This window comes from Schistocerca piceifrons, chromosome 3, assembly GCF_021461385.2.
Source record: "Schistocerca piceifrons isolate TAMUIC-IGC-003096 chromosome 3, iqSchPice1.1, whole genome shotgun sequence".
Classification (NCBI taxonomy): domain Eukaryota; kingdom Metazoa; phylum Arthropoda; class Insecta; order Orthoptera; family Acrididae; genus Schistocerca; species Schistocerca piceifrons.
Window position 1 is genome coordinate 694514039 of NC_060140.1, and position 144179 is coordinate 694658217.

Genomic DNA, 144179 nt, shown 5'->3' on the forward strand with positions numbered 1-144179 from the left:
GAAGAAGAGAAATTTGTTAACATCGAGTATAGATTTAAGTGTCAGGAAGTCGTTTCTGGAAGCGAAACGTAGGCGACAAATAGTTTGGTCAAGAAGAGAATAGAAGATTTCGAAATGTGGTGCTACAGAAGAATGCTGAAGATTAGATGGGTACATCACATAACTAATGAGGAGGTATTGAATAGAATTGGGGAGAAAAGGAGTTGTGGTACAACTTGACAAGAAGAAGAGACCGGTTGGTAGGACATGTTCTGAGGCATCAGGGGATCACAATTTAGCATTGGAGGGCAGCGTGGAGGGTAAAAATCATATAGGGAGACTAAGAGATGAATACACTAAGCAGATCCAAAAGGATGTAGGTTGCAGTTGGTACTGGGAGATGAAGAAGCTTGCCCAGGATAGAGTAGCATGGAGAGCTGCATCAAACCAGTCTCAGGACTGATGACCACAACAACTTCGCCGTAGTTACTATAAGACATTTCATTAAAGTCCTATCTATCTAGTGAGAACCACACATGCTGCATCTACATTTACACTCTGAGAACCACTGTGGAGTGCATGGCAGAGAGTAAGTCCAACTGTATCAGTTATTAGCACTTTTTCTTGTTCCATTCACATAGGTATCGCGAGAAAAATGATTGTTTAGTTGCCTTTGTCTGTACTATAGGTAATGTAAGCTTATCGCAAAATCCCTATGGGATCGATAAGTAGGGAGATGTATATTTTAGAGTCATCGATTAAAGCCTGTTCTTGAAAACTTTCGTCAGTAGACTTTCTCGGGGTAGTTACTATAATGTGGAAGAGTCTGGCAGTTCAGTTCTTTCAGCATCTCAGTGACACTCGCCCCAGGGTCAAACAAACCTGTGACTATTCATGCTAGACGTGTCTGGTATGGGTCCCACGCATTTGAGCAATATTCTAAGATGAGTCGCACGTGTTATTTTTAAGCAGGCTCCTTTGTAGGCTGACTGCATTTCCCCAGTATTCTACCAATAAAGCGAAGTCTGCTGCCTGCTTTGTCCACGACTGAGCCGATGTGATCGTTCCACTTTATGTCCCTACTAGGTGCTACATCCAAGAATTTGTCTGAGTTTACGGATTCCAGTTATGAGTCACTAATATTATATTCATAGTCTACTTCTACATCTGTAGATGGCTCTCCATCCAAGATAACATGTAGTGTCTTCCCTACCAAGAAATCCTCAATCCAGTCAGACATTTCGACTGATACCCCATATTGCCGTAGTTTTTATAATAAGCGCAGATAGTTACTGAATCATATAGTTTTCGGGAATCGAGAAATACTGCATCTACCTAACTGCCTTGGTCCATGGCTTTCAGGATATATTGGGAATAAAGTGCGAGTTGGGTTTCACATGATCTATATCTTCGAAATCCGTGCTGGTTGATATGGAGGAGGTCGCTCTGTTCCAGATACCTCATTATGTTGTAGTTATGCGTTTTAATTATCATAAAGATAGAAACAACAACTGTCTTTACAGAACTCTATGATGTCAAGGTCAGTTGTAAGAAAAAGCTGAAGCCACTGTTAATAACTTAGTAGCTTCTTCGTGCAAACAACTTCTTAAAGGAGATTTGACAAAGTAAACTTTTTAAGTTTATTCATTGATAACACTAATTACAAACCAACAAAGTTCTTTCCAGTATTAGTAAAATATTTCGTATCAGAAAGTGGGTTTCATCAAAAATATTGGGATTCGTATCTGTTGAAAATAAAACTTGTAATCTTATATCTAAAAATGTCAGACGGTTCTGCATAGTCACTGCCTAAAATCAAACTTTCTGTGTTTACCTACTGACAATACGAACTGATTAAACAGAGGTGGCAGACACAATATTTTTCTGAATTACAAGCAAGACTCGGTAGGAATTATCTTTTAAGTGTGGGGTGCATGACACTTATTATCCACAGCACTATGGAAGCAATCGCTGGGAAGCTGCCAATTGAGACAGAGAGTATCATTTGTAAAATTTACAGGTATTTTCATATTTATACTGTAAGGGTGGAAAGACTCAAAGAGTACTATGATTTTGTAAACGTACAATACCGTCAATTGCTAGGATACATCAGTACAAAATGGTTTGCATTGCTTCCTGCTCTTGAAAGAATTTGGAATTTATTTCCTGCTCTAAAGCCATATTTCCTTTTTGAATCAGTTTGCGCTATTATCTTTCCAATTTGTTTTCAGCAATGAGGAAACTGAATTATGTTTGTGGTTTGGTATAGTTGCTAAAAATTAGGTGGACCGATAAGGTAAGGAATGAGGAGGTTCTACGGAGAATCGGAGAGGAAAGGAATATGTGGAAAACACTGATAAGGAGATGGGACAGGATGATAGGACATCTGCTAAGACATGAGGGAATGACTTCCATGGTACTAGAGGGAGCTGTAGAGGGCGAAAACTGTAGAGGAAGACAGAGATTGGAATACGTCAAGCAAATAATTGAGGACGTAGGTTGCAAGTGCTACTCTGAGATGAAGAGGTTAGCACAGGAAAGGAATTCGTGGCGGGCCGCATCAAACCAGTCAGTAGACTGATGACAAAAAAAAAAAGTATGATGAATGTGTGTCTTAGACGGTCTAATGTTACGTAATTTTTTTTATTATTTGATATCGGATGTGAAATAAATTAATATCTGACTGTTATCAGTTATTGACTGTGGAATCATATTTTGACGTGTTGTCTGCGGTCTAAAGTTGGTAGTCATCGGAGAAAAGTTAATACCGATTACCACCAGCTTTTGATTTCATTCGACGCGGCTACTCCCATCACTTAGGCCTACTCACAAAGGACGCATATACTATTGTTACAGTTCAGAGACATGCCATGCAATAAGCAGAGCATCTTTTGGGAATAGGCCTATGAAGGCCACTTACAAGTTTTTGCAAAATACAGGGTGATACAAAAAGAATACCACAACTTTAGGAATTTAAAACTCTGCAACAACAAAAGGCAGAGCTAAGCACTATCTGTCGGCGAATTAAGGGAGCTATAAAGTTTCATTTAGTTGTACATTTGTTCGCTTGAGGCGCTGTTGACTAGGCGTCAGCGACAGTTGATGCTAAGATGGCGACCGCTCAACAGAAACCTTTTTGTGTTATTGAGTACGGCAGAAGTGAACCGACGACAGTTGTTCAGCGTGCATTTCGAACGAAGTATGGTATTAAACCTCCTGATAGGTGGTGTATTAAACGTTGGTATAAACAGTTTACATCAACTACCCAAGGCGATGGATCGGCCCCCAGGCAGCCCGTGACAGAGCACTTCATGACTGGCCTCCAAGAAGCCCTGATCTTACCCCCTGCGATATTTTCTTATGGGGGTATGTTAAGGATATGGTGTTTCGGCCACCTCTCCCAGCCACCATTGATGATTTGAAACGAGAAATAACAGCAGCTATCCGAACTGTTACGCCTGATATGCTACAGAGAGTGTGGAACGAGTTGGAGTATCGGGTTGATATTGCTCGAGTGTCTGGAGGGGGCCATATTGAACATCTCTGAACTTGTTTTTAAGTGAAAAAAAACCTTTTTAAATACTCTTTGTAATGATGTATAACAGAAGGTTATATTATGTTTCTTTCATTAAATACACATTTTTAAAGTTGTGGTATTCTTTTTTAATCACCCCGTATTATTGAAGATATGGAGTCGTGTTTGCAGTCACCTAAGATGGCACGCTAAGGCCTGCCCTAGGGCCCATTCTGGCTCTCACTGGCCTGCGTATCTGGTTACATAAAGCATAAAAACAACTGTTTGTAGTATAGAAAAAAGCGATAAGTCTAGAAATTTTTCAATAATTATGAACGACACGTTTTAAAAGAAGGATTTTTTTGAAAAATCTAGAAAAAATTAAATTTTCGTATCAAATCGACAACATCGTTCATACAATGGAGTATGACCTAATCAAAAACGTGTGTATTTATGTTTCAAAGATCATATCTTACTTTTCAGACGACTGAAGATTTTACACAAAAGCCTTGTTGCAGTTGAAACAAACACTCCTACTGAATAAGACAGTTCTTCGGCACCCAGTCCAGCGAACTGCAGCGTAAAACTGAATTGTCTCTATGCACTGGTATGGACCCAGCAACATCCTATATGTGGAATCGACAGTTCTTTTACAACAGTGTTCTCCAAATGTACGGAATTGGATTGATTTAAGGTCAGCTGAAAACCCAACTCCACCTAAGGATATGCATTTCTCGTGAGCGATGTGACAAACCAAAACTGTGGTAAACCAACGTATTTCCCGTCGAGGTCACCTCCGTTATGATACAATTACCTAAGCCTGCGATAAAGCTGAGTCGTAGACAATTATTTCTGAAAATGCACGGGAATTCTGTAATGTATAAATGCCCGTACTCCCAAGAATCATGGGCGGAAGGATGTGATCGTTCTCGCCCTCCGCCACTTGCAGACGCCAAAGAAAACACCTATGATCACTACTATAAGAGAATGTGTGAACAAGAACGAAACATTCAGTTCTTGATACAAGTAACAACATATACGTTGAACTGTCATGTCCATAAGTAAGGAAGGCTTTTTCCCTCAACGTTATTCAAACAATTTTGAAATCCCGCTTTTGGAACATAGCTTACGTAGAGGAAGTCGTCAGACACGGTTCACTGGTAGCACAGACATGCTTATAAAACAGTTAATTTAAATGCAGCGTATCGTCTAAAGAGACCAGATCCGTACACGAGGATTCGTGGAACTTCGGAAGAAATAACCATGAAAAGTCTACAGATAAAAGCACTACATGGTCCCCACGTATTAAGAAAATTTCGACGTTCTTCACCACCAACAGGAATATTTGTTTCAAATAATAATTTCTCAAACAGCAAATGTCCTTGTTTCCATTGCCACATGACGACGCCATTATCTGTAGTTACATTTGACTGTTTTTAACATACTGTTTTTAAACTTGTGGAAGAAATGTCATTATAAATAAAAAGATAAGCAGTATCTTCATTTCTGGTTATCACGTAGAGCTACGTTCTGGCAACCCTGCGAGAGTAGTTCATAAAAGAAAGAAGAAAAATAAAAACGCTAGTGCACAATCTCTTCGGAAAATCAGTCGAAATTTAGGCATTAATAGCTGTGTCCGGTAAAGTATATAAGTCAACTGTACAATGACAAGTAAGGCATTTGGTTTTTAAAACGTCACTACATACTACTACACAATGTTCATATGTGAGCACACTTTTTGACGGAACGCGAAGAAAAAAGAATTTGATTAGCGTAAGAAAGCTAGCTGTACCACGAGGTATAAAAATTTAAGACCTTTAGGTCACAAAAATAGGTATTATAAGTGAAATGTGTATTGTTGTTATACAAATTACAGCTGTTATCGGCATATCAATCCTTGTTAAATAGGAGGAATGTCACAAATTTCAACACAACCGTCAGCTGTAATTTCGAGGATACACTTCGTCATTATCAAGCCCTAGAACTGGTGTAAAAGCAGCCACATTAGTAACATGACAGCAGAAGCAAATTGGTACCTAGAATTAAAATATATAATACACATTTATTCTACTGTTTGAAAATGTTCTGTATACAACCTTAATAAGTGTATTTTAAAATATTGTAACAAAACAAACATATATACTGCGTGTAACATCATGTTGTACTCTATGTCAGTTCTGCTACGCACGTAGTCACCTATAGCAAAATTCAGTCACCGTACAAACAAAGTATCGTGAAAATAGAAATGAGTACCTATATACCTTTAAGACCCATTACAGGACCAATCATGTTCGTACTTGCAAGGCTAAAACAATGGATACTAACGTCTTTCACAATAAACGATGTATTTAAAAATACGTTGTTAAAGACATCACACAAATAAATTATCACTAATCTTGGGCATGATCGTGTATACAACATTATTACAAACATAATCTAATTGTATGAGGCACATATCTCTGTAAAACTGGTCCATGTAACAACCAGCAATAAAAATGAAAGCGCATTTTCAGATATAGTACAGAAGTTAAAACAAAACACCTAAATATAGAGAACAAAACCAATCATAAGCCTGTAGAAGCTTGTTTGAAGCCAAGACAGGAAGAAGAGGACCGACTAATGGAAATAGAACCGTTCATCAAATCTGTCATTCTGCTGGTTCGTGAGATATAAGTGGATCATGTAGGCATGACCGTATTACTAAAGTGTCAACACTACAGGAACACAGTAACGTATGAACTCTACAGTGTGAAAATACGCATTAATATGTACTAATGAAAACATGTATGAGTGTACAACGTATACAAGTCGTAAAATGTGATCGGGTCTAATCAGGTAAACGAATAAAAAAACACATATGAGTATACGAAGTACACAAGCCACAAAACGGGATGTAGTCTTATCAGGTAATAAGTAATTACAATTAATATCCTGTACCAACATACCAGCTCTTGCAGTAAGCAACCACACATAGTGATACCGCGACCAGAAGTACAGAAAACGAGTGTGTCAGAGAGAAGTAACAAAATCTCCAAGGACGTCGACTTAAACTAGTCAGCTGAATCTGTGTATGTATAGGATCAATATACGTATAGTATCAGCTGACAGTATAGAAACATGTCTATAGAAGACTGTGCTGTATCAAATGCGGAACTAAATAAGTGTCAAACAGGCATATCGTGACGACGAAACCGCGCGTGATGTGTAACATTTCCATGGAAAAATACGTACACACGGAAAGACTGCCTGATGTAATGGAATAGCCGCCAATACACAGTAAAATTCATCACAAATGATCAGTGCACAGTACTCCAGGCACACACCAATGGCCTTACATCGAGATATTACCCCAGCGAACTGCAATACGTAACTGACATAGCAGTTGATGCGGACAGTAAAATGGTTCAAATGGCTCTGAGCACTATGGGACTCAACTTCTGAGGTCATTAGTCCCCTAGAACTTAGAACTAGTTAAACCTAACTAACCTAAGGACATCACAAACATCCATGCCCGAGGCAGAATTCGAACCTGCGACCGTAGCGGTCTTGCGGTTCCAGACTGCAGCGCCTTTAACCGCACGGCCACTTCGGTCGGCGATGCGGACAGTAACATGTATGAAAACCACAAAGTCCTATCTCAGATACTATTTATCTAAGTACACATCATTAGATGTTCTATCCTTTTCCGGTGGTACTTTGCACATTATACTAATCATACTGAAGAAAAATTATGTTCTCTTTATCACAATATGCAGAGTTATGTGGAATAATAGCATCTGCGGTAGAAGGCTTTCTGTAAATGTAAAAGTAATGGACCCCTTCCTTGTTAGTGACGGTGACGTCCATAAAACTGATTCTACATCGTTGTTCTAGCTTGTGCCTGAAGCTAATATTATGGTCTAAATTATTGACTACATGTAAAATATCATGTAAACAGTCCTCATTCAACAATATTATCGTATCATCAACATACCTGTAATAGTACAGGATGTGTCCAGTAACAGTGGGCTGTTGTTGAAACTGGTTGGTAATCAAATAATTAACAAAAATGTTTGCCAGGGTGCCAGACAAACAATGACATGGTCAACCCATTGTTATGTCTGCATACGTGGCCATCAAAAGAAAAGTAATTGTACATTAGTATCAATTCCAGCGGCTCCAACTTATCAGTTTCACCTAATATCATGTGCCTATTTCTTATGAAGTTGGGACGTTTGTATACAAATTCAGTATATCTGACGACATCCATATATATTGGGATGTTACTGGCCTTTATCTTATCTATCAAATCATATGTATTTTGTACTGAATAATGTTGCTCAAACATAGCTGTTGGTCAAAATTTCATTCAACCTAATTCCCATCTTACATGCTGGGCTTCCTATATAATTAGCAGTCAGAATAATAGGACGATTATCTTTATGGATATTTGGTTCTGCCCATAGGAATGGTGAATGTGAGTCATGACAGTAAATTTTTTTGCTGTTTTTCTCATCAAATAGAAAATTCCCTACTTTTGGTTTACCTTTTTCCTGTTTAGGATTGGAACAGGCAAAAGATAGCTTACAAATAATGAATTTTATTTGATGAGATACACTGCAGAAAAGTCAGTATCTTGAACCCACATGCACCACTCTTTTGGGCACAATGATGTTTTAGGACTACTGGAATTGGTACTAACGTACAAATACTTTTCTTTCACTGGCCATGTGTACGAACAGAACGATGGGCTGACCATGGATTGCTGTTTGCCTGGCACCATGGCTAACATTTTTATTAATTATCTAAAGACTAACCTGTTTCAGCAACAAACTAAGGTTACTAGGCACATCCTGTAATATTTCAGGTATGTTGATGTATCTATAATATTGTACAATGAGGAGTATTTACATGATATTTTACACGCATTCAGTAATTTGCACCATTTAATTAGCTTCACCCACGAGACGGACCAACAAGGTAGAATAAATTTTTTGGATGTCACTCTGATTAATAAGGAAGGGGTTCTTTACCTTGACATTTACAGAAAACCAACTTCTACAGATCCTGAAACTTCCTGGCGGATTAAAACTGGGAACCTTGCAGAACTAGCACTCCTGAAAGAAAGGATATTGCGGAGGCATGGCTTAGTCACAGCCTGGGGGATGTTTCTAGAATGAAATTTTCACTCTACAGAGGAGTGTGCGCTGATATGAAACTTCCTTAAAACTGTGCAGGAGAGCTTCTGTAAAGTTTGGAAGGTAGGAGACGAGGTACTGGCAGAAGTACAGCTGTGAGGACGGGGCGTGAGTCGTGCTTCGGTAGCTCAGTTGGTAGAGCACTTGCCCGCGAAAGGCAAAGGTCCCGAGTTCGAGTCTCGGTCCCGCACACAGTTTTAATCTGCCAGGAAGTTTCATATCAGCGCACACTCCGCTGTAGAGTGAAAATTTCATTCTACAGATCCTGTTTTTCCCTATAATTCAGCACATTGTGACAAGGATAAAAAAACATTGTTCTTCAGTACGATTAGTAGAATGTACAAAGCGTCACTGGAAGAGGGTAGAAGAGAAAATGAAATTTTAGTCTTTAAAGCTGTAGCTGTTAATAATGGATATACCCCAGAGAGGGCAGACCAGGTGTACAGAACTGTAATGAATAGGCGAGCAGATTTTCTGAACGATATTACTTTTGTGCAAGAAGTACAAAAGAGAATAATATTTTCCTGCATAGTTTGACCGGGTGAGATCTTTACCAAACCGGCGTAGATCTTGAGGAAGCGTCACCTGGTGAGGAACGACTGTTAGTATCACTGAGCGTGCTGTCTGTGTAGATTGGGGAAGGCATGCGATCTATCTGAGTTTGACTGTGGGCAGATTGTGATGGCTCGGCATGAGCATTTCAGAAACTGCACGACTGGTCGGGTATGTCGAGGAGTGCTGTGGTGAGTGTCTTCAGCACCTGGTGAAACCACGTCCAGCGTCTTTGTGTTGAGCGGCCACTCCTCACCACAGATGTCGGACGTCGTAGGTTGGACAAAAATGGGTTCAAATGGCTCTGAGTACTATGCGACTTAACTTCTGAGGTCATCAGTCACCTAGAACCTACAACTAATTAAAGCTAACTAACCTAAGGATATCACACACATCCATGCCCGAGGCAGGATTCGAACCTGCGACCGTAGCGGTCGCTCGGTTCCAGACTGTAGCGCCTAGAACCGCACGGCCACTCAGGCCGGCTATGTTGGACAGACTGATAAAACAGGACAGGTGGCGGACTGTAGCGAAGCTAACATCAGACTTCAACGCTCGCACAGTACAAGTGTGTCTGAACACACAGTGCACTGAACACTCCTAACCGATGGTCCTCCGTAGCCGACGACCCATGCATGTGCCAATGTCAACACCAAGACATCGGCAACTACGAGTGAAACTTGCAAGTGGCTTTCGGTGTTAAACATTGGAACAGTGGCAGAGCGTTGCATGGTCTGATGAATCCCTATACCTTACTCATCATGCAGATGGGAGGGCGCGTATCCGTCGTTTTCAAGGGAAACAGCTCATTCACACCCGTAGTGCGGAACAGAGACAAGCTGGCGGCGGCTCCATTACGCTCTGGGGAGCATTCACGTGGGCATCGTTTCGTCCAGTGGGGCACGAAGGCACGATAACGGCCAAGGATTATCGTACACTGCTTGCAGACCTAGTATACCCCTTCATCACGATCATGTTTCCCGAAGGCAGTGGTATTTTTCAGCATGATAATGCGTCATTCACAAGGCCAGGACTGTGATAGAGTGGTTCGAGGGACACAGCAGCAAGTTCCAGTTGATGTGCTGGCTTCCCAACTCGCCAGATCTGAACCCGATCGAAAACATCTGGGATGCAATTGAACGTGGCGTCCGAGCTCATCGCCCCCCTCGCCGGATACGAGAACTGGGTGAACTGTGTGTGCAGATAAGGTGCCTGCTTCCTCCAGGAACTTACCAAGGTCTCATTGCTTCCATGCCACTACGTGTCGCCAGTACTATCCCTCCCGAAGGTGCATATACTGGCTGTTAGGTAAGTGATCATAATGGTCTGTCTGATCAGTGTATGTTGTCAGTAGGGAGGCAGCAACAGCAGAATGCGTCGGTAGCAGAACTCAGTGACTTCGAACATACACTACTGATTGGATGTTTCCTGAGTAACAAATCCATCAGGGACATTTCAGCCCTTCTGAAGCTACACATATCAACTTTTGGTGTAATTATGAAGTGGAATTGCGAAGAAACATCCACAGCTAAACTGAGACCAGGTACACCTCACGTACTGACCCATAGGCACCGTCGAGTATTGCAGAGGGTAATTGTAACTAATCACACAAAAGCGGCAGATGTAATCACTCGTGAGATCCAGTGCTACCAGCAGTCCAGCTAGCGTGATGGCTGTGTGTAAGCCATAATGAGTAAAAACGAATAAAGTACGACGGTTGAGGAGCTCCTCGTGAACAACACATTTGTACAGTGAGTGCTAATTGGCGCTTGAAACGGTGTAAAGTGCGACGCCACTGGACCGTGGATAACTGGAAACGAGTAATTTGGAGTGATGAATCACGCTCTAGCCTTCGGCAATGAGATGGAAGTGTTTGGCGAATGCCTGGAGAACGTTTCGTGCCATCCTGTGCAACGCCACCAGTGAAGTGCGGAGGAAGTGGTATTACGACATGGGGGTGTTTTGCGTGGTTATGGTATAGTCACCTTGTCGCCCATAAGAGAACCAAAAATGCGGAAGAATATGAAGACGTTTAATAGCATTTTCTACTGCGTACTGCAGAGGAACATTTAGGAGACGATACCTAACTGTTTTTATCAGCATGCCAATGCACCCTGTCATGAATTAGCATCCGTATAGCAATGGTTTGTGGACAACCATTGATGAAATGGACCGACCTTTCCAGAGTCCCAACCTGAACTCGGAGAAAAACCTTTGGGGTGAGGTAGAACGTCCAGACCCCAGCATCCAACATCACTATCCTCTCGAGTTTCGGCTCTTGAGGAAGAATTGGCTGCCATTCCTTCTCGGACATTCACACGCCTTACTGAAAGTGTCCACAGCAGAGACGAAACCGTCATAAAGATGAAGGATAGACACATCGAATATTAATGTCCTCCAATACATGTCAGAATACTTTTGATCAGATGGTGTAGATGGCCGGCAAGGGACGAGAAGTGGTGGCCTTAACACCATAGGTTCCACCAATGTCCTGGATTGCTTTCCAAAGCCGTTCGCAATGCCTCGTGAGGACACGTGATTCTGTTGCGAACTATCCATCACTCGAATGGGGTCATCAAGCCTGGCGATATCGCCTGGTGCTATTCGACAGGAGTAGGCTTTGGTGCTATTCGAGATGAGTAGGATATGTGCTGGCTCCATTTTCATCCCCTCTTCCCTCTCAACAGCATAGAACACAAATATGACACCACGTAATACACACAACTACACTCAACAAACATATTAAGACAAAACTCGCATGCACCGCGAGGACAAAGCCCACTGTGTGCTGAGAAAGACCGTCCTTGTTGAGTGCTGCAGCTGAACCAATCCCCCGTGATCCCCCAGCCAACGAAGCCGCACGAATCTTTCTTTCGTTTTTGGAATGCGCGCAGTTCAAATTCATGCGTTGATGTTAATATATTCTTCAGCATACCCAAGTACATTTCCTTAATTTTTCATCGTCTTGTTTTATGAAGCTTAGAATATCTTGCTTGCTGGAATTGCGAGCCATATGCAAGTACACTCTGATGGGGCTGACACTTCAGTGCCTCCCTCTCCTAGAGAAGTTTCCTCGATCGATGAGTGCGTTTCAGGTAGAAAGAAAGACACCCTCAGGCCTCGAAAACTAATACCATCGGGGTTGAAAAAACGAAGAGTTAAACAAATAAGGCTCACAAAAATTATACAGCAGAAGCTTGATACAGTTAAGTAGAAGTGATGTTGGCTAGCTAAGGGCCCAAGTTGTTCACATGCACGTACTCACAAATGGGAGTTCCCTAGAAGGATGTTGCCATCTCAAAAAAGCAACACTCAGGATCGGATAAACGAAATATGGGACATCGTGAGACCTGCTTTTCTTGCTCCTTTATAAGAAACCTGTCCAGTATGGGAGATCCTACCAGCAGCTATTCTACCGCCGATATAAGCCTCTGCTTCACTGAAACAAGCAGACCCTCTCGCCCACACAGACAGTGTTGCGTTAATCTACAGAATTGATCAGCTCCGACTGCTGAACATTTTACCGCATAGGTGATTTATCGTCTCGAACGCCTCCCCCACCTGCCGCCCTTTCTCACGTAAAGTTTCACCAGTGTAAGTTTTTACTACTAATTGCGGTACCTGTAAAATGTAAACTTTCATTCCGGTAATGTCACAATTAATAAAATGGCTATTATGCCATGGTCGAGTGGATTTACTTTAAAACCGTACATTTCGTTGCCATTTGCGGAAGACATTTTTAAGGGGAATCATAGCTTTTTTGAATCGCGATTTGCACCCTGGCTCGCTACTGACTACAGCAAAATTCCGCTTCCGCGAGCTTCCCCTCAGTGGCTTGACGTCACATGTTTCGAATACGCGCTGAACTAACTGGCCGTTGTCGCCTGCCGTCGTCCGCTATTGCTATCATCCCATGGTGGAAGACTGGTACACATCTTCTTCAGCACTGAGATCCAAATGTCAATCAATTTCACGCCCTCCTCCTTTCTACTGAAGTTCCTGGGTGTTTTAAATCTCTATGGGCTCTTTTTTTTATTTCAAACGTCTAATTCCTTAGGGTCAAATTGTCGAGCAAATCTCCAAGGTCATGGAACGTGCCAGTACATGATATTGCAACGTAAAAGTAATAAAAGATATAATAAAATGTTTATGAACCCAAAAAAGACACGCCATAAGTTTATGCAAATACAATCAACAATACAAAACAGGAATCAGCTCAATTTTTCAAGGAACTCCTCGACAGAATAGAAAGAGTGACCACTGATAAATTCTTGAGTTTAGATTTGAAAGCGCGTCGATTATTGCTAAGATTTTTGAGTACTTGTGGTAAGTTACTGAAAATGGATGCTGCAGTATACTGCACCCCTTTCTGCGCAAGAGTAAGGAAGTGTTAGCAAAATGCAGATTGGATTTCAGCTTAGTATTAACTAAGTGAAAGCTGCTAATTCTTGGGAATAAGCTGATATTGTTAACAAGAAACGACAGTAAAAAATATGTATATTGAGACTCTAATTTCTAAATACCTAGACTAATAATCAGGGGTCGACAAGAGGTTCGCGAACTTACACCACTGATTGCCGGAACCAGCCGTTTCTGAGCCAGAAATATCGTTTAAGAATGGGAAGAGTTACCCCAAAATATAACACCATACGTCACAGTCGAATGAAAATAAGCACTGTAAACTACTTCTCGTGTTTAGCTATCTCTTACTTCAGATATCGTTCGAATAGCAAAAATGGCTCATTAAGTCTTTGAACAAGATCCTGTACGTGGGATTTCAACGACAGTTTACTACCTATCCGAACATTTAGAAATTTGAACTGTTCAGTGTTACCAATCACATGACCATTCTGTGAATTTAAAATGTCGGGTTTTGTTGAACTGTGTGTTAGAAACTGTAGAAACTGAATTTTACTGTGATTTTTCGTTAGTTTATTTTCTACAAGTCAGAAGCTATGTAATGAACTGCACTATTTGAAATAGAGTTGCACCAAACCTCCTTTACTACCAAACTAGTGTCATCAGCAAATAGAAATATTTTAGAATTACCCCTAATACTAGAGGGCATATCATTTATATAAATAAGGAACAGGAGTGGCCCCAGCACTGATCCCTGGGGTACCCTCCGTTTGCCCATGCCCCACTCAGATCCCATACAACAGTCATTCTCAACACTGTGAATAATGACCTTTTGCTGTCTGTTGTTAAACTAAAAGGTGAACCAATTTTGATCTACTCCCTGTATTCCATAATGGTCCAACTTCTCGAGTAATATTTTGTGATCAACACACTCAAACGCTTTATTTAAATCAAAAGAGATACCTAGCTTTCAAAACCTTTTGTTTAATCCATTCAGCACCTTACAGAGAAAAGAGAATATAGCATTTTCTGTTGTTAAACCGCTTCTAAAACCGAACTGTACACTTGACAGCGAATTATGTGCAATAAAATGATTAATTATCCTTACATACATACAGCCTTTTCAATGACTTTAGCAAGCACTGATGGCCTAGAAATAGGTCTAAAACTGTCTAAATTATCCCTTTCTCCCTTTTTATTAATCGGTTTTGCTCCTGAGTACTTTAATCGTTCAGGAAACTGACCATTCTTAAAGGAAAACTCAGAAATACGGCTAAGTACAGGGCCAACATGTGCAGTGCAGTACTTTAATATTCTTCCAGTCCTTAGTGTTCAGTGATTTCATTTTTGACTCAGTGTCCTCCTTGTCAGTATCACAGAGGAGTATTTTAGGCAGCAATCTCGGAAAGGCATTTTCCAAGAGAGTTATATGATTCCCTGTAGAAACTAACCTGCTAAATACTGTACATATGTCTGACTTATCAGTAACAGAAACATTTTTACTGATATTGTCGACCTTGTACTGTTGACCAGACAGTTCCTTCACAACTGACCATAACGTTTTAATTTTATCCTGTGAATTATTCTATTTGCGGACCACATACTCTTTGTCTTCCTAATAACCTTTTTAAGCACCTTAAATACTGTTTGTAATGGGTTACTGTAGCTTGATTGTGACTTCCTCTAACATCCTGATACAATTCCCACTTCGTTCTACACGATATCCTTATCACACTAGTCGGCCACCCAGGCTGCTTTTACTGCTAGTAACTTGTTTAGAACGTTCTAATGTAAAGCAGATTTCAAAGAGCGTGAGAAATGTTTTAAGGAAAACGCTGTATTTGTCATCTATGTTATCGGCACTATAAACATCCTGCCACTCTTGTTCCTTAACGAGGTTTAAAAAACTCTCTGTTGCCGTTGGTTAGTAATTATATATAACATTTGTTTGAGTACAAAAACCTTTTAGTGTTAAAATTTGTGCATCGTGGTCTGAAAGGCCACTTACCCTTTTACTAACAGAATCTAGTAATGAAGAATGAATAAAAATATTGTCTATGGCTGTGCTAATGTTCCCCTGCACTCTGGTTGGAAAAAGCACGATCTGCATCGGATCGTATGAATTTAGGAGATTTTGCAACATCCTTATTCTTGCACACTCACATACAACATTAATACTGAAGTTACCACATATAACTAATTTTTGGTACTTCCTGTAAAGTGAAGCAAGAATCCTCTCTAGCTTGAGCAGAAATGCTCTGAACTCAGAGTTAGGTGGACCTATAAACAACAACAATTATAAGTTTAGTTTAACTAAATTCAACTGCCCCTGCATAACATTCAAATAGCTGATCAGTGCTGCGCCGTGATACGTCTACGGACTCAAATGGAATGCTGTTTTTTGCATACATGACCACTACCCCACACCGCAAAGAACTCCTTGAAAAGCAGCAACCAGTCTACCGTGGTAAAGGAAGCCTCTGAACTGTCACATTACTTAAGTGGTCCTCCGATATACCAATAATGTCAGAGTTAACATCTATAAGCAATTCACTAACTTTATTTCAAACACTTCTTGTATTTTGATGAAATACGTTAATTCCTTCTCTGCTTGGATACCTAACCTCCTCTTAAGGTGACTACTTTGTTAGACCGACTTCCCTTAAGCAAGGGCACCTATCAGCTGACTTCAATCTGAAAAAGGTGCAGTTTTAACTCCAACTACTACAGGAATTTTTCCATGAGAGATCCCACCACCGCCCACTACACTGTCACCTAAAAGCTTTGCGTCTCCCCTTCCCATACCTATTTACGTGCAGGCCATGCCTAGTGAAACCCGAGCTACTGACAGACTCAGCTGGCACTACTGCAATGTGAGCCATGCCCTCTGCAATCAGCGCCCTCCCCAGCCCCATGTTAATACACCTTACAGCAGCGTTTAGATGAGGTCAATCATGATGCTGAAACAGTTTGCACGAACCGCACATTAGTGCCGCCAGTTTAAGTAGCTATCTTTACCAGGTCTCCACATACATCATACTCCCCGTCCCTATCAAGACTATTCGCTGCTCCGGCCACAGTCACTACCTGATCCTCTTTCGTAAAATTCCTTCATAACTCCCCTATGTTAACAGTCGCCTGGGCAAACCCTGCACTAGGCTTCACAATGCTGGTGATCTAGTACTTACACCCCAACACTTCCTGCAACTGCTGGCCCATACCTCTACCGTGCGAACTACCTAGCAGCAGAACATTATTCTTGGCAACTGACTTACGCTTTCTAACTGCTGAGAACTGCTGCATGTTTGTTAGACCTACATCTACAAGATGCTCCCCTCCACTCAACTCTGACAGTTGGTCAAATTTACGACATGTAAGTAAAGTGCAACAATATGAATATCTTCTCCTCCTAGCTGCCTTCTTACCAACTCCCATTTCTCATTCCCCGGAGCCCTTCTCCCTCCTCAACCTATCTAGTTTCTCCTTAGTGTCTTATAATTGCACGACAAGGGCACAGATCCTGCTCCTTTATCAACTTATTTCTGCTATATATTCTGCGTTTTCAGAAGAGTACCTCGCTAGCATGCCCACTGGCTTCCCCACAGCATCCCCCCCCCCCCCCAATGAAAAAACTTTGAACAAATCTCAAACCGTAACCCACTATTCACAAACCTACGAAAAAGCCCACACTTCTTACTCATGGTAAAATTTTTACAGTTACTGAAAAAACTAAACGTTTACGTTACCTAAGTTCAGTTACAACAGTATAATTATTTAAAGAACCAACAATAATGACCTCGAAATTCTCTTTCTACTAACAAAGGAACTACTTTTATTAATACTACTAAACCACAACTGATACCAATACCAGCAAAACTTCACACAGTTTACCTAAAAACAAAAATTCAAGCGACTATTGGAACACTCAACGAAATTAAACACAGTGAATGAAAATTTTACTGAAATATTTCACTAAAAACAATAAGAAATGCCAGCTGAAAACTGCAATACGAAATTTAATAAATGACTTAAAACGCACAAACAACTCTAAAAACACACAGTGGGTGAAAGTTTCCGAAAGTTTATTAAACCGATATTTAGCCAGAAACAACACAAGGCATCGTGGAAAACTACTAAATTTAGTAATTGAATAACAATGCACGAATAACTGTGTCAGAACTTACGAACCACTCGACTCAATAACACGAAAAGAACGACTGAGATGAATGAAAATCCACTAGTAAGTTACTTATACAGCAAATATTATCACCAGTAAACTTTAAAATAAACACCTGAAGTATGTAACTATACAAAATATTGGTGAGCGATTTGAACAACAGCAGTCCAGAGCATGCGACGTCACACCAAAGACGTATAGCCTTTCATGGTACCCAATTGTGGATGCTAGTACTTGAGTCATATCAAAATGAATTTGGTGGTCTCCTGGCTATAAAGTATGTTCCGCAACAGCTGATCTGTCAGTCGCTCCTCCTCTGTGATTGCCATTGTGCTCTTCTAGTCGACTTTTTGACAGTTCGTTCTGCAGTACGCACGTACACCTCTCCACAGCTACACGGAGTTCCATACTTCCAGTTTTTTCCAGCGGTTGGCGAGCATCCTTGACTGATTTTAGGTAACCTTGCATCTTCCTTGTGGGTATGTAGATCACCGCGATGTTCCGCTTTTTCAAGATTTTTCCTACATGGTCAGTCACGTTCCCAATGAACGGCAGCAAAACCTTCGATTTAATTGGCGCTTGAGCATCGCTAAGATTTCTACGCGGTGGTCGTAACTCTCTTTTCACCTCAGCGAACGAAAACCATTCTGGCCGGCCGCTGTGGCCGAGAGGTTCTAGGCGCTTTAGTCCGGAACCGCGCTGGAGCTACGGTCGCAGGTTCGAATCCTGCCTCGGGCATGGATGTGTGTGATGTTCTTAGGTTAGTTGGGTTTAAGTAGTTCTAAGTCTAGGGGACTGATGTTAAGTCCCGTAGTGCTTAGAGCCATTTGAACCATTTGAAAACGATTCTTGAGCAATGCACAGGTGAGATGTTTTAGTTCTGCGTCAAGCAGCTCTGGTTCGAAGATTTTTCTTGGTCTATTTTTTATGAAGCCTTGCTTTTGTTGAGGATGATGGTTCGAATGCTGGTGTAGATAGCGGTCTGTGTGCATGAGTTTTTGGTAAACCGCGTGCCCCAAGCCTTAAACGTCGGGGTTTAAAGAGAAATCCATCCGACCACGGTATAATAGCCCGGAACAGTTTATTAAGTGTTAATTGTGGTACGTACTGTGTACAAATCCTGCGCCCCTCTCAGCTTGGTGCTCATCATGGCTACTCCTGTCGCTTATGCCTCAAACCGACCATGAAAGTGACTGGAGACGACATATTGATAGAACTCCGAAGGAGGGGATCCCAAGAAGACTGCCGTACTAAAGCCCTAAAGGAAGAAGATGCCTGGAAAGACCAAGGAAACGACGCTCATGCATGTTTCGAAGCCAGAACAGGCAGCGTAGCCTAATCAATGGAGTTCAGAAGAAAGAATTCGTCCATGTGTCTTTTTTTTTTTTTCAATTTTCAGAAACGAGAGACTTCACTCCATGAGTCGCGTTGTACTATCAATGTGTAGCTTGGCACCACATGTTTTAGCAACTATCTGCCAGCATCACATGTCCATGTATTAATTATATATTATTTGTATAGCAGAATTACAGAATAATATATTATTAGTGTAATGTCCCATTAAAAAAATCATAAATTACTATGCTGGTAAACTTCTACGTTATTGGATAGAGAGACAGCTGAGTAAAACTGAAACTACTCAGACATTTCTCTCTTTACTTATTCTCATCATTAATAAACTGACACACAATATTTTTAGCGCAACGCAATCTGACTTTAAATAATCCCTACAAAAGAATGGCCCTGACTAACAATAACCTATACCTTTAATGAATCACTCGCCTCACAAAAATCTTCGTTACTCGAACTACTGCAATACAGCGGGCCCCAATACTGCCAGCTAAATAAAAGATTCTAACTACGGAAGGCACTAACTACTGTTAGGCATAGTTAGATTTTGATAGAGAACAAACAATGTATTTGCCTTAATAATGTTCAAAAGTCATCATATATATCAGTTCATGATATCCAGTCATACAAATTTCCTCTTTCTGACGGACACACGTCCAGATCGTCCGCTCTCAAAACTCTGGCATCTCTCTCTCCACATCCACCACTGCTGGCGGCTCACCTCCAACCGCGCAACGCCACGCGCTTTTCACATCCAACTGCCCAACACTACAATAGCAAATATTCCAACAATGCAAACCAGCCACAGACTGCACAGAGATCAGTCAGTGATTTTCCTACAGAGCGCTACGTGTCGTTACCAACATAAAAACCTAAACAGCCTACTTACATTAGTAGAGGGGCATCTGATACTGACATCATATCGCAAAACGTGTTGTGCCAAAAAAAATGCAGGGAGTTTAACGTCATTGAAGCATAAAAATGTTTTGCTTGTATGAGGGATGATCGAAACGTTTCCGTTCGAAGGCCTCATAGTCCAGAATCGGTATGCCAATCAGACAGGATCGCTTTGAGCACTGAGGCAATCATCCCGCTGACGCATTAGGTGGAAGATACCCGTTTGGTGTAACACCGAGTCATTCTGCGTGAATAAATCCGTGACTGCCTGCTGCACATCCTCGTCAACCCTTCGAGGCCTTTTTTAACTGACAGAAGGCGCTATAACCGCATCGTAGGAGATCAGGACTATGGGATGGGTGCTCGAATATCTCCCACGTGAGTTGGCGTAACTTCTAAGCTACGACGTCTGCGATATGGGGACGAGCCTAATCATGAAGCAGCAGCAGCTCTTGACGCCAGAAATTCCACAACGGTGGTTTTCGACGGACGTGCTGGTTCATACACATTCTTCATTCCTCAATGGATGTCTAGCAGTATCTGCCCTTCAGCCGCCAAGAAAAGAATAACGGCACGTACTTCCGGTTTGGACGCATTTGATAATAATGTCACCATGGTTCACGTTTCCGCATTTGCAGCACGGATGACGGAAAGGCACGAATGCCACAATAATCCCTTGCCCACATGTCGGTGCTTATACACCCGCATCGGAGTCGCACTGCGTTGCGTAAACGCTGCAGCGAAGTCCTCCAACGGGAAGTATATGATCGCTCTTTGAAAATAACCACTAGAATTTTCAAAATGCTTGAAATGGCTCTGAGCACTATGGGAGTTAACTTCGCGCGCGCGCGGTTCCAGACTGTCGCGCCTATAACCGCTTTTTTTCTCATTTTGTTCTGTATTGTTCGTGGCGGACATCCGATGACACTCGTTCAGGTTCGTTAATCCATTCACTCAGTTGTTTTATTACAGGGGGTAATTAAAACCTCCGACCGAACACGCTGAGCTACCGTACCGGCGTCGGCCACCGTGGCCGGACTAGAATTTTCGCTGACGATACTCTTGTCGAAAAGAAAGAAGCGTCCCTGAATGCCGAAAGACAGAAAAAAATGTCCACTTTGTGTAATGAACACCAGCTGCCCTTAAATGTTGAAAACTGCAAGATAATGTCTATAAGAAAGAGAAAGAATATTATTGCAAAATGAATAGTGAACATCTCCAGCACTTCACGCCGTAGAAGTATTAAGGGATAATACGAAGGAGCAATAGGAAATGGGTCGAGCACGTAGAATCAGTATTATTCTACGCAGTGCAGTGCATCTGTGACGAAAGTTCTATAGAAAACGCTAGTGCATACAATTCCAGTGTATTATTGTAGCTTATGGCGTCCTTACCGAGTAGGCATAGCAACATACATCGAACGAGAGACGCACGTTTAAGATCGTAACAGGTCGGTTTAAAACACGCTGGAGACTTGGGAATTATTGGAGTGAAGGTGATGTAATTCTTGCGTAACGCTGTTTAGTTGAATTGCGACAACCTGTCTTCGAAGTGGCCTATGGGACCATCGTATATCTCGCCCAGGACCATGAAAATAAACAAAGAAATATACGGGTGTGTTTCGAGACATAAAACAACGCCCTCCCCCCCCCCCCCCCCCCCACCGGCAGCGATAACAATATTACAGAAATTCGCGAAGTACACTCAGCCATCCACTGTACAGAAACTTGCGGAGAATGCGAGTACGTTGCTTCTCAAGGATTGCTAGTACAAATTTTGTTGCGACTGATTCAAAACAAAAGTGTCTTAAACTCACAGTCACCAACCGAAGTAATAAATGTGCGGCTGGAAATGGCGGGCTTTAACTGTGGGCACCTGCGGGTGCTGATATTTGTGTCGCAGTGGCAGCGGCGCGTGGCGTGGTCCGGGTACGAAGCAGCGATGCGGCGCTGCCGAGCCGCGCGTGCTGTCTGGTCTCGCTGGTGCGCTCCAGGGATGCCCAAACGGCGCCGCGACCGCCGTCAAGGATGGCTGCGCGCGACGGGAAAAGCCCACTGTGCCGACAGCTGGCGTAACGGACCGAGGGCGGCCGAGCGCTGCAGCTGTAACGGAACCGTGCCACGAGGGCAACAGGCCGCCGAATCCCGCTGCTGCATGCGCGACTCGACCCGACACGTGTAAATGTGCCTAGGGACGCGGAAAAAGCATCTATACCCATTCTTTTTACTCCACACTTTTTAGCTGATACTTTCACTCGTATCGGCTTTTTTAAATACCGGGTGGTTATAACAGGAGTGTGGCTACTCGAGGAAGTTCAGTGTGGGCTGTAATTACCTCATGGCAGCGAAACTTGGTCAGTATACAAATGCGTCAATGCGTAACCGATTTACGCAGGAATTTTTTTTCAGTTTTGACCACTATGTGCAAATCTGGCGAGGTACACTGTACGAAGATATGACATATTACTGCCATTCGACAAGCCATGAGTAAACAATATGACTATCGAGAAGAGAGACCGTGCGATGTAAGTGGAACTGATCACCGACTGGTGTGAGGAGAGGTCTGATGTCATTTCAATGGTTTAAAGATTTAAAAAGGGTTTAAAGAGGATGATAATGAAATTCGAAAACACGGGTGTGTTTCGTGTGGTACCTGGAAGAGAAAGGCGTCTTCTCCCGGTGGAAGTTATTGACGAGGTTGCTGTTGCTGTAACTGACCGTGCAGCACGTGCCGGGTAGTACCAATGCTTTTGCAGCGTCACAAAAATTGTCAACCTCATTGTCAATAGTACGGGAAATTTTGCGGTCTATTTTACACTGGTACCCGTGCAATATCCAGACGGTACAGCAACTGCAACCTCACGATCCACAGCAACGTTCTGAATTTACACTTCAGTTTCTGGAACGGATCGAAGCCGGTAACATGTGGCCGGGCAATATTCGACGGCCGGCCGCGGTGGTCTAGCGGTTCTAGGCGCTCAGTCCGGAACCGCGCGACTGCTACGGTCGCAGGTTCGAATCCTGCCTCGGGCATGGATGTGTGTGATGTCCTTAGGTTAGTTAGGTTTAAGTAGTTCTAAGTTCTAGGGGACTGATGACCACAGATGTTAAGTCCCATAGTGCTCAGAGCCATTTGAACCAGCCAATATTCGACGGTATGATGAGGCACATTTTACACTACTGATTCAGTGAATACACAGAATTTGGCTTGCTGTCAAACCGCGTGTTCTGCACGGTCACCCACTGCACTCGCCGTTTGTGACTGTGTGGTATGGATTCACAAGGATCTTTATTCTAGCTCATTTCTTCTTTGAAGGAAGTACACCAACAGGGCCTGTCAGATACACCGTGACGTCTGTACGAGATCACCTTGTACAACATGTTATTCCTACTTTGGTAGAGCGCAGATGTGTGGAAACCGCTGTTTCCATGCAAGAGGAGGCAACACCTTCTTTCGTTCGCCTAGTGATAGATCTGCTAAATGCAACCTTCCACGAACGTATGATCTCCAGAGGTTTTCCAGAGGCGTAGCCTGCAAGATCACCTGATCTGAATCCATGTGACTTTTGTCTCTGAGGCTGTCTAAAATAACGCGTCTACGAAGGACACGTTCGGTCTCTAGCTGATCTGGAGGCTAATATACAGGAACTCGTTGCTCAGATTCCACCAGAACCGCTGCAAGGCAACTGTTTATCACGTCCTTTTACGGATGCAGGATCTCGTCGACGTCTCCTGTGCTTATATCGAACAAACTGCGTAAGTAGCGGTTCATAATAAAGTAAACATTATGTTTTTCACACTAGTTTGAGTTTTTCTGCCCACGTCCCTTTCCTAATGAAGTACATATGGACTATTTCTACACGTCTTTTCCACATTCACAGCGTCAGAGTTGCTCCTGGTGGCCAAAACTGAAACTAATAATTTTCCAGTGTAAGTCAGTTCCGCATGAACGCATTAGAATATCTACACTACTGGCGATTAGAATTGCCACACAACGAAGATGACGTACTACAGACGCGAAATTTAGCCGACAGGAAGAAGATGCTGTGATATGCAAAATGGTTAGCTTTTCAGAGCATTCACACAAGGTTGGCGCCGGTGACGACACCTACAACGTGCTGACATCAGGAAAGTTTCCAACCGATTTCTCATACACAAACAGCAGTTGACCGGCGTTGCCTGGTGAAACGTTGTTGTGATGTGTAAGGAGGAGAAATGCGTACCATCACGTTTCCGACTTTGATAAACGTCGGATTGTAGCCTATCGCCATTGCGGTTTATCGTATCGCGACATTGCTGCTCGCGTTGGTCGAGATCCAGTGACTGTTGGCAGGATATTGAATTGGTGGGTTCAGGAGGGTAATACGGAACGCCGTACTGGATCCCAACGGCCTTGTATCACTAGCAGTCGAGATGACAGGAATCTTATCCGCATGGCTGTAACGGATCGTGCAACCACGTCTCGATCCTGAGTCAACAGATGGGGACGTTTGCAAGATAACAACCATCTGCACGAACAGTTCGACGACGTTTGCAGCAGCATGGACTATCAGCTCGGAGACCATGGCTGCGGTTACCCTTGACGCTGCATCATAGACAGGAGCGCCGGCGACGGTGTACTCGGTGACGAACCTGGGTGCACGAATGGCAAAACGTCATTTTTTCGGATGAATCCAGGTTCTGTTTACAGCATCATGATGGTCGCATCCGTGTTTGGCGACATCGCGGTGAACGCACATTGGAAGCGTGTATTCGCCATCGCCATACTGGCGTATCACCCGGCGTGATGGTATGGGATGCAATTGGTTACACGTCTCGGTTACCTCTTGTTCGAATTGACGGCACTTTGAACAGTGGACGTTACATTTCAGATGTGTTTCGACCCGTGGCTCTACCCTTCATTCGATCCTTGCGAAACCCTACTTTTCAGCAGGATAATGCACGACCGCATGTTGCAGGTCCTGTACAGGCCTTTCTGGATACAGGAAATGTTCGACTGCTGCCCTGGCCAGCACATTCTTCAGATCTCTCACTAATTGAAAACGTCTGGTCAATGGTGGCAGAGCAACTGGCTCGACACAATATGCCAGTCACTACTCTTGATGAACTGTGGTATCGTGTTGAAGCTGCATGGTCAGCTGTACCTGTACACGCCATCCAAGCTCTGTTTGACTCAATGCCCAGGCTATCAAGGCCGTTATTACGGCCAGAGGTGGTTGTTCTGGGTATTGATTTCTCAGGATCTATGCACCCAAATTGCGTGAAAATGTAATCACATGTCAGTTCTAGTATAATATATTTGTCCAATGCATACCTTCTTCTTGGTGTAGCTATTTTAATGGCCAGTAGTGTAACAAGTTTTGCTGCCATACAATAATTAACAGCCCACCCTGGACTGTGACGAGTAGCTGTATTTTAATTGTAGCCACCCGCGAGCTATCGTACCAAAATATTTTTGCTATTTACGAAAACCTGTGGCGACATGATTCAGTTCCAGAACTTTTCAACAATACAACGCGCGAGCACCGACAGGCCAACACCAGAACGAGCGGTGTGCGTGCGGCCGACAGACTAGTGTACGAAAACATTTGCGACGATTCGATGACCATGGTAACGTTTCGTTCGTACTTGGATTCCTCTCGCTTTCACGATACGACTTTCTTGCTAATTTTTGTACCGTCGTTTGAAACAGTGTAGGTGGCAGACTTCGTGAATCGGCGAACGAATGGCTCCTACCAAAAGTGAAACTTCCGAATAGAGATTAGTTATAATTAAATTCTCGCTACATGAGAGAGTCTTCACGAAAAACGAGCCGTACGGAGTGGCCACGCGGTTTGCGGCGCGACGTCACGGATTGCGCGGCCCCTCTTGTCGGAGGTTCGAGTCCTCCCTCGGGCACGGGTGTGTGTTGTTGTTCTTAGCATAAGTTGGTTTAAGAAGTCTAGGGAACGATGACCTCAGCAGTTTGGTCCCTTAGGAATTCACACACATTTGAACATTTTTGAACGAAAAGGAATTATCATAGGACAATTAAACTTGGTGGAAACGTTTGTAAGGACTTGTGGAGCAGAAATAACGAAAATACCATTGAAAGAAACAGATTTTATTTCCGCATGAGAGGGAAACATTTGGTAATTGTGTACCATGTTTAAGTACCAGCCGGCCGCTGTGGCCGAGCGGTTCTACGCGCTTCATTCTGGAACCGCGAGACCGCTACGGTCACAGGTTCGAATCCTGCCTCGGGCATGGATATGTGTGATGTCCTTAGTTAGGTTTAAGGGGATACGGAATCGGATTTTGGGTTAAAAAATCGAATTTTTTTTTATTGGCGTATTATATTCTGCCATGTTTCCTCTTTAAAATGACGTATCATACATAGCTCTACTACAATTATAACTATTTTATTTTTATATATTTGTGAGATCGGGTATTGCGCTTTAGTTATACACGTCTCTCGTGGCTGACCATGAACTTTTTGGCAGTACCTTTAAAGTGACATGAATTCAAATATCCCGGTTTCCAGCGACTATTTATACACTAGTTGCCCGAAAATGTTTCTCTCTGGTTTCCTCAAGTTACTCTTTGACTTTGTGGCGGGACTGTTTTGTAAACAGTGTGATATAAGAAAGTAGTTGTTGTTGAGTTATTTCGTATTTAGTGCTTCATTTTTCGCAGTGAAAATGCCTAGAGCTAAAGCGAAAGTATTTAAAAAGCGTGTGAACTGGCAAAAGAAAAGAAATAATGATTCATTAGCAAAGCAAAGCAGTTCATCATCATCACTGTTGGAAAATGTGAATCCACTTATTACTGATTTGCCGAACGAACTTACACCAAATGAAAACAGTACTTCTCATAAAAAACTAAGAGATTTGGAAGAGAAATATAATTTACTTTATAGAGGGAATGAAGTTTTTGAACTCATTGATACGAATATATTGTGTGAAGCTCTTGAAAACAGTTTGTGCTGCAAAAAGTGTCATGGAAACGTTTCTCTGAAAGTAGAATCCCATGTTGGCCTGGCTGCCCAGTTTAATTTAATATGCAGTGTTTGTAAATACAGCTGTAAGTTTCCAAGTTCGGTTTCAGTAACTGTAAATAATGGATACAAGAAAACTGAACTTTATAGTGTAAATATTAGGTTAGTTTATGGATTGCGAGCAATTGGTAAGGGCAAAGCAGCTGGTGATATGCTATGTGGTGTTCTAAATCTTCCAAGTGCACCTTCAAAGTTTGAAGCTTACAATTATGTACTAGGATCTGCAGTTGAAGATGTAGCACAGAAGTCAATGCAGGTTGCTGTGGAAGAAGCAGTGGAAGAAAATGACGGCAGTCGTGACCTCACAGTGGCGTTTGATGGCACGTGGCAGAAAAGGGGCCACACCTCCAACAATGGTGTTGTAACAGCAACTAGTGTTGATACTGGCAAGGTTATTGATGTTGCAATAATGTCTAAATACTGTAGGTGCACAGGCAGGCTGAAAAATGAACACAGTGATGACTGTATTGCTAATTATTATGGCAGTAGTGGTGGCATGGAGGTTGCTGGGGTGAAGAAAATTTTTCATCGCTCTTCACAGTGGTATAATGTTCGCTATGTCAAATATCTGGGAGATGGTGACTCTAAAGGATTCAAAGAAGTTTTGGAAAGCAAACCATATGGGAACAGTGTAAATATAAGCAAACTTGAATGTATAGGACATGTGCAGAAGAGAATGGGTGCCAGGCTGAGAAGGTTAAAATCAGTTATGAAAGGGAAAAAACTAGATGATGGGAAAACCTTGGATGGCAGAGGAAGATTGACTGATTCCATAATAGACCACATTCAGAACTGCTATGGCCTTGCAATCAGGCAAAATACAGGCAATCTTGAAGAAATGAGGAGAGCTATATGGGCTTTATATTTCCACACCGCATCCACGGATGAGCATCCACAACATGGTTTGTGCCCCAAAGGTGAAAACAGCTGGTGTAAATACAATAGGGGACTAACAACAGGAGAGAAATACATTCACCACCACAGTCTACCATCAGCCATCATGGCAGAAATAAAGCCCATTTTCAGAGATCTGGCTGACAGAAGTCTTCTGATGAAATGTCTTCACGGAAAAACGCAGAACCCCAACGAGTGCTTGAATAGTGTGATATGGCATCGTCTCCCAAAAACAGTGTTTGTCGGAATTAATACACTACATTTTGGTGTGTATGATGCTGTGGCAACCTTCAATCTTGGAAATATAACTAAATGCCAGGTCCTTCAAAAGTTGGGTATGTGTGTTGGTTCCCGTACGGTACGTGCTATGTTCTTTTTAGATCAGCACAGACTAAGGCATGCTGATAATATAATCAAGACATTAGTGAAAAAAGCAAGACAGGTGCAGAGGGGTGCCAAAAGAAGACTTGAAGATGATTATGAAGACTGTGAAGGGGGTATTAGCTACGGATCAGGAATGTTTTAATCTTCTTTCTCCGTTTCCCGTAAGTTTACTTTTTACTTCATCTAGGAACATTATCTCAGGTACTGGTCAACCTAGAAGTCTGAAATTTTTATGACGTAGTGACATAGGTCCCTATTACATACTGAAACAACGATTTTTTAATTACTTGATTTACAAAAGACTTAGGGGTGATAGTCTAGTAAAAAGCGATGGAAAAAATTTACTTAAAAATAAATGTACAATATCTCTGTAAGAAAATACTTTGACAATAAACTGTTGTTTCAGTATTGTTGTAACATGTGAATGCACATACAGTAAAATTTTTACCTCTCTGTCTCCAGTAGTTTGTGAGAAAATGTTCCCTATAGTAGGCATATATTAACATTGCGGGGATAGGTGATTCCGTATCCCCTTAAGTAGTTCTAAGTTCTAGGGGACTGATGACCTCAGATGTTAAGCCCCCTAGTGCTCAGAGCCATTTGAACCATTTTGAAACGTGCTTAAATTAAAAAAAAAAAAACAGTAAACAGTCATATAATTAGCAGTTTTGATAGCAACTAAGTGCTCAGCCTTTTTAATTTCTGAGTCTCTCCTTAAGATAATCTCATCTCAGAGTAATGTAAACTTTCTTCATCTAACAAAATAAACAATTATCTATTCTAGTGGGACGGAAAACGAAAGGGTATTCAGCAACCATGGTAATTCCTGTAACAAAGAGAGAGAAATAAAAGCGGAAATGCGATGGTGCAGCGCAGAGTTAACTCTCGTTCTCAATTGCGTGTCTCATCGCCGATAGGACCAACGCGCGATTTTAGGATGGCGGGGCGGATTGGCATTGGCTGTTCGGCATATTCCACTTTGTCTCGCTCGTTCTGCGCATAGCATTGTTATGACATTCTGTGTTAGGCTTCTTTGGTCTACGGAGAAACAATAGGGTGTTGACACAAGAATAGCGTTGGTTACTATGTCTGTATATCCGTGTGATATATCTCGTTATTCTGCCTGATATTTATTCCTCGCCCTTACGTCATTAGCTTGGAACGGGCCATAGTTGTGCGTTCTCTACTTCATCTCTAAAAATCCTGACGAAAGCCAGACTGGCCGGACTTGGCGCGCAACTAGCCGGACATGACTGTTACATGTCGGGCACGTTCGGCTAAAGCCGATCGCCTGGCAACCACACACACGTTTGCAGTTGCGTGACTGCAGAGAGACAAAAGCGGCGTACGACTTGATCACAGTGTCCTTCGTCGTACTACGACAAACGCGCCATTGGACAGGGATGCGCTCAGTTACATTAAAGGAGTGCCACTGGACCTGCTCATTGCGAAATGAGTTTCTCTCGCGAACGTAAACAGCACTTGCACCGCGGTGGACGTGATCGCGATCACGCCAGCGCCGCGCAGGTGGTTTGTTCGTTCCGCGAAAATTCTTCTGCTGCGGATGGCTTCGTTCTACGAATCTTCCGTCCTAGTGCCGGGCAGTTCCAAGCAGTGTCTTGTTTTTACTTGGCATTTTCATTCCTGCAGTATTACAGCTCTGGGATAGAGAAGGAGTGCCGGGTGAAGTGCCACAGAGGTTAAACAATTGGATTCGCATTTGAGAAGACGTGGCTCCGCATGAGACTGAAGTCTGCATTTACTGAATCGATTAAGGTGAATGGTCAAGAGACTTCATCAGTAGGGTTCACGTTTCTTGTCCCCAGTCGTAAATATTCCAAACAATTTCGTCTGCCCCCATATTCTACAAACATCAAAAAAAGTTTTGCATCATCCCGGTTCCCAGAACGCCTGAAGATAGAAGTTGACCCTGGATATTGCATCACAGACTCAGTCCCTTTGACGGTTCAGAGATGTCACTAAACCCACCCAAAGAAGTAAACAACCATGCATCAGCAGCGCCTATTAGAACGAGGGGGTCTGACAGTCGATCAGTTCCAGCCATTCCACCAGGGAGGAGGTACACGGCTCGTGTTGTCTGTAGTTCAACCATGAGTAGACAGTCAATACCGCGGTTCGATCGCGTCCGCATCGTTACTTTGTGTCAGAAAGGGCTCTCAACGAGGGATGTGTCCAGGCGTCTCGGAGTGAACCAAAGCGATGTTCTTCGGAAATACAGAGAGACAGGAACTGTCGATGACATGTCTCGCTCAGGCCGACCAAGGGCTAACACTGCAGTGGATGACCGCTACCTATGGATTATGGCTCGGAGGAATCCTGACAGCCACGCTACCACGTTGAATAATGCTTATCGTGCAGCGACAGGACGTCGTGTTACGACTCAGACTGTGTGCAGTAGGCTGCATGATGTGCAACTCCACTCCTGTCTTCAAAGGCAAGGTCCATCTTTGCAACCACGACACCATGCAGCGCGATACAGATGGGCTCAACTACACGCCGAATGGACCTCTCAGGATTAGCATCACGTTCTCTTCACCGATGAGTATTGCATATGCCTCAACCAATCGTCGGAGACGTGTTTGGAGACAACCCGGTCAGGCTGAACGCCTTAAGACACTGTCCAGCGAGTGCAGCACGGCGGAGGTTCCCTGATGTTTTCGGGTGGCGTTATGTAGGGTCGACGTACGCCGCGAGTGGTAATGGAAGGCGCCGTAACGGCTGTACAATACGTGAATGCCATCCCCCGATCGATAGTGCAACCATATCTGAAGCATATTGGCAAGGCATTCGTCTTCATGGACGACAATAAGCGCCCCCATAGTGGACATCTTGTAAATGACTTCCTTCAGGATAACGACATCGCTCGATTAGTATGGGCAGCATGTTCTGCAGACTTGAACCCTATCGAACATGCCTGGGATAGATTGAGAAGTGCTGTTTATGGATGACGTGACCCTCCAACCACTCTGAGGGATCCATGCCAAATCGCCGTTGAGGAGTGGGACAATCTAGACCAACAGTGCGTTGATGAACTTGTGGATGGTATGCCACAACGAATACATGTATGCCTCAATGCAAGAGAACGTGGTACTGGGTATTAGAGGTACCGGTGTGTACAGCAATCTGGACCACCAGCACTGAAGTTCTCTCTGTATGGTGGCACAACATGCAATGTATGTTTTTCATGAGCAATAAAAAGGGCGGAAATGATGTTTATGTTGATCTCTATTCCAATTTTCTGTATAGGTTCCGGAACTCGGAACCGAGGTGATGCAAAACTTTTTTTTGAGGTGTATACAATTTATGCTCTTGAAGCTTTGCATTTCGGGAATCCCTCAGTTTTGGTCGTATTTGGGACTCCAGGATTTACTAAGAGTATCAGTCTCAAAAAGCATATTATAATTTGTTGCAACCTGAAGTGTGACGGTAAGATTAACATCCAAATTCTGAAAATTGTACAAGAATCATTAAAAAAATAAACGAAGAGGTATGTGAATCTCCTTTCTGTGTACCCAGGTCAAGTACAAGTTGTTTTTCAACGAAAAAATTTCTGCATACGTAGCTCGGATCCGCGCCGTAGATTTTTCGTGAAAACGGGGAATAAAATCATAACAAGCGTTTCATATTAATATGTAATTTAATAATAAAACTCTTTAAATTTTTACACAGAGTAGTATAATTGGACACATTGAACTCTCTGTTTCTTCCGATACTCTACACTTTTTACCGTCTACGGCTTCTTATAGTACGTAGAGGTTATTCCGTGCTGTCGTGACACGTGTCCTATTATCCTGTCCCTTCTACTTGTCGGTGTTTATCATATGTTTTTTTCTTCACCAATTTTTCGCGGAGAACCTTCTCAATCCTTACACTTATAACTCCTATGAAGTTTCAACATTCTTCTGTAGCACCACATCTCAAACGCTTCGATTCTCATCTTGTTTCAGTTTTTCCACTGCCCATATTTCACTACCATACAACGCTGTGTTCCAAACGTACACTCTCAGAAATGTCTTTCTCAAATTAAGCCTAATGTTTGGCACCAGTAGATTTCTCTTGGTTAGGAATGACCTCTTTGGTTGGGACAGTCTGCTCTTTTTGTCCTCCTTGCTCCGTCATGGGTTATTCGGCTGCCTAGGCAGCAGAATTCCTTAACTTCATCTGCTTCGTGATCACCACTTCTGTTGTTAACTTTCTCGCAACACTCATTTCTGCTACAGCTCATTATCTTTGTCTTTTTTCCGATTTATTCTCAGTACATATTTTTACTCATTAGAATGCACAGTCTTAGACATAAAAACTGACCACCGGGCGGCCGCCACAGAGACTAAGTCCGAGTCGATCAATTAAGTTGGCCAATAAAACTGACCGCCCCTGACCTCTAAGTCCGGCCATCTGCACAATCTGGCAACACTGTAAGATGCGGAAGTGTTAGGAGGAAGTATTGTCTACTTCCGAACCGGTCTGGTTGGAGTAAGCCCGTGGTCTTGCGGTAATCGTCGTGCATTCTGAACCTAGAGTAGCATGTTCGCGTCCAACTGATTTTTTATTTTTTAACCATATTTCGGTCTAAACTTATGAGTCTGATTGAACATCGAAGACAATTCGCTTAACATTCTACCCACCCGCAATAACAAGTACTCCAGAAACATTTCCGCAGGACAGCTCGTGGCTGTGTCGCGATCATAACCGCTTACGCTCGGGCGTTTCCTCGCGCTGAAGCGGCTACCGGCCACCGGCCAGACGCCACCCGCTGCCTGAAATCCGGCGCCGCCCATGTGAAGGCGGCGCCACGCTGTCAGTGTATGTATCAATGCCATTTTCGAATTTGAAGTTCTTGCAGTTAAGCATTGGATTTTGCATACTTGAAAATCACGGACTACAGTTAAGCATTGTTAAATTGAGTCGCAAGTGGAAAAAGGTGTAACATCTGCAACACAACATTTACTTTTGGTATAAAAGAGGGGTGAATTTAGAGGAGGCAGCTAGAAAGATTTGAAGTGTGTGTGGAGCGAGTGATTTTGAGAAAAATACGCCGGAAAAAGATATTCTTGTTTCAACAAAGATCGTGCTGGCATGAACGATTTTCCACATTAAGGAAGTCTCGACTACTGATATATGTGACAGATTACCATTTTACCATCATGCAACATTTGCATTCAACAGACAAAGTTCAGAAGTCTGGCGTAGAATTTGTAAACCACTGTAGCATTGTCAGATTGTTTTAGATATCGTGAAAGAAAATTCAGCTGCTGATTAATTTCTCTTTGATGATTACTGTTGCGTTTAGTAAACTAATGGAAAATGCAAATAAAATATTCACTTTACTAATACAAATTAAATTCAGCTTACTACAGAAACATCACGACGGCAGTCTATCTTAATAAAGCATTAAGTTCAAAAATGGTTCAAAGGGCTCTGAGCACTATGGGACGTAACTTCTGAGGTCATCAGTCCCCTAGAACGTAGAACCAGTTAAACCTAACTAACCTAAAGAAATCACAGACATCCATGGCCGAGGCAGGATTCGAACCTGCAACCGTAGTGGTCGCGCGGTTCCAGACTGTAGCGATGCATTAAGTGTCTGTAAGACGATTGATCCTATTTTAAGACGAATTAGTAGGATATCACCGACTTTTGACTTCGATAAGATCTGTATTTACTTCATTTCCTGTATCATTCGCAAGTCTTATGAAAATGTGGCATTTTATAGATAAAATTATGCATTAACAACAACAAAAAATATGTCGGCAGAAAACAAAAGTGGCATTATGAAATTGGCAGTACCGTAAGGTTTTCGCTCTGACACTAAGGGTTACTGTAAGTAGCAAGACGAATTTTGCTCGAGCATTATCTTACGATTCCATTATTGAGTTTGTATCTGCCTGCTTGTAGCTCTACTACAAAAGAATTAAAAATCTGGCTTTCAGCGAGTCTAGAAAGGCGAATAACAGCAGCTTGCACCTGGTAGCCAAGCATGTTACTTGAGAAATTGTATTTTCCAGAAGTGGGAAGACATCCTTTTGTGGTTGAATTGTTGGCAAATATCAGTCAGACGTGTGCCGTTGGTCTAAGCGTTTCGGTGTGTTGAATTTGTACCAATGATTTTTCTATAGGTTTTTCTGTCCCAAATAGAGAGTTGAAGTCTCCCGTTAGTATTATCACGTCATCTTGGTGAATTTTGCTCATAGTATTTTCGAGCGTGTTCCAGAAATTTTCGACATTTTTGTTGTTTTTATTATTTTCGATGTTGGTGGGGCATGTGCATTGATGAGTGTATATTTTTTACTGGGGCTCTGAATGAGCATAGTCATAAGTCGATTGTTAATGGCTGTGATTTCTTTGACAGAGTTGATGATAGATCTGTGTTCGAGAAAAGCAATGCCGAAGATTGGTACGCCCTTCGCTACCTTTTGTTGTATTTTGCTCTTGAAGATGCTATGGTTTCCGTAATGCAAGGTTTCGTTGTCCGTTAGTTGTGGTTCTTGAAGAGCAATGGTGAGAATTTTTTGTCGGTCGATTTATTATGTGAGATTATTTAGTTTTCGTATTTGGATCAATATATCGATGTTTAGTTACAAAAAAAAAAGTTCTTAAATGTGTGAAATCTTATGGGACTTAACCGCTATGGTCATCAGTCCATAAGCTTACACACTACATAATTTAAATTATCCTAAGGACAAACACACACACACACCCATGCCCGAGGGAGGATTCGAACCTCCGCCGGGACCAGTCGAACAGTCCATGACTGCTGCGCCCGAGACCGCTCGGCTAATCCCGCGCGGCGTGTAGTTTTCAAATGCATGTTTTCTGTTTGTAGGGAAATTTATAGGAGATCTTCAATATTCTCTGCCGTGTTAATCTGGACTCCCCAGAATCCGAAATTCCAACTGCCGCCTGTCGACAGCCGGGTTGTGTACCACCTGGGGTAAAGTTGACTTTGCTTGCACAGTTCATGTTTGCTTGTGTTTAATTGGTTTGGCCTGGGTGATCCAGGACCGGACTGGACCAGCAAATATTTTCAGCCGAGCTCATTTAGCTAACAGACGGTGACCAGAGTAGCGGTGGTTTTCACCCAGACGTGTCTGGATTTTGAGTTCAACGGATTGAGTAGCCGTTCAGGATTGTGTTAGTATTTGGTTCACCCCAAGTATTTGATTTCCACGGTACCACCCATATGGGGGAGGGTTTCCCCTATCGATCCCACGGGATTATTATTATTATTATTATCATTATTGTTATTATTGTCATTATGTAATCAGCAAATCGGATATGGTGCATCTTCCCACCACTGTAATAGATGTACCTTGTTCGAGTCAGCATTTCCGTCACATAAATATGGGTTGTAAGTACGTTACATTGCTGCTAGTAGACATATTACTCACTTTTTCTTAGGCAGTTGCTACCTGTTACTCCATGATAGGAATTTATGTGCGCAGCATTGTTGCAATACAGACGTTCAAATTATCCGATTTCTGTAATTTCATTTCGATAGCAGATAGTTCTAATAGGATGCAGCCAGTCAGGCTTAATGTGGATATCCGACTACGACTCTCATCATTTGATAGACTGGGTAAACCTTATTCTTAATCGGACGGTTGAATGTAGATCACTTATTTATGACAGGGCCTGATTTCTTAAACACTGTGGAAAATAAGAATACAATATGCTTATTACTAATATGTTATTTAAATACAAATATATGAACGAACGAGATAACAGTTTATTTACAGGAGCAAAGCCCCATCCATCATAGCAGAGCAGTGCGTGATTGGTTTCAGGGCCGAGAGAGGATAAAGCTGTTCCCATTTGTTCCACCATCACCGAACGTCAACCAGATAGAGAATATGTGGGCAGAGGTAACACGGTCATTGCCATGTGGACCTACAAATGCAACCGACCTTTGGACGAATACAGAAAACGTATGGTGGGAAGTAAACCATCACGCTACACTGTCGACGTCTTGATGAAATCAATGCCCCTACGCCTTGGAGAAATCTTACTTAATGATCGTGGGTGGGTTGGTTACTAAATGTATACTCGTCCACAAATGTGGACAATTATCTGATAGTCGGCCAAGCTTTGCTTTGTCGCAGTTCTTTAGACACAAGTCCATTTGCTGTCAGTCTCCTCCTTACAATTCTTGCAATGCAAGGTAATTGAAAAATCTCACCCACTCGACGTCAGCTGAGGAATTGACTCGTGCATGTGTTGTTCAACATACAGTGCATGGGGGCTTAATTAAATGTATAATTGATTGAAAATATTTTTTGGTTTTTTAGTAGCTGTAATGTCCGATTACGCAAGTCTCGTAATCGGTTGGCCCTGACTAGTATTATTACGCTATCTGACTGCAAAGAACAATGTAAGAAAATTTCCGTAAACACAGTTAATTAATTAAGTCCCCAGCAACTAAAAAAAAAAAAGAAAACCAACAAGACCAATAAGCACAAGAGTCACTGTTCTGTATGTGGGAGTGTGACTCAACGTCCACATCTGGCACGGTTCTTTTCCAACAAGACAAGAATTTTGATACCAATTATACTGACGTGACAAAAGAAATTTAGAAAAACTATAATTACGCAAGAAAACCAAAATTCACTCTAATACAAGAACACGAGCCAGATGCTTTGTTGACTGAACCTGTAGTGACACATTATTTCAGATACACAACTAATAAAGGAACATTATAAATTTTACCTTCATATATATTGACGAAATGCACTCATTACAATAACATCTGCTATCTCTCCCATCAAATAACTGCATAAAACATGGAACAACACTCTTTACTACAACATCTTACTCCAACTTCACGACAAGCAGTGCCCACTAGCACATCTCGGTACGAACTCTTAACACCCACTGTCTACGATCTCTTGACAAGCACTGACCTCCACGAGCTCTCTACTAGCACTGACTGCCACGAACTCTCAACAACCACTGACTTCTACAATCTCATAACAAGCACTGTGGAGGCGGCTTAATAGTACTCTTTGGCGCACTCTCTGGCGCAGTGGCACAGTGTAGCCACCTTTCATATGCCCCTCCTCCACAGGCCAGAATTTGATGGTATTTTTGCCAGCATTGGTGGTGAAAATACCACCAAATTCGTCCACAATAATACAGACAAAAATAAAGATAATATTAATACCTAACTATCACATAATTAGTTAAAAATTTTGGCTTTGCACTGACCTTCACTAACCTAATATATGAAATACAGTAAGCAATACAACTTCTTTTCATGCATGTGGCTTTACATAATAGTTTACACAATATACAAAAAATCAGTTTATACAAATGTTCACATAAAATGCCTTCAATGATTAGTTTATACAAAAAAAAAAGATACTAACAGGTGACATCTTTTCAGTAGAAGCAGTCCATCAGTTGCACCCAGTAATGTTAAGCAGGTGCAGACAGCAACAAGTGACATTATTTCAGTAAAAACAGTCCATCAGTTGCACCCAGCAATGTTGAGTAGGTGCAAACACCAACAAGTGACACCATTTCAGTAAAAACAGTCCATTAGTGGCATCAGCAATGTTGATCACGTGCACACAGCAACAGGGGACATCTTTTCAGTAGAAGCAGTCCATCAGTTGCACCCAGCAATGTTGAGCAGGTGCAGACAGCAAAAAGTAACATCTCTCAGCAGAAGCAGTTCCATCTGTGGCACCCAGTAAAGTTGCAGAGGTACACACAGCAACAAGTCACATTAGTTCAGTAGAAGCAGTTCATCAGTGGCACCCAGCAATGTTGAGTTGGTGCAAACACCAACAAGTGACACCATTTCAGTAAGAGTAGTCCATCAGTTGCACCCAGCAATATTGAGAGCAGGTGCAGAGACCAACAAGTGACACCATTTCAGTAAAAACAGTTCATCAGTTGCACCCAGCAATGTTGAGTAGGTGCAGACAGCAACAAGTGACTTCATTTCAGTAGAAGCAGTCCATCAGAGGCACCCAGCAATGTTGAGTAGGTGCAGACAGCAACAAGTGACTTCATTTCAGTAGAAGCAGTCCATCAGAGGCACCCAGCAATGTTGAGTAGGTGCAGACAGCAACAAGTGACTTCATTTCAGTAAAAACAGTTCATCAGTTGCACCCAGCAATGTTGAGTAGGTGCAGACAGCAACAAGTGACTTCATTTCAGTAGAAGCAGTCCATCAGAGGCACCCAGCAATGTTGAGTAGGTGCAGACAGCAACAAGTGACTTCATTTCAGTAAAAACAGTTCATCAGTTGCACCCAGCAATGTTGAGAGCAGGTGCAGACACCAACAAGTGACACCATTTCAGTAGGAGTAGTCCATCAGTTGCACCCAGCAATGTTGAGCAGGTGCAGACACCAAAAAGTCACATTTCTCAGCAGAAGCAGTTCCACAAAATTCACTAACACTGATCACACAGTTCATCAGCAGAAATTAAACATGACTAAATGTCACACATCATATTGAAAAGTGCAGGGAACAGTTCAGAATATTTATCTTCACTAATCAGACAGTTCAGGCATGAACAATAGTTTGAATGCACATACAGTGCTTTTACACTAAACATACAAATCATAACAAACACATAAATGATATCAGATAATTGTCCTATTAACTATTACAATACACAAATACCAGTAAACCTATAATATTCATGGGTGTCAGTGCAAGCCACTACCAACAAATAAAATAATATTTAGGAGATAGGTGGGTAGGATTAGTAAAGGAAAACACACAGAACACACTCACTCATCTCTCATCCACATTAAGTACTACTGTGTAACTGAATAGTGTTAATTGTGTAAATGAAATTCTGTCAAAATTTGATGTTCATCATGTGTATCAAGTAGTAGTGGCAGCAATGTATAACAGTCAATAATAGTTAGGTCAACGTCATAGTCATCATGTCAAGACCAATGTTTGCCAAGCCAGATCAAAATGTACTGTTGCTGAACAACTGTCAGTGAGCCAAGATATGCAATTACTTCCTCTCTCCAAAAAAAAGTATATACTGCTTAGTGATTTAACAAAGTGTGTATAGACAATCTTCCTTCTATTTTAGTGTTCTAGTCTGCTCTCTTCATCCTCCTTGTTCCATAAGACCAACAAAAAAAATATGCTCCTCACTTACTTTACCTCTTATACACCAAAACTCCAATAATCATACCTCAATAATACGTCGATAAATATAAACCTCAGCACCAATATCATTTCACTTCCATAACAACTCAACTTCATATAATCTCTATACCTCAATAATACGTCGATAAATATAAACCTCAGCACCAATATCATCTTACTTCCATCACAACTCTTTCCTCTAGTCAGTCTCCTCGAACAAGTACAGATAAAATCCTAATGCAACTTCAAGTCAGCATCCCATACAATCCGAAGACACATTGTCAACACACAACCTCTGTGTAATCCATCTGACCCAAATTTTCTACTCATTATAAATTATAAGATACATTTTGGTTCCTTGTCCATCATTAAATAAAAGAAATGCATACCTGACCTCTAACAGACTTAGTTCGAATAACTCTCAGTAATTAAGTACGATTACGGAGTGTGAATGATCATAATATTTCACAGTATGTACACCACTTCAAGAATCATAGCAGAAGTAAACATGTAGAGTATTTCTTGTATCAAGTGTCACTTCCTATTTCAATTGCTCACGAAAAATGCAGTGTAATAACTATTAATGGTCTAAACCTAGTTTTGGTCTGTCATGTCGTTAGCTTCCTTCCTATTAGCATAAATTTATACAGCTTCCATAAAACCTCAGCTCATGTGACTTCTATGACTTTCTTGTACTAATGTCGTTCGTCGAATTATAGCAGTTCATTTTCTTATCTTAAAATATAAGGCACTGTGCGTAAGCAAAACATGCAATAGCGAGTAAATATACCAGTAGAGAACAGAATGTCAACAAGTGGATGCAGCACAATTCCTACAACGAGGCTCTGCCAAGCGAACAATCTATAATTAATCCAATAGTGTGACCTAAACTCTATGTTTATACACTGTACATCAGCATTGCTATACACCAAATTAAAGAGTAGTTATGACAACAAAACAGAAATGTGTAAATATGCAATCCATACGCATAGCAGTAAACATATATCTTACGTAATAAACAGGTCATTAGCATCATATCAGCATAAGCAAATAAATGTTCATATGTCATCTTAATAAGTAAACATGAAGGCGCAAGCAGATAAATCACAAAGTATAACTTACATACATATCAGCACAATAAATCAGGTGACAATTATAATTTAAATAACTAAGCACAGCAGGCACATAATTAAAAAAATAGGACATCAGTGAAAAAGCAGCGCAGCCAAGCGATGCATAATATACACAAGTTACAACCCAGTTCATTAATAATCATTGTCAAAATCAGTTAACGTACGCAAGCACGTCGCTTCACAAGTAAATTCATAGAACCTGAAATTAGCACAAAGTATGAATCACGTAATCGCGAGCAGCAAATTACGTCTAAAGTACGTACCTAAGTGGAAATATGTTAGCTGAAAAATGAACTCAATTAATAGTTACCTTTTTTAGTTTATTAGTTTCTTCTTCGAAATTACATTCTTCCTGAAAATTTCTCGATAGCAAGTCGTCTTAACGTCGGACACGCACAGAATTTACCTGAAGGTCTTAAATACTTTATACACCGTATCCTGCAAAATACTGAATGTTAATAACACAATTCAACAAGTCCTTATAGCTTTATACAGAATTTAGTCGGAGAAATTAGACTGTGTGTTTGTTTACGGCTGTCAGTGCATTCGCACTGAGCGCTCGATCAGCTGTGGGCGCGTGACGTAGGAAGCTATTGTTCGCGGTCAACGACTGCCTTGTGCGGCGCGCAGACTTCACTGTTGCTTTGAGTATGTGCCGCCGCCAAAACACAGCGCGGTATCCTTGTACTCTCTGCGTGTTTACATGTGGCTGTTAGTTCTCTAAAGTATGTCATTCCACAAAAATTTTAACGTTTGATATATGATGTATTCCTTTAGAGCGTCGAGATTTAAGAGTTTCTACTTCAACAGTGTTATCATGAATAATTTTGCGAATTCTATATGGACCGTTATAAAGCAGAAAAAATTTGCGACACAAGCCTTTTCCTTTGTGAGACAAACGGTGGGATTTAATTAATACCTTTTGACCAACCGACAAATTTTTTAAACGACCAGGACGCTTCGCCGATTTCTTTCTTCTAGCAGCCGCAGATGCAATATTTTGTAGAGCCAGGTTAACAACTTCAGAATGCCGCAGTTTCCGTGAAGGCGGAAAAGGAACGATTTCAGAAATGCGATTTGTTGGTACTTTATTTTTTAATATCAATAGAGGCGGTAAAGAAGTTGAGTCATTAGGAAGTTCATTCAGAACATTTTGAAAAATATGAAGATACTGATCCCAAGTTCTGTGATTCTGATGACAATAAAGACGGCACAATTTATTGATTTCCTTCATCCATCTCTCTGAAGCATTAGATTGAGGGTGAAAAAGTGAAATGAAAATTGGTTTGATTTTACGACGCCGTAGAGTACGAAGCCAAATTTTAGAACGAAACTGTGATCCATTATCTGATATAACCTTGTCAACATGACCAACTTCTTTAAGAAAATGTTTGATGAAAGCATTAGATACTGAACGAGCTGTTGCTTTGCGTAAAGGTGTAAAACACACATATTTTGACGTCAACTCCACTGCTACGAAAATGTACGCAAAACCATTAGTAGAACGAACCACTGGACCAAACAAATCGACTGCAGCCATCTCCTTTAATTTCGCTGGAATGACGGGAAACAACGGTGCTCTGTGAGAAATCGTTGGAGGCTTAGCCATTTGACATAATTTGCATTTGGCAAGAACAGATCGAATACGTTTTTCCATATTACTGAAGTAACAATTTTCTCGTAATTTATGAAAGCATTTTCGGGGACCAAAGTGTGCATAACTGAGATGCGTATACCAAATCAATTTATTGACCCACTCATCAGGAATACAAACTAACCAAACGGAGTTGTCGACCGATTTTCGTTTAAAAAGAACTTTCCAGATAGATCGCAAAAACGAGGTGTGGCCAAATCGTCCAAACTAACAAAGCGTCTAAGAAAATTACAGACACCAAGAAAACCACGAACATCACGTTTTGTAGTAGGAACAGCATAATTACGAATAGCGTCTAATTTTTCTGGATCAGGAAGAATACCTTCTGTAGAGATAATGTGACCGAGAAATTTCACCTGAGAACGACCAAATTCAGATTTTTCCAAGTTCACTGTCATGCCAACTTTTGCAAAGATACGTAACAATGAATCCAAAATTTTGTTGTGCTCACTCCAAGAACGTTTAGCAATAATAATGTCGTCAACATACGAAGTAATGTTGTCACGAAGATAAACAGATAAAATTTCGTTTAAACTACAATGAATGCTGCAATAGGTACAGTAAGTCCAATCGGTAATTTCCAAAGTCACTTTTGGGTAAAACAGTCATATCCGGTTATTGTTCACTTACTCACTAGATAGATTGATAGTCGAAGAGTTGGTTGGACAGATGCAAAGAATAGTAAGAGAGTAGGCAGCGGTGCAGAAAACTAAAAGAGAAACAGCACCACTACAGCTCGGGGCCCTATGCTCGCTACGGCACATATTCACTTAGAGTAGTGAATCCCCTGAGGACATTAATAAGTTCAAACAGTACTTTTCGAAATCTCATTTAGGTAAATAGTCAAATCCGGTTATTGTTTACTTACTCACTAGATAGATTGATAGTCGAGAGTTCGTTTGACAGATGCAAAGAATAGTAAAAGAGTAGGCAGCGGTGCAGAAAACTAAAAGAGAAATAGCACCACTACAGCTCGGGGCCCTATGCTCGCTACGGCACATATTCACTTTAGAGTAGTGAATCCCCTGAGGACATTAATAGCTGCACATAATTTCTAGTTTGTGACTTCGTGGCACATCTGGCGGAAGTGCGTACGTAAATTGATCTAGCCATGAACATAGATGTATGTCATTCTTAGAATTTCGGAAGATCTTAAATTTCCGGACAGTCAAAAAGTGTTTATAATCAAAGTTTTCGCCTCGTGGCGACAAAGACCTACCGCGTCTGTCCCAGTCCCAATAACGATTATTGTTAAATTCACGCGCCTGGCGCTCTCTTGTTGCATTCCGTAAATGAAACAAACTATTTTCTTCATACCGCTCTGCTAAACTAACACTTGTCAATTTATCTGAGATCCCTTCAACTCTCTCTGATGAGTCACTTAATTGTTCTTTCTGTTTATTTACGTCTTCTGTAAGTGTCGCGACTCGGGTTTCGGTATTGTCACATTTAGTAGTTAACTGTTCACACTGTTGCGTTAAGTTATTTATTCTGTCATTTAGTACGAATTCCTCGATTCTTTCAATTACTTCTGCCTTATCTTGTGCACGTTGTAAATTTAACTCTGAAAATTTCTGTACTATCACGCGATCTTTTTCTTCCTGTTCTCGGTCCTCTTCCTCTTGTCTGATTTCTGTTGAAATTAAGCTATTATTGTGAGCCTTCAAAATCGGTTGTACTTCTTCTCTAATTTCATTATTTGATTCGTCATTCGTATTTTTGAAACATGTCCCTATTCGTGAGCATAACCGTGTTGTCATTGCTTCCATCCTGGCTTCTAACCGTGATCCGACATTTAATATTGCACTCATTAAATGCTCCATAGTAACTGGTTCGAAACTCTTTTCACCCTTAACGTTTCCCGCGAAATAGACTTCTTTCGTCATAGCTGTAAAGCTATCTTTGTTCGATACTATTACAGAATCTTCTATCGTTAATCTCGGATTCTGTGAATTTTCTGATTGAGAAAAATTTTGAAATGGTTCCGGACTATTTTCCCGACTTATTACATTGTTTTCAACTCCATTATTCATGACACTGTTTTCCTCTGTTGGCGAGTTCGCCATGTTAACAATTTCGTTATTCTCACTATCCATCATTTTTGCCTTTTTCATAGATCGCGTAATCATTTGCAAAACATACAAAGAATTCGTCACTGTACGAAAATTACACACGGTGACTCTTTATCTCAACAATACCATTCAAATGCAATGACTCCCTCAAACACGATCAATCGAACAATTGAAATAATTGCACTAAATTGTCAAACCCGTTGACAAGACAACAAATTTAATTCTGAGAAAAAATACCATTAGAAGAATGACAATTACCAAATCTACACATGCAAAATAGACTACAATTACTAACTACAAATTACTACAACAATACTACAGTCTACAATTTTCACAATCAGAAGAATCCAAGGGACGATCCTGGCAGGGTCGCCACGTGCATGGGGGCTTAATTAAATGTATAATTGATTGAAAATATTTTTTGGTTTTTTAGTAGCTGTAATGTCCGATTACGCAAGTCTCGTAATCGGTTGGCCCTGACTAGTATTATTACGCTATCTGACTGCAAAGAACAATGTAAGAAAATTTCCGTAAACACAGTTAATTAATTAAGTCCCCAGCAACTAAAAAAAAAAGAAAACCAACAAGACCAATAAGCACAAGAGTCACTGTTCTGTATGTGGGAGTGTGACTCAACGTCCACATCTGGCACGGTTCTTTTCCAACAAGACAAGAATTTTGATACCAATTATACTGACGTGACAAAAGAAATTTAGAAAAACTATAATTACGCAAGAAAACCAAAATTCACTCTAATACAAGAACACGAGCCAGATGCTTTGTTGACTGAACCTGTAGTGACAAATTATTTCAGATACACAACTAATAAAGGAACATTATAAATTTTACCTTCATATATATTGACGAAATGCACTCATTACAATAACATCTGCTATCTCTCCCATCAAATAACTGCATAAAACATGGAACAACACTCTTTACTACAACATCTTACTCCAACTTCACGACAAGCAGTGCCCACTAGCACATCTCGGTACGAACTCTTAACACCCACTGTCTACGATCTCTTGACAAGCACTGACCTCCACGAGCTCTCTACTAGCACTGACTGCCACGAACTCTCAACAACCACTGACTTCTACAATCTCATAACAAGCACTGTGGAGGCGGCTTAATAGTACTCTTTGGCGCACTCTCTGGCGCAGTGGCACAGTGTAGCCACCTTTCAACAGTAGTTGTCACCCTCACTGGAATCGATGACTGTGTGTGTGTGTGTGTGTTTTCGTGGTCACGCACAATCTGAATCAATACTATTACCATTAGATAGACAACCAACAATAAATATTCCATCAAATTTGACTGTAAAGTATTTTAATGCGATGGGAAGTGACAAACTGAATTTTTACCCAACCCACGACCTGCATATTACGTTTAGTAAGATGTATTAACTCCATAGTATCGTTAGCAGAAACAGTGCGCTCGTGTTTGGAGGCTAGCGACAAGTGCAGCGATTAGCAGTGGCCAATGCCTCCGCGATTTGTTTATGTTGGCTGAGCGTGGACACTGCAGCAGACGCTTCGCCATAAACAGAAAGAAATCACCTTGGCTCTGACAGCAGTGAGCGGATATCACTGCCTGCGTGTTCTTATAGTAACCAACGTGAGACTCTACTCACAGGTGCCATGGAGCAATTGCAACGGGTATCATGTCATTAGTCATCAGAATATTAAACAGTGATGGAATGTCCACTCTATTTGAATCCCAAGAAAATAGGAACCTTCTCACAAAGGAATGTGAGGTGTTATCAAAATTTATCCAACACACAAAAATTAACTGCAGGGCTTTCATGTATGCAGTAGTAGCATACAAGGAAATATTCTGTCTTGGAAGCGTATATTTCATTTCCTCTTCTCATATTAACGCCCTTGTTTTAGTGTGAAGTGAGAAAATAAACACGAAAACTAAAGTTCCTGAGAAGCATATCAGTCATTTTCTCTTCTCATATCATAACTTATTTTAGTATGAAGTAAAAAAAATAAACAGTTTAAGGTTGTGAAGCATAATATGACACCAGATTCTTATCCTGGCGCTATCGGAAACGCAAAAAGCAGGGAGCTGTCGATTCTTTTGTCCAACAGTCTGTCTCCTTTCATGCATTACCCCCGCTAGGATATTCTTATTTAAGGACTTGTGGGCATCAAGTTCTTCAGCAGAACAAGCCTTATGTTATTGTGCCAATTACGGTATGGAAAAAATGCAACAAAGACGATTTCCCCTAAAGCAGTGGGAATATTTGCAAATTTCAGTATTCAGCAATGACTGCCAGCTGCCACAACACTTCACAGAATCCATGCGGCAGGCAACACAACTGTGCGTGCACCTGAGGACTTCATTCAGTAAGTGTCAGGAGATGGATGGAAACGTCAAATTAACGTCGCTTTCCGAGTCGTGTTCAATCCAGAATGAGGTGTTATTAAGGTAGTTGATCGTTGTAGGAGTTACACTTTTGCAATTCACATATGAGTATTCCGATAGCCAAAAGAACCCGTTAGTGTGAAACTATCGGGAACTGTATTAATATCAAACTGCAAGAACTTGAGACAATACGTGGACTCTTCTCTTCGCTGGGTGACCTATTACTGTTATTTAGGATTCTCTCCGTCCTAGACGTGATGCAAATGGAACTTCAGAGGCGCTTTCCGCTATTCTTGACAAACATCAGCAACTTGTAATCACTGCGAGTTACAACTGCGTGATGATATGGCTCAGGTTGTCAGTAGTTGTGGTGGTGTTATGCTGTCAAACTGCTTACAGTAACGTTAATGGTGGCCCACAGAATTTAGCGCTGACTAGTTTTTTAAGTAAAGGTAGTGTTGTGGCGTCGTCGCTTCTCTTTATTTGGCCTCAGCTTGAGTAATCCGATTTAACGAACATAGTACTCCATTCGCGGGCTGCTAATGATACAATATGACTACAGAGAGCATCGTGCGGGTATTACATTAATTCTGCAATGAATTGCTTAACAAATATTACCCTCAGCTATGCAGCTGGAATGACTCATTAAACAGGTACTCTATGTTTCACTTGGTTAAGGAATCAGTTCGCTGCAATCCTGCTTCTACTGTTCGTAAATACTTGTATACTTCATAAATGGTTCAAATGGCTCTGAGCACTATGGGACTTAACTTCAGAGGTCATCAGTCCACTAGAACTTAGAACTACTTAAACCTAGCTAACCTAATGACATCAGACACATCCATGCCCGAGATAGGATTCGAACCTGCGACCGTAGCGGTCGCGCGTTTCCAGACTGTAGCGCCTAGAACCGCTCGGCCACCCCGGCCGGCATACTTGTATACTGACCATTCGTTATTTGACTAAATATGAACTACAATCTGATTCGCATATATACGACATGGGTTAGCGCCGGCACAAAGTAATGACTAAGGGTTGGATGCCGTTGAAGTCCCGTTACACTGATGGCAAGACAAATGTTCGCAAATCACCTCTATTGCCTCAAAAAACAATTATATCTTAAATATCGAAGGACCGACGTCCACACTGTCACAGCGCGTTGAAATACAGCTAAGACGGCAGATGAATATTTGTGACCGACTGGGCTTCGAACCTGGACCTCCTGCTTACTAGACAGACATGCTGATCACTGCGCTATTATTTTTTTTTTTTCAAAAGTTTGAGAAGACTTTCAGCACCAGGTAGGCGGAGGCAAAGAGGGCAGCGGTCGAAGATCCGAGGCCTGGCCTCAATGCCTCCTGCCTCCCCCATACCTGTCACTGAGCAGCTGCATTATTCCCATGTATTCCATGTTTGCACCCATATATACCTTTAAATTGTGGAACAAAATTGAAGTAGTAATTAAGGTAAAATAAATTACAGATTGCCGCCTCCAATGGCGTGCGTTCCTTGTAGAACATAACTTATAACAGTGAAAATGGTGGCGGAAAAATACATAACGAACATTCATTCAGAAATATATTCACAATTTAAGTTATTATGCCCTTAACCACAATCCGAGTTGGAGTCTCTCTTCAGTTACAGCTAACCAGCGCGCATCTATTGCACTATTGTAAGAACCGAGATGCAGTATTTTGGATTTAAAATTCTGTAAATTCGTTGTAAGAACTTATGAGATCAAGCTGCTTAGGTCATCGGTCCCTAAGCTTACACACTACTTAACCTAACTTAAACTAACTTACGCTATGGACAACACACACGCCCATGCCGGAGGGAGGACTCGAACATCCGACGGTGGGCACTGTCGGGACCCGCCATATACTTGGGGTGTGCCGGGTGTGCAAAGATGAGCGGAGGTGCTTTCGTTGTGAAACCGACCAAGTAAAGTGATCGACTAAGAACACCATGCGAGTATGCGACCTGTTAAAAACTAACGCTTGCACAGTTAGCAAATGGATGTACTTCAAATTTTGTTTTCATATCTATAAATACTTTTCTTTAGGGTGACGGAGGTGGCCCCACTTTGATTTTGTTGTTATTTCATGCTGCATGGTAGGACGGCAGCGAGGTTCCTTCCAGGACAGTTATCATGTGTCGGGACGTACTATGTTTATTTTGTGAATAATAAAGGTTTCTGTTTCTCCTACCTTCCTTACTTGCCCGCGAACGGCAAAAAAAAAAAAAAAAAAAAAAAAAAAAAAAAAAAAAAAAAAAAAAAAAAAAAAAAAAAACAGGCAGATACAAATTCAATGAGGGAATCGTAAGACAACGCTCTAGCAAATTTCGTCTTGCTTCTTTTAGTAACCCTTAGTGTCAAAGCGAAAACCTTGAGGTACTGTCAAATTCATAATACCACGATTTTGTTTTCTGCCGACATATTTTTTGTTGTTGTGAATACATAATTTTATCTATTAACTGCAACGTTTTCATAATACTTGCGAAGCAAATCATGTGAAGTAACACTTCACCAACTTGTTGGGAAGGTGGAAAAAGCACTACCCTTTCTGGATGCTCTCTGTATCTTCCTGGATGTCGAGTAATACGACCTTCGAGTAAATGGTTAGAGATGAAGAAACTAGTGGTGAATGAACTCATAGATGAGCTGAATGCGGAAGACTACTCTTGAAAAGAATAAGTAGACTATCTATTCACAGTAAGGCTTAGAAAATTTGCTAGTACTGTTAAACCTATGTGCACTGAACATTGTGAAAAAGTATTTAAAGACGAGCCCCACGAAAAGTGGTGTAGTATTATTTATGGGGAAGCATGTCCAGCACACATACTGAAAAATTATGTTTCTCGATGAAACTTTAGAGAGGGTTGTAGTGTATCTAGAGGTAGCCCTGCATGGAGAACTATTATGAACACCTCATATAAAGAATATTTTCCACTGCGAAAGATAATCTTATAAGCACTAGAAGCTGCTGCAGTGTAAACTGGGGTCTAAACCCAGTACGTACACGATATACATCCCTGCAAAAACACCAATGATAATTTATTGGCCTATAATATGAACAAAGTCGAACAGAAGGTGGCTGCTAGGGAGTCTGGCAAAGTGCAGAGACTGGCCTGCTTTCACAAACAGATGGATTTAGCAGGACATCCACTCTTGGAATGGATATTATGCTAGACATGCCCGCCTTACACCTGTGGCTTAAAATGGAGGCAGCGGCAGGGACATAAAGGCTAAAAATTGGAAATAACTGGATATAGTTAGAATATACGGAATCCCAAATCAGTAAGGCGATGGCTGGGGAAATGTCGATTAACTACACAATAACTTCTAGCTGTTTCAATAAACTTTGCCACGTAACAGTTGGAAGTTGGGAGCAGTGGAAAAACGAACCACAACACCGTGCAGGAGACATAATATAGTGGTTTACTGACAGGTCGAAAACAGATGAAAGTACCAGGTCTGGTGTACTGCCTAGAATCTCTTTGAGGATGATGGCCACAGTATTACACTTTTTTTTCTGTCAGCATGTGCACGGAGGAAAATTAGAGTAGACCCTACAAAAATCGGAGATTTTACTTTTATTCAGACAGCCAAGTAGCTCTGAAATCTCTATCAGCCCCTGCAACTAGATCGAAGGTCGTTGCAGAATGCCATGAAGCATTTTCTTTCGGACATGTCCGAAAGAACAGACACCACACATATATCCATACACAGGGTGTTTCAGGAGGAATAGTAGATATTTTAGGAGGTGGTAGTACAGACGAAAAAAATTCCATATAAATGTGTCCACTTTTTATTGAGTACAGAGATACAGCTGTTAGTACGTAACGCTAACAAAGTCAAAGCAAAGGCAAATGAGGACATTCAAAGTTGATTTTCAAAAATTCACCAACCAACTTCAATGCACATTTGACTTCTCTTGACAACACCACGTGTAGCTCTACTGAGGTCGTCTTTGCGTTCTTTTATGAGGGCTGCACTATTCATAACCCGAACGATCAAATCGGCCCTTGGATTTACTTTTTATTTGTAGACTTCGCCTTTAACCATCCCCGCAGGCAAAAATCCAAAGAGATAAGGTCTGAGGACCTTGAAGGCCAAGAAAAGTGCCCACATCTAATGATCCACCTTCCGGGAAATGTTAGGTTTGGATAATGTGTGACCTGACGACTAGACTGTGCAGGAGACCCGGCATGCTGGAGGAATATACGCACTCTTGTAGCCAAATGAACCTGCATCTCGGTTCTTACAATAGTGCAACAGGTGCGCACTGGTTAGATGTAACTGAAGAGAGACTCCAAGTCGGCTTGGGGTTAAGGGCGAATCCGGTTCTTACAATAGTGCAACAGGTGCACACTGGTTAGATGTAACTGAAGAGAGACTCCAAGTCGGCTTGGGGTAAAGAGCGAATCCCAAGCGTATGGCCACGAACAATTGGGAGCGGAAACTTAATGTCATCGGAACCTTGTTGAAGGACCATGACATGCGATTGTTGGACCGACTGCAGAAAGTTCACTTCATAAATACATACATACTTAGCAAAATATATCATGTCGCAGCAGTCTTACCGATACCGCAAGTCTCTGCACATAAAATATTAGCTGTAGCCTCTTGGTATGTATGGAAACAAAATATCTTTGCAGAGGCAAAACGGAGGACTTGGAATTAAATACGTGCTTTTAAACTAATACATGCCACTAAGACAGGCATCACGAAACTTCTGTTCCTCTCGTTAGATCCTGGGGATCGGAACGCTCCTGTTAATGTAGCATGCCAGCCTAGATTACGTCCGAAAGTACTATGGCGATTGTAGTAGCTGTATAAGACTTCCTCCAGAACAAACCAACACTAGAACTGTCTATGATTATACGAGGGCAGTTCAATAAGTAATGCAACACATTTTTTTTCTGAAACAGGGGTTGTTTTATTCAGCATTGAAATACACCAGGTTATTCCCCAATCTTTTAGCTACACAACACTATTTTTCAACGTAATCTCCATTCAATGCTACGGCCTTACGCCACCTTGAAATGAGGGCCTGTATGCCTGCACGGTACCATTCCACTGGTCGATGTCGGAGCCAACGTCGTACTGCATCAATAACTTCTTCATCATCCGCGTAGTGCCTCCCACGGATTGCGTCCTTCATTGGGCCAAACATATGGAAATCCGACGGTGCGAGATCGGGGCTGTAGGGTGCATGAGGAAGAACAGTCCACTGAAGTTTTGTGAGCTCCTCTCGGGTGCGAAGTCTTGTGTGAGGTCTTGTGTTGTCATGAAGTCGTTTCTTCAATTTCTGAAGAGTAGCACAATACACTTCAGAGTTGATCGTTTGACCATGGGGAAGGACATCGAACAGAATAACCCCTTCAGCGTTCCAGAAGACTGTAACCATGACTTTACCGGCTGAGGGTATGGCTTTAAACTTTTTCTTGGTAAGGGAGTGGGTGTGGCGCCACTCCATTGATTGGCGTTTTGTTTCAGGTTCGAAGTGATGAACCCATGTTTCATCGCCTGTAACAATCTTTGACAAGAAATTGTCACCCTCAGCCACATGACGAGCAAGCAATTCCGCACAGATGGTTCTCCTTTGCTCTTTATGGTGTTCGGTTAGACAACGAGGGACCCAGCGGGAACAAACCTTTGAATATCCCAACTGGTGAACAATTGTGACAGCACTACCAACAGAGATGTCAAGTTGAGCACTGAGTTGTTTGATGATGATCCGTCGATCATCTCGAACGAGTGTGTTCGCACGCTCCGCCATTGCAGGAGTCACAGCTGTGCACGGCCGGCCCGCACGCGGGAGATCAGACAGTCTTGCTTGACCTTGCGGCGATGATGACACACGCTTTGCCCAACGACTCACCGTGCTTTTGTCCACTGCCAGATCACCGTAGACATTCTGCAAGCGCCTATGAATATGTGAGATGCCCTGGTTTTCCGCCAAAAGAAACTCGATCACTGCCCATTGTTTGCAACGCACATCCGTTACAGACGCCATTTTAACAGTTCCGTACAGCGCTGCCACCTGTCGGAAGTCAATGAAACTGTACGAAACGAAGCAAGAATGTTTGAAAATATTCCACACGAAATTTCCGGTTTTTTCAACCAAAATTGGCCGAGAAAAAAAATGTGTTGCATTACTTATTGAACTGCCCTCGTATTACCAGACATCGTCTTCACAAACCAATTCCGGTAAATTAACCTACAAAAAACTGGAAAAATATCAACAATAAAATTCTACCAACTAAAGTCAGTGCCGTATGGTGCGACGTTGTAAACGGAACCATACTTACAGCGGAACGATTATGGAAAATCAAATTGAGACCATCTCCATACTGTGACAAATGTCGGCTTGTAGAAACTGTAGCGCACATCTTCTTATGTGAAAATAGAATCAGAATTTGGAACTGGACTAGGAAGAAATTAGCACTATCAACAGAACCGCAGAAAGTCACATACCGTGAAAGGTGGCTACACTGAGCCACGGCGCCAGAGATTGCGCCAAAGAGTATTATTCAGCCGCCTCCACAGTGCCTGTCGAGGACTCGTAGTAGTCAGTGCCTGTCAAGAACTCGTAGCAGAGAGTGCTTGGGGAGAGCTCGTAGTAGTCTGTGCTGAGATGTAGTGAGCAGTGTTTGTTGATATGTGCTAGTAGGCAGTGCTTGCTGAGATGTGATATTGGAGAGTTCTGGTTGAGATGTGGTAGTAGCGAGTCGGTGTGGAGAGATTGTAATGTCTAGAGTGCTTTTCGTCAATATAAATTAAGGTAACAAACTACTTTTCTTTTTTTTTCTCATTATTTCAATGTCCTGAATAATGCGTCATTACAGGTTCAGTCAACAAAGCATCTGGCTTGTGTTCTTGTATTAGAGTGTAATTCCGGTTTTCTTGCGCAATTATAGTATTTCTAATTTTTTTTCTATCACGTCAGTATAAATGGTATTTGAAATTTCTTGTTTTGTTGAAGAAGAACCGTGCCAGATGTGTACGTTGAGTCACACTCCCACACACAGAACAGTTATACTTGTGCTTTGGTTTCGTAGGTTTTATAGTCGCTGGGGACTTAATTAATTAATTGTGTTAACGAAAATTTTCATTTCATTCTTTGTTGTTGTTCTATGCAGTCAGATTGCGTAATAATACTAGTCAGGGCCTACCGTTTACGAGACACAGCGTAATCGGACATACAGCTATTAAAAATAAAAATTATTTTCAAATTTAAATAATTAAGCCCCCATGCAACCGATAACTGAAGCTTTACAACCCGACTAGAAATGTTACCCGTCCGCAAAGAATAACAGTTATTCGTGGCTTCTGGGACAGTTTCTGTTTTACGTCGTAACAAACAGAATTTAGAAGAGTACATGTTTTATATTGCAGAAGAACATTTTACGCTGAAGAAGAATAACAAATATAAGAAATGGTTTCAAATTTTTTTTATCTATTGCTTTATGTGGGCTACGAAGAGGTGGACAGTTTTTTTATTAGAAGAATACCGTTCTTCCACTTTTTTTTAATCCTGGAATATTCTTTTACGTTGGTTCTAAAATCAGAACTGTTCTAATTTGGCAAAACTACCCCGGTTCCGAAATTTTTTTCATTTGTTGAAAAACATATGGCTACCTTACAGACCTCATATGCATCCAGTGCAAAATAACTTAAATTGTGAATATATTTCTGAATGAATGTTTGTTATGCATTTTTCCGTCACCCTTTTCACTGTTGTAAGTTATTTTCTACAAGGAAAGCACGCCACTGGAGGCGGCAATCTGTAATTTATTTTACCTTAATTACTACTTCAATTTTGTTCCACAATTTAAAGGTATATATGGGTGCAAACATGGAATACACGGGAATAATGCAGCTGCTCAGTGACAGGTATGGGGGAGGCAGGAGGCATTGAGGCCAGGCCTCGGATCTTCGACCCCTGCCCTCTTTGCCTCCGCCTACCTAGTGCTGAAAGTCTTCTCAAACTTTAAGAAAAAATAATAGCGCAGTGATCAGCATGTCTGTCCAGTAAGCAGAAGGTCCAGGTTCGAAGCCCAGTCGGTCACAAATATTCATCTGCCGTCTTAGCTGTATTTCAACGCGCTGTGACAGTGTGGACGTCGGTCCTTCGATATTTAAGATACAATTATTTTTTGAGGCAATAGAGGTGATTTGCGAACATTTGTCTTGCCATCAGTGTAACGGGACTTCAACGGCATCCAACCCTTAGTCTATGCTTTGTGCCGGCGCTAACCCATGTCATATATATACGAATCAGATTGTAGTTCACATTTAGTCAAATAACGAATGGTCAGTATACAAGTATGCCGGCCGGGGTGGCCGAGCGGTTCTAGGCGCTACAGTCTGGAAACGCGCGACCGCTACGGTCGCAGGTTCGAATCCTATCTCGGGCATGGATGTGTCTGATGTCATTAGGTTAGCTAGGTTTAAGTAGTTCTAAGTTCTAGTGGACTGATGACCTCTGAAGTTAAGTCCCATAGTGCTCAGAGCCATTTGAACCATTTATGAAGTATACAAGTATTTACGAACAGTAGAAGCAGGATTGCAGCGAACTGATTCCTTAACCAAGTGAAACATAGAGTACCTGTTTAATGAGTCATTCCAGCTGCATAGCTGAGGGTAATATTTGTTAAGCAATTCATTGCAGAATTAATGTAATACCCGCACGATGCTCTCTGTAGTCATATTGTATCATTAGCAGCCCGCGAATGGAGTACTATGTTCGTTAAATCGGATTACTCAAGCTGAGGCCACTAAAGAGAAGCGACGACGCCACAACACTATCTTTACTTAAGAAACTAGTCAGCGCTAAATTCTGTGGGCCACCATTAACGTAACTGTAAGCAGTTTGACAGCATCACACCACCACAACTACTGACAACCTGAGCCATATCATCACGCTGTTGTAACTCGCAGTGATTACAAGTTGCTGATGTTGTCAAGAGTAGCGGAAAGCGCCTCTGAAGTTCCATTTGCATTACGTCTAGGACGGAGAGAATCCTAAATAACAGTAATAGGTCACCCAGCGAAGAGAAGAGTCCACGTATTGTCTCAAGTTCTTGCAGTTTGATATTAATACAGTTCCCGATAGTTTCACACTAACGGGTTCTTTTGGCTATCGGAATACTCATATGTGAATTGCAAAAGTGTAACTGCGAGAACGCTCAACTACCTTAATAACACCTCATTCTGGATTGAACACGACTCGGAAAGCGACGTTAATTTGACGTTTCCATCCATCTCCTGACACTTACTGAATGAAGTCCTGAAGTGCACGCACAGTTGTGTTGTCTGCCGCATGGATTCTGTGAAGTGTTGTGGCAGCTGGCAGTCATTGCTGAATACTGAAATTTGCAAATATCCCCACTGCTTTAGGGGAAATCGTCTTTGTTGCATTTTTTCCGTACCGTAATTAGCACAATAACATAAGGCTTGTTCTGCTGAAGAACTTGATGCCCACAAGTCCTTAAATAAGAATATCCTAGCGGGGGTAATGCATGAAAGGAGACAGACTGTTGGACAAAAGAATCGACAGCTCCCTGCTTTTTGCGTTTCCGATAGCGCCAGGATAAGAATCTGGTGTCATATTATGCTTCACAACCTTAAACTGTTTATTTTTTTTACTTCATACTAAAATAAGTTATGATATGAGAAGAGGAAATGACTGATATGCTTCTCAGGAACTTTAGTTTTTCGTGTTTATTTTCTCACTTCACACTAAAACAAGGGCGTTAATATGAGAAGAGGAAATGAAATATACGCTTCCAAGACAGAATATTTCCTTGTATGCTACTACTGCATACATGAAAGCCCTGCAGTTAATTTTTGTGTGTTGGATAAATTTTGATAACACCTCACATTCCTTTGTGAGAAGGTTCCTATTTTCTTGGGATTCAAATAGAGTGGACATTCCATCACTGTTTAATATTCTGATGACTAATGACATGATACCCGTTGCAATTGCTCCATGGCACCTGTGAGTAGAGTCTCACGTTGGTTACTATAAGAACACGCAGGCAGTGATATCCGCTCACTGCTGTCAGAGCCAAGGTGATTTCTTTCTGTTTATGGCGAAGCGTCTGCTGCAGTGTCCACGCTCAGCCAACATAAACAAATCGCGGAGGCATTGGCCACTGCTAATCGCTGCACTTGTCGCTAGCCTCCAAACACGAGCGCACTGTTTCTGCTAACGATACTATGGAGTTAATACATCTTACTAAACGTAATATGCAGGTCGTGGGTTGGGTAAAATTTCAGTTTGTCACTTCCCATCGCATTAAAATACTTTACAGTCAAATTTGATGGAATATTTATTGTTGGTTGTCTATCTAATGGTAATAGTATTGATTCAGATTGTGCGTGACCACGAAATCACACACACACACACACACACACACACACACACAATCATCGATTCCAGTGAGTGTGACAACTACTGTATGTTGAACAACACATGCATGAGTCAATTCCTCAGCTGACGTCGAGTGGGTGAGATTTTTCAATTACCTTGCATTGCAAGAATTGTAAGGAGGAGACTGAAAGCAAATGAACTTGTATCTAAAGAACTGCGACAAAGCAAAGCTTGACCGACTATCAGATAATTGTCCACATGGGTTTTGTAGACGAGTATACATTTAGTAACCAACCCACCCACGATCATTACGTAAGATTTCTCCAAGGCGTAGGGGCAATGATTTCATCAAGACGTCGACAGTGTAGCGTGATGGGTTACTTCCCACTTTACGTTTTCTATATTCGTCCAAAGGTCGCTTGCATTTGTAGGTCCACATGGCAATGACCGTGTTACCTCTGCCCACATATTCTCTCTCTGGTTGATGTTCGGTGATCGTGGAACAAACGGCAATAGCTTTATCCTCTCTTGGCCCTGAAACCAATCTCGCACTGCTCTGCTATGATGGATGGGGCTTTGCTCCTGTAAATAAACTGTTATCTCGTTCGCCGGTCGCGGTGGTCTAGCGGTTCTAGGCGCTCAGTCCGGACCCGCGCGACTGCTACGGTCGCAGGTTCGAATGCTGCCTCGGGCATGGATGTGTGTGATGTCCTTAGGTTGGTTAGGCTTAAGTAGTTCTAAGTTCTAGGGGACTGTTGACCACAGATGTTGAGTCCCATAGTGATCAGAGCCATTTGGAAATTTTTTGTTATCTCGTTCATTCATATATTTATATTTAAATAACATATTAGTAATAAGCATATTGTATTATTATTTTCCACAGTGTTTAAGAATTCAGGCCCTGTCATAAATAAGTGATCTAGATTCAACCGTCCGATTAAGAATGTGGTTTACCCAGTCTATCAAATGATGAGAGTCGTAGTCGGATATCCACATTAAGCCTGTCTGGCTGCATCCTATTAGAACTACCTGCTATCGAAATGAAATTACAGAAATCGGATAATTTGAACGTCTGTATTGCAACAATGCTGCGCACATAAATTCCTATCATGGAGAAACAGGTAGCAACTGCCTAAGAAAAAGTGAGAAATATGTCTACTAACAGCTATGTAACGTAATTACAACCCATATTTATGTAACGGAAATACTGACTCGAACAAGGTACATCTATTTCAGTGGTGGGAAGATGCACCATATCGGATTTGCTGATTACATAATGACAATAATAACAATAATGATAATAACAATAATAATAATAATCCCGTGGTATCGATAGGGGAAACGCTCCCCCATATGGGTGGTACCGTGGAAATCAAATACTTGGGGTGAACCAAATACTAACACAATCCTGAACGGCTACTCAATCCGTTGAACTCAAAATCCAGACACGTCTGGGTGAAAACCACCGCTACTCTGGTCACCGTCTGTTAGCTAAATGAGCTCGGCTGAAAATATTTACTGGTCCTGTCCGGTCCTGGATCACCCAGGCCAAACCAATTAAACACAAGCAAACATGAACTGTGCAAGCAAAGTCAACTTTACCCCAGGTGGTACACAACCCGGCTGTCGACAGGCGGCAGTTGGAATTTCGGATTCTGGGGAGTCCAGGTTAGCACGGCAGAGAATACTGAAGATATCCTGTAAATTTCCCTACAAACAGAAAACATGCATTTGAAAACTACACGCCGCGCGGGATTAGCCGAGCGGTCTCGGGCGCAGCAGTCATGGACTGTTCGACTGGTCCCGGCGGAGGTTCGAGTCCTCCCTCGGGCATGGGTGTGTGTGTGTTTGTCCTTAGGATAATTTCGGTTATGTAGTGTGTAAGCTTAGGGACTGATGACCTTAGCAGTTAAGTCTCAAAAGATTTCACACACTTAAGAACTTTTTTTTTAATAACTAAACATCGATATAGTGATCCAAATACGAAAACTAAAAAATCTCACATAATAAATCGACCGACAAAAAATTCTCACCATTGCTCTTCAAGAACCACAACTAACGGACAACGAAACCTTGCATTACGGAAACTATTGCATCTTCAAGAGCAAAATACAACAAAAGGTAACGAAGGGCGTACCAATCTTCGGCATTGCTTTTCTCGAACACAGATCTATCATCAACTCTGTCAAAGAAATCACAGTCATCAACAATCGACTTATGACTATGCTCATTCAGAGCCCCAGTAAAAAATACACACTCATCAATGCACATGCCCCCACCAACATCGAAAATAATAAAAACAACAAAAATGTCGAAAATTTCTGGAACACGCTCGAAAATACTATGAGCAAAATTCACCAAGATGACGTGATAATACTAACGGGAGACTTCAACTCTCTATTTGGGACAGAAAAAACCTATAGAAAAATCATTGGTACAAATTCAACACACCGAAACGCTTAGACCAACGGCACACGTCTGACTGATATTTGCCAACAATTCAACCACAAAAGGATGTCTTCCCACTTCTGGAAAATACAATTTCTCAAGTAACATGCTTGGCTACCAGGTGCAAGCTGCTGTTATTCGCCTTTCTAGACTCGCTGAAAGCCAGATTTTTAATTCTTTTGTAGTAGAGCTACAAGCAGGCAGATACAAACTCAATAATGGAATCGTAAGATAATGCTCGAGCAAAATTCGTCTTGCTACTTACAGTAACCCTTAGTGTCAGAGCGAAAACCTTACGGTACTGCCAATTTCATAATGCCACTTTTGTTTTCTGCCGACATATTTTTTGTTGTTGTTAATGCATAATTTTTTCTATGAAATGCTACATTATCATAAGACTTGCGAATGATACAGAAAATGAAGTAAATACAGATCTCATCGAAGTCAAACGTCGGTGATATCCTACTAATTCGTCTTAAAATAGGATCAATCGTCTTACAGACACTTAATGCATCGCTACAGTCTGGAACCGCGCGACCACTACGGTTGCAGGTTCGAATCCTGCCTCGGCCATGGATGTCTGTGATTTCTTTAGGTTAGTTAGGTTTAACTGGTTCTACGTTCTAGGGGACTGATGACCTCAGAAGTTACGTCCCATAGTGCTCAGAGCCCTTTGAACCATTTTTGAACTTAATGCTTTATTAAGATAGACTGCCGTCGTGATGTTTCTGTAGTAAGCTGAATGTAATTTGTACTAGTAAAGTGAATATTTTATTTGCATTTTCCATTAGTTTACTAAACGCAACAGTAATCATCAAAGAGAAATTAATCAGCGGCTGAATTTTCTTTCACGATATCTAAAACAATCTGACAATGCTACAGTTGTTTACAAATTCTACGCCCGTAGAAACCTACTTGTTTTAACTAGGTCATTAAACCATAGTAGTTTTAAGAGTATTTTCGTCTAGAAATGAATTGCCTTGACGGTTGATCGATCAAGAGCGGGAAAGGTAATATTTTACGAATATATGACGAGAGGGACAAGTGCTTGAGAGAGGACTTCCCTAACAATACAAGTGTCTGAGAGACGACTTTCCTATCAATCTCCTGGATAGTTTTGTTTCTCAAATCAACAGAGTGAGTTATCATGCAGTAGCAAAGGTGATGTAGTTTTTTGCTCGACTTTCTTGCACTGCGACCGAAAGGTGTCTCAGTTGTTGACAAGAAATTCCAGCTGTGTTTCACACACCCCTTGGGGCAGAATTTGTAGTCCAAAACACACTTTTGGAGCTATCAACTGTAAAATATTATGTTCACACTACTCTTTGCTCTAGTCTATATCTTTTGGTGGAGCAGCCTTTCATTTATTCTTAGGATGTTAACGATAAAGGCATCATAACACGTCACCAGAAACAGTACTGCAAAGGAATGCTCAATGAGCGACCTGATGACGTTCAATAATAGTCACTCCGGTGATTTTTGTTGTTTCGAATTACAGCATACAGTACTCCTACACCAGACTTCTGAACTTTGTCTGTTGAATGCAAATGTTGCATGATGGTAAAATGGTAATCTGTCACTTATATCAGTAGTCGAGACTTCCTTAATGTGGAAAATCATTCATGCCAGCACGATCTTCGTTGGAACAAGAATATCTTTTTCCGGCGTATTTTTCTCAAAATCACTCGCTCCACACACACTTCAAATCTTTCTAGCTGCCTTCTCTAAATTCACTCCTCTGTTATACCAAAAGTAAACGTTGTGTTGCAGATGTTACACCTTTTTCCACTTGCGACTCAATTTTACAATGCTTAACTGTAGTTCGTGATTTTCAAGTATGCAAAATCCAATGCTTAACTGCAGGAACTTCAAATTCGAAAATGGCATTGATACATACACTGACAGCGTGGCGCCGCCTTCACATGGGCGGCGCCGGATTTCAGACAGCGGGTGGCGTCTGGCCGGTGGCCGGTAGACGCTGCAGCGCGAGGAAACGCCCGAGCGTAAGCGGTTATGATCGCGACACAGCCACGAGCTGTCCTGCGGAAATGTTTCTGGAGTACTTGTTATTGCGGGTGGCTAGAATGTTAAGCGAATTGTCTTCGATGTTCAATCAGACTCTTAAGTTTAGACCGATATATGGTTAAAATATAAAAAATCGGTTGGACGCGAACATGCGATTCTAAGTCGAGGATGCACGACGATTACCGCAAGACCACGGGCTCACTCCAACCAGACTGTCTCGGAAGTAGACAATACTTCCTCCTAACACTTCCGCATCTTACAGTGTTGCCAGATTGTGCAGATGGCCTAACTTACAGCTGTCAGGGGCGGTCAGTTTTATTGGCCACCTTAAGTGAACGACTCGGACTTAGTCTCTGAGGCGGCCGGCCGGCGGTCAATTTTTTTGTCTAAGACTGTACATTCTATCCTCAGAGATTTCACTGAGGAGGGCATCTTATTATCGATATCCCTTCACCTTGAATTTTAATCCCTCTCTCGAACCTTTATTTCCGTCATTGCTTCTTCGATGTATAGACTGGACAGTAGGGGTGACAGACTACATCCCTGTTCTACACACTTTTTCTGAGCACCTCGATTTTGATGTTGCCTTGTTCTCCCCTCTGGCGCATTGTAAATATTGCACATTACCCGTGTTTGTCTATAGGTTATTCCTGTATTTCGCAGAACTTACATCATCTTTCACCATTTTACACTGTCGAACAATTTCTCTAGGCTGACGAATCTTATCAGCGTATCTTAAGTTTTCTTACGCTTTGCTTCCATTATCAAGCGCAATGTGAGAACTGTCTCTATGGTAGCTTTACCTTTCTTAAAGCCGAACTGATCATCATCTAACTGATCCTCAGCTTTCATTTCCATTCCTCTGTATATTAATCCTTGTGGGCAGCTTGGATGTAAGAGCTGTTAAGCTGATTATGTTACAGTTCTCGCAGTTATCTGCCCTTGCTAACTTCGGAACTGTATGGGTGGTATTTTTCCGAAGATACGGTGTGTTGCAAACTTGAATAGTCGTTTGTTTGCAACTTCCCTCATTGATTTTAGAAATTACGAATGAATGTTATCTATCAAATATTATCTACCCCTTCTGTCTTGTTTATTGTTACAGAACAGATATTTTGTTGGATGTAGCAGGGATTTGTGGGCTCATTAAGTTGAACAGGTGTACTGAGTGATGGTTAACGGTGTGCTTAGTATCATAATCGATGTAGTTAGCATGATCAGCAGTGGCATCTTTCAAAAATGGTTCGAATGGCTCTGAGCACTATGGGACTGAACATCTGAGGTCATCAGTCACCTAGAACTTAGAACTATTTAAACCTAACTAACTTACGGACATCACACACATCTATGCCCGAGGCAGGATTCGAACCTGCGACCGTAGCAGTCGCGCTGTTCCAGACTGTAGCGCCTAGAACCGCTCAGCCACACCGGCCGGCAGTGGCATCTTTCATAAAATTGACAACCGTCTGAAGCACACCATACGCGTACACGAAATGACATGACCTTTGGTGGACGTGATATAATACTATACGTTGATATGCTGTAATCGCTTTCTTCATTTCCTTTTCGACACTGCCATAGCTCTCGTACTCATTCGACAGTGGACTCTGCACGCTTTTTGCATTCATTTCCACTCGAACTTGCCTCTTAATAGCGTTTTCTATCATCCCGAGCATGTTTACGATCCGGCGAATATTTTTTATTGTCTTCATGTTGAGTGCTAGCACTGCTCCGCAAGCTCTTCTCAGTGACACCCAAATAAATGTCTCAGCTAAACACGTTTTCACGCTGCACAATGCTAATTCGTAATTATCACACGTTTGCATCTACACTGTGACGATATAAAGATCGCATGGCATTGATCGCCGGGAGGGCCCACCTGGGAATGTTAGGCCGCCGAGCAGAAGAAACCATGACATCACAGTGCCGACTTGCAAGACGATGAAGACGCAGTGATGATTAGCACAAACAATATCCAGTTTCCGAACGCAGATTATCTCCGACCTGGCCGGAAATCGAACCCTGGCCCGCTGCATGGTAGACAGACGCGCTGGACACTCAACTAAGAGGGCAGACACTGCGGCAATGACGTCACAGGCAAAACAAATACTGCGCCACGAACACTAACAAACATCATCTCTCCGTTGTGAGCACACAAGGTTAGTCTTCAAAGTCAATATTATGCTGCGATGCAACCAGTAATTGGAAGAGCCTCCTGCTTTCGAAAATATCAGGCAAGTAGGAAGCTAATAACAGCCCTGATACGAATGCGTACCAACCATGGTTCAACTCTTTTTTCATTTACATCGCACAGGTATCGAGGGAAACCCTTTCTACTTGTCCCATTACAAAGAAGTAAATAGCTTGCTGTTTCCTGCAGTTTCAGAGAAGCGCAGAAAAACTGGTTACTGCAAACCGTACTGAAAATGAAAGTGCATCTTCAAACAAGTGTTACTGTTTTGTTGTGTCATCAAAGTACTGACATATGGAAGGACCGATTTTTTTTTTCGAGATGGTAATTTGTGTTCATGAATTTTGGTAAACTATCGGTGATAGCATAAACATTTTAATCGCAGGTGTTTGCTCCGCAATCTCTGTTGAGCTCCTTTTTATATCATGTTTCATCCATACATAGTAGGTATCGTGTTGGAATTCCTTAGCTATACGAATTTTGCCTAAGTGGATACTGTAAAACAATTTTAACTTATATTGTGCTCCTGTGCATAATGTCTTCGTATTTGTACCAAACTGTTGGCAATACACTTCAATATAACCAAGCGAAATGTTAAAAAATGAAGTGAATAACATTATAGTTCATTTGTAAAGGAAATGCCTGATTTCTTTCCCCATTGTACTATCCGAGTATGAATTCCGGCACTGACGACCTCGGCGCCGATGCGCCACTAAATCCCACTCTTTCTTCTTTCCAGAAATGAAGCACGAAGAATGCGGTAGAACATGCCTCGGCATTCGTTACTGAGCGCTGCGTGTTCGTCCGCTGATCCGCGTTTGCTGTTGGCGGTGGACGAGACAACGCCTGCTATCGAGGTGTCGCCCACAAAATATGACTTCGCCAGCGGCGGCTTTCTTCGAACTGTCATTAGCCCAAAGCCGCGAGGTTGTGACGGCGACTGGTCACAAATTGACTTATTGAAGTTTCCGATATTCATGTCAGAACTGTCGAGGAGTTTTTGTGTCAGAAGTGTTCAAAATTGAATGCCTAGTCGGTTTCCGTAGCGGAAAGTGTTTGTCCAAAACACAAGTTACAATGGAAGCCGTGACGAAATTTATCTCTCTTTTCTCTTGAGGATCAGCCAATTCCGTCTGGGTTCTGCAACGTTCTCATTGTTTCTGCAGTCGCATCAGCCCGAAAGCGTATTATAAAATGTCCTAGCGCCAGACAAACTGCAGTAATATTGGCAAAAATGTGTTACATTTCCCAAAACATTTCTCCCAGCGTCATTCAATTTCGTACATCACGGTGTAGAACGTTTCTGTGCTGCCGTCAGTCTCTTCTGGGCTCATAAATGTTTACATCTGCCTGGATGGGCTGTTTCCTATTTGTCATCAGCAGTGCGTTCCAGTGCTTAGTTCTCCCTGCATTCCTCTTGCAAAGATAATTAACTCTAACAGTAGTAATAATTTACATGACGAAATGTCATCAACATCATCATCTTATTCACGACAGTCAGTAAAATAAGAACATTACAGTGCACGAATATGATGCAACAGGATGCTGTAACCCAACCGAATGTCCGAGAACCCATTCAGTTCTCTACCGAGAGGAGCAGTGGACGTACGGGGTGCAGGTTAAAAATGTTCAAATGTGTGTGAAATCTTATGGGACTTAACTGCTTAGGTCATCAGTCCCCAAGCTTACACACTACTTAACCTAAATTATCCTTAGGACAAAAACACACACCCATGCTCGAGGGAGGACTCGAACCTCCGCCGGGACCAGCCGCGCAGTCCAGGACTGCAGCGCCTGAGACTGCTCGGCTAATCCCGCGCGGCCAGGGTGGAGGTAGCCGCTGCCTAGGTCAGTACACAGGAAATGCCTTCCTCCGTCCCAGGAACGAGCAACGCACTGCACAGTGCGGCCGGTCGCTTCTCAGAAGGCATTCTTTCTTCTGGACAGCCAAAGCATTACGCGCAGTAAAATCGGGGCTTGTTTGCCGACAGACAGACAGACAAAGAGAGAGAGAGAGAGACAGATCTCAACGCATACCAACCTGTCAGCAGTTACATTGATTTCTCACTGTTCCACCTATAGGTGGAAAAAAGAGTAAGAGGAAGCTGACGATCAGAACAAGTCAGACTGGAAGTGGAAGCAGCCTAGACGCACCTGTTAGTCGGCGATAGGAAATAATCTTGCTTCTCACTGTACGACATACAAGATTTCTCTGAACGCTATCGACAACCTTTCGAAAGCTTTGTCAACATTATCGGATGGATGTATTCATACTAGTATCACTTGATCTCCAGTGGCTAGTTGCAGGTAATTAGGTCAGTGTTTGATGGCAATCGTCTTCGGACAGTGCTGCTCTGGTAACATAAGCACACCAATGCACGTCAATGTGTTTCATACGGGAAGTGTGTCATTTTTGTGAATAAACCGTTTCTATTGCCCTTAGCCTCTTTGCCCTCAGGTTTCACTCTGACAACGGTTGAACACTACCCTGTCTACAGGAATGGGTGACAAAACATATAAAACAAACAGTAAGATATCAACCCTATCATTACAGAGCGCAGTATATACCAGTGCAGAACTAGAATGACTCTTTACAACCTCCCCCTCATGAGATACCAAAGGCAGCGCCACCTTTCCCTAGACTTACACACTACTTAAACTAACTTAAACAAACTTATGCTAAGAACAACACACACACCCCTGCCCGAGGGGGGACTCGAACACCCGACGGCAGGAGCCGCGCAGTCAGTGACATGGCGCCTCTAATCGCGAGGCCACTGCGCGAGGCATTTAGTTGTAGTTTCTGCAGTTCTTAGCACTGATAACACTTTATCTTTTTGGCCTGCCTCATCCTTATTTTTCGGGATTTTTCCTTCTGAGTTGTTTCCAGTGAAACTCTTACGTCGAATTAGGAGTCGAATTATTTTATTTCTTCCGCTATCATATTCATCAATGAATGTTTTACATGTTGTATAGTATATTTTCTTTCAGTTCAGGAAGGTTCTGTGGCTTTTCTTCATATTCACCGCTCTAATCCTAATCTTTTCTTTGCGTCTTTCCCAAGATCTGTCCTTCACAATCAGAGCTTAAAATCTTCCAAATAAATGTCTTCATGAATTTCTTTTTTTCTCTATTAAGGTTTATGTTTGTTAATAAATTACTCTTACTTCTGAAGACTTGTTTGGTCACAGTTTTTCATCTTTTAATATCCACTGCACTACTATTATCATCTGTTACTGTGCTTCCCAAGTAGCAAAATTCATTTACTCGTGTTCAAAAATGGTTCAAATGGCTCTGAGCACTATGGGACGTAACTGCTGTGATCATCAGTCCCCTAGAACTTAGAACTACTTAAACCTAACTAACCTAAGGACATCACACACATCCATGCCCGAGGTAGGATTCGAACCCGCGACCGTAGCGGTCACGCGGCTCCAGACTGTTGCGCCTAGAACCGCACGGCCACTCCGGCCGGCTTTACTCGTGTTACTGTTGTATTTCATACCTTGACGTTTACCCAAACTTTGTTGGATTTATCTATCACCATTATTTTAGGCATGATCGTATTTATTTTCAGTTTGTGGTTGTCCACGGCAACAAACATCGTAGCAGATAAAAAACAGTACAACTCTGAAGACTTTCGTGGTCGTTCGGACTGAAAGAAAATCTCCAGGGTGAACTAATGCGTCATGATCCCCTTCACACTTCTTCTTCCGTGTTCGAAGTTTCGATCCCCCTTCTGGTGACCCCAGTTGAACAATGACGCTAGAAGACACGAGAAGACTCCTGAAGAAGATCACAGCAGAGGTGTCTAAACGTTGAATACTGTAGGCGGAAGAGTAAACTGGTACGGCCTGATCATCAGAGTATTTTACCTTCAGATTGAACCTGTGTACCTCACTGGGACTCGGACGCATCGAGTAGAGCTACACTCCCACTATTTGGAGAGATCACGTATGTCCAATGAACGTCGCGCTTTACATTTACAAGTGAAAAATTACAGACATTTGGGCGTACATAGAGCGGCATCGAAAACATTTCTTTCTATGCACCATCGGCAAATGGATTAGATTAGATTAACCTTATCCACAGAATTGTGCCGGTCACCCATCAAGTAGAAACTGCATTTGTTATTGTATCAACTGAAGACCCACTAATTAATTTAGGAGGTGGGTTATTTTGTATAACTATTATTATATTTTATCAATAAAGATTTTAAAACATGGAATAAGAAACGGGCGACGGGTTATTATTCAGGTATATCAAGTACTCTCAGCCACAAAATTCTCAAGGTGTGTACAAGCATCGCAATTCGGTTTCAGATGGCCCGTCAGACGAAACTACGTCCTGCTGGACCTCTCAGTTGCACTGCTGTTTGCATACGAGTTGTTTTTATGAACACAGAGAGAGATTTCAGTGACACAGCGCCACATGGATAAGATCCCATTTCTGCAGTACGAAGTCGAGGTACAGCAAATTGTGACGTTACACGGTATTCTGACGTCGTATAGAATACACAGGGAAACATCTGTTGTCTGGAAGCTTCAATGCATCTTGATGCAGAAGGTTCTCTGCCGAACACAAATTATTGATAATATTCAGTTCGAGGGAGTATTCGGACAAGGGAGTATTAATGTCCACAGGCTTGTCAGACTACGCCTAATTAAAGACTGCAGTATCACTGCGGCATATGCGTCATTCATATCAAATGACCACATGTCCACGTAATCGAAGATGGTAAACTTTTCACGGATAGCAACAAGGGGACGTCGGAATTCCATGAAACTGCGACTCACATTTCGCAGTGTCACTTTCATGCCCACGAGAGAAAGGAGAACAATATACACGTATGCTTGTCTGGGTGTTCCCTGTAAATACTGCTGATCTGTTATACACTGGATGGAACAATTCACCGTCTAAGTAACATTAACAGTTTACTATAACTACAAAATAAACAGGTGGTAGGGTGTACAGAATGGTTCAACTGGCTCTAACCACTATGGGACTTAACATCTGAGGTCATCAGTCCCCTGGACTTATAGCTACTTAGACCTAACTAACCTAAGGACATCACACACGTCCATACCCGAGGCAGGATTCGAACCTGCGCCTGTAGCAGCAGCGCGATTCTGGACTGAAGCGCCTAGAACCGTTTGGCCACAGCGGCCGGCTAGGGTGTACAGACCAGGAACGAAGTGGCGGTCTATATGAGAGAAAGGGGTATGCTCTGTGTTTAGCTACAGTTGAGAGATTGTGGAGGGTGTTAGCTGTGCTATTACAACCAAGTAATGGCCGAAAAGCGGTACTGTACATGCTGAAAGACTTAAAGTACAGAAATGTTAATCAACTGAGTGGATAATGTCGGAACCTCACTGAGGCTACACGCAGACGAGTCTGCTGTCTATAGGAAGCTTTCAACGCCAGAAGACCGTGTGCGAAACGCAGAAATATTTGGGGAGGATCGATAAATAGTACATGGATTGACAGGTCTCCGAAAATAATATGAATTATTATATATTGCGTACAAATAGGCAAAAAAATTCATTATTGAACGAATACGCTATTAGCGACGAACTACGCAAAACAGAAATAACAGTAAAAAAATTAGGATTAATCATCCGAAGCGACCTTAAGTTGAATGATATGGTTACTTTCCTTGCGTGCTGCAGCTGACAACTGTGCAATGAATGATGGGAAGTCAACACGACGAATGGTGGGTGGGCTGTCGAAAGGCAGTCAGAGTGATCGTTCGTTAGCTATTATTTTATTCTATTACCTTAGAATGTAACAGTATCATCGGTTTTCGGCATAATCGTAAATAGAGACATAGAAGTAGGTTATTGCAGTGACGAATATGTCTCGAGCTATACTACATATCTATTACGGTAATCGTAAATCGTATTTTTGTGTCGAGATACGTTGTCACTTTCCAACGTAACATAGACCTCGGGCTTCGCTACAGTTCAGTCTGTTAGCACATCTAGTTTTCTTCCATTCACATTCGTTGACTTCCATAACTCACAATCAAGTTTTCACATTGAAGCCTAACCTCGCCCTCAAGCTTCACTACAGGTGAGTCTGTAAGCACATCTAGTTTTCTTCCTGCTCTCCATACCGAATCCAAATGTAGCCATAGACTTCCCATCGCTCATCGCACAGTTACCAATTGTAGTATACAGGGTGATTCAAAAATGCATGTAAATATTTCAAGGGTGTATTTGTGAGGTAAATATAAGACAAAAATGTTCTATACAATTTTTTCCATACTTGGCTTATTACAGAGTTATGAACAAAACAGGATAATACATTCAATACAACGTAAGGTATTTAATTCCCAGAGTTCACAGTTTAATTACAGTGCATTTGGACTAACAACGCAAACTGATAAATAAACGTGACGTAACAAACTGAAACAATTCCTCGCGAACACTGTATTAATTTAGGTCCTGTTGATTGAACTACAGCAATGCACAATAACTAAGGAAAATTGAAGCATTTTACAGACTGTACTGTACTGTACTGTATTTGCACAAATCTTAATGCAATGCATGTTCAAAATGCTGTCCCTGAACTTGCAGACAGACCCGTGCTCGTCGCATCAATGATCTCTGCACATTACACAGTCCGTTCAACTCTCCACGAATAATTTCACAACCACCTTCAATTCTTTGTTGTAGCACTTCTCTGTTCGGTACTGCAGAAGAATACACCAATGTCTTTAGTCGGCCCCATAAATAAAAGTCTAAAGGGTTCAGGTCAGGTGATCTGGCTGGCCAAGCAATTGGTCCTCCGCGACCTATCCATCGATGTGGATACGCAGAATTGAGGTACGCCCTTACGTTGCGGCTGTAATGGGCGGGAGCACCATCGTGCATAAACCACATGGTGGCTCGTGTTGCAAGAGGGACATCCTGTAACAATCCAGGCAATTCTCCCTCCAAAAATTCGTAGTACGCGTGCCCATTCAGCCTTGGAGGCAGAACATGAGGTCCGAGTAAGTAATTCCCCACAATACCACACCAAATGTTTATGGAGAATTGATGTTGATATCCACGCACAATTCTCGCGCCAGGATTCTCGACAGCCCACTGGTGCATATTATGCGAATTGATTACACCCGCACGAGTAAACATGGCCTCATCTGTGAATAAAATCCGCCGAATGAACATTGGATCATTCAAATGACGCTCTTGTAACCACTGGCAGAATTGCTGACGGCGAGGATAGTCTTCAGGTGTCAATTCGTGCACTTTTTGCAGGTGAAATGGATGCAACTGTTGTCTCCGAAGCAGCCGCCATACAGTAGATTGTGGAAGTCGTACAGCTGCACTAATTTGTCTCGTACTGATAGATGGATCTTGGTCTACCAGGTCCAAAACATGTTCCTCGACGTTCACTGCATGCTCAAGTGGCCGACCTGAATGTGGCCCAGGACGAATGCCATACTCCCGCATACGTCTGTCCACAGATACAAACGTCTGATGACTTGGTAACCGTCTTCCTGGAAACAGCTCACTGTACCTTCGTCTTGCTGCAAGTGCATTTCCATCTGCTGCACCATACACAAGGTGCATATCAGCATACTCACTGTTTGAGTACATCATGTGCACGAACCTTTAGCCTTCCGACGATGAATGAACGACAGGACGTACTTTTCCGTTACCAACAACATCAGCGCCATCTTCCGTACAGTAGGAGTAAACATCACGTGCAAACAAAAACAAACACTATTCATGCAGTTTCGAATCAACTGTTGGGAGATACGTATGTGAATTACGTACCAGAATATGGCATCCTGCTGCTTGCACTGCCGTCGTTTTGATACGGACATGACTTTCGTATTTAACGATAACTCTGGAATTAAACGTTTATGGAAAAACATTTATAGAACATTTTTGTCTTATATTTACCTCACAAATACACCCTTAAAATATTTACATGCATTTTTGAATCACCCTGTATATCGGAACAGCTGGATACACCGTAACTGCAGTGTAGCCGTATGATGACATAAGACTAATTGTGGGAAAAACGCATCACAGATTAAGGTTCACTCGAAGAGTCTTAGAGAAACGTAATTCATCCAAGATAGAAGGTGCTTACAAAAATCTTGTTAGACCACTTCTTATGTGCTGCTGATCAGTCTCGGCCCTCGACTAGCGTGGAGTAATGGAAGGGATGGAAAAGATCCTACGAAGATCGGTAGATGTCATCGCGGGGTCATTTAGTAGCACCAAGAGCGTTGCGGAGATGCTTAACGAATTCCAGTGAAGACACCACAAGCGCAGTTATCCACCACAGAAAAGTTATTGTTGAAATTCCGAAAGCATAGTTTCGAAGATAGTCGGGTAATATATTACTTACACCGATGTCCTCTCGCGTAATGACCACGACGTGAAAATGAGAGTAATTAGAGCTCTTACTGTGGTTCGTTTACGGGCGATCTTCTCACCCACCATTCGCGAATACAAGAGGAAAGATGGGAAAACAGAAGCACACTCCGCCACATGCCATATAGTGGTGGCACAGTATAGATGTGGACGCAGAATGATTCACGATTCATATCTGAGACCACGAGTCCCACGTACCTTCTCTCAGAAAATATCCATAAACTACAATTTTTTTGGTGGGACTCGGTTTTTTGGTGGAACTCGGTTTCACACTGCACATTATTCTGATTAGGACGTATGAGGTCACAGCATTCAGCAGTGGTTGTTTTTATAGTTCATGTCCACAGTAGACAACTTCTGTGCGGACATACGACGATGGCTAAGTACAGGTGACTGTAGGTCACTTACCTCCATTCGTTTTAAGGTCTTCCAACTCACAAGTCTGAAATTCTTCAATAGTTAACCTTGTTTAGAGGCCTACTGTAGAGATGCGTCGCAAGCTTTACGTGTCACTAGACTCGCTTACAAAGAATACCGATACACATGCGAGTAACTTCAGTTGCTGAAGCAGACTATTGCTAAGCAACGGCAGTGTCACGTCGCTCGGTATTTCATTGTTGTGAGCCTCGCCGGGGACCAATAGTACGAGCGACCATTGATTATGACTATTCAGTATTGTTTTTCGTAATTTGTTTTACTCAGTCGTGGTTGTTCGTTATAATAAAGATGATAGGAAAGGAAAATAACATTAACAATTTATTTCTCCATCGCCGAAAAACTTGTGTGTCAAATTTAAAGTTTGTCCAAACGAGCATCATCTTCAATCAGTGTAATATAAGGGAAACGTCTCGCTCCACAAAATCGTTGAAATCTAATTTATGTGTAGCTAGAGATAGCTGTAGTTGAGACCAGAATAAATCTCCCATTGACAGCGCAATATGAGCTGAATTGGTACTTCTTGGTAGATTGCAACTGTGTGCGACGCTGAGATTCTAACCCGGAACCCTTGTTTCTTAAATGAAAATGCACTCACTATCATCCCCCTTCCCCCGACCGCCATAACAGTTTACTTCCTCCTCCTACCTTCCAAACTTCACAGAAGCTCCCTCGCAAAACCTGTGAAACTATGAATCCTGGAATAACTTACGTTACAGAGTTGTGGTTTAACCAGAGCCAAAGGACTGAGACAAGTAACAAGCAGGTTCTGAAGAGATGTAGAAGGGCCAGGAAAATATTTTCCCTTGTAACAGCTATAGCAAAACAATTGGGGAATAGAGACGAACATCATTATCTACATTTTTCGCAGGATACAACCCGTTCCTTTGGTTAGAACTGTTCCTCCGTTTATTTTATTGTGATCAGAGTCGAAACGCCTGCATATTGTGATATTTTGATAACAATGAGTTCACAGATGCACGAAATATGATTGCATGAGTCATTCACCCTGAAATTTATGAGATTTCGTTGGAGCGTGCGCGTATTTATTTCTGGTCTTGAAAGTAATAACAATAGAAAGCAAATAGGGCGAGCGTCATAAACGCCTGAGGTATAAATACGAGTATGATGGTCATCAGAGTTCACTAATGTTCACATCGACGACACCCACAACTTGTCAGTGAATTTACTGAGGAGTTCATACAGTTTCTTATGTCACCTGTGCATCTCGGAACCATATGCATTATGCTAATGCTTTCTTGGTCAGATGTATAGAAGTTGGCACTCTGTAATGTATCGTTTGGTCACCTCACATTACCGAGTTACTACTGTGAGAGATGTCCGCCCCCAGTAGCTTAGTGGTCGCCGGGCGTTGTGACCGAGCGGTTCTAGGCGCTTCAGTCCGGAATCTCTCTGCTGCTACGGTCGCAGGTTCGAATACTGCCTCGGGTATGGATATGTGTGATGTCCTTAGGTTAGTTAGGTTTAAGAAGTTAGCCGGCACGGTAGCTCAGCGTGTTCGGTCAGAGGGTTATCTGCCCCTTGTAATAAAAAAATCTGAGTTAATGGATCAATGATGAAGTTGAACAAGCGTCATGGGACGTCCTCGCCGAACAACAACGAACAAAATGAGAAAAATGCCCGCACGGCAGCTCAGCGTGTTCGCCCTCTGTAGTAAAAAAACTGAGTAAAGGAATCAGCGATCAACTTGAACGGATGTCTTGTGACGTCCGCCCAGACCAAACGCAACGAACAATACCGAACAAAATGAGAAAAAAAACAAGTAGTCAGCACGACAGAATGTTAATCCTAAGCGCCCAGGTTCTATTCCCCACTGGGTCGGAGATTTTCTCCGCCGAGAGACTGGGTGTTGTGTTGTCCTAATCATCATCATTTCATCCCCACTGACGCGCAAGTCGCCGAAGTGGCGTCAAATCGAAAGACTTGCATCCGGCGAACAGTCTACCCGACGGTAGGCCCTAGTCACACGACATTTACATTTTTTCTGAGAGAGATTGAATTTTGATCTCATTACGTATTGTTTCTTGGACTGTAGAACATGCCTTCTTTATTGGCCAAGCATCCTGTCGGGACTTTAAATTTAAGTACTCTAAGATCTTGAGAAATGGAAGAGACTTTCATGTAGCTTTTCAGATTTAACTGATTTGGCATCCTGAAGAGTGAGGAGAGGGCGTTTCAGACGTTTTGATTCAAAGATAGCAGCACACCCAGAGGAATTACGCCGCACGTAATACATGACAAACACAACAACCATTGAACATGAAGCTCTGTAGAGACTCTGAACATCAGTCTACACCCCTGTAACAGGAGACATTTCTAACTACACTTCATCGCCAGAAACAATTGCAGGTCGTTTGCAGCACAAAAAATTGTTTCTCTTCGCACTTAGGAAAGAAACAGACGATTAACGGTTAGGTAACTGTCGATGAAGAAGTCTTTAAAGTTCGAATTGAACAAGGATGGGGAAGGTAATGGTCTACGTTCTTTAGAAAGAAAATATCCTATCATTTGCTTGATGTGATTTAGGAAAAGCAACCAAAATGCTCAAGCATTTGATGAGTGAGGCGACACAACACAGTGCCTCATTGTAGCAGCCAGCTGCCCAGAATGTGATGATCTACTTTTTTTATCAGCACCTGTAACCTAACTGCCATGCAGAGAGATTCTGCTTCTTACTGTTCATACAGTGAGGTGACAAAAGTCATGGAATAGCGATATGCACATATACAGACGACGCTAGTATCGCATACGCAGAACGTTGTCGTTAGGGACACCAATGCCTCTCTCTGCTGGCGTCTCAAGCGAAGCCGCTACAATGGCCGCCGTGCTGAGAATTCGTGGGGCTCGAGATGTCGTCTCACCTGTCTTGCTGCAAACAAATGCACTTCCTAAATCACGTGACGTGGCATTACGATCCTGTACGAGCGAGAGATCAATATGTCTGTACTCTTTGGCGCTAGACGTATGCGGCCGTTTAGATCCTGCATGTGGTTGAGTACGGTCCTCCTGAACCCATCGAATCCATATTCGCTTGACAGTAGTGCGATTCTGACCAATCGTGAACTGCAGTATTCTGGCATGATTAACTGCGGTCAAGACAGGCCACAATCCTGCCCCTGTCGAATTCCGAAACGTGCTGGTACACGTTTGTTCCTTCTCATTCGAGACACTACACGATCTTCTCACAAACAAATAATATTCAAAAGCGAATTCTGAATGAGAATACCACTGCTTATGCGTTCCTCCTGTCTACTTTGTGCAAACGCGCTAAAATGCAACACTTTTTCTTTCTCCGCCAATTTCGGTCGGAAAAAATGCAGAGTTAGTTGTGGGACGGTGTGGAATACTCCCGTTGCAGCTCGTATAGTTGCATGAAGTTCAGATTAAGTTTCTTTAGGTGGAAGACCAGAACATCACAGATATTCATAGGCGTTTTCATGATCTCTACGGAGACCCGGAAGTGAACAAAAGCACGGTGAGTCATTGGGTGAAGCGTTTGTCATAATCGGAACAAAGTCGCTCAAACCCGTATGATCTCCCGCGTACTAGCCGACCGCAAACAGCTGTGATTCTTTATGTTGGAACGTGCGGACACTCTCATTCGAGATGATCAAAGCATCACTATCAAACACCTCGCTGCTCCACTGGACACCTCCGTTGGTAGTGCGCGGGGTAGCCGTGCGGTCTAGGGCGACTTGTCACGGTTCGCACGGCTCCCTCGGGCATGGGTGTGTGTGTTGTCCTTAGCGTACAAAAAATGGCTCTGAGCACTATGGGACTTAACATCTATGGTCATCAGTCCCCTAGTACTTCAAACTACTTAAACCTAACTAACCTAAGGACAGCACACAACACCCAGTCATCACGAGGCAGAGAAAATCCCTGACCCCGCCGGGAATCGAAACCGGGAACCCGGGCGTGGGAAGCGAGAACGGTACCGCACGACCACGAGCTGCTGACCCTTAGCGTAAGTTAGATTAAGTAGTACGTAAGCCTAGGGACCGAAGACCTCAGCAGTTTGGTCCCATAGTCCTTCCCACAAATTTCCAAATTTTTCGTTGGCAGTGCTGACACATTCGTCCACCAGTTGGAGTACTCAAGGGTGTCTCCCCCTGTGTTCCTCGCCGCCTAATAGAAGAGTTCCATCTATTTGGCCCAACGAAGGATGCATTCCGCGAGAAGTAGTACGCGAATGATGGTTAGGTTATCGTTGCAGTTAGATGGACTGCGGCGTCGACCAATAGAATGGTACTATACGGACATACAGCCTCTCCCAATAAGGTGGCGTAGGGCTGTCGTATTGAACGGAGATTATGTTGAAAAATAGGGATCTGTAGCAAAAAGGGTACTAAATAATGTGACGTATTGTAATCCTGAATAAAACCAAACTCCTTTCACATAAAAAGGGTTTCATTACTTAGACTATGTTGTGTCCCTCGTATTTGCATATCCAAGCAATGAGTACACCTCGTGACAGTCTGACGTTTTTTGCATGCTGTTTTGTGGCGATGAAATTTTAATGGCCAACAACCGTGGAGTGTGAAGGTTCCCCAGCTAACTTCCTCCCAATCCACGTCGTCTGTAACCATCTCAGTTTCTGAATCAGGTCTGATTTCGCAAAGCAGGAGAACGAAGTGGTGGTCACTCGGGACTGGCTGTTAGTGGAAGCAGCGAGCGAGACCCCAGCAGTCCTCGCGTGGCGGTGCAGTGCGCTCAGCGGCGTCCGTGGCACGCAGAGTGTGGTGAGTGAGTCCTTGCGGTGATGTGCCGCCGCTGCGGCCTTGGCGCCCAGGCGCGGCGCCGCCCGTCTGCTCCCGCCTGACGCGCTGGCCCGCGCTGCCGACTGGCGCTGCCTGCTCGCTCCAGCCGCAGTAGCCGGCTTAGACAGACAGTCGAGAGCTTTCCTGATTACCCACACAGCCGGCGCTGCGTTTCGCCACAGTGCGGCGCTATTTCTGTTCGCATAGCTGCACATTCCCGACACGCCTCACGATTTGTTTGATCTATAAATATAGCGCCATCGACTGACTCAGGCATACTACGCAAGTAGACAAAAAGTGTTGTAACGAATGTATCGAATTTCCGTAGGTTCCATAAAGCGACGACGTGGGAATTAGATTAGGAATTGAGGCACAAAAAGTAGCAGACGAATTTTGCTATTTGGGCAGCAAAATAATGTAAGATGGTCGAAGTAGAGAGGATGGTACACTACCGGCATTAAAATTGATACACCACGAAGATCACGTGCTACACACGCGAAATTTAACCGACAGGAAGAAGATGCTGTGATATGCAAATGATTAGCTTTTCAGAGCATTCACACAAGATTGGCGCCGGTGGCGACACCTACAACGTGCTCACATGAGGAAAGTTTCCAACTGATTTCTCATACACAAACAGCAGTTGACCGGCGTTGCCTGGTGAAACGTTGTTGTGATGCCTCGTGTAAGGAGGAGAATGCGTACCATCACGTTTCCGACTTGGATAAAGGTCGGATTGTAGCCTATCGCGATTGCGGTTCATCGTAACGCGACATTGCTGCTCGCGTTGGTCGAGATCTAATGACTGTTAGCAGAATATGGAACCGGTGGGTTCAGGGGGTAATACGGAACGCCGTATCCCCACGGCCTCGTATCACCAGCAGTCGAGATGACAGGTATCTTATCCGCATGGCTGTAACGGATCGTGCAGCCACGTCTCGATCCCTGAGTCAACAGATGGGGACGTTTGCAAGAGAACAACCATCTGCACCAACAATTCGACGACGTTTGCAGCAGCATGGACTATCAGCTCGGAGACCATGGCTGCGGTTACCCTTGACGCTGCATCACAGACAGCGCCTGCGATGGTGTACTCAACAAGGGATATGGTTGCACGAATGGCAAAACGTCATTTTTTCGAATGAATCCAGGTTGTCTTTACAGCATCATGATGGTCGCATCCCCGGTCGGTGTGGCCGAGAGGTTCTTGGCGCTTCAGTCTGGAACCGCGCGGTCGCTATGGTCGCAGGTTCGAATAGTGCCTCGGGCATCGATGTGTGTGATGTCCTTAGGTTAGTTAGGTTTAAGTAGTTCTAGGGGACTGATGACCTCAGATGTTAAGTCTAATAGTGCTCAGAGCCATTTGAACCATTTGATGGCCGCATCCGTGTTTGGCGACATCGCGGTGAACGCACATTGGATGCGTGTATTTGTCATCGCCATTCTGGCGTGTCACCCGGCTTGATGGTATGGGGTGCCATTGGTTACACGTCTCGGTCATCTCTAGTTCACATCAACGGCACTTTGAACAATGGACGTTACATTTAAGATGTGTTACGACCTGTGGCTCTACCCTTCATTCGATCCCTGCGAAACCGTACATTTCAGCAGGATAATGCACGACCGCATGTTGCAGGTCCTGTACGGGCCTTTCTGGATACAGAAAATGTTCGACTGCAGCCCTGCCCAGCACATTCTCCAGATCTCTCACCAATTGAAAACGTCTGATCGATGGTGGCCGAGCAACTGGTTCGTCACAATACGCCAGTCACTACTCTTGATGAACTATGATATCGTGTTGAAGCTGCATGGGCAGCTGTACCTGTACACCCCATCCAAGCTCTGTTTGACTCAATGCCCAGGTGTATCAAGGCCGTTATTACGGCCAGAGATGGTTGTTCTGGGTACTGATTTCTCAGTATCTATGCACCCAAATTGCGTGAAAATGTAATCACATGTCAGGTCTAGTACAATATATTTGTCCAATGAATACCCTTTTATCATCTGCGTTTCTTCTTGGTGTAACAATTTTAATGGCCGGTAGTGTAAGTAAGATAGGCCCGCTCTTTAACTTCATATACAAGGGGCGTTCAATAAGTAATGCAACACATTTTATAAAGCGGGTTGTTTATTCAGGATTCCGACACACAATATTATTCCCCATTTTGGCTACTGTACGTTGTATTGTATGGGAAAGTGTGGTGGAGTGGCTGTAGCAGGATACAGGATAACTTGAGCAGAATTTCTGTTTGGTATGATGAATGGCAGGTTCCTCTAAACGTGGAAAAATGTAGGTTCATGCAGATTAGTAGATACAAAATCTTGTTTTGGTATTATTAGTGTGCTGCTTAACATTGTTATGACGATGAAATATCGCCGGCCGAGGTGGCCGAGCGGTTCTAGGCGCTACAGTCTGGAACCGCCCGACCGCTACGGTCGCAGGTTCGAATCCTGCCTCAGGCATGGATGGTTGTGATGTCCTTAGGTTAGTTAAGTTTCAGTAGTTCTAAGTTCTAGGGGACTGCTGACCTCAGAAGTGAAGTCCCATAGTGCTCAGAGCCATTTGAACCATTTGATTAAATATCTGGCCGCAACGTTGCAAAACAGCATGAAATGGAAGGAGCGCATAAGGTTTGTTTTACGGAAGGCAAGTACTCGATTTTCGTTTAGTCGGAGAGTTCTGAGGAAGTGTAGTTCGTCTGCAAAGGAGACCGCCTACAAAACAATTGGGCGACCCCGTCTTGAGAACCGCTAGAGCATTTGGGATCCACACCATGTCAGATTAAAGAGAGACATCGAAGCAATTCAGAGCCTTGCTGCTGGATGTGTTCGATCAACTTCCGAGTTTTACGGAAATGCCCCGTGATCTCAAATGGAGTGACTGGAGGGAAGAATACGTGTTTTTCAGAAAATTATATTGAGAAAATTTAAAAAAACTAGCAGTTGCAACGGGCTGCAGAATGGTTCTACAGTCACTAACGTACACCTCACGTGAGGACAGAAAAGGCAAAATATGAGAAATCAGGAATCGTACGCAAGCATGTAGACACGTGTTTTTCTCTCTCTCTCCTTTTACGAGTGGAAAGGGAATGACCAACGGTTGTAGAAGGTACCATGTATCACGCTCCATACGATGGACTGCGGAATAGGTACACAGACGTAGATGTAGATAGATGTAAAATGGAGGCAGACAATAGTGAGAACAATTTTTCCGAACAGGAGATAGACGACAATTTAAGTACACTGCTTTAAGGACACCCGGTCGTGAGCTAATTTCCAATGATTGGTAAACTTTTCTCAAAAACTATTTGCTCATATCAAACCAAATTTGAAACATGTAAAAATTGCCATATTTTCATCAAACTGTATTACTTATGGCGGTAACATTGTTATCAAAACAGAAAATTCAAAAGAGGTATGCGACGTAAAAAAATTAGCTTTAAAAATATCTAAATATTTGTCAGACCTATTATTTTACTGTAGTACTTCTAGTACATTTAATGAAATTCGTATAATTTATCTCTGTACCAAGTTTCATTGACATAGATGTATTAATTTCAGAGAAAATTTTACCAAATGGTAAAAATTCCATACTTTAGAGAAAGTGAATTTAAGGTGTTTGATACAACCTTTTCGGCCTAAATGCAAAGTTAAAACTCGCCAGGTCCGTAGCTGTCACCGTTGCGGGTTTCTGTACCCTTCCAGCTTACGTCTGGAGACCCTCCCCTGAATCCTGGCCTCTTTTTGTCATTTGTAGGGCACCTTTCTCAGCCTCTGACACGCTCTACTGGCAAACTGATAGAAAAGCATTCTATATGTACACTCCAGGTTCTATGCCCATTTTACTGAAAGATTTCAGTCTATTGGCTGACCCACCATTAAAACACAACGTTGCACCCATGACATCAGTTTTATGGCTTGAGGCCCACAGATATTGTTTTAGGCAAGTATTTTACCATGGATGCATTTAGCAAGCCTGTTTTTGCTAGCTGAGTGTCTATAGATAGGTTTAATAGCATCTGCTATTGACATTGGTATGAGACAGTTTTGTTTATATTCATCACCAGTAAAACTAGCTCATGAGTCGGGGTCCTTTGGACAAAGAGAATGCTAGGGATCCTCTGTTACCCTTAAACTTAATCCTGCAGTAAAGCTTCCTCGCACTGTCCATATCTACGATCTGCACGGATAAAATATAACTATAAACACAATAAGATTACTTCTTAAACTCAAGGACTATTTCAAACCGCTACAACGTGTAAAACAATGCTGAAGTGATGTTCAGCTATTAACTACACTCGCTTAGCACCAGCTTGACCAACCTGTAAAGCAGTGGTCAAAGAATGAGTAACGTTAAGACAAAGGAAGTCCGCTGCAGTCCGGATAAACACAGTTCAGTTGATAACAAACAGAAGGAGAGGTGTCGTTGTTTAGAAAATGTTTTTCCTTTCCTGTTAGTATGCACCAAATATACAGAAACCACACCTGGTTCAGGAAGGACTGGGGTATAAATTAACTAAAAAAACCGTTATTTCGACGGTGTTTCACTTCCTGGTTTCCTTGAGCAAATTGTTGACAACGCAGAACTAAACGTTGTCTGACACTGACATTAGAGTGTGGTGTGAAGCTTGCAAGTGCTGCAGTCAGAACCTCCGAACGTTGTATTGTGAAATAAAGGATGACCTGAATATATTCTGGAGAGCTCCTCCTCCACGCAACTTTGATTACGAGGTCAGAAGGCAACAACAGTTTTTAGTAGAGGATTGTGACAAACAACTTGCCTACCTGCCTGACCCCAGACATGTTCAATGGAAGGCATGTCAGAGAAATATGCAGAGGAAGGAAACAGTGGATTAATGAGATCAGCACAGCTGTAGTGACACATATTTATTATATGACGACCAGCTTTTCGGAAGCAGGTCAGGTTACCTGCGACTGAACAAAACAAAAATTAGGGTAGTAGCTATAGTAATTTGTACGTATAAATGATACGCAATTCATACTGCCAACAGCCTCCATAAGAAATCCCTGCTGAGTGATTCCAGTATCATGATTTAAGAAGTCTGGTTATCTTACGTAAGCTTGTAGGCAAATTCTGGAACATGACGATCATATAAATACACCGTCTGGCTTCCTGTAGAAGCACGGCAAGCAGTGATTGCAGGCAGGTTGGCGTGCTGCGTACACTACACAGTCCATATAGGATCGCTCTACGAAAGACGTAAACATGCTGGTTTGCCTCTGCCGAGTGCGATTTGTCGATTGTGGGATATCACAATCGTTGAAAATCAACTCAGAAATTACATTCAGAAGTAAAACGTACCACTAGTTGTGCAACAACATTGCAAAAACCAGTACAAAAAAAGCAGAACAAAACAATAATGCATAATGAAGAGGAAAAAATGTCAATACTTAGATAAAGTTGTATCGTCATTAGATAAATAAAACAATTAGTGACTGATATACAAACTAGATGCAAAATAATTATATATAAATAACAGATCACACAGAATAATCATAAGCTATGAATAAAAGTGATTACAAAAGCGACATAGTCAATGAATAAGGTCCCTGTAAAAGATTTAAAATAAGTAACCTGGGTGGTTTCAGTTGTATGGCGTTAACAAGATTGAAATAGAGCTATGTTAAACTTGCTACAGCTGTGTATAATAAAACAGGATTAAATATCATTGCTTAAACAACGTTGTATCATCATTAAAAAGGTAAACGCTATGTGACTGTTTACAGAAAACGATGGTGAAGTAATTATATACTATATAACAAGAGCGATGATGGTGATCACACAGAATGATCGTAACTAATGAATAAAAGCGATTACAGAAAACCGTATTGTCAGTGAGAGTTTAAAAGGGTTAAAATAGTTAAATCGAATGGTTTCAGGCGCATGCAATTAAAAATTAAATAAGCTTTGTTAAACTTGGTAATCGTCTCTGCATTTGACCAGAGGTCACCGTACAGTTCATAGCACTATAACACCTACATGTGGAATGTGATACTAGGCAAGAGCACTTCAAGGAAAACAGCTTTAGCTACTCATGCTCGAAAATATACATAAACTAGAACTCTTCAAGGAGTCGTGTTAAAAAATCTTAACCGCTCAGGAAATACTAGTATTTCAATGGTTGTATCGCTACATACTTAGGCTCTGTATTGTGTACAACATTAAAAAACAAAGTTACTTCCATTACGGGAATTATCACCAAATTAACTATATAGTGACAAGACACGAACACGACTGTCAGATGTAACACTAAAGAATAACTGTATGGTACTTGAATGGCAGTTACTGTTTTTATTCGTAACGATTACGAAACCAACAATCGATAGATCGCACTTGGTGGGGGCCAACCACTACGTTTACGTGTTCACCCCTCTTGTTGAACGACTCTGTCTGGAGGGTCTAGTACACTCAGCACGCTGCACTTAACTGCTAGCCGTACTTCTGCCTGGCGGTTGACGGTGTGTTTATATAACAGTCATGTTCCAAAAATTGCCTTTAACGTTACGTGAGATAACTAGACTTCTTAAGTCATGATTCTGGGACAAATCTGTGGGATTTCTTATGAAGACTGTTGGCAGTGTGAGTTGCTTATCATTCACATGAGTCTTTTTAATCCTTTTCGTTCTCACTCCGATAAATGGAGCGGGCTCTTCGAGATCCGACCTATAAATGAGTCACGGTTCTGTTCATACAATTATTCGACAAGCTGATAGTGGGGCAAATGGACAATCCGAATTGGGAAAAAGTGGGAAGGGCTTACCAGTTCCGGTATTCGCTTTGCAGCCAAGTGAAATCTCCCCAAAACCTTATTCGAGACCGGGCGGAATGAACCCAAATTAATTTATTTGACATCACCTTTTGTTGTGCCAGCAAAACAATAAAATGTTGTCTACCTGTCACGTGTTTATATGCTGTTTGTGTTTGTATGTGTGTGTGTTAGTAAACGGAGTGAAGTGTTGTGTGTGACGTGATTTATACGTGTAACACTAATGCACTGTTTCGATTGTGTACTCATTGTAATGTGTATGATATAACCCATAAAATAGACAATTTAAATTTAGACTGTAAGCAAAATATAACTGCTCGATCACAAAATGGCTACCCCGCTGAAAGCGTGCAGTAGTGAAGAATATAAGATAGAAGAATTTTTCAATCCAAATAAAGACAGCCTGTGCAGTAGGTAATTACAATTAAGATAATTTGTCTTGGCTGTGGACCCCGATGTAGCTAAAAGCACAAGGCATAAACCAGCAGAAAAAGTTCAAATCACATAAGAGGATCAGTTGCTTATATGTAACTTACTATAGCTTTTATCCTAATCTTTGTTTTATTCAACTGCAGATAAAATAAATTTTTTCCAGCGAATCCGATCGTGACGTAATAAATGTGTATGAGTACAGCTTTGGTGGTCTCTTGTTAATATTAACAAGGCACTGAAAGCTGGCTAAAGGCGGGTATAAGAACAGCTGAAATTTTTGCGAAGAACCTAACGGTGTTCCGAAAGGATAGGCTAAACACGGTTGGCGGTGGCGTGTTTGTTGCTGTTCGAAGTAGTTTAACTTATCGCGAAATTGAAGTAGATACTTCTTGTGAGTTAGAGGTCATTGTTGGCATCCAGAATAAAATAATAATTGGATCCTTTTACCGGCCTCCCAATTCAGATGATACAGTTGCTTAAAGGTTAAAAGAAAACTTGAGTTTGATTTTAAACACGTACCCGACTCATACAATAACAGTTGGTGGTGACTTTAATTTACCCACGATACGTTGGCGAAAATACGTGTTTAATTCCGGAGGTACGCATAAAATATCATCCGAAATTGTGCTAAATGCATTTCCTGAAAATTATTTCCAGCAGTTAGTTCACGAGCCCACGCGAATGGTAAACGGTTGTGAAATCACACTTGACCTCTTAGAAACAGATAATCCTGAGTTAATAACGAGCATCAAAACCGATACAGGGATTAGTTAACACAGGGTTGTCGTAGCGAGATTGAATATTGTAATCATCAAATCCTCCAAAAATAAGCGAAAATTATACATGTTCAAACAAGCAGATAAAAATTCACTTGACGCCATCGTGAGAGACTATCTCCAATCATTCCAAATTAATAATGTAAGTGTAGACCAGATGTGGCTTGAATTCAAGGAAATAGTATCGGCAGCAATTGAGAGATTTATACCAAATAAATTAACAAACGACGGAGCTGACCCTCCTTGGTACACAAAACGGGTTATAACACCGTTGCAGATACAACGAAACAAACATGCCAAATTTAAACAGACGCAAAATCCCCAAGATTGGCGATCTTTTACAGAAGCTCGAAATTTAGCGCGGACTTCAGTGCGAGATGCTTATAACAGTTTCCACAACGAAACTTTTTCTCGAAACCTGGCAGAAAATCCAAAGAGATTCTAGTCATATGTGAAGTATGTTAGCGGCAAGAAACAATCAATGCCTTCTCTGCGCGATAGCAATGGAGATAATATCGAAGACAGTTCTACCAAAGCAGAGTTACTAAACAAAGCCTTCCGAAATGCCTTCACAAAAGAAGACGAAGTAAATATTCCAGAATTCGAATCACGAACAGTTGCCAACATGAGTAAATATCCTCGGAGTAGTGAAGGAACTTAAATCACTTAATAAAAGCAAGTCTTCTGGTCCAGACTGTATACCAATTAGATTCCTTTCAGAGAATGCTGATGCATTAGCTTCATGCTTGACAATCATATACAACCGTTCGCTCGACGAAAGATCCGTACCCAAAGACAGGAAAGTTGCACAGGTCACACCAATATTCAAGAAAGGTAGTAGGAGTAACACACTAAATTACAGGCCCATATCGTTAACGTCGATATGCAGCACGATTATGGAACATATATTGTGTTCAAACATTATGAATTACCCCGACGAAAACAGTCTATTGACACACAGGCAAAATGGGTTTAGAAAACATCGTTTTTATGAAACACAGCTAGCTCTTTATTCACATGAAGTGTTGAGTGCTACTAATAAGGGATTTCAGATCGATTCGGTATTTCTGGATTTCCAGAAGGCATTTGACACTGTACCACACAAGCGGTTTAAAGTGAAATTGCCTGCTTATGGAATATCGTCTCTGTTATGTCACTGGATTGGTGACTTGCTGTCAGAGAGGTCATAGTACGTAGTAATTGATGGAAAGTCATAGAGTAAAACAGAAGTGATTTCTGGTGTTCCCCTAAGTAGCGTTATAGGCCCTTTGCTGTTCCTTATCTATATAAACGATTTTGGAGACAATCTGAGCAGCCGTCTTAGATTGTTTGCAGGCGACGCTGTCGTTTATCGACTAATAATGTCATCAGTAGATCAAAACAAATTGCAAAACGACTTAGAAAAGATATCTGAATGGTGCGAAAATTAGCGGTTGACCCTAATTAACCAAAAGTGTGACGTCATCCACATGAGTGCTAAAATGAATTCGTTAAACTTCTGTTACGCGTTAAATCAGCCTAATCTAAAAGCCGTAAATTCAACTAAATACCTAAGTATTACGATTACAGACAATTTAAATTGGAAGGAACACATAGAAAATGTTGTGGGGAAGGCTAACCAAAGACTGCGTCTTATTGGCAGGACACTTAGAAAAAGTAACAAATCTACTGAGGCGACTGCCTACACTACGCTTGTCCGTCGTCTTTTAGAATACTACTGCGCGGTGTGGGATCCTTACCAGATAGGACTGTCGCAGTACATCGAAAAAGTTCAAAGAGAGGCAACACGTTTTGTATTATCGCGGAATATGGGAGAGAATGTCACAGAAATGATACAGGATTTGGGCTGGGCATCATTAAAAGGAAGGCGTTTTTCGCTGAAATATCCTCACGAAATTCCAATCACCAACTTTCCCCTCCGAATGCGAAAATATTTTGTTGACACCGATTTACATAGGGAGAAACGACCACCACTATAAAATAAGGAAAATCAGAGCTCGTGCGGAAAGATATAGGTTTTCGTTCTTTCCGCGCGCTATACGAGATTGGAATAATAGAGAATTGTGAAGGTGGTTCGCTGAACCCTCTGCCAGACACTTAAATGTGATTTGCAGAGTATCTATATAGATGTAGATGTAGAATCAGCTGAGGCGCTCATTATGAACGAGATTAGTTTTAAGAATGCTTGCACAATCCTCGCCATGTGATTTGGACTTTTTCTGATGGATTATGCCTTGTAATTTTAGTTGCAATGGGGCTCACAGCCAAAACAAATTACCTGAATAACAATTACTTGAACTGAAACATCCTTTTATTTTGTATCCTTCATTGCTGCACGGTTTCAGCGGCGTAATCGTTTTCAGATCGGGCGGACATATTCTGATTACAGTCGAAAGCTATAGTGGTCATTGAATACAAACCAAGTATGTCTGTTCCATGGTTATACTGTACACTTAAAATGAGTAGACAGCCGAAACAGTGTAGTAGTGAAAGATATAAAATAAGATGTTATAACGGCAGCCAGTGCGGGAGAGTATCGTCATTTATGAAAAAATACACTAAGTGAAGTTTTCTAACGGAGGCATAGTTCCGCGGTATCTAAAACCTCTTTGCTCTAAAGGATGCTGTTTAGATTGTCCTCAACACGAAAGAGACAATTCAATATCTCCCTGTGGTACTTAACCTCCATAAAAGTTTCTCGGGCTAGCCACGAGGCTCTAGAATGTGCTATAAGCGATGTACAGTACAACTGGTCGTTCGTTCCCACTCGAGACTGTACAGATTAAGTTAACCCTTTCCTTGATCAACTTACTGAATCGACGCTTACAACTCCTCCCTAACCATTCTGCGCAGCTTCCTCGTTGATGTAGTCGTTTGAAGCAATACCTATAGCACTACTGAATTCATTCGGAGATTCAGTCAGTTTATATATGTGACTGTAAGTGGAAATGCGGGTACCTAGTGTACTTTAAATCAGTCCCGGGATGCCATTACGATACATTTAATGACAAACACAGTCAAAGAGTTAACAATCGCAGTATTAGACATAAATAACTTAAATATTACGTAAAATGGTAGCTTGGTTAGCACGGAGATCAGATGTGGAGTGCATCCGAACTCCTCTACGTAGTTTCGAGCGCAACAGAAAGAAATGTTGAGAACAGTTAGTATCACTTCGAAACCATTCTTAGCTATCGAGAGATCAATATATTCAATTATGTCCTGATACAAACTGTTTACTGCGTAATTGTACGGTAGCATCAAAGCTTTAATGGCACTTCCACTCCTCCTAACATTTAACATCCCCCACGTGGCTTTTAGTAATTAATACTTACCAACTAAAAGTGTAATCTTCTTGCCTAAATGTTGGTGGATTCCCGACGTTCAGACTCTTCAAGTAGGACTCGCTCGCCAGGGTTGCTCATAGTTCCTCACAGCATTAGCGTCAAACAAGTCGTCTTGCCAGCCATACTCGCGAACGCTCGGCACTGTGCATCGCCGTCTGAAGTCAATACGTCAATGAAAAGGTACGCACTAAAGTTCTTCGATTTTGTTGTGTGCTGTCGAGAGCATGCATCCATTTACACTAGCAGTTAAGAATTATTAAATTTGTCTGAAATAGTTACCCGTTCCCCGCTGGCCACGGCTTCTGGTACTCGTAAGACCTGTAGTGATAACATGCTGTGACGAACCGCCGTGGCTTGTCTTTCTCGTGGGCCTCGCGTGTGGAGCGGTCATCGATGCTGCCTGAGTTCCGAGAGTGAGAACTGTTTCTTGCTAGTCGCTACAGTATTATGCACTGCTGCATAAGAAAGCGACTTTCTCTGTTAACGGGAAAGCCTCAATACAACGTTAAAACTAGCAAATAAAATGTGGTCCAAAAAAAGAGGAGCGTTACCTCGAGATCGCTTGATGTGCACAATTACGCATAAAACCATCGTATTTGAGTTCTGTCCACTAAGCAGTTCAATAGAGAGTGCTCTTAGAGCGTGGTAATCTCGCGTCTAACGCATATGATTCCATCACGGTCGAACAGATTTAAGCGAGACAGGTCAGAAAATACTTCATTTTGTCAAACTACACTGACGGGCCTATTGCAATCCAAAGCGTTTGTGTTTCCTAGACTGTGGAAGCCGTTGCACAGGAGTGCGTGCTACAAGCCCAGCGGCGTCAAACGATCGACGCAGATAGGTCTACATCTACATGGATACTCTCCAAATCACATTTAAGTGCTTGGCAGAGGGTTCATCGAACCACCTTCACAGTTCCCTATTATTCCAATCTCGTACAGCGCGCTGAAAGAATGAACACCTATATCTTTCCATACCAGCTCTGATTTCCCTTATTTTATGATGTGATCGTTCCTCCCTATGTAGGTCGGTGTCAACAAAGTATTTTCGCATTTGGAGGAGAAAGTTGGTGATTGGAATTTCGTGAGAAGATTCCGTCACAACGACATTCTTTTAATGATTTCCAGCCCAAATCCTGTATCATTTCTGTGACATTCTCTCCCATATTTCGCGATAACACAAAACGTGCTGCCTTTCTTTCAACTATTTCGATGTACTCTGTCAGTCCTATCTGGTAAGGATCCAACACCGAGCACCAGTATTCTAAAAGAGGACGGACAAGCGTAGTGTAGGCAGTCTCCTTAGTAGGTCTGTTACATTTTCTAAGCGTCCTGCCTTCCCACAACATTTTCTATGTTTTCTTTCCAATTTAAATTATCCGTAATTCTAATACCTAGGTATTTAGTTGAATTTACGGCTTTCAGATTAGACTGATTTATCGTGTGACCGTTGTTTAACGAGTTCCTTTTAGCACTCATCTGGATAACCTCACACTTTTCATTATTTCGGGTCAACTGCCACTTTTCGCACCATTCAGATATCTTTTCTAAATTGTTTTTCAGTTTGTTTTGATCTTCTGATGACTTTATTAGTCGATGAACGACAGCGTCATCTGCAAACAACCGAAGACGGCTGCTCAGATTGTCTCCCACATCGTTTATATAGATAAGGAACAGCAGAGGGCCTATAACACTACCTCGGGGAACGCCTTAAATCACTTCCGTGCTCCTGCGTCGAACTAGCAATGCAGGCTGCGACGCTGTCGATGTTGACACCATATAAATTCCACTTGTCCGACAGACATAGTGCTGTAGTGACACCACGCTCAGTACGAGCGGGAATGTCACAGTATGACAAACCCATTACGACTACTCACAGGCCGCTCATGGGCCATTTGACGTTGAAGAGATACGCTGACACTTGATTTCGGTTTCCCACTTCATTTGACAAGCCTTTGGGCTGGTTACTGCTGCTTCTGCTGCTGCAGCTGCAGAAAATTATCAGTGAGGTTTCCACGGCAAATACAAAGCTGAAAATAACGCACGGTACTACCAAAAGACAGTCGTTAGTGGTCTCAGTGTGGTGTTAAACGTGCTTTACTAACTCGCCAAGGCTGGATTTCAGACATTATACGAGCAGGTGAGATGGATTCTTCAACTGTCATTGAACGGAACGTGATTACCAAAGCACAGCACGAATTTGTATATACCAATTGCACGTCGTTTTCTCGTGTGAACCTCTGGTTTTTCATCCTAATACCACGACGTAACAAGTGCTCTACATAAACCTTCGAGTAATTTGTTTGCACGACATCCTAGTCTTCGGAAATTCGCAGTTGACAATACGAATTATTGTGCCCAAATGGCACAAGAGCTTGAAAGTGAACTGGTAAATTAATCTCGTTATACGAACACTAGAAAGTTACTGTATCGAAAGTCTTTAGTGAACGAGGTAATATAACCATTCGTTACATGTAACTTAATATCATCAGAAGAATTTATCAATGTATAGATCGAGAATGGGAACTCTGTAAGCTATTTGATTGCTTAATGAATATTATTGTGAACAGAACAGTAAGTTGAGTGACGTTCCATTGCACTGGTATGAAATATATCGTTTAATAAACATCGAGCTGAGAATCGTAGCAATCGAATACCAAATTAAACATGCTTATTCTGTTTTAAAATTGTATTGGGGTCGTCAGCATAAAGTGCAACGGGAACGTATAATTTCGGCATTTTGTCAGAAGTTTTATTTGGATTATGCTGTCGGTTCTGAAGATGACTTGAAATTATGCATCATGCAGAATGTACATAAATAACAAGCTAAGCTAAATGTAATACCTTACTGTAACAACCAACACAACAGCGGTACGAATGTTATCTACTTGAACTGAAATGTGGTTCAGGAAGAAAATTCCTTGAAATAGTTTTATCATCTGTAAAATATTACATTGTTGTAGACGCATCCGACCGAATTTTTCTTGGAGCATTCATCTACGAATACTGGTAGCTGTCGTGGATAATATATTTTAGATGGACTGAATTCAGTTTCAATGATTAGTTATTATCTTTTTGATGGAAACTACATTTTAAAAAATTAATAAAAATGAAAAATATGTGCATTGGCTGACTCAACTCTTTTCAAGGGAACCTGAAGTCTTGTTTTTTACCAAGTGTTGACGGTAACACTGAAACAGCCGAAACAGTATAAACGCAACTCTAGCTCACTCAAGTACATACGCATCATGTATTCAACGAAAGCGAGTTCAATATAAACGGAAAAGTATTTACACAATTTACTAAAACAGCTTTAGTTCTTTCGTACCTCTGTTACGAAGTAAACCATCTACAGCCACACTTCCATGTCATGCACACATGCAAGCGAACGCATGGCAATTACAGATGTGTCTACCAAAGAGAATCCATGGCTTGAGCAGTGTAACCAGAACATTTAGAAATCTCCCAGGCAGGGAAACGCGAGCAGAAACGAAATCTACTGCTCTCTCTCTCTCTCTCTCTCTCTCTCTCTCTCTCTCTCTCTCTCTCTATCATAAAAGACAGATGCGACACGTCGTACTCGTGGTGTGAATGACCTCTCAAACTGTACCGTTTCACAACTCCACACTACAGAAAACAAGGATTTTCCAAAATCGAGACAATATGGAGCAACGATACTGGAAGTGTGATTGTATGGCGACCTGGAGGATCCGACAAGTGTGCTGAGTTAAACTGTGAAGATGATTGTTCGATCATCGCAAGATTACCTTCAGAATTTGATGAAACAGCGAAACTGTAACACATTTCCGGAATTGGTTGAACTCATAGAAAATAATATTCCTCTACCTATCAGTAAAACAAAACAAACAAAATTGTGTTTATCAAATGGATATTTGTGTGCAGTAAATGAAAAAAAAGGAAAAATAGTTTACGCATATACAAACAGCACTAACAGACTATAGAGTTGCTGAATTATATACATATTATCAAAATGCTGATATGTATTTTTTGGATCTAATGATCGTAACTTTAATGACTTCTATCATCCTTTAGACGTGTCAGTGACTTATCCGTATTGGAACATCATTTTGATTCAGATTACGATAGAATTACTGATTTAATCATTACTGAATTCCGTTCACTAAATTACAATAATAGGAAAAAGCTGCGTAGGTCTAATCGTTGAACCAAATTTTTTTAAACGTACCTTGACAATTATTATTGCTTCCGCTATCATAAGGAGTGGTTATCGCACTGAAAACAATAAACTTGTAAATTTTGATATGCAAGAATGTTGTTTGTGAAGATTAATTATAATATATGATCCATACTTAAATAATGATTCTTTGGAAAGATTTAAATGTGTATTTTCAGGTATGTAACAGTACAAATATTGTGTTTTTTATGAAACCGGTTTTGTACTTACAAAAATACATCTTGTTTTATGTAGAAATTCACACATGTGCGGAAGAAATGCATGGGAAGAAAGAATTGTAAAATGTCATTTGAGAAAATGGACTAAAATATTTAGAAAAGAATTTCATCCAGTGTGTACATACAAAATACTTACTGATATGCAGTTAATAAAAGTAAAATAATAAAATGTTTACAAACTTATTTCACTTTCAGTCAATTCAGCATTAATCATTTCCACATCCTCAGTCCTTTTAATAGTTTCATTCTCCATTTTTCTGGTTTTGATACACTTCATGAAGACGTGCTGTACTGGCTGCCAATGAATTTGGTGAAGATTAGACATCTACACCGTCATTAGTTTCGTAGGGTTTTCTGTCTGGTGTATCTGGTTTCTGTTTATGAGCAATACCTCTCAATACTTTATCGAGTTTAAAGTTGTCAGTGGCTCAGAAAGGAGTTCAAAATGCAATAATATAAAATGTCTGGCAGGTAGTAAAGCAAGTTTTAAATGCAACCTATAAGAATTTATTTTGGATAACTTCTGCTGTTGTAGTCCCCTTTTGTACACGCACTTGGACACTGAGAACAATGAACTCATTAACACACACACCAGCGTTTTACTTACTAATGGTAGGACACTTGTCTTTTATAGCTCACCTATCTGCTGTGAGTGAAGGTAACAAGTATGGGAACAATATATCTGTAATTCTTGAACCCTTGACCGCGGGACGCAGCTCAACACTCTGAATATTCTAGCCCGACGCAAGCTCGGCATAGCGAGGACGCCACGACTTCATCCACAGGAAACAGAGGTAGCACTCCACCCAAGTGAACTGTCTCGCTTTTCGCATGCGGCCGCATTTCATAATCGCTGCGTGGGAGTGGCGCCTGACAACTCCGAGAGGCGTGGCTCAAACCTCGTCTGGATTGGTGACACAGTGTTGACACGCAGCGTCTTCGCTGTGGTCGATTGCTGGCGTGAAGTTATCGATGACTGACGACGCAGCACCTGCTACTTCACCGACACAATAGTATTTAAAAACTGTATCCCGTACACAGAAGTTTTAAGTGTGTTGCATGAGTAGGAAATAATTTCTTTGAAGCCAAATTAAGGCCAGTGTACCATTTATGAACTTGTTAATGACCAGCACTGAAACAAATCATGTGTACATGTCCTGTAAGCTGATTCGCTCCACATCATTTCGATAGTTTTTTGTTTGTTGTTTCCTTTTAGTCTTTTATCTGCATACAAGGACAGAACAAATGTTGTACGTGAATGGCATAAATATTGCACATAATATTGTAACATAATTTCAAATGTGTTACTGTAACAAAGCGTCATGGCGTTTAAGGAGAAAACTTCTACATAAAGATTATAATTTACAAATATTGCTACACTACTGGCCATTAAAATTGTTACACCAAGAAGAAATGCAGATGATAAACGGGTATTAATTGGACAAATATATTATACTAGAACTGACATGTGATTAAATTTTCACGCAATTTGGGTGCGTAGATCCTGAGAAATCAGAACCCAGAACAGCCATCTCTGGCCGTAACAACGGCCTTGATACTCCTGGGCATTGAGTCAGAGTTTCGATGGCGTGTACAGGTACAGCTGCCCATGCACCTTCAACACGATACCACAGTTCATCAAGAGTAGTGACTGGCGTACTGTGACGAGCCAGTTGCCCGGCCACCATTGACCAGACGTTTTCAGTTGGTGAGAGATCTGGAGAATGTGCTGGCCAGGGCAGCAGTCGAACATTTTCTGTATCCTGAAAGGCTCGTACAGGACCTGCAACATGCGGTCGTGCATTATCGTACTGAAATGTCAATGCGAACATGAGGTGACCGAGACGTGTAACCAATGGCACTCCATACCATCACGCCGGGTGAAACGCCAGTATGGCGATGACGAATACATGCTTCCAAAGTGCGTTCACCGCGATGTCGCCAAACACGGATGCGACCATCATGATGCTGTAAACAGAACCTAGATTCATCCGAATAAATGACGTTTTGCCATTCGTGCAGCCAGGTTCGTCGTTGAGTACACGATCGCAGGCGCTCCTGTCTGTGACGCAGCGTCAAGAGTAACCGCAGCCATGGTCTCCGAGCTGATAGTCCATGCTGCTGCAAACGTCGTCGAACTGTTCATGCAAATGGTTGTTGTCTTGCAAACGTCCCCCTCTGTTGACTCAGGGATCGAGACGTGGCTGCACGATCCGTTACAGCCATGCGGAGAAGATGCCTGCCATATCTACTGCTAGTGATACGAGGCCGTTGGGATCCAACACGGCGTTCCGTATAACCCTCCTGAACCCACCGATTTCATATTCTGCTAACAGTCATTGGATCTCGACCAACGCTGGCAGCAATGTCGCCATACGATAAACTGCAATCGCGATAGGCTACAATCCGAAAGTCGGAAACGTGATGGTGGGCATTTTTCCTCCTTACACGAGGCGTCACAACAACGTTTCACCAGGCAACGCCAGTCAACTGCTGTTGGTGTATGAGAAATCGGTTGGAAACTTTCCCCATGTCAGCACGTTGTAGGTGTCGCCACCGGCGCCAACCTTGTGTGAATGCTCTGAAAGGCTAAACATTTGCATATCACAGCATCTTCTTACTGTCGGTTAAATTTCGCGTGTGTAGCACGTCATCTTCGTGGTGTAGCAATTTTAATGGCCGGTAGTGTACTTATTTAGTCCATTTGGCGCACAGATGTATGTTCATCCGGAATCCAGAATGTACGTGCTTTGGGTGTACTGTACTACTCTGCATTTCTGCATCACAAATTTTGTAATGTATGATTCTGGTCTACTCTACTACACAACATTACACTACACAGCACTACACTTCACTAGTGTGATTTGTATTAGAACCGAGACAAATTGTCTGGATATTTATCCCCTGGCGCACTGGGACACAGCTCGGAAGTCGCAGACTCTGTGCCGCTGTGCCATGCAAAGTGTAGGGATTGAGAGATAGCTGCCAGAGTAATAGGAAATCCTTCCTGGTCCTCTCCGAGTCTTATCTCCTCACTAATTCCGGAAGGCTATTGTCGTGGATGTTCAGCAGTGGTGCGACTCTTTGTCATTATGTATGGACCTCTTCTTGGTTGTCTCTCTGCCATATAGGCTTGCAGTTCATAAGCTGATATTTTGTTAATCTTTGACACTGTCAATGGGGAGATACGCTGTCAGTTGATTTAAAACATTTATGGATAAAAATTTAGATAGCAAATTTTCTTCATCGTAGGGTTTCGACTCACTGACGAGCCATCCTCGGATCTAAAAAAAGATATTGTTCAGTGCATGACAATCATTAAAAATCGTCGTATTTTTACTGCTAAGTCATCCTAAAATGAAAAATCATAGTTGCTTATGTAAACTGATTAGTGATTAACGTTGTTAATTTACATAACCAACAACGACTTCCTATTTTAGGGCGACTTAGTGCTTAAAATACGATGATATGTAATGATTGTCATACACTGATCAACGTTTTAGGTTGATCTGAGGATGGCTCTTCAAGCCGGTAATTAGTAAAATGGTTCAAATGGCTCTGAGCACTATGCGACTTAACTTCTGAGGTCATCAGTCGCCTAGAACTTAGAACTAATTAAACTTAACTAACCTAAGGAAATCACACACATCCATGCCCGAGGCAGGATGCGAACCTGCGACCATAACTGTCCCGCGGTTCCGGACTGAGCGCCTAGAACCGCTAGACCACCGCGGCCGGCGGTAATTAGTACAGAAAATTAAGAATCTTCATGTAGGATTTTGGATGCACATTCTGATATTTTGTCTGCCAATGAATTTAGCTTCCGCCACAGCTCATGCCACTTCGAGAGAGAAAAAAAAAGTCAGATAATCTACAGAACAGTAGCTAACTATATATGTTATCTTTCGAAACTTTTCACTTATTCCTGGGACGCTGCTCGACACATCCTCCAAGTTCGGATTCACCCATATACACACATCAAAAAAAAAGTTTTGCATCACCTCTTTTCCGAGAGTTCTGTAACCTGTACAGAAAATTGGAATAGAGACCATCATAAAAATCGTTTCAGCCCTTTTTATTGCTCATGAAAACCACACATTGCATGTTGTACCACCATACAACAAGACCTTCAGAGGCTGTTGTCCAGACTGCTGTACACACCGGTACCGCCGGCCGCGGTGGTCTAGCTGTTCTAGGCGCTCAGTCCGGAACCGCGTGACCGCTACGGTCGCGGGTTCGAATCCTGCCTCGGGCATGGATGTGTGTGATGTTCTTAGGTTAATTAGGTTTAAGTAGTTCTAAGTTCTAGGGGACTGATGACCTTAGAAGTTAAGTCCCATAGTGCTCAGAGTAATTTGAACCATTTGAACACCGGTGCCTCTAATACTCAGTAGCACGTCCTCTTGCATTGATGCATGCCTGTATTCGTCGTGGCATACTATCCACAAATTCATCAAGGAACTGTTGGCCCACATTGTCCCATTCCTCAACGGCGATTCGGCGTGGATCTCTCAGAGTGGTTGGTGGGTCACGTCGTCCATAAATAGCCCTTTTCAATCTATCCCAGGCATGTTCGATAGAGTTCATGTCTGGAGTACATGCTAGCCACTCTAGTCGAGCGATGTCGTTATCCTGAAGGAAGTCATTCACAAGATGTGCACGATAGGGGCGCGAATTGTCGTCCATGAAGACGAATGCCTCGCCAATATGCTGCCGATATGGTTGCACTATCGGTCGGAGGATGGCATTCACGTATCGTACAGCCTTTACGGCGCCTTCCATGACCACCAGCGGCGGACGTCGGCCCCACATAATGCCATCCGAAAACAGCAGGGAACCTCCACCTTGCTGCACTCGCTGGACAGCGTGTCTAAGGCGTTCAGCCTGACCGGGTTGCTTCAAAACAAGTCTCCCACGATTGTCTGGTTGAAGACATATGCGACACTCATCGGTGCAGAGAATGTGATGCCAATCCTGTTGTTGGGCCCATCTGTACCGCGCTGCATGGTATCGTGGTTGCAAAGATGGACCTCGCCATGGACGTCGGGAGCGGAGTTGCGCATCAGCCTATTGCCTATTGCGCACAGTTTGAGTCATAGCACGACGTCCTGTGGCTGCACGATAAGCATCATTCAACATGGTGGCGTTGCTGTCATGTTTTCTCCGAGCCATAATCCGTAGGCAGCGGTCGTCCACTGCAGTAGTAGCCCCTGGGCGGCCTGAGCGAGGCATGTCATCGACAGTTCCTGTCTCTCTGTATCTCCTCCATGTCCGAACAACATCGTTTTGGTTCACTCCGAGTCGCCTGGACGCTTCCCTTGTTGAGAGCCCTTCCTTGCACAAAGTAACGCGATCGAACCACCGTATTTACCGTCCAGCCATGGTTGAATTACAGACAACACGAGCCGTGTACCTCCTTCCTGGTGGAATGACTGTAGCTGACGGCTGTCGCATCCCCTCCTTCTAAAACGCGCTGCTCATGCATGGTTGTTTACATCTTTGGGCTGGTTTAGTCACATCTCTGAACAGTCATAGGGACGGTGTCTGTGATGCAGTATCCACAGTAAACGGCTATCTTCAGGAGTTCTTGGAACCGATGTGATTCAAAACTTTTTTTAATGTGTGTATTATTTCTAAGGGCTACAGTTTTCACAAACACTGATGCAAGACGAAGCACGCCTGCCAGCTAGCTATGCAGCGTAACGAGGCCATGGCAGCTGGGCCGTATGCCCTGGACGTCATTTCCATGGGGACGGAGTTTTTTAAGAAGCGAAAAAAATTATGAACGGCGAAAGAAAAGGAGAAGTTGCAGGGCATAGAAGTAGCAGAGGGAGAACTGAATCGATTCTAGGGCACTAAAATGGGAGTGGGGATGGACATGTATGTATGAATCATGTATTCTGCAACAGTTTTATAAGACACACCTCGCCCTAGTACGGCGACACTTCTTCCTCGTTTTCGGCTGCTAGATGGAGCCTCTCTCCTTACGTCAAATGAGCCGACGCTACTGAAGTATAAACCGTACATTTTGTGCTTGCTTTGTTTGTTACGGCTTTGCACTGATCAGCAAAGGAAAACCAATCACGTTATTGTTGGAAGAAAGGGGACGTCGGACTGTGCGTTGTTACACGTTTTGAATTGTATCAAACAAATAGAAATTATCGTGATGTATAACTGTTACCCTATTGTAAAGTCATGTCGATCTCAATAAGGCAGTAAGGAAAAAAGAGTAAAATTGGTCACTGCATCTCAAATGAACTACAGCTAGGTGTCCAATACATTTACCTCGCAGAGTGCAGAGTTCAGCTTAAAAGCACATCGCATCCGATTGGAAGATCGCTAATGCAGCTCGCCCAGCCGCCAGACTCTTTAATGTGCCGCTTCATCTCGCTGCGAGAAAATCGTGGCTCGTAAAGTTCGTGAGGAACTCGGAGTAAGTACTGTCCATAAAACATATTTTACGCTCCCTTGAAACGTCGGCTCCTATTATAAGTAACTACTGCTTTTATATCATCCTGACAAACAGGTAATCAAATGAATCACTATTCCATTAGGCGCCTCACGAAACTTCGATTGGATGAAGAGGTAGTTTGGATATGATATTTTCCTAACCCACTTTCTCATTGGCTCTTCAGTAATGTCGTGATGGCGTGAAATCTTCGCATTTCTAACTGTTAATTTCAGACCAAGAGTGACAAATTATATATATATATATATATATATATATATATATATATATATATATATATATATATACCGCCGGACTAAATTAGTAAATACTGTTACTCGTTCTTCCAACAGTTGCCTGTCAAGAATTCAGTGCAGGCTGAAGATATCTGGCATGCTTACGCGATAGCGTAGCCAACTTCCGTCACATGATTATCTGATAAAGTAGGGTATCCCATCGTCGATAGCAGCGTGAGTCATCTCTCACACGACCTAGTACACGGTTCTGTAGAACGAATGGATCAAGTTGACGAAGGAAAAAAGTTTATAAATTAGCATCCATTCTTGTATTCAGTGTACTGTGTCTGTCACTTCGCGATTTGGTTCTCTCAAATGTGTTGAATGCTGAAGGTTTTGTTTCCACAGTTATTCATGCGTGAACAGAACCTCTTTTTAAAATATCTGTTTATCGATGTATATTTTTTCACAGGCTCTACATTTTAGCTTCTAAACTCCAGCTAGAGAAAATTTTATGAGTTATTCCAGTGAATCACATTTATGTACTCTTATTGTGTTGTGTTTTTAGGTTTTTTTTTTTTTTAGTTCATGCTGAATTTTATCTGATACTTGTCACCAATAATCTATGATAATGTGTTTGTCCTTTTTATTTTGCATTCGGTCAAAAGTTATTTCGTCATTTGATTTACCTTCAATCCTTTTGTTCATTTTGGAATAAATTTTGTCGACAGATGTAGATGGTGTCCATTGTTATGTGCTATTATCTTTAGTGTGACAATGTTTGATTTAATATTCTCGTGACTTAGTGAATATTTGTATATTCTGCTGATTCAGGATTGAAAATAAGCTTCTTTATGGCTTCTATGATGGCAAGAGTTGTTGTGGATCACAATATTTGTAGTTATAGGTTTGCTGAAAGTGTTGAAGATAGTTGCTGATTCTTCTATTTTGTTGTTCTCATCATGTTCAATTGTGTGACGTTGCTATGTAGTTTATTGAATTGTAATGGAATATTAATATCTCATGTTGACAAAAAGGCTGTCAGCACCGGAACTCTAGCTTAGCCTGAAGAGGAAAGCGTATTATTCGCTGCCAGCTGAAAGAATCATCGTTGTATGACGAAGTAATGATTGTTTCTTGTTGTAGTTGCTTGTGAGCAATCGACCCGTCACGTTCTTAGAACATCTCGGGGAAATTTACAGTGAGCCCTCAAGAGATCATGACCCCACCATAAAAAGAAAACATTTTAGTAAGGACCAGAGCTGAACTGAGGTAGTCCTGCAGCCTTGCCAGAAGAGTCAAAACTGCTTCACCCTTCCTCTCCCCTGAAACTACCTTTCTGTAAAAGTTTACCAAATTTTATAGATGCGTAACTAGGTTTGAACAACTAGACTGCGAACCTGAGCGTCTAGCGAGATTTGATACAAGTATAGCACTCTGATTAGCAAAGAAACTTAAGACTTTCGATGCCTTATCATGGGTCAGAGTTTTATTCGCGCTATAATGAAATACTACTGTGTATGTAAGGTTTACTTCGTGTGGTACTGCGACGCCACGTGCTTAAGCAATGCAGCTGATGACCAATGACACCTTTGTTTGCACAAGGTTTCGACTTACATGAACAGAGTACAGTTGTAGGTAAGCAAGATAGCCATAATACAGGGAGTAAACATCTCTAGAAAAGGCGGTCAATGATGCTACACAGAAACGTTGGTACAAGGGGGGTAAATGCGAAGTAACCTTGGGTAACAGAAGAAATACTTTAGCTGATCGATGAAAGAAGGAAGTGCAAAAATGTTCATCGAAAGACAGGAACACAGCAATTTAAATCACCAGGAAAGAAATAAATAGCAAGTGCACGGCAGCCAAGGCAAAATGGCTGCAGGAAAGATCTGAAGAAATCGAAAAATAACTGTTCGTCGAGAAGATTGATTCGGCATACAGGAAAGTCAAAACAGCCTCCTCTAAAATTAAAGGCATGGGTGCTAACATTATGACTACAACACGAATTCCATAGATAAACGCAGTAGAGAAAGGGAGTGGATGGAAAAAGTACACTGAAGGTCTCTATGATGTGGAGAACTTGTAACATGACGTGATAGAAAAAAATGAAGTTGATATTGAGGAGATAGGAGCTCCAGTACTAGAGCCAAAATTTAAAAGACCCTTGGAAGACTTGAGGTCAAATAAGGCAGAAGGGATGGACAAAAGTAACTCGAGGAACTGGCCACCAAACTACTGTTCAAGTTGATGTGTAGCATCTACGAGACTTTCGGAAAAATATCATCCACACAATTCCGAAGATATTAAGGGAAGATAAGTGTGAAAATTGTTGCACAATCACCTTAACAACTCATTCATTCAAGCTGCTAGCAAGAATAAAATACAGACTATTGGGAACAAAAACTGAGGATCTTTTAGGTGACGATCAATTTGGCTTTAGGATAGGTAAAAAGGTATGAGTAAGGCAGTTCTGACGTTGCGCATGGTGATGGAAACAAGGTTGCAGAAAATTCAAGACACGCTCTTCGGAATCGTCTACCTAGAAAAAGCATTCGACATTGTATAATGGTGAAAGGTGTTCAAATTTCTGAAAAAAAAATGCAGTCTTTCGCCTCTACTATTCAATCTATACGTCGAAGAAGCAATGGTGGAAAAAAGGAAGGTTCAAGAATGGGATTAAAATTGAAGATTATAGGACATCAAGGACAACATTCGATGGTGACATTGCTATCCTCACTGAAAATAAAGAAGAATTACAAGCTCTGTTGCATGGAATGAATAGTATAATGTGTACAGAATGCGGATTGAGAGGAGACAGGAAAAAGACAAAGGCAATGAGATGTAGCAGAAATGAGGATAGCAAGAGACTTAACATCGAAAGTGATGATCATGAAACAGACAAAGTAAAGATTTCTGCTACCTTTGAAACAAAATTAGGCATGACAGACGAAGCAAGCAGACAAGCACAGACAAAAATGGCATTCTTGGCAGAGAGAAGTCTGCTCGTACCAAATAGAGGCCTCAATCTGAGGAAAAAATTTCTGAGGATGTACGTTTGGAGCATAGAATTATATCGCTTGGAATCACGGATTGTAGGAAAACAGGAACAGAAGAGAACCGATTGAAGTGTTACAGAAAAATGTTGATAATTAGGTGAACTGAGAAAATAAAGAATGAGGTGGTTCTCTGCAGAATCGACGAGGTAAGGAACGTATTGAAAATACAGACAAAGGTAGTGGACAGGATGATGGGACACGTGTTAAGACATCAGCGAATAACCGTCATGGGAGCTGTAGAGGATAAACACTGAAGGGGAAGACAGTGATGTGAATACATCCAACAGATAACTGAGGACGTACGGTGCAAGTGTTACTCTGAGAAGAAGAGATTAGCACAGGATATGAATCCGTGGCAAGTCGCATAAAACCAGTCAGAAGATCAACGACAAAAGAAAATCACGACATAGTCAAAGTCGTGGGAGTTTGTTGCTATTAAAATTCTTATATCAACTGCATGACACGTACACCCCACGTTTCCGGTTTAAAGTTCCACAATTATTTTCACAGTGAGTAAAAATTCACAACCACAGATATTCAGGGTCAGGGGTCAGGAATCTGTATGGAGCTCGGAGAAATTATTTTATACTTTTTAGTCCACTTTAAAACGTTTTATGTTAAAAATACTTTTAGTCAAATAATTATATCGATATATATTAACAGGAACAGTCAAACACGAAGAATAACCAGTAGTTCAGGACCACTGGCACACACTGACTGCTACTACCACGAATCTACCCTGCTTAGTCGCTGCTGGAGAATTGGTTACACTTCATGTTTTACTGTCCCTTTTAATGAACGTCGCTAAAACTAATATAATATGGCATCAAACTAATTTTGGGCCGTTCTGTCAAATGAGCATTTGAAATTCCAGTTTAAAAATCATTTTGTTTGTAAAGGAAAACGAACAGATGCTTTCCTTGACACTGACACTGAGTGTTGCTCGAAAGACGTGATTAGCAGTATTTGTTTGTGCTGACTCCAGCTACAAATTGCAAAAACTAAATTGCATGTATCTACCAAATCGATAAAGAAAATTTTACCTGACGACTCTTAGGCCGGACACCCTGTATATTTCTGAAATTTCTGAATAAGTGTTTTTCAAATGCTATATTTCCCTGTATTGCTGTTTCTTGGAAGTTATGGTTAAGTGATGTACTAACCACTAATTTAAATTCAGAGTGGTGTGGTTTTTCTTGGGACAAGATTGGATTGGGGAGGGGGGGGGGGGGGGAGTTGGACCATGTAACATCTTTTATCATTGGTTCTTTTATTTCTGTTTGTATGTTGATTTCATTCATTGTCTCATTCATTGGCACTAACTGATTGATGTTTTTTCACATATTTGCTTCTGAGTATGGGGTCTCGTGGCTGTCCCAGCTTGTCCCTTTTGAAAAAGGAACATTTGGCATATGAGCTCAGAATATGCCACATTCAGTGTGGTGGAAGCATAACCTAGATGTCTGAGAATCGAAATCACGCTCTGCTACGAATTGAAATGGCGTCCAGGTCCTCAGAGTAAATTACATGGAAGAACTGGACTGGGTTTCAGATAAACATAATTTACAATTTGTAAAATATTTATTACAAAGGACTAGAAAGTGCAAATTTCTGGTTTCACATTATGCAAACTGATTATAAGGTGCAAATTTCCGCCGGCTGGAGTGGCTGAGCGGTTCTAGTCGCTACAGTCTGGAACCGCGCTACCGCTACGGTCGCAGGTTCGATTCCTGCCTCGGGCATGGGTGTGTGTGATGTCCTTAGGTTAGTTAGGTTTAAGTAGTTCTAAGTTCTAGTTGACTGATGACCTCAGAAGTTAAGTCCCATAGTGCTCAGAGCCATTTGAACAATTTTTTTTTTTTTTTTTTTTTTTTGCAAATTTCCAGTTTCACATTAAACAAAGTTTCTGCTCAAACACAGTGGCTATTGGTGCTTAATGAATTTAAAACAGAGGGAATCCAAAGAATTCTTTAACAATTTGAAAACAAGCCCACGGAGATCTTAAATGAAACTGAACAAGAAGTAACAGAATTTAGTCTAGTTTTGAATTTTGCGCATTTGGATGGTGTAATTATTCTGACAAAGGTGACCAGCTGGTGTTCTAGAATCTTATATTACAATTCAAATCTACAAACAGATTCCGACTGACAAAACAAAGAACATGATGGGTAATCAAGATAATTACTTATTTATTGCCTCTACATCTAAAGGCCCTTTTAATTAAAAACTTGGCCAGTACTAAGAATAGATAACAAAAATGTAAGAAAAGTTTTGACATATTAACAAATAGTCAATCATGGCTCTTCAAAAATTTATACCTGGCCAGTTCTAGATGATAAAATTCGAGGAAATTTAAAAACATGGGCAACGGCCGTTCATGGCCCTGCAAAAAATTAACCGAACAGAGTGAAACTATTAAATTCACCTTAATTAAAACAGCCGATAGGATGATGTCCTTTTTGGAAAAGGAGAAGAAAACAAAATACTACAATTACTGTGGCAGAAGCCCGTAATAAAGTTACTTAACTTAATTCCTTGTGACATGAGTTGGTACAAGCGGCAGTAGGCTCGGCGAAGACAATGTCGGCAGCTGATGCAGGCAGGCAGCAAACCCACAAGAGCACTATTGGGTCAATAGGTTCGATGTCCTCTCTGTGCGTCACAACAGCTGTGAGACTGGAACAAACTAAGGGAGCATCTATGTTGCGGCATCACTAGCCCCTTTGAAAATCTTCCGTAGTCAGCTGTTCAGTCAGGAAAGGGTTTTCTTAGCAGGCGCTACCTCCACCAAGGTCAACAGTTCTCCGCACCCAGAATCAACAATCATTACACAATTTTGAATATCTTTGCCCTGTCAGATTTACTGTTGTGCATACATTTTCTAGAAACAGATCTCAAACATTGTAGCCCCTTGATTCTGTTCAGCACGGTGAGGCGAGATATCGGGACAGGAAACAAACTCAACATCATCAACACGTTACCTTCTCCTGACAGCCTGTGCTCAAGCAGTACATTATGTGCAACAATACAGTGACCTCGTAATCCAAAGACAAAAAGCATCTTATGAATCGGACTCTCCAAAACACCAGACTCTCAGTACATTAGTTTGAAGGAACTGAATCTCCAACTGAGAGGCAGATGACTTAAACCTACAAATGCGCTCGTGGAACACACAGGGCTAAGATCGCTACCATAATGCGCGCTCGGGAGGAGCGTCAGTGAACCGCTGTGTCAAGAGGCCTCATAGCAAATGCTAACAGCCAATGTGACTAAACCCGGGTCCTGCACAGCGCATCAATGCAAGCGCAGCCGCGCCCCACTTCATGCCACACACACACCACACTGCCGCTGACGGCCACTGCTTGGCCACTCACGGCGGCATGGCCGCGCCCCCTAGTTGGAAGGCGCTCTCTGAGGCGAGAGACCGCTAGTTCTCTAGTGCGCACGGCGGAGATTTGAAAGAAGGAAGCCGCCATGGCTCAGAATTATGATTGTTATTGTTACTATTATTGCAATAAACATTTTATATCTTTAAAAATGGTTCAAATGGCTCTGAGCCATCACACACATCAATGCCCGAGGTAGGATTCGAACCTGCGACCGTAGCGGTCGCTCGGCTCCAGACTGCAGCGTCTAGAACCGCACGGCCACTCGGGCCGCCTTATATCCTTAAGTGTTACTACCTGCTCATATAGCGTGACGCACAGTGTCCCAGTAAGGAAAGTGAGCCAGATCCAGATCGAATCCGCGCGACGGATTAATGACCGTGGCTAGTGAGCTGGCCAGCCTGAGTGTGCTTTTTCAGTCGGTTTCCCATGTTCTTTTAAGCAGACGCTACTTTGGTCTCCACTTTCCGCCTCAGAAAAAACGATACGCGAACAGTCAGAATACGATCGCACGTTCTTGGCGGAGTACAAGCTAACGAAAAGAAGAAGGAGCATACTGTTATCACTGTTGTGGTAAGCAAGTGACTCACGTTTAAAGTGTGAGCTTCCACTAGTTAGATTTGAGGGCGGTGAGAGACTATAACAAACTGTGATCCATCCTGTAGCCACATTTGTGGGCAGCACTGTAATTCAATCTGACTCCACCTGTCAGAAGCCTGAATGGTCACTTTCTGCAGCACGAACCGCTGCAAGGCGCGCAGGAAGAGAGTCGCTACAGCTCTGAAGGGTACTGACAGGAATGTGGAGCCAGGTGTACTAGGTTTTTCGGTTGAGGGTTCATGGCGCGAACAGCCCGATCGAGATGGTCCCATAGTTCTCGACAGGATTTAAATTAGGGGAGTTTGGTGCCCAGGTGCAAAATGGCTCTGAGCACTATGGGACTTAACATCTGAGGTCATCGGTCCCCTGTAACTTTGAATTACTTAAATCTAACTAACCTAAGGACACCACACACATCCATTCCCGAGGCACGATTCGAACCTGAGACCGTAACGGTCGCGAGGTTCCAGACTGAGACGCCTAGAACCGCTCGGCCACACCGGCCGGCGATTATAATTTTCTCTTGAAACCCATCATATCCTTATTCTCTATTTACAATATGGCTGCACTTCTGAATGTCATCGGAATTGACCACCATATGTTTACATCTTGTAGATCTAAACTCTCCTTCTTTCCGCGTCTGAAAAATGAGTGAAAACCTGGTGGATGAGTTAAGATTGTGTACTCTACATCAGTATGACATGTGTTTGTGTGCATCTCGTACATATGCCGCCTGGCAAAGCGTTCTGGTTCATACAGAACCTTTGGTCACAGGGCGTTACTGGATTCAGCTCTGCACTGTGGCGTGTCGTAGCCATAGTCGTAGTTTTTACTTGTTTCATTTTATCTCCTTCAAGTTTGGTGAAAACCGCATAACATTTCAGACAGCAAAGAATCTCTGCTTAAGTTCTCTGTTCTCTGCTGTGCATAAAAAGTCTTGACTGTCTAATAATTTCAGTTTTTCGATTTGCAGCTTAGGATTTCATAGACGTGAGAAGTAAAAGGTAGTAGGATACGAAAGACAGCGGTGACGACTGTGATAATATTCAAGTCTGATCGTCGTCGGTAGCGTTGCTAAATCGCCGCTGAGGGGCACAGAACTTCTATGTGTAGTTCAACAAAAATAAATCAAATTTTTCTCTCTTAAAATTGTCTTGCCCAGACAATTCTACCGACCTTCTGTCGTCCGCCCCATAAAGTCCTCTCCAAGCTCTAGTGTATAATATAATTCATAATATATTTTGCAGATAAAATTAATTTCTGTCTATATACATATACAGCATTAGCTTTCCAGCAGGTGGGGTACATTACGATGTAAAAGCCTATCTGCCAAACTGGACTCAACTATTCTAGTCACAAAACGTTACAAACATTACGATAAAAATCTCACTGAAAAAACAGGGACAACATGTGAGTGTTGCTCTCAGAGAATTTTACATTCGGTGCGTTACAGCTTGATAGTTTCATATTCTATGGATTAATCGTAATTATGTGCATGAGCCATTTTAGATTCACGTTACACATTCAAATGTAAATACACTGAGGTGACAAAACTGTTGTCATACCTCCTAACATCGTATGTGTATGCGATACTGCCGTCATCTGTATATGCGCATATCGCTATCCCATGACGTTTGTCACTTCAGTGTATGGTTCAAATGGTTCAAATGGCTCTGAGCACTATGCGACTTAACATCTGAGGTCGTCAGTCCCATAGAACGTAGAACTACTTAAACCTAACTAACCTAAGGACATTATTCACATCCATGCCCGAGGCAGGATTCGAACGTGCGACCGTAGCAGCAGCGCGGTTCCGGACTGAGGTTGGTGCTCAGGGTAGCATGATAACTGATCCTGGTGCTTTTCGAAACACGCTCTTTCACGCGAGCTATGTGAAGCACTGCATTGTCCTGATGGTAGACTCCATCGTGCCGAGGAAAAACAAACTACATTTAGCGGTGGACATGGTCCCCAAGGACAGATACACACTTGCGTTCATCGCCCAGGGAATACCACAAAAACATGCCCCGCACCATAACGCTCCCCGCTCCGGTTTGGACTCTTTCGACGCTTTTTGCATGATGTTTACTTTCAGACGTTTCACACCGATGGAGCACAAAACGTGATTCAGCTGAAAATGCCATTTGTCGCCATTCAGAGCACGTTAAGGTGTGGCACTGGCGCGCAAATTCCAGCTTTCGTCGTCGATGAATAGCACTCCGCAGGAGTTCACGAACCAGACGCCTGCTGTGATGACACTGTTCGTGGTCCCGCTCGTATGGGCGGTTAGTTGCTCGCCAGTTGCACGTCTGTTTGGCCGTACATATCTCCACAGGCACCTTTCACCCCTGTCATCTACGGTCCGTGATGTACCACAGTTGCCTGGGCGCCGGCTTTGACTGGCGGTATACTTCACCCAGGGCGGCACGCGACCAGTTCACAAATTAGCGTTCCGGAAAGACTTCCGCCCTTGGCTCGAAAGCTAATGATGTACCCTTATGCACGTCAGATAAAGCGCTCCGTTTCCTAATTACGACAAAAACTGAGCTGTTTATGCACCCCTCCACTGTTTAGGGTGCCACGTGTCGTCTGTTCATGTCGAACATAGGCGGTGGGCACATTGATGTGACTGGACCATGTAGTTACATCTACACTCGGTTTCAATTACTGGGGACAATTTTCCGTTGAAGAGATTTCCAGTAAATTATTGCGTTGTAAATTTCGTACAGAAGCTGCTGTGCACTGGTGTACAAAACTTTAGGATGAAAGTAACTTTCGCTTGAAGTGTCACGGCCAAGTAACGTACGTCGATGACACTGGAAACTGCTATAGTGCAGTAGAGGAGTAAATGAAGGAAATACACCATGAGATGACACTTTTACACAAAAAAAAAAATAATCTTGCTGAGGTCAAGGCAATTTATGATGGTCCCCTGGACATTACAAAAAGCAGGACATGATTGTTAATATGGTGTGTGTGCACCAAAGACAGAAATGCACCCTCTGCAACGTGCTCCAATGCTGCCCACAAGATTGGTAAGGAGGTAGGGCGTCTCATTCCTTCACCAGCTCGTTTACCAACTGCTGAATGGTCGTTAGTGTATGTAGACATGTTGCAATAAATCTCCCCACATCATTCCACATTTGTGAAATGGGATCTAACTCGGAGAAACGGGCAGGCCAGACCATTCGCCGAATATCCTCTCCTTTCAAGAGCTCTTCCACCCGCTCTGTTAGGAGAGTTTGAGCACTCTCCTCCATAACAAGGAAGTCGGGGCGGAATTTATTACTGATAAGACGCACGAAGCGAAGCAGTATAGTGTCACAATAGCGAAGACCGTGTTCAGAGATTCGGAGTTCGGTACGCCCGTGCAACATTAAGCCTCCAGACACCCTAACACCTGGATTACCAAAACTATTATGTTCAACCATGTTCCTATGTGCATAACGTACGATCATATGGCGAGAGGTGGGAACACGCTGCGGAACAGCTGTCAACCTCGCTGGGAGACGAACATAACGGCCTACCACAAGAACTCCTGACCACCCTTGTGGCCACCATGGGAGCACGTTACAGAGAATGCACTGCTGTCCATAGTCATCACACATCCTATTAAAAACGGTGATCCGCCTTTTGTAATGTGAATTGCGGTGACTCCAGTTTTGCATACTAGTGCAAGTTATAACTATTTCTATAATGTTATTTGAATAAGCGTAAAATAAAAATCTATTAAGTTTCCAGCTTTGCCTGAACGTGTCTGAGTCGGTGAAAGAGGGCGGAAGAATGTGTAGGTGCGTGAGGAGGAACTCGTTTCTATTTCGAAGCTGCCGCTATGCGCGTCTATTCTGGTCCGCGACGTGAAGTCGGTGCTCCGCTAGTTGGGTGGCCATGCCGGTCACACTGCGAGGCAGCCGATCCGCGGATGCAGGTACGAGCCACTGCTCGCTGAACAAGATATAGCTTTGGAATTTCTAAGGATTTAAAGTAGACGACGGAAAGTAGGAGGTTTAAGTCTCACCATCTTCAGGGTCACAACAGACAGATCACTAGCTCCCGACAGGTCTTGGAGAATACATACACCCTTGGTTGGTTGGTTGGTTTGGGGAAGGAGACCAGAACCCTTGGTCTTATAGCAGGAAACAACCTGGAAATCTTCACCTGCAGATCTACTCCGCAAGTCAATTTTCAGTCATGGCTGAAGGCATGTTTCACCAAAATTTTCATTTTGTTTTCCGTTCCAGTCGCGTACTGAGTGAGGGAAAAATGAATGGCAGTATGGTTCTGTTCGTGCTGTAATTTCTGTCATATAAGGAGACCTATAGCCGAAACAATTTTAGTGGAAGACTAGAGTGAAGTTAAATTTCGAAAAACAACAATGGATAATATGTTTACTTTGAAGATGTCGATACACAGAAGAATACGATTTGATAATGAGACACACATAGCTTTTATCACGTTAAGACTTTTGACAGATTACACAGGAAGAAACTCTGGTCAGTATTAGAAAAAAAATGGAATTTCACGACACTTGACATTGGTAATAAAAAGTTTATACAATGAAACTAAATCTAATTATTGGAAAGATCTTAAAAGGCAGTTTGGTGGCTTAAGAACCGTTGTGGGTTTCCTCTGGACTTGTTTATTAACTGTCATGACGCGTTTCGCGATTAATACATCATCTGATAACCCATTAAAACAGACAGATGTAACAGATTTATGTTACAAACTTTACAGAAACGCAAATTTCATATAAAAATCAGTTCTACACGAACAATATTCAGAAACAAAATGTTTTTAAATATAGAAATACATACAATTTTAGATTCAAATACAGAAGACTTTGATGTGGTCATCAAACACTGTCATTACTAATATGTAGAATAACAGGTAACACCATTGATTGCACAGTTCGATCCTAACAGCTGAAATGCCAAACATAACCAGCGTCACTCTGCGTGCTGGGAGAAAGGCTCGGTCACGCTAGGTGGCGTAACCGTGTTGATGCACTTTTAAAGACGTGTTCAGATCTTCACGACTAATCTTGTAATCAGATACTACACAGTTTCATCTCTTTGTTACAAGACATATTACAACAGAGATTCTCTTTTTTGGGACAAGCTCGATATTGTAAGGGGCGATTAAAGAATTTTCGTTCCTCTGACATTCCAGACAACTCGTATGTCCGCCTTCTTGCATCCTTCGTCTCCCATCGACCATCCCATGTCACTGTTAACACCAGTTCCTATACCCTCCACCCCACTGCAGCAGTGCCCCAAGATTTCGTTCTGTCCCCCCTGCTTTACTTCTTGCTGATATACCCAAACCACCTCCTTCCGTCTACCTCCTTCAATATGCTAATGACACCACTTCCCTCACTCTCTTTCCTACGCTCCAGAAATACCAAATACACGTCAGTCAGTTTAACTCCTGGTGTAACCAATGTCTCCATAAGATTAGCCCCTCCAAAACCCTGGCAATAATGTAGACCACCCCACCTGCACTTTCCGTCTCCACCACTTCCCCCTCACCATTTACGACCGTGCTATCCAACTAACTAACACACTAAAATACCTTAGACTAACCTTCGACAGGCAACTGACATGGAAACCTCACCTACTAACTATCCAACAGAAAGCCAACAATAGACTACTAACTGGCCAGACTTAGGGATTTCACCTCTCCACAGCACCCTACACGTATAAAATCTTGATCCGATCCATCCTTTGCTATGCGAATGTTGCGTGGAGCTCTGCCCCTCACAAGTTCTATCAGTTCCACAGATCCTGCACCGCCATGCACTCTGCCCTGCTTTCAGCACGCATTTTCCTATTTTTATATTAGAGGTTGAAAATCCTCAAAGTCAAGATCGAAAACGATTTTTTTAAATTTGATTACTAGCTACACTCCATCCATATTAAGATCTAAAATATAAAATTGCACGTGAGTATACATAAACATAAAATAGTCAATAGATATTACATTACAGATCCAAAATACAAAACTTTATATAAAATTTTAGACTGGAAAAAATGGTAGGGGCCTACGATGGGGAAGATCAGTTTGGATTCCGGAGAAATGTAGGAACACAGGAGGCAATACTGACCCTACGACGTATTTTGGAAGACAAATTAAGGAAAGGCAAACCTCCATTTACAGCATTTGTAGACTTAAAGAAAACTTTTGACAACGCTGACAGGAATACTCCCTTTGAAATTCTAAAGGTAGCAGCAGCAAAATATAGGGAGCGAAAGGCTATTTAAACTTGTACCGAAACCGCATGGCAATTATGAAAGTCGAGGGGCATGAAAGGAAAACAGCCGTTGAGAAGGGAGTGAGACAAGGTTATAGCCATCCCAGATGTTATTCAGTCAGTACACTGAGCAAGCAGTAAAGGAAACCAAAGAAAACTTTGGAGTAGGATTTAAGACGAACATCAACAAAAGCGAAACAAGGATAATGGAATGTAATCGAATTAAATCAGATGATGCTAAGGGACTCGGATTAGGAAACGAGACACTTAAAATAGTAGATGAGTTTTGCTGTTTGGGCAGCAAAATAACTGATGATGGCCGAAGTAGTGGGGATATAAAATGTAGAATGGCAATGGCAAGAAAAGCATTTCTGAAGAACAGAAATTTGTTAAGATCGAATATAAATTTAAGTGTTAGAAACTCTTTTCTGAAAGTATTTGTCTGGAGTGTGGCCATGTACGGAAGTGAAACATGGACGATAAACATTTTAGATAAAAAGAGAATGGAAGCTTTAGAATTGTGGTGCTACAGAAGAATGCTGAAGATTAATGGGTAGATCATTTGGAGGTTCTAAATAGAATTGGGGAGACAAGAAAGTTGTTACATAACTTGACGAAAAGAATGGATCCGTTGATAGGACAGACTCTGAGACATTAAGGGATTACCAATTTAGTATCGGAGGGAAGTGTTGGAGGTAAAAATCGTAGACGGAGACCAAGAGATGAATACAGTTAGTAGATTCAGAAACATGAAAGTTGCAGTAGTTATTGGGAGATGGAGGGCTTGCAGTGGATAGAGTGGCATGGAGAGCTGCATCAAACAGTCTTCAGACTGAGGACCACAACAACAACATTATCTCATTGAATAGCACATTGTAATAACGTCCACATGATGATCTCTGCTACGAGATAATACAAATATTTATTAAATTGTGTCACTATGTTTTAACGGCTGAAGGCCTTAGGCAAGACGATACCCTATACAAATATATTCATTCTAATGGATGGTTTTATTTAAATATTTTCTGATTTTCACTGCTTCTTCCTTATCTTAATGCCCATTGTTCAAAATTTTATTACCTTCGTTCAACTTGACAGGTTACGAACGATGTAAATTTATTTTATCCATACATTATGTATGGATGTTGTCAGTTTTTAAGAAAGATTTTAATGATGTGCTGAGACGTCGTGGCAATTACACTAATCAAGAATGTTTTTATGGTATGTATCCTGTAATTACATTTTACTTTTGAACTTTGCTATAATTTTATGTGTAGTTTTGGGTCTATAATGTGATTTTCAGAAGCTGTTGTACGTTGCTGCATTCTCATGTGCTCGTGTGTTTCTGAAAATAGTAAGCAGATAAAAAAAAATTCATTTACGATCTTGACTTCGAAGATTTTCGACCCCTGAATATATTAAAAAACGAATATTTATGCCTTTTCTCCACCACTGCGTACAATTCTATTGAAAATTTCTCTTTTGTTGTACACTTACCAGCCAGAACGTTATGATCACCAGTCTATTATCGATACAAATCCGTCTAGGCGATAGCAGAGTCATCTGGTGAGGAGAGACTGCTAGTGGTGGTGGTGGTTAGTGTTTAACGTCCCGTCGACAACGAGGTCATTAGAGACGGAGCGCAAGCTCGGGTTAGGGAAGGATTGGGAAGGAAATCGGCTGTGCCCTTTCAAAGGAACCATCCCGGCATTTGCCTGAAACGATTTAGGGAAATCACGGAAAACCTAAATCAGGTTGGCCGGAGACGGGATTGAACCGTCGTCCTCCCGAATGTGAGAGACTGCTAGTCACACACACGAACGGTGCACGTAGTATCAGGGAATGCGCTGTCCGTGTGCAGAATGGGGAAGGTGCGCCATCTCTCTGAGTTTGATCGAGGCCAAATTGTGATGGCCCGCAGGCTCGGCACGAGCATTTCGGAAACTGCACGACTTTTCTGGTGTTCGAGGATTGCTGTGGTGAGCGTCTTCAACACGTGGCGAAACAACGTCCAGATGTCGTTGTGCCAGACGTCGTAGGCTTGGCAGACTGGTAAAACAGGACAGGTGGCGAATTGTGGCGGAGCTAACACCAAACTTCAACGCTCGCAGAGTACAAGTGTGTCTGAACACATAGTACACTGAACACTCCTAACCGATGAGCCTCCGCAGCCAACGACACATGCATGTACCAAAGTTAACACGACGATAGCGACACCTATGACTGAAATGGGCACATGGCCACCGGCAGTGGACGTTGGTGCAGTGGCAAAGCGTTGCATGGTCTGAAGAATCCCGATACCTTCTTCATCATGCCGATGGAAGGGCGCGATTCCATCGTCTTCAGAGGAGTAGTTCCTTGACATCTTTACCGTGGTATGGAGACAAACTGCTGGCGGCTCCTTTATGCTGTGAGGAACAAACATGTGGGCATCCATGGGTCCAATGGAGCTCGTGCAAGGCATCACGACGGCCAAGGAATACCGTTCATTGGTTGCGGGTTCCCGACGACAGTGATATTTTTCAACAAAATAATGCTCCATGTTACAAGGCCATATTGTAATTGAGTGTGATTAAGTGGTTCGAGGAACATGATGGCGAGTTCCAGTCGATCTGCTGGCCCTCAAACTCGCCAGATCTGAACCCGAGTGAACACATCTGTAATGTGATGAACGTGGCGTCAGAGCTCATCTCCCCACCTCTCTGGAATTTACGGGAATTAGATGACTTGTATGTGCAGATGTGATGCAAACTCACACCTACTAAGGCCTAATTGCTTCCATGCTACGACGCGTCGCCGCTGTTATGGACATACCGGCTGTTAGGTAGGTGGTCATAATGGTCTGGCTGATCAATGTGGTCGAGCTTTGTCGACCAATCACAGCGCTCACTGGCACGTATGCGGCCCCAGGCATCATTAAATGTCAAACTTGGCTTGTCAGTGCACTGCCTATTTCATAAGTCGATTTTTGACCAGTTTATTACTTCTAATATGGATCGGTGGCTGAAGTCAGGATCATTGAAGAAGGGCGCAGTTTCTCCAACACCTTCACAACAAGGGAAGTTTCTAGTTGAAATGAATGAGGAGGGAGGACGACCAAAGGAAGACTTTACATACATTTGAACATTTTTCTTCGGATTTCACGAAAAACCACACACACACACACACACACACACACACACACACACACACACACACACACACGACTGACTAAATATGCAAGCTCCTTACACAACAGTAGCCAAACAGTGGAAGTGAACAGAACATAAGCGGAAGCTTGTCAATAGCGAACAGTTTGGACACGACGTTGATTGCTCTTGGAGGAAGACGGCTCCATCGTGTTGAACAAAGGGAGTAAATCCACTAGCAAGTGTCTGGATACAGTGGGAATTCAAATTGGATCGTTAATTTCAAGTTGTTTTCATTTATCTCTAATCCAAAGACTATTGATACTTCGAGGGGGGGGGGGGGGTCATTGGGAACATGGCACTTGCATTAAGAAGCTTTCAGTTCCCATGGGTTTCGCTCTGAAATTTAAAGTTACTGTGCTCTTGACTGACTAGGGATCCACCATGGATTTTCGACTGAAGAAGGGGTCCGCCAGCTGAAAAGGTTGGGAAGCCCTGCGTTAGGGGTAAAAAGCATCGATCGGCACCACAGGTTCCTCCTTTTGTGAGGGACTAGCGTAGATAATTTATCTGTCTCTCTCTCTCTTTTCCCATCTATATGGAAAAACAATTGAAATATGTAAACAACGTAATCACTTTGCACGGAGAGAGGAATTCTAACTATCGGTTATTTGTAATCGAGAATGATGTCACTTGCCATCTGCATTCATCATGACGTGACTTCTTGTTGTCCTCTAACGTAAAAGCGGGACAGATGAGGCTGGGCGACTGACGCCGCATTTCCAATAAATTCCTTAGTAAATGCGACCGACGCTCATTGTTGTTGTAACCGCTGGAGGCATCAGTTTGCTCGCAAGTTTTTATACTTCAGCAGAGAAAATGAAGAGGAATTTAAGAAATGAGAATTTCGAGACCAAGGGAAGTCAAGGAAATTTTTCACGATTTCTTTCCAATCGTAGGTACTAGTAGATACATGCAATAGAAACACTGTAGGTTATGTTTGTCGAGTAATGGTGTCTTTCGCTAATATCTTTGGTGAAAATATGGGGGCGGCATCCGTCCCTATGAAAACGGACGATGATGCAGCCTTACTATGGGACACATACCGCGATGCTTGCAACGCTAACAGGAGTCCATACGATTTTGTTTTACGGAAACATCTCGAGAAAACGCATTAGGACAACCACAGAAGAAAATTAAATGCAGAGAACCTTACACAGGTCGTGAGAGTAGTCGAAGAGGAAGGTAATGCTAAAAGGAAAGCAGCTTGAATGAAAAATATACCAGAACGAACATTAAGGAGAAGACTTGCTTCGCGCTATTTCAAGAAAACAGGGGGTGGACTATCGTCATAGTTGGATGACGATGCAGAAAGGAAATTAGTCGCCCATGAAAAGAAATTGCAAGTACGTGACTTTGCTCCCAAACCGCTAGATCTCAGGCAAATAGCTTTCAATTGAGCTGATCAGATGGGATTGAAAAATAAATTAAACTAACTAATGAAAATTACAGGGAAAGGCTGGCTTCTATTCGTTTTTTAGAGAAATTCTCTAAGCGCGTTCGACGACACATGTATGACACCAATCCAGGACGTTGGATTGGAAGACGAGGAGCTTCCCAAGTCTTCAGACCTCACACCTTGTGACTATTATCTGTGGCGTTACGTAAAAGACAATGTTTTTATCCCCCCTACTCCTGACACTCTTGAAAGTAAATATCTTCAACATTTCGCGGCCCTGTCAGCAACTGTATAAATATTAATTTTAATTTTAATAATCAACAGCCTCAGTTGCACGGTTTACCTAGAATATACCTAGGTTTCAGTCGGGATAACCCAACCTTCATCAGAATAACAGTAACTACCGTTTGTCCATAGTGGACATCGTCAAGCTAAAACTACAAATCCTTAAATTATCGTCAGACGGTAAAACTTATCTGGAACTGCCTTGGTCCCACTTCGCGACCGCGATGCGGCAGCCACGAGTGCTGTACTGGAACTCATAGCAGTTTTAGCTTGACGATGTCCACTATGTACAAAAGGTAGTTACTGTTATTCTGAAGAAGGTTGGGTTATCCCGATTGAAACCTAGGTAAATTCTAGGTAAACGGTGCAACTGAGGCTGTTGATTATTAAAATTAAAATTAACTCTTGAATGTCTGCGAGATCGCATTTTTGAAGCTGTGAATTCGATAACGAAAAACCAGCTGCTTCACGTGTGGCAGGAAAGAAGCTAACGTTTTCATATTTGTTACGTAACAAATGGTGCTCACACTGAATGCATAAAAATTTGAACTTCACACTTTCCGGGAACGTGAGAATTGTTTTTCTATCTTTTGCAGTACAGAGTTTCAGGGAGAGCATAAGGGAACAACTGACAGGGATGGGGGAAAGAAATACAGTAGAAGAAGGATAGGTAGCTTTGAAGGATGAAGTAGTGAGGGTAGCAGAGGATCAAGTAGGTAAAAAGACGAGGGCTAGTAGAAATCCTTGGGTAACAGAAGAAATATTGAAATTAATTGATGAAAAGAGAAAATATAAAAATGCAGTAAATGAAGCAGGCAAAAATGAATACATACGTCTCAAAAATGAGATCGACAGGAAGTGCAAAATGGCTAAGCAGGGATTGCTAGAGGACAAATGTAAGGATGTAGAGGTTTATCTCACTAGGGGTAAGATAGATACCGCCTACAGGAAAATTAAAGAGACCTTTTGAGAAAAGAGAACAACTTGTATGAATATCAAGAGCTCAGATGGAAACCTAGTTCTAAGCAAAGAAGGGAAAGCAGAAAGCTGCAAGGAGTATATAGAGGGTCTACACAAGGGCGATGTACTTGAGGGCATTATTATGGAAATGGAAGAGGATGTAGATGAAGACGAAATGGGAGGTACGATACTGCGGGAAGAGTTTGACAGGGCACTGAAAGACCTGAGTCGAAACAAGGCCCCGGGAGTAGACAACATTCCATTAGAACTACTGACGGCCTTGGGAGAGCCAGTCCTGACAAAACTCTACCATTTGGTGAGCAAGATGTATGAGACAGGCGAAATACCCCCAGACTTAAAGAAGAATATAATAATTCCAATCCCAAAGAAAGCAGGTGCTGACAGATCCGAAAATTACCAAACAATCAGTTTAATAAGTCACGGATGCAAAATACTAACGCGAATTCTTTACAGACGAATGGAAAAACTGGTAGAAGCCGATCTGGGGGAAGATCAGTTTGGATTCCGTAGAAATATTGGAACACGTGAGGCAATACTGACCTTACGACTTATCTTAGAAGCTAGATTAAGGGAAGGCAAACCTACGTTTCCAGCATTTGTAGACTTAGAGAAAGCTTTTGACAATGTTGACAGGAATACTCTCTTTCAAATTCTGAAGGTGGCGGGGGCAAAATACAGGGAGCGAAATGCTATTTACAATTTGTACAGAAACCAGATGGCAGTTATAAGAGTCGAGGGACATGAAATGGAAGCAGTGGTTGGGAAGGGAGTGAGACAGGGTTGTAGCCTATCCCCGATATTATTCAACCTGTATATTGAGCAAGCAGTGAACGAAACAAAAGAAAAATTCGGAGTAGGTATTTAAGTCCATGGAGAAGAAGTAAAAACGTTGATGTTCGCCGATGACATTGTAATTCTGTCAGAGACAGCAAAGGACTTGGAAGAGCAGTTGAACGAAATGGACAGTGTCTTGAAAGGAGGGTATAAGATGAACATCAACAAAAGCAAAGCGAGGATAATGGAATGTAGTAGAATTAAATCGGGTGACGCTGAGGGGATTAGATTAGGAAATGAGACACTTAAAGTAGTAAAGGAGTTTTGCTACTTGGGGAGCAAAATAACTGATGATGGTCGAAGTATAGAGGATATAAAATGTAGACTGGCAATGGCAAGGAAAGCATTTCTGAAGAAGAGAAATTTGTTAACATCGTGTATAGATTTTAGTGTCAGGAAATCGTTTCTGAAAGTATTCGTATGGAGTGTAGCCGTGTATGGAAGTGAAACATGGACAATAAATAGTTTGGACGAGAAGAGAATAGAAGCTTTCGAAATGTGGTGCTACAGAAGAATGCTGAAGATTAGATGGGTAGCTCAAATAACTAATGAGGAGGTATTGAATAGGATTGGGTAGAAGAGGAGTTTGTGGCACAACTTGACTAGAAGACGGGATCGGATGGTAGGACATGTTCTGAAGCATCAAGGGATCACCAATGTAGTATTGGAGGGCAGCGTGGAGGGTAAAAATCGTAGAGGGAGACCAAGAGATGAATACACTAAACAGATACAGAAGGATGTAGGTTGCAGTAGGTACTGGGAGATGAAGAAGCTTGCACAGGATAGAGTAGCATGGAGAGCTGCATCAAACCAGTCTCAGGACTGAAGACCACAACAACAACTTTCGCAGTTTGAAAGCAATAAATGTTTGAAATCTGTTCTTTCTTTTTGAATACCACAGTATACAGTTCTAAAACCGGCAGTATATTTACAATGTTTAGCCTATATTTTTGTAGGCCGTTGCGTCGATATTATTTTCGTCTACATGTGAATATCTTTTCCGATGCATCAAGATCCGATAATGACAATTTCTTAAACATCGATACGTTGGATTCCGGTTATTTTTAAAGATATCAGCAGTCTTAGTTTAAAGTCTGTTATTTACAGTGATGGAGCTATAATCACGCCGGAAAACTTTTCACGTGAATCATCCGACTACAAATGACATCTCCGCCGTTGCACTGTCCTTTTATACCTTGTGCACGCGGTACTACCGCCATCTGTATATGTGACTATCGCTATCCCATGATTTATGCCCCATCTTAGTGTACGAAGACGTATCTGCGTTTGTTATTAATTAATGAGACGTTTGTGGTGTGTCTCTTTGATTTTTTTACGTCTGATCAGGCCACCAGGAACGATGCCAGTGAGATGACGCTGTGGCTCCCTTTTGCCCAGTAGCATTACTGTGGTAGATAAGGAATACGCATGTGGCCAAAGTGGAATTCAATTGAAAGCGTTGCGCCATACCATTGAGCAACATGAATTTATAATCATTATGTCACATCCATTGACAACACTTTTATATACAAACATTCCTTTCCGTGGTCGTCACAAGGGCGACGAGGCTGAGGAATCTCGCTGAGTCAGCCGCTGCCGCGCTCGGTAGCGGATTCCCCGAGCGGCCGCCGGCGCCGCCTGCCTTACGGATGCTGATGGCGGCCACTGATACCTCCCATTGAGTCGCGCCGGCAGCGTAATGCATTCAGGGCCGGCGAGAGTCGTGCCCGGGACAGCGCGCGGACGGATTTAGCGCCGTGCGAAAGTTCGCCGACAGTCGACAGCGTGCAAATAGCGGTCCCGCGCCGCGTTTCGCAATGTCGTCAGGACACGGCGCCGACACTGCGCCTGCGCAAGGGACGGCGACGCATCGGCCACTCTGCACTGCAGCCAATATATCAGGAAAATAAACACCCCAAAACAACTGTCACTCAGAAATACACAGGGCGTCCATAATTGAAGTTCCAGTTTCACACGCTGTAGGAAGAGAACCACTGTTCAAAATGACATCAAATTTGTATAGCATATTATTGACACAAGGAAAAAAATGGAAAAAGGGCACATTACACCATCCGTACCGTTTAATGTACATGACTGCACAAGTTCGGCAGTCAACAGTTCAGGAACTGTAGGGTGGGTAAGCCCATCCACCGAGGCAAGGTCGTATGGTCTTACCGCGTCGGATGGGAAAAATCAGCTTATATTTGTTCTGGGCCCAAAAACCACGTAAAAAGCAAAATGACTTTGGTTTCTAACTTTCGTGAGACTGGTGCAAGACATGGTCAGTATGCTGTCCACCCTTTTCTGCCACAAGTTGAAATCGAGAAACAGCAAGTTCCACAACAGACCAGAGTGTCACGTTCAGGCCGGCCGGAGTGGCCGTGCGGTTCTAGGCGCTACAGTCTGGAACCGAGCGACCGCTACGGTCGCAGGTTCGAATCCTGCCGCGGGCATGGATGTGTGTGATGTCCTTGGGTTAGTTAGGTTTAATTAGTTCCAAGTTCTAGGCGACTGATGACCTCAGAAGTGCTCAGAGCCATTTGAACCATGCATTGCGGAATGCGTGCCTTCAATTCAATTACGTTTGTATTTGGAACACTGAACACATATCTCAGGTTTTATTTAATTTTATTTATTTAATCGTATGGCTAGGGGCCCCCGTCGGGCAGACTGTTCGCCAGGTGCCGGTCTTTCAAATTGACGCCACTTCGGCGACTTGCAGTCGATGAGGATGACAGGATGATGATGAGAACAGCACAACACCCAGTCCCTGGGCGGAGAAAGTTCCCCGACCCAGCCGGGAATCGAACCCGGGCCCAGAGGATTGACAATCCGTCACGCTGACCATTCAGCTACCGGAGGCGGACATATTTCAGGTAACCCCCACAGTCAGAAATAGAGAGTAAAATAAAGTGATCTGGAACGCCAGGCTGTAGGGACATAAATGCTGATAATTCTAGCATTTCCGAAATGCCTCTGCAGCAGCCGCTTCACTAGTTGTGCAATGTGCGGAGGAGCGCCATCTTGCATAAAAATGATTCTATCCACAAATCCATGTTGTCGAGGGGTAGGAATGTCGTTGGTGCGCCAAAGACTCTCACGGCCTTTAGCAGTGACAGTGCAGGTAACAGAACTCATCGAAAAGCTACGGACATGCATTAAACTATGCCGTTAGTCCGCATCACACAATCACCTTTGCAGAATGAAGTGGTGTCGGTTGATGTGCGTGCAGATTTTTCGTTGTCCAGATTCTGCAGTTCTGCCTATTAGCATGTCCTTGGGGATGGAAATGGGGTTCGTCTGTTCACAGAATGTTCCACAGCCATTCATTGTCCAGTTCCAAGAGAGAAACAGATTCCATAGCGAATGTTTGTCTTTGTGGCAGGTCAGCAGCCAAGCAACTCTTGAATACGGATGATTTAGTATGGATGTTTTGTAGGATTTTATTCACTGTGCTCGAAGGCAAGTCCAACATACCGGCAATTCCGTCTGCACTTCATGTTCGACCTCTCTTGTAATGCTGTGGCCACATCATACCAAAGACTGCGATTTATTAGCAGAACGCTTAGAAAGTGCAAGAGCTCTACTAAAGAGACTTCTTACAGGACGCTTGTCCTCCGTCTTCTGGAGAACTGCCGTGCGGTGTGCGATCCGCATCAGATTGGACGTACTGAGGATACCGAAAAACATAATATGAAGGAAATCAAACAATTTATAATCAGAGATAGTAAAATAGTCTAGTTAAAATGAGTGAAAGTCCAATTCCGCAACAGCTGTTTATGTCTGTTTTCACTGTATGGCGACCGGTCATAATAAAGTGAAAAGAAAAACAGACAGTTGTTGCGGATTTGAACTTTCACTCAGTTTAATTTAGACCTTTTTACCATCTCTGATTTTAAATTGTGTGATTGTCTTTGACATTATGTACAAGTTTTTAGCTGCGGTTGCCCGACCTATCTGAAGAAGTTCAAAGAAGGGCAGTTCGTTTTGTACTACCGCGAAACAGGGGAGTGTGTGTACTTCACATGATACGTGAATTGGGGTCCCAGTCATTAAAGGAAAGGCTTTTTCGTTGCTGTAGGATCTTCTCGTGAAATTTCAATTACCAACTTTCTCCTCCGATTGTGAAAATATTCTGTTGGCGCCCAGCTGTATAGGGAGAAATGATCATCATAATAAGAGAAATCAGGGCTCACACATAAAAATTTAAGTGCTCATCTTTCCAACGCGCCGTTTGAGAGTGAAGTTTGGTGGCGGTTCGATGAATTATGTGCCAAGTACTTAATTGTAAATAGCAGAGTAATACCGCAAGGGAGTGTTGTTGGACCAATACTGTTCACAGAATATTTAAATGACTTAGTGGATAACGTCGGAAGTTCCAAGTGACTTTTCGTAAATGATCCTTTTGTGTACAGAGAAGTCCCTACAGTAGAAAACTATGCAGGAAGACCTGTAGAGGATCGATGTTTGGTGTAGGGAGTGGCAACTGACCCTTAACATAAACAAACGTAACGTATTGCAAATAAGACGCTGCAGTCATGGACTGTGTGGCTGGTCCCGGCGGAGGTTCGAGTCCTCCCTCGGGCATGGGTGTGTGTGTTTTTCCTTAGAATAATTTAGGTTAAGTAGTGTGTAAAATTAGGGACTGATGATCTGAGCAGTTAAGTCCCATAAGATTTCACACACATTTGAACTTTTTTTTTTTTGGCAAATAAGAACAATTTATTCTATGGTTACACGATTGCAGAACAATCACTGGATGCAGTCACAGACACAGAAGTTCTAAGAGTAAGCGTACAGAGCACTTTGAAGTGGGACTACTACATAAAGGTAGGTAAGGCAGGTGCCAGACTGAGATTCATTGGAAGAATCCTTCCTGTAGTCGATCCAGAAAGGAGGTAGCTTACAGTAACCCCGTTCGACCAATACTTGTATGCTGCTCGTAAATCTGGTATCAGACAGGACTGATAGACAAAATAGAGAAGATCTAAAGAACAGGAGCACATGTCGTTGCAGATACATTTAGTAAGTACGAAAGCATCATCGAGATGCTTAGCCAATTCCAGTGGCAGACACTGCAAGAGAGACGTTCAGCACCATGTATGTATGTATGTATGTATTGGAACCAGGGACCTAGTAACGACGGAGAGGCTTCGTCCCACCGTAACCCTCTGTGGTTCACAATCCTGCAACAGGCCACAGCAGTCCACCCACCCCACCGCCGCCCCACACCGAACCCGGGGTTATTGTGCAGTTCGGCCCCCAGTGGACAGAGGACACCCCACCCCACCCCCCACCCCCCTCCCCACTCCCCACTCTCCGCGAACGTCTCATACCAGACGAGTATAGCCCCAAATGTTCGCGTGGTAGAGGAATAATGGTGTACGCGTACATGGATGGCCGGCCGCTGGTGGCCGAGCGGTTGTAGGTGCTTCAGTCTGGAACCGCGCTACCGCTATGGTCGCAGGTTCGAATCCTGCCTCGGGAATGGATGTGTGTGATGTCCTTAGGTTAGTTAGGTTTAAGTAGTTCTAAGTTCTAGGGGACTAATGACCTGAGATGTTAAGTCCCATAGTGCTCAGAGCCATTTGAACCATTTTTTCATACATGGAAACGGTGTTTGTGCAGCAATTGTTGACACTGTGTAACTGAGGCGGAATAAGGGGAACCAGTACGCATTCGCCGAGGTAGATGGAAAACCGCCTTAAAAACCATCCACAGGCTGGCTGGCACACCGGACCCGGCACTAATACACAGGACGGATTTGTGCCGGGGACCGGGACGCCTTCGGGAAGCAGCGCGTTAGACCGCGCGATTAGCCGGGCGGGCTTTCTGCACCATAGTGTGGTTTACTGTTAAAGTACCGCGCCCGTACGTTCCTAGAAGAGTCGTTTAATATACTGCATCCTCCTACGTAAATCTCAGGGAGAAACCATGAGGATAAAATCATAGAGATTCGAGCTCTCTTGGATACTACCCAGAAATCGCTCTTCTCGCGAACCATTTGTCACTGGAACAGGAAAAGGAGTAAGTGACAGTTTAATACACACACTGTAAAGTGGGTTGCGGAGCACAGATATAGTGTCATTCCACACCTCCTCTACTCTACACTAGAGTTCATGAATGATACTTAGTGGCTGCCTAGTGGGTGCGTGCGTCTGCCAGTAACCCGTGACGAGATGTTTCAAATGAGTCAGAGATGTGTAGAATTTGCTGGCCAGGCCAACATCGAGGTAAGTTAGGGCAACACATGTAATATACAGTCGTGAGGTATCTTGTTGAAAAGTTAAGATACAGGTACCTCTAAGACAACAAACGGCGTTAACACATAAGAAACAGTGGGTGTCGGCTGTCGCTGGAGCATACCGCTATGACGCATAATACCGAATTCTGGAGACCCCTATCGTGACGAACAACCCCGAATGATGATGATAATCATTATCCTTTCAAGGAATAATCATGGAAATTAAATTAAAACAAGGGTACTATCGTGCAGTGTAAACGGCTTATTTAAGTGAATATTAGTAGTGGTCGTCGATGTGTTAATGGAACAAAGGTCTTCTAGCCATGAATGAAAACAAATGGCCACTATAACGATCAACTTTACTCTCTTTAAACTTGGAAATTAGTCACTAGTGTATTAAAAAGAACCATTGGAAAACGGCCAACGGATTATAATTCTAAAGTATAATCTTTGCACCGGCTGGTGGGGAGGATGAAACACTGTTGCGTTAATAATTCACGGACATGACTCGTAACTGCGTAAGTTGTTACTTAAATACTGAAAGGACGCAGGAAGATAGGAGCAAGTAAACTGCCAAAATGTACATTGAGACCAAAAGTTAGCTGCGTACTCGGCTCTTGAAGGTACGACGTTGGCAGATGCGACGGAAGTCGGTCTTACCAAACACGCGGAACGTGAATACGGTAGTCAGTGGCTGCAATGGCTGGAGAATGTGATTTCAGCCCTCTCTCTGTACTTAATGCTTGATAGGGATTATCTTCTATTGTCAGCAAGACTCGTCTCCTCAGTCATCTCTGCTGCCCTGACCTGACCTCTGCAAAAGCCTAAACTGAAGAGGTTTACTCTCCGAAAATCTAAAGGGACCTACTCCTTCTGGTCGCTCTGGGACGTTTCTGTTTTTCATCAGAGCTGTGGTGGCAAAGTTTTTGAGCGCCGACCAGTAAGAAACTCAAGTGAAGGTGTTAAACAATCTCCTACTCTCGTAGATTTTCTCCCACTCCATGCCACAATTCGGGAAAGGGCCTTTCAGATGCTCTGCACATAGAAACCGTGAAAAATCGCGGGCTCTCCAGAAAACAACAGTAAGACTCCAGAAAACAACAGTAAGAGCTTTCTCAAAACAACTCGATTTATTCAAGCCTTTCCTTAAGGCCATTAGAAGAAGAGTGCTCGATGACGAGAGAGTGAGATGAGTGGAAGGCTTGCTCGTCGCAGTCAGTTTTTAGAAGTCCTTGAGGGCACTCTGGGTGAATCACTGCCAGAAATTTGTGCTGTGTTCATCGTGTGATCAACACGACGTTTTGTGATGTAATCAAGCCTGATACACATTTAGAACCCTTCGATATCAATGGATATCGATTATTTCTTTTATGGGTAGAAAAGTTCGTATAAAACTATAATAACTTACACTTTTTATTTCACAATAACTATTCGTGTTTTATTAGGATGGTTTTTCAAGTTTTAATATGAAAATCTTTAAATTTATTTTTATTACGTTTTGCTAAATTATGTATCAGTTGATGTCTTTCACAGTGACGTAAATCGTTTAAACCTCTTTGCCTCAGATGTTATAATTGTACTTCTTCTTGTTGGCACTTGGCGGGAGGAGTGTTGGTACGTTGGAGTGTTGGAAAGACGGTTGTAAAATTTAGTAAAGTTTAGTTGTGGAAAGGAAAGTCTTATGGAATTTTTTTGAGACATACGTTGTGAACAAGTTGATTACGATTTTTACAATACAGAAAATTCAATGAAGAGTTGTATAAGTCATTTAACTAGCTATAAACTCAACAAACCCTGAAATAGCGTATTTCTTTATACAACCAAATCTAGAGACCTACGTCATACACTGAAAAGAAGACAACGAGACCACCTTCAAGACAACAACTTAAGTAAAAAAATTATATTGTAGCAAAGAGAATGTGCTTCTCAGTGACATTTTCTTCGTGTAATGAAAACGTCCGTCCAAAGGACAAGTGATTTTATAGACGTTATTGGAGTAGTGTGATACTAACCCATCCGACGGAAAGAGCGAGGTATGAAATAGCATTGTCCTACCATAAGGTAGCAGATACTTAGCTGAAGGTGCTGATCTGCATGAAGAGTGTGTACATCTTCTAATGAGTCTGTCTAGCGTGTTCTTAGGGAGAAGAATTTTGCCTTCGTTAGTTTACACATCGTAGCCTGGCTGACATTCAGTTTGTCTAACTCATTGTGGTGCTCGACACCGCCCTGGATTCTTTACAGATTTTGCTAACCCAGTGCGGTATTCGTACGATACTTTTCAGAAACTCAAATCAAGCTCACTTCACCTTCCTCGGCACGTTTCTTTGAATAAATGGCGCTCCGAACATCTAGCTAGTTAAAAAAAATCAACTGTAGTGGTCGTAAGTCAACCATTGGAGGTGATAATTTTTCTTCTTCATTAGACTCAAGGAACTGACGACGTGCCATACACACTAGAGATGACTGAGTGTTGTGTTTTCAACTTCCCAAAAGCTACAGGCACATTCTCTAAACTTTATGGATGTCTCATCACATGTTTGGAGAAAAGCCTGAACATGAGTCTCACATACCGCTTTGTAATGTTGATTCATCTCCTTGACAGTTACCCTGTAATTTATTACGTGAACTTGTTACATTTCGCTGGCAGTTTTGTTCGATTTATCGCCTGAAGGGAGCGGATCGGGAGGGCTCCGCATTCCCGTACAGTCGGCAGAAGGCTTTTAATGGTATCTCAGAAGATTCCGTTCTGTACAGTGGCCAAGCACTATTTTTTGAGATACGAGGGTTGACTGAAAAGTAATGCCTCCACCTTCGTAACTCTTCCATTCCACAAAAATATCCATTCTGGAGATTAGTAGAAAATGATCAAACCATACGTCTTGTCCTCTATAAACTCATGTATCCCTTACCTGACCCACTAGTTTATCATCTATTAAAAAGTAGTCAGTTATTGCGCGAAGTATATTTACGTATCCCTCTTTTCTTAAAAAGTGTAAGGAAGGAAGGAATGTTGAATTTAGGGTACCGTCGACATCGAGGACACTAGAGACGGAGTGTGTCAAGGATGGGGAAGGAAATCGGCCGTGCCTTTCCAAAGGAACCATCCCGGCATTTGCTAGAAGCGATTTAGGGAAATCACCGAAAATCTAAAACTGGATGGCCGGACGCGAGTTTGGACCATCGTCTTGCCGATTTCGAGTCCAGTCTTAAAACGTTAGTTTGTTATTTTCAGATCATTGCAAATGGAAAAATCTCTTAGTATTTTTCACTTTTCATTACATACCGGTTCTCCGAAAGGTCATATAATATTCGTTACTAGGGTATTTCCTATCCTGGCATTAAAATCACCTATCATAATAATCTGATCAAAGGTTTGTACAGGGTGGCCCAAAAAGGATGGTCACATTTTAAATAACTATAACTCCATCAGTTTTACAAATTAATTTTATTCAATTACGTAACTAAATGCTCCCAGGCACCCAATTACAAGAACTAACCACAAAAAATCATGTACGGAAAATGACTTCCGGAAGATGGTGTCCTTCCTCGGTGATGCATTCCACAAGTCTTTCCTCGAAATTTTCCATCACTTTCACTACTGTTTCTTCTTGAATTGCCATAATTTCCACACTGATTGCCTCCTTCAGATCAATTAAGTTTCGGGGCTTCTTTACGTAGACTTTTGACTTTAGGTATCCCCAAAGAAAAAAATCACAGGCTGAGAGGTCAGGTGATCTCGCGGGCCAGTGGACATCTCCAAAACGCGAGATGATGTGGTGGGGGAACATCCGCCTTAAAACACACATGGAGTCATTGGCTGTGTGGGCCGTGGCCCCGTCCTGTTGAAACCAAATTCGATCTCGATTTACATGTAACTCTCGCAGTTTCGGCACCAAAAAGCTACGTAGCATGTTAACGTAACGTTTCGAGTTCACTGTGACTGTAGCGTTGTTCTCCTCAAAAAAATAAGGACCAACAATCCCCAATCTTGAAATTCCACACCAGACTGTTACCTTAGCACTATGAAGAGGCTTTTGGTGCAATTCTCTGGGATTATCTGCTGCCCAATACCTGCAGTTTTGTTTATTGACATAGCCGTCTAAATGGAAATGGGCTTCATCTGACATAAGAAGCACAACATCATTATTAGAGTACAAAATGTCAAGCATTGATTCACAAAATCGTCTTCGCTGCTCAAAATCACGATCATACAGCTTTTGCGTGATCATAATTTTGTATGGGTGAAACTGTAACTCACGGCTTAAAATACGCTGCAACGAACTACGGCTGAGGCCTAAAGTTTGAGCACGACGCCTAGTGGAACGACGCGGGCTTTGCAGCACTGACGCTCTAACATCATCAATGTTCTGTGGAGTAACTGCCGTACGTGTACGCCCTGTAGATTTACCACTTTTGACAGACCCTGTTGTCCGGAATGCAGTCACCCAACGTGATATGGATCTGCGATCTGGAATGGGTCCATCACGCGCTACACCAAAACGTTGTCAAAACAATCGTTGCACAGTAATAAACGATTCACCACTTCTGAAAAACTGTTCCACAGCAAAAACACGATGCTCGACCGTCCACTGCGCCATCTCGTGGCAAACTGGGTGTAATGGCCGACTTGCAGACGGCCGGCAGTGGTCCCCCCTCCTCACCTTTCAATGGTACTACGCGGTTCAAATCCGACCATCCTTTTTGGGCCACCCAGTATTTATTCAGAGTCTTCTGTAGTTCTTAATAGAAGGTTCTAAACTCATTCTTTTTTCCTTCTTCTGGTGCATATTGTGGTGTTGCCTCATTTCAGTTTGAGTCTGACTGTAAGTATTCTTTCGCTTATGCATATGTAATCTTCCATCTGTTTTTCCCATCTCTTATGCAAGAGTAATGCCACACCTTTGCTTGCTCTGTCATTTTGTTCGACTCCTCTACAGAACATACTGTAATCGCCTATATATTTATTATCTCTCATTTTCATTTTTGTTCCTGTGATTGCTACAGCATCGATGTTCATGTCTTTTTGTATATTTGCTAGTTCTAACTCTTCTTTGGGCGTGTAATGGCTGTACGTTACACACAGGAAAGGATGATAGGCGAGTTTTGTGGTTCCTCTAAATGACTAGAACATATCGGCTAAGGGAGATAACTCCGAAAGAAAACCCTGCTCCTGCGGGGTGGTCGCGTAGACTTCTCGGCTCTCCTGGCGATCATGAACTTCGCAATTATGGAAAGGGAACTCTCCCTGGCATGGTATTTGTTTGAATAAAGACGCAGTTGCTACTATCCTGTTTTCAGCAGTTTAAGCAGAGCACAGGTGGACTTCAGAGAACGCAGATCCAAACTTTGGGTGACAGTTGTTTAAGCTGTAATGTCAGAGGGGTGGGTGGGGGGGGCATTGTTTAAACTTAAGACAGATGGACTTCAGCTTGGGGCAGATGGTATGTGACGCCATGAGAAACTTGTTGGCCATCATGGATTTTGTATTTAGAACAAGTGACTTGACAATCATGACAGCAAGTACTTCCTCATTTGAGTGAATAACAGCATGGGGAAAAGATGTTAAGCGCCTTTCATGTCACTCAATGGATTTCCACTTGCACGCTGAAAAACATTTTCAGACCCAGACTAGAATTCTTTGTTTAAGAGAGGGGTTTAGACCTGCATGGGAAACTAAAAAATCTTTTGTCCTAGAACTGATATGGGAGAGAGGGGGAGGGGTGGGAGGGTATCCTTGCTCTTTGTTCTAGAACCACACGCTTGTGCCTATGGGGGAAAGAAACATTCTTTGTCTCAACTGGAATGCCCAGGGAAATAGGCAACAATGCAGGCTGCATTCAAATTCCAGGTCAGCCATTTTGGATTCTGGCATCATAAAGCTGCATCAGTATTCAGGGTTAGCCATCTTGAATTCTGTATTCAGCACAACTGATCTACCTCCACCAGCATGGCAATGTGCCACCTTGCATTTTTGAATTTCCCACCAGTCTGTACTCGGTGCTATTGCAGCAGGGTAGGGAGCAGGGGGGAGAGGGGACCCTGCAACACACACACAATTGGCCTATTCTTGAATTTTCAACCAATTTTTAAATTTCCCACCAAAAATATAAATTTAGCGCTGTTTTATACATAGGGTATTTGGCCTCTGTCAGAAATTTGACAACAGAGCATGACATATGCCAAGAAGAAGGGGGAAATCTGGCAACCATGTACTCTGCACAAGTACACCCACTACCTGTCTACTGTCATATCCATCAACTTCTGAAGCAACACCATCTCCTTTCTGTCAACCAGTGAGGCTTCCACCCTGTTTCTCCTACGATAACCTGCTCCTATCTCTCACTCACCTCCGATCCCACCATCTCAACAACCATTAAGCCCATATTTCTGCCTCCCTTGACCTAGAGAACGCATATGACCGTGTATGGCATTCTAGTCGCCAGTTCAAAATCCAGACATACGAACTTCCAATTAACTATGTCCACCTTATTGTATCCTTCCTATATAATCGACCATCATTTGTCACACTTAACAATGCCAGCTCCTGTACCTTCCACACTACTGCAGGTGCTCCCCAAGTCGCCATCCTCTCTACTCTCCTTTATCTCCCCTACCCTGCTGACATTCCCAAACCATCTCTTTTGGTATGCTTTCCTTCCCCTCCACCCTCCACTCCATAAATCCTAACAATCCCTCCAAACCCACTTCAATCAGTTCACCTTCTGGTGCGAGTAATGGCTGCTCATGATCAACCCCTAAAAACCCACGCAATAATTATAGGACGAATCACCTGTACCTTCCATATGACTTTTACCTTCCCATTTATGACTGTCAGTTAACTAATACATTAAAATATCTTTGATTATCCCTTGACTGGCAACTAACATGGAAACGCTCTTACTAAATATTCAACAGAAAGCCCAAAATGGATTTAACCTACTAAAACAGCTAGAAGGCCAAATTACAGCCTTGCACTATCCGTCACACCTTTGAAACCTTGATCCGATCTAGCTTCTCCTACGCCAATGTTGAGTGGTTATCTACACCATAAAAGTTTTATAAATCTCTCTAAGCGCTTTTACGTCATGCAGTCCACTTCTCGTTTCCCTTCCCCATGTGGATCCTCTACTATGTCAACAAATTACCACCACTCCTCGCCCACATCAAATATCTCCACATAGCCTACACTATCCACAAATTAGATTCCAATAATTCTATTGTTTCCCCTCTGAACACCAATTCCAGTATGCTGCCACACCTTTACAAACGCATCCCATATATACACCCACAAATACTCCACATCCTCTCCCAGTGCAGCTTCAACTGACTCCCTCACCCAGACAGTGAGAACGACCTCGATATCTGTCCTTTCTACCAACTACAGCTTCCCGACCTATTCCAATCCATATCACGTCTCTCCCCTCCCTCTCCTCTATCCACCTCTCCCCATGCCGTCTCTTCTTTGTATTACAGCCCTGCCCACCCACCAGACTCCTCCTCGTCTGTGTTCCCTTCTACCCCAACGTCTACCTTCATCTCCATTGTTTTCCTACCTTACAGACCCCCATATACTTTCTATCCACACATCAAACCTACAGAATACATTTTCTGCTCCCCATATCCTCTTAGAGCATGTCCTTCAGCTGTTAAGTGAAAGTGCAGTGCTGCTTCTTAAAGGTGCGTCACCCTCCTGATACGTGTTTTTAAATGAACATATTTTGGGTTTTTTGACTTTTAACACTTTGATTGTAAACCGGAAGTAAAGACAAGTGTGTTGCTGTTTTTATACAAATAGCAACAAAACTCAGTCTTTTACAGTTCTTAAAAACCATTGAAAATTGTCTGCCTTTTAATAATATTTGCTTTTCGTCTTTGTTTGTTTCCTAAAAGCTCTTGCTCACCTCGAAAATTTTGGTAATACTGCACAATTCTTGCTCCAGTTCTTCAACCTATCAATGGGAATTCTGTATGCTTGACTGAGAAGTGCATAGCTCCACCTATCCATCCTGGGCTATAGTGGCGCATTAGATCTTACATCCGAAACAAAATGTAGTGGTATCCCGTTATGCATTCCACAGCCATGAGTGACAACTGAAATATGAGTCCAGTTAGATGAAGACTTTATCTCTAAGTGGATATTTCAAATTCATTTGTACTATCTAGGATAATATTTTATACTAAGTCAGCTTCGGCTCTTAAGCATATATTCATAGCTACCTCATAAGCTGGTTGCTCGTGAACCCATGTTTACTAGTATGTTTTTTCTTCTAATATCTTACACTTTGATCCACGTCAGTTTCCGCTGTTAATTATGATATACACTGTAACTCATTAACTCCAGGTCATAGTTTTAAATTCGTTCCAGTATATCACTGGAAGTTTCACGAGGCGTAAGACTTAGTTGGAATGCAAACATTGTTAGAGTAACGACCGAAATTTAAACGTTTCCTGGTTGTGAAACGAGGAATTGCGTCGGTGACTGGAGCAAGAACTATGCTGCACTAAGACGTTATTAGAACCACTGACATTACACTGCTTATGAAGCTGGGTTTTTCAAGATCTCTGTTCGTTGTCCTTACAAGTACCTCGCAGATCTCACCATTACGCCACTTCTATTTCAGTGGCAGAGAAGGCGCAAGTCAACTTCAAAAGTATTGATCGTTCAGCACTGTTCCCGTACCGACCATTACACAATGAGGAAATTCCTGTTTGTCACATTCCGAGCTAAGCAGCGGTACTTCCGCCGCTGATTACGACACAGTACATAGTGCGCCAAAGATGAAAACCAATGATCATAAATTACTATTCATTTGCAGTGAAGCCAAGAAGCCACTAAGTATCACTGGAAGAAAAAGCTGGTCACCTTAGCTTTGGATAGATATCACGTCTAGGAATCTGTAGATATTACGCTCTAATGAACGAAAGAACTACACAGTAATCTGGCGGGCCAGAGAAATGCATTTCAAGGCGAGAAGGTCGCAGCACTATACGATGTTAATATTCTACAAACTCAATAAGCTAGATGGTATCGTTCCTCAGGTCAACCGTCATAGTTGTAAGCATTGGTCAGTATCACACACAATATTTCTATAATCCGATTTACACGTGGCATACTCCTCGAAGGTCATTTACCGGCACCAGGCGAATATGGACACAGTAGCAGTGTGCGAGTTCTCCAAACACTGTGTACATCTCAGCAGGAACGATCAAACGGAGACAGACTCAGTTTGTACTGAAATGACTGCGCTCTCTGCTCAGTGTATTTCTTGACACGTTGTCCTCCAGTCTGTGTGACAAGTGGACTAAGTAACGCCAAGGACGCTTTGTTCTCACCTCTTTCGCTTCTTTCTAGAGCCGAGTCTGGATTAGCATCTGCCCCATTGTTCTTCTTCCTCGTGTCTAGATGATTTAGCTTGTGAAATGCATCATACAATACATAGTTGTACTAATTTTTATTTTGTCAGTCGATTTCGATCACATTTTGACCATTCTTGGGTCATAAAAGACATTATGCAGAGAATTGGAAAACAGTATGTTCTTGATATTTCATTTTGATATATAAGCTTATTTCGGCTTTATTGTCCTCATCAGTACATATCCTGACGTTGAAAATGCACATATGTCAACTCTGAGTAAACCATTATCGCTGTCTGTAGTTGTTGGTTGTAATATTATTTTTAGCAATATTTTAAAACTGTTCGATAATTTGCAGTTGCACCTATATTATAATAAGTCTTTTGTTATCTGACACGCTACGGTCGCAGGTTCGAATCCTGCGTCGGGCATGGATGTGTGTGATGTCCTTAGGTTAGTTAGGTTTAATTAATTCTAAGTTCTAGGCGACTGATGACCCCAGAAGTTAAGTCGCATAGTGCTCAGAGCCATTTTTTTTTTTTTTTTTTTGTTATCTGACAGTTGTAGAAATTCTAAGGTTGACAGGTAGCTGCTTAATCAAAGATACTTGTGTTGCTGCAGGTCCCACAATAAATAAACATAAAAGACGTATTTAACTAGGGATTCCACACTGGCAATAACTGATAATTCTTGAAATAGTCAATTTAGGTATAACGTTTGATATTACAGACGTGAACGCAAATGGGAATCTCTGTAGGAAAGACGACGTTCTTTTTGCTATACGCTATTGAGAATATTTAGAGAAATGGCATTTGCAGCTGACTGGGCAATGATCTATTGGCGCCAACGTACGAGAGATGTTCAATGAGTAATGCAGCACATTTTTTTTCGGCCAGTTTCGGTTGAAAAAATTAGTAATTTGTTGTGGGACATCGTGGAATATTCCCTCTTCAGTCTCTAAAGTTTCATGAAGTTCTGATAGGCGGTGCCGTTGTACGAAGCCATCAAAATGAGTGTACCGGACGTGAATTCCAAGCAGACAGCTGCCATTGAGCTTGTCTACGCGGAAAAATAGAGCGTCGCAGATATTCATAGACATTTGCAGAATGAATACGGAGATCTGGCAGTGAACAAAAACACAGCGAGTCATTGGGCGCAGCACGTGTCATCAGTGCGACCTCCCGCGTGCCAACCGGTCGTACACAGCTGTGACTCCCGCGGTGTTGGAGCGTGCAGGCACTCGCATTCGAGGTGATCGACAGATCACAACCAAACACCTCGCTGCACCACTGGACGTCTTTGTAGACAGTGCTGACACACTCGCCCACCAGTTGGGGTGCTCAAAGGTATGTGGCCGCTGGATTCCTCACCGCCTAAAAGAAGCAACATCTGTGCGGAATTGCTTGCGCTGATCGTGACAACTATATGTCGAACATCGTCACATGCGATGAAACATGCGTTCTTTTTTATTTTTGGTCGGGATTGAAAAAGGAATGAAGTCAATACTGCAGATGAAATATCCTTTATTTGGTGTGGTTGCCAGTTTCGGCTTGCAATCTAGCAATCAACCCAATCGAGTAATCAGTCTAAATAAAGAACACTTTTTGTGCGAGCTTGACTTCATGGTTAATCAGTCTGTAACACAAAGTTGCAACAGGATGCGTGCCTCCTGGTTGACAATGTCAAATGGTTCAAATGGCTCTGAGCACTATGGGACTTAACTACTGTGGTCATCAGTCCCCTAGAACTTAGAACTACTTAAACCTAACTAACCTAAGGACATCACACACATCCATGCCCGAGGCAGGGTTCGAACCTGCGACCGTAGCAGTCGCGCGGTTCCGGACTGCGCGCCTAGAACCGCGACAATGTCAATAAAACTTATAAACATGAGTTCAGCACTTAGAACCGGAAACAAAACGGCAGTCCATGAAGTGGCACCACACCACCTCTCCTCCGAAGAAAAAGTTCAAAGCCGCGCCCTCAACCGGTGAAGTCATGACGACAGTCTTATGGGACTCTGAAGGGGTTACTTTGTTTGATGTCCTGCCTCATAGGGCAACGATCAACTCTGGATTGTATTGCGCTACCCTCAGTAAATTGAAGAGACTACTTCAACATGTTCGTTGCCACAAAAATGCATATGAAATTCTCCATCTCCATGACAACGCAAGGCCTCTCTCAAGTCTGTGCTCTTGAGACGAGCTCACAAAACTTGACTGGACTGTTCTTCCTCATCCGCCCTACAGCTCGGATCTCGCACTCTCCGACGTCCATGTATTTGGCCCAATGAAGGATACTCTCCGCGAGAAGCGATATATAGGTGATGGGGAGGTTATTGATGCAGCAAGAGTGCAGTTGTATGGTACCATGCGAGCACGCGGCTTTCCCTGTAAGGTGGCTTAAGGCCATCGTATTGAACGCAGATTGTGCTGAAAAATAAGGTTTTGTAGCCAGAAGAGCAGGAAATAATATGGTCTATTGGAATCTTGAATAAAAGCAACCCGCTCTCAGAAAAAAAAGTGCTGCATTACTTATTGAACGCCCCTCGCACATTTCGCGTGAAGGCGCAAAGACAACAGAAATTCTCGTACCGAGGCATATAGAAGGTCGTTTCTCCCTCGCTCCATTTGCGAGCGAAACCAGAAAGAAAATGATTAGTTGTGGTACAGGGTATCCCCCATGGTGCACCGTAGGTGGCCTGCGGAGTATATATGTAGATGTAGATGTAGGTCACAATCATGTACGTCTGTCTCCTAATGTAAACATTAATTCGCCTTTTACAATTCACTCTCACCTAGTTTGACTTGCTTGTGTCCACAAAACCGAAATGTAGAGGAAAACTTACCACGACACAGTGATCGCGAGATGTGAAAAACAGTGTATGTAATTACAGTAACCGAAGAAAACACACCATAGACATATTGTGCGTCCGAAAATATGACATGCCGTTAAGCAATGCAAACCTATCAATTCAAGCCTCCCTGTACAATTCAATTTTCATAAGTCATGTAACTACAGAAATAAAAACAGACACACTGAAGAAGACATACACGTTTAGATGCAGAATAGAAAACAACCATTACAGTCCGTTACGCTGAACGCGGAGTTTTAAAAACTCAAAATTAATTCGCAATTGCGGAGAAAATCGCCAACAGGCGCTTCCAACCCCCACAAGATGACTGATAATGAAGAATCATGTAATGACAAATGTTAGAACTACTTTCATATCATGAAGATTTGTAAATTTTGATGTTAAGTGTTTTCAGGGAATTCTATTATGGACAGGAGTGAAATCAGGACTTGCAGTATGAGCGTTTTTAAAACCCCCACAGCCCTAGTTTCTTCCCTGTCACAGACAGTACTCCGTAGGCAACAGGAGTGACAGTCTTCCGTTTAGGAACTGAACTTCTCACTGAAACACCTCCCAGCTCCTCTTTAACACCGCAACTTCCAGTAGTGTGACCAGGTCTAAGAACCGTGCCACCCCTCCGCATAGGCCAATCTGCCGTTAACTAACACCTGTACACTCGACCAAGCCAGAATCATTGCTGAAAACTCGCTAATATTTTTTTTTTTGCAATTAACTTACGTCACCGCCTCTGATAACAGAAACTATCCTCCAGCAGATGCCATTTGGTCGACTATTTTTTGCAGTTTCTCATTTTCTAAAATAGAAACAATTTTTGTAATTTTCTTTTATATAATGTCCCACGTCTGTGTAAGGTTCCTCTCTTTTGCAGTACTAAAAGTGGACATTACAATGAAATTGAAGTAGTTCGTACAATGATTTCAATTTAAATTTCCAGAGCACGGAACTAACAGGAAACGCTTTACAGATACCTCTACGGTTACTGTTATGATGGCATTTCAGATTAATAACCTTCAACTGTGACAGCATTGTTTGACACAAAAGGCACATTTCTTTACCGTTTCTCTCCACAAAAACGAATCCCTCCTCCCAAGATTTATTAACACTACTTTCTATATCACATTTACGCCTCTTAGGCAACATTGTAACTGTTAGGGCACCAGCAGTAATCGTAAATTACTACATGAAGAACAACAATTAAGTTAATCGTTAGACGAGCGACTGACTACAGACTGTTGCGTTACGTGTTATGAAGGCGACGAGAACGCTGCACCTGATGGGAAGAAACCATCAAGTACAAAGGCAACAACAAGCAAAGTGAACCTAGTGCTGCTCACTGACTTCTGTCACGAGAAACTTCGAGGCTCTAGAAGACTCACGAAAATTATAATAAGATGCCTCATCTTCAACCACGGCTCTTCCATGGAGGAATTTACATTGTCTTGGTCTTGTCGCATCTCCACTGTGCGACTACAGTAAGGAAGAAGATGTCAACCACACCTTCATTCCTGAGCGAAGCTATACAACGTCTGGTGACCATCGGTTGCTGTTTACCGACATGTATCGCCGTGCAGGTCAACTTTCGACATGATTGTGCTGTAATTTCATGTTCAGGTTGTTGTCATTGTATTAGTCTTCACTCCTGAGGATGGGTTGATGCAGCTCTCTCCGCTACTCAATCCTAGTCAAGCTATGCCACAAATTTCTTTGTTCCACAGTTCCACGTTTCACCTCCATACAAGGCTCCTCCGCAAACAAATACCACTCGTCGATTAAAATCAGTATTTGCTACGATATTCAAAGATTTCTACTAGGTCTTCTATTTTTACATGTCTGATCCTCGGCTGTCTCCACTATTTCATCTCTCAAAGCTATCTGTTCGTCTTCTACCGTTTGCCTAACGCTCCTTCCGAAACTCTTAATAACCCCTGGTTGTTCCAACTTGTCTCTTGCCTTTTTTTTCCTGTTTCTTTAGTTTTAATCTACAGTTCATAACCAATAAATCACTCTCTTACCATTATATAATCAAACTGAAATCTCCCGATGTCTCCAGGTCTCTTCCACGTGTACAGACTACTTTCATTACGCTTAAACCAAGTGTTAGCTATGACTAAGTTATGCTCTGTGCAAAATTCTACCAGGCAGCTTTGTCATTCACTCCTTTCCCCCTAGTCCTTATTCATGTACTAGTACTTTCACTTCTCGTCCTCTGTTCACCACCGAATTCCAATCCTCACAAATAATTATATTTTTCTCTCCATTAAGTGTCCCAACAATTTTTTTATCTTATCATACATTCTTTTAACGTCCTCATCATCTACGGAACTAGTTGGCATATAAACTTGTTCCACTGTGGTGGTTGTTGGAACAAACAGGAGTCGATACAGAAGAGTCTGGGGAACCAGTGTTGGAATCAGAATTTAAAAGAGATTTAGACGAATTTCCCAATCGTTTTAGAAATTCGGATGGGATGTTATCTAACACCCCATCAGAATTTCTGGAATGACTGGGAAAGTGGCTACAAAGCGACTACTGGCGCTGGTGTCGAATCTATGACACTGGAAATATACTATCACACTTTCTGAAAAACATCATCCATCCAACTACCAAAGACAACAAGAGCCAACAAGTGTGAGAATTATTGCGCAAAAAATGGTTCAAGTGGCTCTAAGCATTATGGGACTTAACATCTGAGGTCATCAGTCCCCTAGACTTAGAACTACTTAAACCCAACTAACCTAAGGACAGCACACACAATCATGCCCGAAGCAGGATTCGAACCTGCGACCGTAGCAGCAGCGCGGTTCCGGACTGAAACGCCTAGAACCACTCGGCCACAGCGGCCGGCAATTATTGCACAATCAGATTAACAGCACGTGCATCCAAGTTGTTGACAAGAGTAATATTGTATTTTATTGTACTGTATTGAACTGGGGACCTAGAAACGACGGAGAGGCTTCGTCTCCGCCGTAGCCTCTGTGGTATACAACCCCACAACAGGCTACAGCAGTCCACTCAGCCTTCCGCCGCTCCACAAGGAACCCAGGGTTATTGTGCGGTTCGGCCCCCAGTCGAACCCCCCGTCCCCCTGAACGCCTCACACCAGACGAGTGTAACCACAATGTTTGCTTGATAGAGTCATTATCGTGTACGTGCACGTGGAGAAAGTGTTTGCGCAGCAATCGCCGACGTAGTGTAACTGAGGCGGAATACGGGGAACCAGTCCGCATTCGCCGAGGCGGATGGAAAACCGCCTTAAAAAGCATCCACCGTCTGGCCGGCACACCGGACCTCGACACTACTCCGCCGGGCGGATTCGTGCCGGGGACCGGCACGCCTTCCCGCCCGGAAAGCAGTGCGTTAGACTGCACGGCTAACCGGGCGGGCTATATAATGTACAGAAGACTTAAAAAGAAAAGTGAGAATCTGTTAGATGTCGGTTACTTTGGCTTTAAGAAAGCAAAACAGGCACCATAGGGGCAGATCTGATGTTGCGGTCGATAATGGAAGCAAGACTGAAGAAAAATCAAGACACGTACATAGGATCCGTCGACCTGGAAAAAACGTCCTACGATATAAAATTGTGCAAGACATTCGAAATTCTGAGAAAAATAGGAATAAACTATAAGAAATACTGGTAATATACGACATATACAAGAACCAATGCTGAAAAACTAAGAACAAAGTGCTCGAATTAGAAATGGGATGCAGTTTTTCACCCTACTGTTCAACTCTACATCGATAAGCAATGATAGAAACAAAAGACAGATTCAAGAGTGGGATTAAAATTCTGGATGAAATGATATCAGTGATAAGATTCGCGGATGACATTGCTGAATGGAACTGCAGAACAGGATCTGTTGAATTGAATGAACAGTCTAATTACTACAGAATATGGATTGACAACACATGAAGAAAGACGGAAGTAATGAAAAGAAGCAGATATTAGAAAAGCGAAAAACTTAATATCAGAAGTGAGGATTACAAAGTGGACAAAGTTAAGGAATTGTGCTACCTCGGCAAGACAATAACCCATTATGGAAAGAGCGAGGAGGACATAAAAAGGGTATTCGTGGCCAAGATAAGTCTACTAGTATCAAACACAGGTATCAGTTTGAAGCAGAAATTTGTAAGAAAGTGCGTTTGAAGCACAGCATTGTATGATCGTGAGAAATGGACTGTGGGAAAACCGGAAAAGAAGAGAATCTGAATGTTTGAGATGTGGTGCTACATAAGAATGTTGAAAATTAGGTGGACTGATAAGGTAAGAAATTAGGAGATTCTCTGCAGAACTGGCGAGGAAAGGAATATGTGGGAAACGCTTGCAAAGCAAGGAACAGGATGACACGATATTGTGAAAAACTCAGCGATTAGCTTCCATGGTACTAGAGGAGCTCGTAGAGGGTAAAGACTGTAGAGGCTGACAGAGGTCGGAATACCTCCAGCAAATAACTGAGGGTATATATTGTAATTGCGAATATGAGATGAAACGTTTGGTACAGGAGAAGAATTCGTGGCGGTACGCATCAAATCAGTCATAAGACTGATGACTCAAAGAAGGTACAGGTGGAACCACTAGCGAACGTTCAAAAGGATTCTACGAAATTTGAAGGTGATCCAAAGCAGCAAAGGGCGTTTATGGTTTTTCAGCCTTCCTGTATCGCGCCCTGCTGTGGTTTGATCTGAGGGGTGGCGCGGGGGTGCGAGGGTGCATTCTTAAATTGTTCAACAAAAGTGTACGGGCGGCACTGATGGTGTTGCCAAGCTGGGGGACCTCACAGGGATCCTCTGCCATTTCATTCGTGCATGTGTCAGTGCCGCAGCCCCTTGTGTACACGCCACAGGAGGACTTAGAACAGGACGGTTGGGAAGGTGTGAACGTTTTTTGCTGCTTCGGATCACGTTCAAGTCGAATGGTTTTGAGCGGTCCCTACTGGTTCCACCATATATACCAGAAAAAATGTTGCGGTCAAATTACACTCCATAAGGGTCAGATGACGTTCAACTGTGGTTCAACTGTGTGTGAAATCTTATGGGACTTAACTGCTAAGGTCATCAGTCCCTTCAGATGACGTTCAATTGGGTTGCAGCCCCACGATGTCTTTGGAGAAAGACTGACTTGTCCGGGGATGTGAGCAGTGTCGGGTGCGGAGGGAGGGGTGCGACCGCCGGCGGCGGTGGCCGAGCGGTTCTAGGCGCTTCAGTCCGGAACCGCGCGACTGCTACGGTCGCAGGTTCGAACCCTACCTCGGGCATGGATGTGTGTGGTGTCCTTAGACTGATAACCTCTGATGTTAAGTCCCATAGTGCTCAGAGCCATTTGAACCCTTTGAGGGGTGCGACCTTTTCATCGTGTGGCACGTCCACGGCTGTGTTGGGCAGAGTTGTACTGAAATTTTGTGCCAGTGTGATCTCATTAGCCTATCTTGCATCTCACTAGAAATTGTAAGTTTTTTCCAACATTAGAGAGGAAGGATGTAGGCATATTCAAGCCAAATTTCACACCTCTGCGTCGCAACATGTGAAAATAATGGGATTTCGAAACAGAGACCCATTAACACTTTTAGTTCAAATGGCTCGAAGCACTATGGGACTTATCATCTGAGCTCATCAGTCCCCTAGACTTATAACTACTTAAACCTAACTAAAATAAGGACACCACACACATCCATGCCCGAGGCAGGATTCGAACCTGTGACCGTAGCAAAATGGTTCAAATGGCTCTGAGCACTATGGGACTTAACATCTATGGTCATCAGTCCCCCAGAACTTAGAACTACTTAAACCTAATTAACCTAAGGACATCACACAACACCCAGTCATCATGAGGCAGAGAAAATCCCTGACCCCGCCGGGAATCGACCGTAGCAGCAGCGTGGTTCCGGAATGAAGCGCCTAGAACTGCTCGGCCACAGCGG